The sequence below is a fragment of the Talpa occidentalis genome, unplaced genomic scaffold (genome assembly GCF_014898055.3).
Source record: "Talpa occidentalis isolate TD23 unplaced genomic scaffold, MPIMG_talOcc4v2.1 talOcc4.17, whole genome shotgun sequence".
NCBI classification, from domain to species: domain Eukaryota; kingdom Metazoa; phylum Chordata; class Mammalia; order Eulipotyphla; family Talpidae; genus Talpa; species Talpa occidentalis.
In genome coordinates this window covers 49018745-49157158 of record NW_023601754.1, presented here as the reverse complement: position 1 = coordinate 49157158, position 138414 = coordinate 49018745, and the positions used below count along the sequence as shown (strand labels likewise).

The 138414-nt window shown below is 50.6% G+C and overlaps 9 protein-coding genes and 1 long non-coding RNA gene across 21 annotated transcripts; 5 read left to right on the top strand and 5 right to left on the bottom strand.

The window, feature by feature from the left end:
- Positions 1 to 2166: 2166 nt before the first annotated feature.
- On the bottom strand, positions 2167 to 6225 carry DPRX (divergent-paired related homeobox). Its single transcript, XM_037515601.1, has 4 exons — positions 6115 to 6225; positions 5052 to 5121; positions 3601 to 3755; positions 2167 to 2544 (listed from the first exon to the last, which is right to left on the bottom strand). Exons 1-4 carry the CDS (start codon positions 6223 to 6225, stop codon positions 2167 to 2169), a joined length of 714 nt encoding a protein of 237 aa, XP_037371498.1.
- An 8810-nt stretch (positions 6226 to 15035) lies between these two features.
- On the top strand, positions 15036 to 20974 carry LOC119248724 (cationic amino acid transporter 3-like). The gene is made up of 11 exons (XM_037515600.1): positions 15036 to 15428; positions 16238 to 16396; positions 17710 to 17884; positions 18057 to 18169; positions 18309 to 18531; positions 18690 to 18829; positions 19155 to 19257; positions 19725 to 19933; positions 20126 to 20292; positions 20604 to 20712; positions 20859 to 20974. The coding sequence occupies exons 1-11, from the start codon at positions 15050 to 15052 to the stop codon at positions 20972 to 20974; spliced, it is 1893 nt and encodes a 630-aa protein (XP_037371497.1). The 5' UTR covers positions 15036 to 15049.
- Positions 20975 to 21037: 63 nt separating this feature from the next.
- LOC119250469 (cationic amino acid transporter 3-like) lies at positions 21038 to 34272 on the top strand. The gene is made up of 12 exons (XM_037518205.2): positions 21038 to 21062; positions 28112 to 28517; positions 30468 to 30626; positions 31375 to 31549; positions 31717 to 31829; positions 31969 to 32191; positions 32350 to 32489; positions 32590 to 32692; positions 32875 to 33065; positions 33254 to 33420; positions 33731 to 33839; positions 33967 to 34272. The coding sequence occupies exons 2-12, from the start codon at positions 28139 to 28141 to the stop codon at positions 34086 to 34088; spliced, it is 1881 nt and encodes a 626-aa protein (XP_037374102.1). The 5' UTR covers positions 21038 to 21062; positions 28112 to 28138; the 3' UTR covers positions 34089 to 34272.
- A 765-nt stretch (positions 34273 to 35037) lies between these two features.
- On the top strand, positions 35038 to 40211 carry LOC119249711 (zinc finger protein 1 homolog). Its single transcript, XM_054697375.1, has 4 exons — positions 35038 to 35170; positions 35605 to 35658; positions 37110 to 37236; positions 40048 to 40211. Exons 1-4 carry the CDS (start codon positions 35123 to 35125, stop codon positions 40173 to 40175), a joined length of 357 nt encoding a protein of 118 aa, XP_054553350.1. The 5' UTR covers positions 35038 to 35122; the 3' UTR covers positions 40176 to 40211.
- A 29404-nt stretch (positions 40212 to 69615) lies between these two features.
- On the top strand, positions 69616 to 85492 carry ZNF331 (zinc finger protein 331). Of its 8 annotated transcripts, none has more exons than XM_037517158.2 (5): positions 69616 to 69707; positions 70753 to 70923; positions 77037 to 77120; positions 78454 to 78580; positions 82473 to 85489. In XM_037517158.2, the coding sequence occupies exons 3-5, from the start codon at positions 77112 to 77114 to the stop codon at positions 83771 to 83773; spliced, it is 1437 nt and encodes a 478-aa protein (XP_037373055.1). In that variant the 5' UTR covers positions 69616 to 69707; positions 70753 to 70923; positions 77037 to 77111; the 3' UTR covers positions 83774 to 85489. The 8 variants fall into 8 exon arrangements, with proteins under 8 accessions (XP_037373055.1, XP_054553349.1, XP_054553348.1 ...); XM_054697374.1 differs by having other exon boundaries at positions 75795 to 77120; XM_054697373.1 differs by having other exon boundaries at positions 70753 to 75926.
- Positions 85493 to 88045: 2553 nt separating this feature from the next.
- On the bottom strand, positions 88046 to 89857 carry LOC129144644 (zinc finger protein 25-like). The gene is made up of 2 exons (XM_054697533.1): positions 89844 to 89857; positions 88046 to 89525 (listed from the first exon to the last, which is right to left on the bottom strand). The coding sequence occupies exons 1-2, from the start codon at positions 89855 to 89857 to the stop codon at positions 88913 to 88915; spliced, it is 627 nt and encodes a 208-aa protein (XP_054553508.1). The 3' UTR covers positions 88046 to 88912.
- Positions 89858 to 89886: 29 nt separating this feature from the next.
- LOC119249709 (uncharacterized) lies at positions 89887 to 97744 on the bottom strand. Of its 2 annotated transcripts, XR_008552580.1 has the most exons (5): positions 97693 to 97744; positions 96496 to 96555; positions 93016 to 93108; positions 90475 to 90575; positions 89887 to 90037 (listed from the first exon to the last, which is right to left on the bottom strand). It is a non-coding gene; the product is annotated as an uncharacterized LOC119249709 (long non-coding RNA). The 2 variants fall into 2 exon arrangements; XR_008552579.1 differs by lacking the exon at positions 89887 to 90037 and having other exon boundaries at positions 90044 to 90575.
- Positions 97745 to 99506: 1762 nt separating this feature from the next.
- LOC119249705 (zinc finger protein 717-like) lies at positions 99507 to 115087 on the bottom strand. Of its 4 annotated transcripts, none has more exons than XM_054697369.1 (5): positions 114949 to 115087; positions 112492 to 112538; positions 103184 to 103310; positions 102856 to 102948; positions 99508 to 101936 (listed from the first exon to the last, which is right to left on the bottom strand). In XM_054697369.1, the coding sequence occupies exons 2-5, from the start codon at positions 112504 to 112506 to the stop codon at positions 100228 to 100230; spliced, it is 1944 nt and encodes a 647-aa protein (XP_054553344.1). In that variant the 5' UTR covers positions 112507 to 112538; positions 114949 to 115087; the 3' UTR covers positions 99508 to 100227. The 4 variants fall into 4 exon arrangements, with proteins under 4 accessions (XP_054553342.1, XP_054553344.1, XP_054553343.1 ...); XM_054697368.1 differs by lacking the exon at positions 114949 to 115087 and adding an exon at positions 114574 to 114613; XM_054697367.1 differs by lacking the exons at positions 112492 to 112538; positions 114949 to 115087 and adding an exon at positions 105380 to 106361 and having other exon boundaries at positions 99507 to 101936.
- Positions 115088 to 115622: 535 nt separating this feature from the next.
- Positions 115623 to 116100, top strand: LOC119249712 (immediate early response 3-interacting protein 1-like). Its single transcript, XM_037517166.2, has one exon. The coding sequence runs from the start codon at positions 115772 to 115774 to the stop codon at positions 116018 to 116020; it is 249 nt and encodes an 82-aa protein (XP_037373063.1). The 5' UTR covers positions 115623 to 115771; the 3' UTR covers positions 116021 to 116100.
- A 3795-nt stretch (positions 116101 to 119895) lies between these two features.
- LOC119249704 (zinc finger protein 586-like) lies at positions 119896 to 137099 on the bottom strand. The gene is made up of 4 exons (XM_054697366.1): positions 137042 to 137099; positions 132092 to 132284; positions 131769 to 131861; positions 119896 to 126096 (listed from the first exon to the last, which is right to left on the bottom strand). Exons 2-4 carry the CDS (start codon positions 132249 to 132251, stop codon positions 124343 to 124345), a joined length of 2007 nt encoding a protein of 668 aa, XP_054553341.1. The 5' UTR covers positions 132252 to 132284; positions 137042 to 137099; the 3' UTR covers positions 119896 to 124342.
- Positions 137100 to 138414: the final 1315 nt, after the last annotated feature.

The following is a 138414-nucleotide window of genomic DNA, read 5'->3' as shown; positions in this document are numbered from 1 at the left end:
CAAGAACAGACTCAAACACTTTTGATACTAAACAATCACTTCTTTCTTTTTCAGACCTCTAGTTCAGAGTCACTGCTGGATTAAGTTAAAGATTTATTTTATTTTCTTATGCATACAAGAGCTGGGCTGGGAGCCCTCCCTGTACCAGCCTTCAGTCCACTGCAGGGCGCATCACACACACTCTCACTCAGCCCTGGACAAACTCTCCCCAGTTTCAAAATAGGACACTGAGGCAGAGAATTTACATCTCGAGAGCTATTCCCTGGCCCATTTATCCTTTCTTAGGGGCTCATTTTGATCAGGCCAGTCAAGGCCAGTGACTTAGGGCCACAGCTTGCTTGGGAAGGAAGCAGGATGCAAGCACAGCTTTGGGGTCTCCAAAATGGTAACAGGCACCGAACCCCCATCCTGGTGGGCCTCAGTCCTCAGCTTCCTCCTTGTCCCCTCCTTGTCCCACCCCTCCCTGCCCACCCTGGAATCATCTTCCGGGAATTTCTCCTTTTCACCTCCTCCCAGCAATGTTGATCTCTGGATGATTAGACTTTGGTTGTGTTTCTTGAGTTTTGACACTGTGGGTAAAATCAAACTCACCTCTGGGTCCCATGCCCTCCCTCCACTGCTGAAACCTGGGTTTTCGAAGCCTGCCAGGCATTTCTTATCTCCTCAGCAGGCTGGAGCAATACTGGGCTAGTCGGTGAGAGGGGAGGAGTCAGAGCTGACTTAAGTACCACTCTTATCTAAGGAAGTCTGCATCGAACAGCCAATCATCTTCTTTTTCTTTCAAAAACCTGTTTTGCTACTGGCAGAGTTCTGAGCCCTGGGTCAGGTGGGGATGCTTGAAGTCCCTGCTTGGATGAGCTTATACTCTGCAGGGAAGTTCCAGGCTAGTAGTGGAAACTGCACTCAAAAAGCCTATAAAAATGCACAGGTTCTACCCAGGCTGGAAAAGAAGGGGTGAAAGGAACATTATTTGTAGGTGATATGATAACTAAGTATGGAAAATTCTAAAGGTTCAACCAAAAAGCCGTTAAAACAATTAATGAATCTAGCAAAAGGGCAGGCTGCAAAATCAACGTTAAAAAAAAAAATCTGTTGCAGCATTCTGTGAGGGAGGTGGGGGCTTCCTGCACACAGGGGAAGGAACCTGAACTGCAAATCACTCTCCCAGATTGTGGCTGGCACCCCAACCACGGCCGAGACCCCACACTCCTGTTCATCCATACGGGCTGGCATGTCTTTCTCACGAGGCCCCCAAGAGCTGGAAAAACTGACTCAAGAGGCCAGTGGTTTTAAAGTTCTCTGAGCCTGTTGATGGATTTATACAGAAGAATTACAGGCGGGGAGGGAGACGTATAGGATTCCACTTTACCTGGCATATGGGCAACAGACACTTTTTTTTCTTTTTTAAGATTTATTTTATTTTTGCATACAAAAGCTGGGGTGTAGGCCAGAGGGGTAGGGGTGAGAGGATTCACCAAGGACATTGGGGAGCAGAAAGGCGGCTCTACTGAAATCCACTGCAGAGGGGAGCAGCAGGTAAGATAGGAGAGGTCTGCTGCACCATGTGCGTCAGCTCCCTGGCCGGGGATCAAACTCATGGCTGTGGATAGCTTCACAGTGCTGACTTAACCCCTTGTGCCTCCAGGGAGGCCCCCCAAGCAATCTCCCTCTTGAGTATCTACCCAAAGAACATGAAACCATCAACTGGGAAAGTCTTTGACAGTGTTTATTGCAGTGTTACAATACTTAGGACATGGCAGTGTTCATCCTCATTTGTACTTTAATATTGCTCTTTTCGTCCTGTTTGCCCTTCTTTCCCCTGGTGAAAAGTCCTTCCTTCCACGTGGGCGGACATTAATCTGCTTTTGCCAACAATAGATGAATGACTTTTCCCGGCTGAACGGTTTCGTGAAAATTCAATGATGTGGTATGTGGCCTTTGGGTCGTTTTCCTTTGACTCAGCATAATGTTCCTTGAAGTGGACATATGTTGTTTTTAAAACTCTGTATTGCACAGTGTTGATTTGCCAGATTAGCTTCCCGTGCCTGGTGTCGCCGCCCCACCGGTGAGCACGCCATCCGTGGACGTGGTTTGTTCCACTGTGAAAACTGTCCCCTTCACAACCTGCCCTGGCCGGGTCTGATGCAGCCCCCCTCAGCCCCACATTTAGGGTGGCGATGAAGTGCCCGGAGAATGAGAATAGCAGCTGGAGAGCTCTTGGGAATCCAAAATGGGAGAAAGGCAGTAAATGTTGGGGTCCTGACAGCAGCCAAAGTGGACCACTCTGTGGCCGCTGGCATGGCCCGTGTGGCCGTTCTGAGTGGGGCATATGTGGAGCTGGAATGAAGGGCCTGGGAGATGTGTATAGACTAAGGACATGGGCCCCGCATCCTGGGAGAACCTGGGGGGTGTTTGCATATTTTTCCCAGGAGAAGGGGTCATCCCCTTGGCTAATTGCTGTGTGTGAGCTGCTTCTGGCTGTGTTTGCTGAAAATGCTCGCCTCTGGCTTTCTTCACCCTGGCTCTGTAGTTCTTGAACCACACCTGAGAAGGGAAGAGAGAGGAACATGGGGGTTGACAGTGAGATCCCCGCAGTCTTCACTTGACCCAGGAACATGGGTGCTTCTGGGTAAAGGGTCCTGCTCCTCTGCCACTTACATGCTGTTTGTGTCCCCTCTTTCCCAGCATATACAGATGATGTGGACATAGCAGACCATGTGATAAAGTAAAACACTTACAAAAATTAGTGGGGCCTCCCTGGTAGCCTAGTGTTGAGTCTCAGCGCTATCACCACCACACCCTGAGTTCGATCCCCGGCCAGGGAGCTGACCCACATGGCACAGCAGACCTCTCCTGTCTCCCTGCTGCTTCCCTCAGCACTGGATTTCAGTGGCTCAACCTGTTCTGCTCCCCACTCTGTCTCCGGTGAGTCCTCTCACCCCCTGTACCTCTAGCCTAGACCCCAGTTCTACTACACACACACACAAAAAAAACAACCCACAAAAATTAGTGGACATTAATCAATATGGTGAATTAATTAATCAATTAATTAATCATTAATCTGAAGTTAAGAGGGTGGAGTGGGGGAGGGAAAGGGAGAAAAGTGTATAAAGGACTGTGGTGGGGGATAAAAGAAGAAAAAAGGAATTATTTTTTTAATCTTCCAATCTGATTTACTTAAAATCATCGCATAGCCTAAAATGTAATCCCCTGGGCAAAAGTGATACGAGAGGTTTAATGAAAAACACCGAGAATAGTATTTGTGCACATGATAATTATCTGACCTTCCAATGTGAAGGTCAAGCTTCATGGGGACACAGACACTCCCACTGCATTATGCATCCTCTGCTTCACGCTACCTCTCCTGAGACAGCATGGCCCATGGGGCCTAAAATATTGACTGTCTGTCTGGTCCAGGGCAGAAAAGGTTTGCCGGCCCTTGCCCGAGGGCTTCTGGGGTGGGCTTTAAGGGTCTAGATGAGGTTCTGGGTGTTTGGAGTCTTGGGGACTGGAGCAGCATCCAGCTTTAGGAATCCCTCTAGAGGGTGTCTGACTTTCGGACCCCAGGAAGGTGGCTTGGTGTGGGGGGGTGTTGCTGACCTGCAGTACCGTAGGGTGTATCTCCATTTTGGAGGCCATTTCTCTCTGGACGCTAAGGCTGGGGTATGGGTTCTTCTTGAACAGGATCTTCAAATCTGCCAGTTGTTTCTCGGTGAACACAGTTCGCTTCCGTTGTGAACACTTCAGGTGCTTTCCTGGGAAGGAGAGAAGGGAGAAGGGCACAGCTGAGGTGCTGAGACAACACCATCCCCTCCCACTTGAGGCCAAGTGACCGAGGACCCCAGATACTGGTGCTCCATCGGGGGGACTTTGCTACTCATCTTCCTAAGCCCAATTCTGCCCCACTATTGGGCTCTGCAGGAAATGGGTGTTTACATTGGACTCCCTTGTGGCTATTTTCCTTGTGTGGAAGATAGGCAGCTCCGCTCCACGTGAGCTGGCCGTGAGATTATCCTCATCATCATTCCACGTGAACTAAGTGCAGGTGTTCTTTAGGAAGACAGCCAGCTTTGCTGTCCCAAACCCACATTGTGGACAACATCAAGGTGACCTGGGCTGTCTGATCCTTTGATTTGACAGCCAGCCTGTCCCTGAGACGCCACGTGACGATCAAGTGAATGGAGGTGTCTGGCCAGGGTACCTGGTCTCGGGCTGCTTTTCACTCTGGCAAAGTGGACATTGTCGCCATCAGTGGCCCCTTCTTTTTTATTTATTTATTTATTTATTTATTTATTTATTTATTTTATTATTTACAAGCACTGGGTACAGTCAGAAGTGCTGGAGGGTGAGAGAACTCACCAGAGCCAGAGCGGGGAACAGAACAGGCAGACTGATGAAATACACTGCTGAAGGGAGCAGCGGGTGGCAGGAGAGGTCTGTCGCACCATGTGGGACCCTCACCGGCGGACGGGGATCAAACCGGCACTGCAGAGGCTGCGGGCAGCTTTGCAGCCCAGCGCTCAACTGCTGAGCCACCAGGGGAGGCCCAGTGGCCCCTTCTCTACCTCAACTCCATGCTTTAAGTGCACCCGTATGAGTCCACCCAGGGCAAGGCCAATGGCTGAGAACGGGAAGCTTGACATCAATGGAAAGTACGTCCCATCTCCTGGGAGAGAGATCCCGTCAACATTATATGGGGGGATGCTGGTGCTGAATGTGCTATGGACACATGCATTGCTGTAGCAACAGGGTGGGAGACCTCATGGCCCATGGTAACCCAAGACAGCTCTGGTGGTGGCGGGGGCCCAGATTAGCTGCCCCAGGTCCAGGCTCAGATCTACTTCCAGATAATTTGCCAAAGAGACCCCCACCGAAAGGGAAGGCAGAAGTTATTTAAGCATCTCCAAGAAAGAAAATAATCAGTGCCCCATAGAGGACACCCCAAGCCCCAGGGAGCTCTGGGGGAGGTGGGAAGAGATGAAAAAGACAAGGGGGAGAACTGGACTTACCAAGGATTGGAGTTACCCTCGGACAACATTCCTCCTGCTTACCTCTGGGAAGGTCCCCTGGGTCTGACATCCTGTGACATCCTGTGACATCCTGTGTCTCCATGCTTAGTTGCTGTAACAGGAAGTGGAAAAAAAGTGCATCAGGATTTAAATGCAGCCGCAACAACCACACCCAGGTCCCGCTCCACCAATGGGAACCCTAGTTCCTCCCCAGCCCCTGGATCATTCCCGTTCCCTGATCAATCCGATATTGATGATCAACATACTTGACCATTGGAAGCAGAGCCCACAAACTGACTGAATTGGCACATATTGGCCAAAAAACACAGACATTGGTCAGAAGAGTCACAGCGCGCATCACGGAGACTGTATTACGGATGTGAAAGTGCTGAGAGGGGATGTTCAGTGTTCTCCCCACACCAAAAGATGTCACTGATGGGATGGAGGTGTTAGCGGTGGTGGCAAACACATTGTAATGGAGAGATGTAGCAAATCCACACACTTATTTTTTTTTTTTTACAGATTTATTTTATTTACTTATGCATACAAGAGCTGGGGATTCACCAGAGACAGAGTGGGGAGCAGAACAGGCAGACTGACTGGTAGCTCCATATGGCAGTGTATTTCAGTCAGCCTGCCTGTTCCGTTCCCCACTCTGTCTCTAGTGAATCCTCTCACCCCCCACCCTGTACCTCCAGCTTGTACCCCAGTTCTTGTGTGCATAAATAAATAAATCTTTAAAATAATAATTTTTTGATCAACACATTGTGTATCCTAAATTTGCACAATATTATATGATAATCACACAATGAGAATAATTGCATGATCATCATCATCATCATCAGATAATCGGCATCATCTCCCAGTGACCTGCATAACAATAATGGATCTAAGAGGCAAAAGAATAGTTCCGTAGAGGTGTTTGGGCCCTCCAAGCAACAATTTGTGTTACATCATCGTAATTCTCATGGTTCATACACATCACAAACACGGGGCCATCAAAGATGGGGCAGATATGATGACCCCAGTGGCTCCACCTTTCAAGTCAGCCTTCCCCAAGCAGTAGGTTGCAGATGGACTCACAGCATACTCCACTCAGGCTCACCCCATTTGATCTTGGTGAGATCTCAGTGCTGGAAGATGGAGATGAGTTTTCCGTGGAGGACCAGCCATTGACGTTGCCCTGGACGGAATTGTACTGGAACAAGTAGACCATGTGGTCATGGTCAGTAAGGGCACAATGTTAGAAATAGTCCTGGTGACTAGCTGCCCAATAGGGCCAAATCTGTTTCCTCTGATCTTCAGCATTTATCTCAGGGATGTGGCTGATGCAAGAATTGATTCCCTGTTGAATAGAAGAAGACCTCAACTTTTTTTTTTTTTATGATTTATTTATTTGTTTGTTTGTTTATTTATTTATACAAGCACTGGGTATAGTCAGAAGCACGGGAGGGTGAGAATTCACCAGAGCCAGAGCGGGGAGCAGAGCAGGCAGAAGGACCGAAGTACACTGCTGAGGGGAGCAACGGGCGGCAGGAGAGGTCTGCGCACCATGTGGGACCCTCCTCCGGTGCCCGGGGAGCATCCGGGAATCGAACCAGGGCTGCAGAGGTTGCAGGAAGCTTCGTAACCCAGCGCTCAACCTCTGCGCCACCGGGGAGGCCCAGACCTCAACGTTTCTTATTAAATGGGTTCAGAGGGCCTCCCTGGTGGCCTACGGGTTGAGTCTCAGCACTACCACCACGATGGCCTGAGTTCAGTCCCTGGCCAGGGAGTTGACCCATATGGTGCAGCAGACCTCTCCTGTCTCCCCACTGCTCCCCCTCAGCAGTGTATTTCAGTAGATCCACCTGTACTGCTCCCCACTCTGTCTCTGGTGAATCCTCTCACCCGGCCCCCGCACCTAAGGCCTACACCCCAGCTCTTCTACACAAAATAAATAATAAAATCTTTAAAAAAATAAATAGACTCAGAAATGCCTGTCTACCTTAGAAAAAGCACACCTGAAGGATACGTCTGTCGTTTATGGAAAAGAAGATGTGATTGAGTTTTTGAGTCTCTGTGGTGGTTTTCAACCAAGGCTGTATGTTATCACCCTTAGGGGAGTTTTAAAACATGCCTGGGGCTCCACTCCAGAGTCAATCAATTAAAATCTCTGTGGGCAGGACCTAAATATAAGGATTTATAGATACTCCTCAGGGGATTTCAGTGCCCAGATAGGATTGGAAACTGCTAGCTCGTTGTCCACCTTCAGAAGGAATAAGCTGGTGTCCCCAGGAGTTCGCCTTGGAGTCTGGAGAAAGTGTGCATTAGGGATAGCTCCCAAGAGCATCACCCCCCAGCTATCACTCACTGCCCATCAGGAAGACTAATTCCAGGAAAGGAGACTCCATGCTAATACCTCAATCAGTGGTATTAATTTTATGAGTGCCAGAGTTACTGTAATCTTATCAGAACTTTCAAAATTTTATAATCTGAATTAATCTCTCACCTATCTAGCTGTAAACCATTCCCTCCCCATCCTGTCTTTACCTGTAAACCTTTCCCCCACTCCTGTCTACCTGTAAACCATTCTCCCCACCTGTCTTTATTAATTAATTAATTAATTAATTAATACATACAAGCACTGGGTATAGTCAGAAGCGCGGGAGGGTGAGAGAATTCACCAGAGCCAGAGCGGGGAGCAGAGCAGGCAGACTGACGAAATACACTGCTGAGGGGAGCAGCGGGCAGCAGGAGAGGTCTGCGCACCATGTGGGACCCTCGCCTGTGGCCAGGGATCAAACCGGTGCTGCAGAGGCTGCGGCAGTTTCGCAGCCCAGCGCTTAGGTATTGTTCAATGAGGTTACTCTGTGGTGTGGTCTGGCAGCACCAAAGTTAGGGGATTCTGCGTGTGGTCTGGATTGTGGGGTCCACGGGATTGTTCTCAGCAGGGAGGCTACCCAGGAGCCTCTGGGAATACACACCTGGAATCTTCCTGTGAGGGCAGCTGCTGAGTGCAAAACCCACACGTCCCCCAACTCAGCTGTAGGCGCCTGTGTGCGCCTCTAGTCTGCATTGTAGAGAGAACTCTGGTTGGAGAGTGGGGGAGGGTATGCTCAAAACGCCCTATCTGTGGGCAAGGCAGGAACCACAAATTTGACCAATAGCACCACCTTCTGGAAAACAAATCAGAGGTTCCCAACGTTGCCAGCCAACCTGGTGAGCTGTGAGAACTAGACAGGAAACCTTGAGAATCCTGCCACAAGGGAACCAGAAGAATGGAACAGGTATCCTAATACAAAGACAGAGGGAAATACCAGGAGACCCCTCCTGAAGGTGATCAGTAAATATTTAAAAAGTGTCCTTCGAATATGAAAGCACCAATGCAAAATTATAAGAACACGAAAAATCAAGGAAACATGACATCACAAAAGGAAAATAATAATTCTCCAATAACCGAGATCAAAGGTATGGAATTTTGTGTCACTAAGTTGTATGTAACTGTACTAGAATAACCTTTGTACCTGATGATACCATATGCAGGAAAGTTCCTTTTGCTGGCTGAAAACACCAACACTTTCCTCCTAAGTGACTCATCATTAAGAAATCTTGATTTTCCTCCTCCTTCCCACATTACGTTGTCATGACTCTCAACCCAGGGACTTTATTTTCCTCATCCAATGAATGGGAATCTCGTGATTATGTTTTTGTTGTTTGAGAACTATTCCAATCCAGATCAGATTTTTTAAAAATACTGTCCATACCAAATCTTGACTCAGTATCGCTTATTAATGAGTTACCATGATGGTGAACTTCTGGTCGTTGACAGGGTAGGGCAAGTTGTTAAAGATAAAATGATAAATATATTTACTGATGGCCAACATGTTTTGGCTAAACAAGGAGGTTTCTGAACCTTCTCTGTAATAATAATAGACAATCATTGTGTAAAATATTTGATGCCTGATACTATTAGAGAAATAGCTGATGTAAAGATAGAGGACCATTGTAAAAGAGATATTACAGAAACTAGAGGAAGATGCTTTAGCAGAGTATTAAGCTAAGCAAGCTGCTTTGTCTAAAGCCATCATATGAAGATTTGAGAACAAAGAGATCGATCCATGGAGACATTCAAGAATTCCATCATAAATAATTCTCAATGGAATTTTGAGTATAAACAATTGAAACAATCAAGCCGGAAGATGCATGAGGATAAGATCTTTGGCACAGGGCCTCCTTAAGTCTCAGCGTATCAAGCTATTGCCAGCCACTGCAGCATGAGTTCAATCTCCCACCAGGCAGCTGACCCACGTGGTGCAGCAGACCTCTCCTATCTCCCGGCTGCTCCCCTGTTCTGCTCCCTACTCTGTCTCTGGTGAATCCCCTCACCCCCCACACCTCTGGCCTACACCCCAGTTCTATGCATAAAAAAAAAAAAAGATGCTTGGCACAACACATCATTTCAAATGGACGCTTCCCACCCCCCCCCCACGAGATGACCTGTCACAGTTAGGACAAACTTACTACAATATTATAAAAACAATGGTGTGAAATTTTTTCTAGAATATCGGAAGCTGTAGCCATTTTCTGCCTTATCTAACACAGCCCTGCAAAGTGGAATAGATGGAACATGGCATGGAGCCATTTCACAAAGCTCCTTTGGGCATCTTCAAGTAGATTTTACGCACTTGACTCTCCCTGGATTGTGAATATGAGCTAGTAATAATACATTTCTTTTCTGCATGGGGTGAAGCATTTCTCTGTAGAAAAGTTAACATTCACAATGGCTAAAAAGTAGATTTTGTTTGCTGCCTATCCTGACTTATTCATGCTGTGATAGAGGAACACATTTTACTTGGATCGTTAATTTACTAATAAACATGTAAGGATGCTCTCTGACAATGAATTTCTTACTCCGAATTTTGTGGAATGGTGGAAAGAACAGTCAGGAGTATTAAAATTGAAATTTGCTAAATTGCTAGATATCCTTGAATTCTCTTGCAGTAAAGTACCATCACTAGTTCTATCACCCTTTGTTCCTTTTTTTTTTTTTTTTAAAGATTTATTTATTTATGCACACAAGAGATGGGGTAAAGGCCAGCGATGCGGGGGTGAGAGGATTCACCAGAGACAGAGTGGGGAGCAGAACAGGCAGATCTACGGAAATACACTGCTGAGGGGAGCAGCGGGGAGACAGGAGAGGTCTGCTGCACCATATGGGTCGGCTCCCTGGCCCGGGATCTAACTCGTGCTGCAGACAGAGGCTGCAGATGCCTTCACAGTGCTGTGCTTAACCCCCTGAGCCACCAGGGAGGCCCTGATCCTTCTTCCTTGATATTTCAGTAAGATTTCCATATATGTCGTTTCCAGTTGTGCTGCTGCTGTTAAGGATGACTTTATTTATTTATTTATTTATTTATTTATTTATTTAGTGTATGTTTGCAAGTGCTTTATTTTTTATTTTATTTTATTTATTTGAGGATGTCTTTAAAACCAAACCCAGGATGCCTATTTTAGTGCCCCACTTATGATGGTCATTTGGAAAGTTAAAGGGATGAACTTGCCACTCTGCTTCTTTGATTTGGCCTGATATTTTATTAGTAGAGGCATTCATCTCTGAAGAATTTTTTAAATTTAATGTAAGCTAAAAATTTTTTATTTTCTTACATCTTTGTTCATTTTTATACAATATTTGATTCCTCCCTTCAGGGGTAGTTCCGGTAATTCTCCCACCACTACAGCACCCGTGAACCTTCACCACAGTCCCTAGTGTCTTCCCTCCCCTGTTCTGACCCTTCTCCACCCCTGCTGTACGCCTCCGATCTGCGGTCAGACTGCAAGTTGTCTTTTCCCTTTGTTCCACCTATAAGTGAAATCATCCCATATTTTTTTTCTCCTTCTGATTTACTTCACTCAGCACAATCCCTGCCAGCTCCATCCATGTTGCTGCAAAGGGCAGGAGTTTATCTTTTTTGATCGCTGAGTCACATTCCATGTGTCTACAGGCCACATCTTCTATCTCTGAAGTATTTTAATCTTGCTGCTGTGGAACAGGAAAAAAATTCCTCTTTCATCTAGGTCACTGGGCCTGCCAGATAGCAAACAGATTACCAGGAGACCAAAGGAGTGCACGAGGGAGCTGAGGACAGTAGCTAGCTCGCTAAATAGTTAAAACAGGAAGCTCACATAACTTGGTAGGGAAAGCGGGGAGACAGGAGTTTCCAGGGGAATGGCAAATGTCTTCCTATAGGCAAAAAGTGGGTTTTTTTAAAAAAAGATTTATTTCATTTCTATATACATACAAAAGCTAGGGTGTAGATGAGAGGTGCTGGGCATAAGAGGATTCACCAGAGGAGTGGGGAGCAGAACAGGTGGATCCACTGAAACACACTGCTGAGGGGAGCAGCAGGGAGACAGGAGAGGTCTGCTGCGCCCAAGGAAAAAAGTAGATTTTTAAGAGAACACAGGGTTGCTGGTGAAAAGTTGGTGATGACATTTCTCTAGGTAAGTGCAAATGAACTTAGCACAAAAAAGACAGCCCGAAGAACCTTCCCTGGAGCAAAAGCACAGAAGAATCTGTTGGCCTCCCTGCATTTCACCGCACCCAACCCCACCCTGCCAGGCCCCGCCCTACCCACGCCCTGGTGTGAGCCTGTTGGTGCAACTGGCCCCAGCTTTGGTTCCAGAGCGTCATCAGCTCCTGACCAGCGTGGCTTCGGCTCAGGGACTCTGCCTCGGGGGCCCTAGACCTGCTTTGGTAAGTTCTGGGTGATCCTCCTCTGTGTGTTCAGGCCCTGCTGGAGGCCTGGGTGAGCTTCCCGGGCAGTTGCTGAGCTGCTTGCTTTTCCACAAGAGCAGGAGTGGGGAGCTGGGTGTGAGCAAGGGTGGCCGGGGTGCACATTGGGTAAAGGTTGCTTAGGGCTCATCCTCAAACAGTACTAACAGCTGAAATGTGTACAGGGCTTGTGGGGTGAGGCTGGCTGATTCAGTCTCCTAGATTGGGTGATTTATATATAAAACTGGGCCTTTGCTGCTCCCAGCAGCTTTGTGTAGCTGGCTCCATTATTAGTATTTTAAAAAATGGTGGACCTGAAGCCTATAATGGTGTGATCTAGTGTGAACACAATTTAAAAAAACAACAACTCCATCCAGGCAAGATGTTTTTTTAAAAGATTTATTTATCTATGCATACAAGAACTGGGGTACAGGCCAGAGGTGTGGGAGGTGAGAGGATTCACCAGAGACAGCGGGGAGCAGAACAGGAGGAATGACTGAAATACACTGAGGGGAGCAGCAGGGAGGCAGGAGAGGTCTGCCGCGCCATGTGGGTCAGCTCCCTGGCCGTGGATCGAACTCGTGCTGCAGTGGCAGCGGACAGCTTCATAGGTTGTGTCTTAACCCCTTGCGCCACCCGGGAGGCCCAAATCAAAGCAAGATTTAAGGAAGTCCCATAAACAGCCATGAAGATACAGCAGTGCAGATAATTCACTCCCAGCTTTCCACTTCAGACAGAACCTCGACTCTGTTACCTAGGGACTGGAGACAGTCTCTGCCTTCCACAGCAGGAAGTTGTGGCAGCAATCGCCATAAAAGGGAAGGCTCCAGGTTTCCTGCCCCAGGTAAGGAGAGGTGGAGCCGAGCGGCCAGGTGAAGATACAGAAGACTGGCAGGACACACAAGGGAGACAGAAGGAGCAGACAGGCTTGTGAAGGAGGGCACGCTTGCTTCTGGGCTTTGGACTTGGGGCACAAGGAAGGACATGTGGAGTCAAGATGTGTACAGACACTTGAAAGACACGTGGGTGAGACGGGGAGGCTGACAATGGCAGCTTTTATCTTGATTTGTTCTTTAATTCCACTCCTTTCGTCCCAGACTTGGCTGGCCCTTTCTGCCCCTTTGCTGTGGGTCCTGTCAGTAGGTGCCTCGGTCTCACAGCAAGCTTTTGGGCCTCAGTGACCCCGCTTTGTGCAGCCCTGTTTGGCTGGGCATTACCCAGGAGGGGATGGGTAACTGGGTGTTTCATTGGGAAACTCTTATCCTTTCTCCTCCCCTCTCTATGCACAGTCTTTCTATTACAGGTCCTTCACACTAAGAGTATGCTTTGTCTTTATGCGGTGGATGGCAGAACACCTCTAGAGCATGCCAATTTGGGGGTCCCATGGTGCCCCTCAGTCTGCTCAGTAACAAAATCAGTGGAAATTGATTTACTGAGTAATGATCAGAGTTTGCAAGTTCTCATTTAATAATAATTTTGCTTTCTTTTTCATAAAAATGAACATAAAATTTACCATCTTAATAATTTTTCAAATGTACAGGTCAGTCAGGTTATTTACGTTGACTGTTGTCAACAGAACTCATTTCATTGGCAAAACTCTCTCCATTGGCCTCCGTGGTGGCGCAGCGGTTGAGTGCTGGCTTGCGAAGCTGCCCACAGCCTCTGCAGCGCCGGTTCGATACCCGGCCACTGGGTGAGGGTCCCACATGGTGCGCAGAACCCTCCTGCCGCCCGCTGCTCCCCTCGGCAGTGTACCTTGGTCCTTCTGCCTGTTCTGCTCCTCCCTGCTCTGGCTCTGGTGAATTCTCTCATCCTCTCGCACTTCTGACTGTACCCAGTGCTTGTATAAATAAAATAAATAAATCTTTAAAAAAAAAAAAAAACTCTCTCCATTAAGTACTTTTTCATTGCCTTCTCCCCCAGCCCTGGCTACTTCCATTCTGCTTTCTGCCTTTGTGACCCTGACCACTGGAGTCTTTCTCCGAGTGCAGTCGCACAGTATTTTGGTCTTTGGCAAAGGGCTAAGCTCAGTAGCCTGATGTCTTCAGGGTTCAGCCGTGTCAGAGCCCACCTCAGAAACTCCTTCCAGAAGACTGACATTTGCTTCTCTGTACACATGAAGTCTGCTCACCCCTTCCTGTGGGGGAGTGGGGTTATTTCAGTCTTCAGCTGTGGGGAATAGTGCTTCTAGGCACATGGGTGGAGAGATGGCCCTTGGAGACCCTCTTTGGTTCTTTGGGATTGTATCCAGAGAGTTCGCTCATAGGATAATTCTATTTTTAATTCTTCGAGGAAGAATTACATTTTCCACAGCAGCCGCGCCATTTACACTCCTGCAGACTGTGCAGGGGCTCTTTGGCAGCATCTTAAAAAGAAGAGGCCCAGGGTAGGAAATGTGTGTTTGCAGAGTGGTGAAGTGGGGAGCATTGTGCCCCAACACAGGTAGTGGGGGTGGTGATCATAGTTTGCTGGCTCTTGAATCCCTGCTTTTTAAAAATTATTATTATTAATCGATTAATTTTTTTCTTATGTCGTTGTAGTCCCCACAGTTCTCCCACCTCCGTATCACCCGTGAACCATCACCTTAGTCCCTTGTGTTCTTCCCTCTGCTGTTTTTATCTCTCTTCCTCTCCCTCCCTTGGCGGATGCCTCAGGTCCATGGTCAGCCTGCTAATTTTGAAGTTTGGTTTGAACCAAATGCTAACTTGTTGCATTGGCAACACCACACTTGATAAATAGGAGGCGTGGAGCAGGCTGCACAGTGCAGGATGCTCCTGATGAGCAAGATCCTGGCCTTTTTATTTATTTATGCATACAAGAACTGGGGGACAGGCCAGAGATGCCTGGCCTGGGGGTGAGAGGATTCACCAGAGACAGAGTGGGGAACAGAACAGGCTGATTGACTGAAGCACACTGCTGAGGGGAGCAGTGGGCAAGTCAGGAGAGGTCTGCTCGCCATGTGGGTTGTTCCCTGGCTGGGGATCGAACTCCTGCGGCAGTGGCTGCAGACAGCTTCATAGGTTGCGTCTTAACCCCTTGCACCACCAGGGAGGCCCTAGATCGATTCTTTTCAAGCAACCCTTGCAGTAAGTTTGAGACATCAAACACCTGCATTTGAAGGAATGTGGCCTGGGCTCTGGAGAGTTTCCCCAGCGTGTCCCAACCGCCTGGTCCCCGGACTCCGTGGTGTCAGGGACTGTGTCTCCGCCAGGAGCATGGGTGCACGGGCATCTTAGTGACCTGCTCATTTTCTCCGCAGATCTTACTTCGATAGTTCCTCAAGCCCATGAAGATGCTGTGTCAGACTCTTCACCAGTTTGGCCAGAAGTTGGTCCGCAGGCGGCCCCTGGAGCCGAGAGAGGGGTCGGAGAGCCGCTTGGCCCGCTGCCTCAGCACCCTGGATCTGGTGGCCCTGGGCGTGGGCAGCACCCTGGGGGCAGGGGTGTACATCCTGGCCGGCGAGGTGGCCAGGGAGAAAGCGGGCCCCGCCATCGTCCTCTGCTTCCTGCTGGCCGCCCTGTCTTCGGCGCTGTCCGGGCTCTGCTACGCGGAGTTCGGCGCCCGGGTGCCGTGTTCCGGCTCTGCGTACCTCTACAGCTACGTGACGGTGGGCCAGCTGAGCGCCTTCATCACTGGCTGGAACCTCATCCTCTCCTACGTCATTGGTGAGATGGTGATACCCGGGGGGAAGGTGTGGGAGGCGTAATCAGGAAAAGAATCGGGGAGCTGGGCAGCCGTAGCGGTCCTCCCGGTTCCCGAGCATGTGACCCCCTTGCGAGAGCTGTGGGTGATCATGCGGGAAAACCCCAACTCATGCTGCGCACCCCTGTCCTGCCCTTCTTGCCTGACTGGAGCAAGAATGAGGAAGAAGAGGGAACTGCGGGCAGTGGGGGAAGAGGACGTGCTTGGCAAGACTCATCCCGGCAATGCACTGAGGCCTTTGCTCAGTTGTCGCCATTGTGAGATTTCCCCCACTATCTACGATTCAATGTTGGGGGACTCCCTGGTGGCCTAGGGGTTAAGTCTCAGGCTATTACCACAACGGCCTGAGTTCAATCCCCAGCTAGAGAGCTGACCCCCAGAGCACAGCAGACCTCTCCTGTCTCCCCGCTGCTCCCCTCAGCAGTGGATTTCAGTAGATCTGCCTGTTCTGCTCTCCACTTTGTCTCTGGGGAATCCTCTTGACCCCGCACCTCTGGTCTGCACCCTGCTTTTTGTATGTATAAGTCAATAAAATAAATCTTTAAAATAAAATTTTATTGTCTTTTCACTCCCACCCTATTACACGTCTCTGTTTGCATAGTTGCATAACAGGTATCACCTGAAATGTTTACCTGTTTTGTGAATCATGCACAGCTGTTCTCCGCACTCCAGGCAAGAAACTGCTGCGATTAGGTATCCTGTCTATGTTCTCTTTGGCATATAGCAGTGGCTCAATTCCTGACTGTCAAGGACGCCCCTCTCCCGTCCGCAGGTGCGGCCAGTGTGGCCAGGGCCTGGAGCACCACCTTTGACCACCTGATTGGAAGCCACATCTCCAGGGCCCTGGAGGGAAGCCTCTCTCTGCATTTACCCCCACCTCTGGCCAAGTACCCAGACTTTTTTGCCCTGGGCCTGGTGCTGCTGCTCACTGGTGAGGCAGGGGTCTGCGCTAGGCTGGGGACTTGGGGTGTGGAAGGTACTACGGTGGTACCATGGTGGCTTCAATGACGTTCTGGGCTGGATTCTACTGTGTGGACAGCTGCTGTGGGCATTGCAGAACGTGTGTGTGTGTGTGTGTGTGTGTGTATATATATATAAAATATATATTTTATCGTTGTTGGTTATTTTCATTTTCATCTTTTCTATCATTGTAGGATGTTGAGCTTCACCCTTGTCTCTACTCACTAGATGTCAGTGGCACCCACTCCCCAAATAGAGTCAATGAGAAAGTCTCCTGTCATAGCCCCGTGCATAGTCAGAAGCTTCACCAGAGCCAGAGCGGGGAGCAGAGCAGGCAGAATGACAGTACACTGCTGAGGGGAGCACGGCAGGAGAGGTCTGCGCGCCATGTGGGACCCTCCTCAGGTGGCCGGGGAGCAGCCGGGGATCGAACCGGCGCTGTGGAGGCTGCGGGCAGCTTCACAACCCAGCGCTCAACCGCTGGGCCACCGGGGAGGCCCAGCCCCGTGCTTCTTGCAGGACAAACCATTCAGCTGAGAACCACTGACTTAGAATGAGAAGTATCTTCCTCTGGACTGAGACCAAAAAATATTTTTTTAATTTTAACTAAAAATCACCTAATGTAAAAGGCTTAGTCATTCCATTATTTTTATTCTACCTTTATAAAGCATCATTGACATTCAAATTGAAAGTGTACCATGTGCTGGTTTTACACATGCATATATTTATTATCTTGCTACAGTAAAAATTACCAAAATAAAAAAGGTTATGCTTACATATGCATGTATATGTTAGCACAAAAAAATATAAGAAACTAACCAGGTAGGGCCTCCCTGGTGGCCTAGTGGTTAAGTCTCAGTGCTATCACGCTGTGGTGGCCTGAGTTCAATCCCTGGCCACAGAGCTGACACACAGGGCACAGCAGACGTCTTTTGTCTCCCTGCTGCTCCCCTTAACAGTGGATTTCAGTGGATCTGCCTGTTCTGCTCCCCACTCTGTCTCTGGTGAATCCTCTCACCCCCGCACCTTTGGCCTACACCCCAGCTCTTCAATAAATAAATAAATCTTTTTAAAAAGAGAGAGAAAAAGAAACTGACCAGGAGCACTTGGCGCATTTGTAGTGACTCCCATCCAGTGCCAGTACCTTTTTATTCCCCGCAAAGGAAACTCCGTGCTCCTACAACAGCCTCTGCCTGTTCACGCTGCTACCAGTCCTGGTGCCACCCTTCTCCTTGCTTCTCAATGGGTTTATTTCAGATGTTTCATATTCCACCTCCCGCACAGGAATACTGGCTCTGGGAGGCAGAGAATCCGCTCTGGTCACCAAAATCTTCACGGGTCTGAACCTCTTGGTTCTGGGCTTCATCATCACCTCCGGCTTCATAAAGGGAGATGTGCACCACTGGCGGCTCACGGAGCGGGACTACAAGTCGGCCGCTGAGCACAATCACACCTCCAGGTTAGGGGTCACTGGGCCACACTGGTGGCTGTGGGGGTGCAGGGTCGGGAATGTGGTGGGGAAGGAGATGTAGGCCGGGGACCAGGTGATGGGGGATGGAGCCGAGGCTGAGCGGCTCCGGGGTGACCCCAGGAGAGAGGGTTGAGCACCCCCATGTTTTCCCTCCCTGCAGCTTGGGCCCTCTGGGCTCTGGAGGGTTTGTACCTTTTGGCTTTGATGGGATTCTCCGAGGAGCAGCCACCTGTTTCTACGCCTTCGTTGGTTTCGACTGCATCGCCACCACGGGTAACAGTCGTTCTGTGTCACATGAGTGCGCTGGGCGCAGCCTGCCGTGTCTGGGGCCAAGGGGCTGGACGGCAGCCTGGTCCGGGATGGATGGACAGAGGCTTCTGTTCTAACATGTTTCCTTCTGCCCGTCCTGCAGGAGAAGAGGCTCGAAATCCTCAGCGGTCCATCCCCCTGAGCATCGGCATCTCACTCTTCATCTGCTTTTTGGCATATTTTGGGGTCTCAGCGGCTCTCACGCTGATGGTGCCCTACTACCAGATTCACCCTGACAGCCCCCTGCCCGAGGCGTTCCTCAAGATTGGGTGGGGCCCTGCCAGATACGCAGTGGCTGTTGGCACCCTCTGTGCGCTCTCCTCCAGGTCAGTGTCAGCTTCCTCCCGGGGGGCCTGAGATGCTGGGGTCCAGCCCTAGGCTTGGAGAGGAGAGGGAGACACCGTAGTCCACGCGGGCTGCCCGGCAGGCGCCCTGGTCTGTCCTGCTCCCACGTGTCCTGACACACGCTCCCTTTCCCCGCCAGCCTCCTGGGGTCTATGTTCCCTATGCCCCGGGTGATCTACGCGATGGCAGAGGACGGGCTCCTTTTCCGGGGACTCGCCCGCATCCATGACCGCACTCGTACCCCCGTTGTGGCTACCATAGTCTCAGGAATTCTTGCAGGTAAGTAACAGAAGCCCACTCCTGGGGTGCAGGCCAGAGGCACAGGAGGTGAGAAAATTCACCAGAGACAGAGTGGGGAGCAGAACAGGTGGATCCACTGAAAACACTGCTGAGGGGAGCAGCGGGGAGACAGGAGAGGGCTGCAGCTCCCTGGCTGGAGATCGAACTCGTGCTGCAGTGGCTGCAGATAGCTGCATGGTGCTGTGCCTAACCCCTTGTGCACCAGGGAGTCCCCCAAAACCCAATACTCCTTTGCTCAGTTCCTAGACATGGACATGTCCAGTAGTTCTCACCCCTCCCTGCCCTGTCTGTGCCCTTTTTCCAGCACTCATGGCGTTCTTCTTCGAGCTCACGGACCTCGTGGACCTCATGTCCATTGGGACTCTGCTTGCTTACTCCCTGGTAGCCTTTTCTGTTCTCGTGCTCAGGTGAGACTGCGCTACACCTTGATTCGAGGTGGGGACCGTTGGACCCTTGGGGACTGACTGGGGCTAATCCTCTTTACCTTCTACTAAGTGGTGCTGCTATGCTTAGTGTAGGAAAAGAGGTGGATTCACCTGTCTAATGTTGGGTGAGTAGAGCTATTTTTGTTTTTGTTTTTTTTTTTTTTTTTAAAGATTTGCCTATAGAAGAACTAAGGTGCAAGCCAGAGGTGCGGGGGACAAGAGGATTCACCAGAGACAGAATGGGGAGCTCAATAGGCAGATCCACTGAAATCCACTGCTGAGGGGAGCAGCAGGGAGACAGGAGAGGTCTGCTGCTCCCTATGGGTCAGCTCTCTGGTGGCAGATGGAACTCAGGCTGTGGTGGTGATAGTGCTAAGATGTAACCCGCTAGGCCTCCATGGAGGCCCACTAGGGCTGGCTTTAACCTTGCCTTAACACCTCACATTCAGATACCAACCAGAGCAGAATGAAACTTTCACCCAGAATGAGAAAATGGAGGTGGAAATGACTGACATGAAACCTAAAGTTGATGGACATTCTTTGGAATCTGTACCTGAAGCTGGAATCTCCAAGGGACTAAAGAGTCTGTGTAACCCTCTCAGCACTGTTCCCACACTGAAATCTGGCCAGATTGTCTATGGATGTGCCTTATTGCTTGGTGAGCAGTGGCATTTCTCTTTGGGGCGTTCTAAAATTGACAGCATGGGTGGGAGTGTGTGACTTTGGCAGCTAAGGAAGAGTCTTGGCGATTTGGTTGTCATTATCATGGGCGGTTTTGGTGTAGACCTGAGCCAAGACTGACATATGTGGCTTCTGGACTTGGACCTGCTCTCCTTCTTGACCCTTGCAGCGCTCCTGCTCATAATCTTGTGCCTGATACTGTCTCAATTGTCCAGTCATCTGTCCTCTGGAGAGCCAGTGTCTATAGTAGTGACTGGGCTGCTGCTGGTGGTCATTTTGGGGATCACTGTCATCATTTGGAGACAGCCCCAGAGCCCCATTCCACTTTACTTCAAGGTAGGTGGCCTTCTGTCCCTAACTTCCACTTGTGTGAGAGAGCTCTCTGCATGCCTTGAGGACTAAACATTCTTTGCTGGACCAGGTGAGAAAAAGATCCTTGATCAAGTCAGTGGGTCATTCCCTGATCCACATGCAGTTGCTGGTTCACCTGCCAATTTTTATCCCCGAGGAAACATGTCATGGGATACCCAGTATGAGTGGGCAGGGAGTGCACACCCTGAACAGAACTGGGGTCTTCTTCCCACCAGGGGGAGGATATCTTCTATGGAGAGATCTGCGTGTGTTCATTGCACTGACTTCCTCCACAGGTGCCTGCTGTGCCTGTCATCCCACTGTTAAGCATCTTTGTGAATATTTACCTGGTGATGCAGATGACTGCTGGGACCTGGGTTCAATATGGCGTCTGGATGGCAATGGGTAAGTGACTTTGTATAAGAGACCTCTTGGCTGATGGACTCCATCACTGCAGCCATTCCCCAGAATTGTCCCAACAGTGTAAGTGGGAGTCCCTGAATATATATTAGTTCATAGAGGACTCAATTCTTGGTCTTATTTCCCTGTAGGGTTTGTCATATATTTTGGATATGGGATCCGATACAGCTTGGAGAACAAGAATGATCAACAGCTACCGACTTCCAAGTCACAAACTCTTGACAAAAACAGTGCCAGAGTAGCCTAAGCAGAGGCCGATGCTGTGTGTGAGGCCTCTGTGTCCTGGAGGAATCTTCTGGTTCAAGGTGGAGTTTGAGCCTCTGCAGAGTGTGAAGGTGGGACACAGAGCTCTGTATGTATTTCCAGTGGATGAAATGGTTTAAATGTTGTATGGTTTTAAAGGAAGCTTTTAAAATCACAATATAGGGCCTCCCTGGTGGCACAGGGGTTAAAGTCTTAGCGCTATCAAGCGGTCGCCAGCCACTGTGGTCTGAGTTTGATCCTTGGCCAGGGAACTGACCCATGTGGCGCAGCAGACCTCTCCTCTGCTGCTCCCCTCAGCACTGTATCAGTGGATCCCCCTGCTCTGCTCCCCACTCTGTCTCTGGTGAGTCCTCTCACCCCCCACACCTGACCTGCACCCCAATCTTGTATGTGTAAATAAATAAAATAAATCTTAATTAAATAAATAAATAAATCATAATATAATACAGGAAAGTACATACTAAAATGTGCAGCAAGATGGATTTTCATAAGGAAACTACAAAAGTCTCACCCGCCAAATATGAAATAAAATATTACCTGCGCATTGGAAGTGTCTTCTCATGCTACTTCGTATGACAACACAGAGGTTGTCAGAGGGAAGGAAATGATTCAGTGGAGGCTTCACGTTGTTAGGCCTTGCAATGTTGCTACTGTCAGGAAGGAGGTGTTTTCTCTGCCTCTTAGGCTTTAAAATGTACATATAAGACTTATTAGGACAGATCACGAGGAATCAGGTGCTACCATCATTTCTCCTTTTTTAAATACAACCACCAGGACACTTAAAACCCAAGTAGGGTTTTTTCGCTTTCCGTGCCATGTGTATCTATAGGGGTTGGATTTGGTCTATGGGGATATTGGAGCTGGGCCAAGGACAAAAGTGGGAACGTCAGCTGCAGGTGTGACTGGGGGCTGAGGGGAGGCCGAGAAGGCATGGATAACCTAGACCTGTGCCCCTGTGAGCCCCACAGCATTGGACGAAATGGTCATCAGTGTCCGAGACCCAATGTGAATAACCTCGGCACACTCTGTCCCCTCCTGCGCTAAGGAATCTGTGTTCTAAATGACACATCACTCAGATGGCTGCCCAGAGGCAGGTTGAGTACAGTTTGTACACAGGGTAAGACCTGACCTGGGTTCAGAGGGAGAAGGGGCAGCATAGTGACTGGGTCCTCCCCACCCCCCATTCTATATCCTGGGCGTGGCTGTGGGGCTGTGATTGGAAGCGCTGGCTCTACTCTCTCCCTTCCCCCACACCACCTGAGGCTCTGATACAGATAAGAGAAACTTAAAACTAAAGCTTCAGTGCCGCCTGCTGGGAGAAGGACATTGGGTATCCCAATGTGCAGACACAGGAAATACCATTAAAAGATTAAAAATCAGGGCCGCCCTGGTGGTGCAGGGGGTTAAGCACAGCACTATGAGGCTACCTGCAGCCTCTGCAGCAGTTCGATCCCCGGCCGGCCAGGAAGCTACCCACATGGTGTATCAGACCTCTTCTGTCTGGCCCGCTGCTCCCCTCAGCAGTGAATTTCAGTCAGTCTGCCTGTTCTGTTCCCCACTCAGTCTCTGGTGAATCCTCTCACCACCGCCCCACACCTCTGGCTTGTACCCCAGTTTTTGTATGCATAAATAAATAAATCTTTAAAAAAAAAAACCCAGCAATGTGGAATTGAAGAAAAAGAGAGATGAACCTCCAGGTAGCAAACATAAAGACAGAAATTTGTGACAGAAGTTAAGATAGTTATGATGAAGATACTTCACAAATTGGAAGACAGCAAGGAAGGGCAACTCATTGGACTCTGGAAGGAGATTAAGGACCAGAAGAACTCCAACGAAGATGCTGAGTGTAAAAAAATTAAAAACCTTAGTAGAGATCCTAATAAGAGAAATTTGAGAAATGAAATGAAGATTTGTAGAAAACAGTAAATGTTTTAGTGAAAGAATTAGTGAAACTGAAGACAGAAATTTAGGAATGACTAGTAGAAGAGGAGAGAATAAGATTCAAAAAATAAAGTGCAAGAACTATCAGACCCCAGTAGGAAAGGAGATACAAAAAATAATAGGTATCCCAGAAAAGGGAGAAAGGAACTGAGAACATACTTAAAGGAATAATAGCTGAGTGAAAAAGTTATGTAAAAAAGTAACATCTGAAAACTTCCCAAACCTAGCGATAGAAGTAAACATGCAGTAGAACATCTAAGGCAGCAGAAAATGTAGAGCAAGAGAGAGTGGAATGACATCCAATATTATAAAAGGTAGAAATAGCCAGTCCCAACTCCTCCACCTCACACAATGATCCAATATGATGGAGAAATAAAGGCTTCCTCAGACCAAACAAAGGAAAAATAAGTGAAGGAGAGTCCACCACCCAAATTGCCTCATGGGAAAGTATGATACATGGAATATTCTACATGGAAAGAGAAAACATAAGTACACAAAACTTGAGTTAGTTGACAATTGGAAGGCAGACTCCGACTGTTGCAACTCTATTGAAGCATAAGGAATAAGAGTGCATTATAACAAAAGTTAAAGAAAAAGAATTAAAACAGTCCTAGTCACTTCAAGTTGACAGTGATCTCGTAGTAAAAAGGGTAAATAGGAGACCAAAAAAGCATTAAGTTGAGGACAAAAGAATGGCTGGCGTTTGGAAGAGAGGAGAGTAAAAACTTTTGCAAATGTGGTCTATTTTTGAAAAACCAGGGATCGATCTGAAAGCTGTTCTCAAGAAGACTTTTGAGATCCATCTAGTGAACTGGTAAGGTCACACCAGTGGCTTTTTATCCTGTCTCCTTTCCCTTAAATTTCACTTTAAAACTCATACATCTCCAGTAATTTCTGTTCTTGGGATCTCTCTGTCTCTTGGGTCTTTTAATTTTTTTATTTTTTAAAAAGATTTATTTTTTTATGCATACAAGAACTGGGGTACAGGCCGAGGAGTGGGGGGTGAACTTGTATGCAGTTCTTTATGCATACAAGAACTGGGGTACAGAGACAGAGTGGGAAGCAGAACAGACAGATCGACTGAAATCCACTGCTGAGGGGAGCAGCGGGGAGACAGGAGAGGTCTGCTGTGCCCTGTGGATTTCTCTCTGGCCAGCCAGGGATCTAACTCATGCTGCAGTGGCTTCGGACAGTTTCACAGGTTGCGTCTTAACCCCTTGCACCACCAGGGAGGCCCCTTTTAGTTTTTTAATAAATATTTTAGGATGGCATTCTGCTCCTAAGCCAGTGTCTTAGAAATACGACTATTGGGCCTCCCCGGTGGCGCAGCAGTTGAGCGCTGGGTTGTGAACCTGCCCGCGGCCTCTACGGCGTTGGTTCGATCCCTGGCTGCTCCCCGGCCACCAGAGGAGGGTCCCACATGGCGCGCAGACCTCTCCTGCCGCCCGCTGCTCCCCTCAGCAGTGTACTCCGGTCCTTCTGCCTGCTCTGCTCCCCGCTCTGGCTCTGGTGAATTCTCTCACCCTCCCGTGCTTCTGGCTGTACCCAGTGCATGTGTAAACAAAACAAACAAACAAACAAAATAAATAAATAAACATGCCTCTATTAAAAAAAAAAAGAAAAAAAAAGAAATACGACTATTATGGGAATTGAGAATGTTAGTCCTAATAAAACGGGGAAGTAGGTTCAGGTGTGCTGTTGTGAAATCGAACCAGTAAAAAGACTGTCGTAAACACATGAATGCTGCTCTCTGTGGTGAGAACCAGTTCTGTTGAGTCATGTATGTGTTGACTGACAATTCGTTTCTCTTCCCTTTAAGAACACGAGAAAGGTCGGCACTCTAAACCCATTAAGGCAAGGAAAAAACAATTGTTCAGAGACCAGATAGATTTTTGTTTTCTGTGTTCTTTGGGTATTGTGTGGCTGACTATGCAGAGGATGCTCTGTGTGTGTGTGCATGTGTGTCCCCGGCACTAGAAGAGATTATATGTTTGTTTCTATGGCAGGGGAACAACTCTTAAAGTTGAGGTGTCTGTACATGGCCCGGCAGGATGGGCGTGTGCTGGTCAATTCCACTTACTCAGATATCAGGAGGATCTGACAGATGTAGGCCTTTTTTAAAAAAAATTTCTTTATTTATGCACACAAGAGCTGGGGTACAGGCCAGAGGTGTGTATGTGTGTGGGGAGGGAGTGAGAGGATTCACCAGAGACAGAGTGGGAAGCAGAACAGACAGATTGACTGAAACACACTGCTGAGGGGAGCAGCGGGGAGACAGGAGAGGTCTGCTGCGCCATGTGGGTTGCTCCCTGGCCGCAAGGGATCGAACTTGGGCAGCAGTGGCTGCGGATAACCTGGCAGCGCTGTCTTTAACCCTGTGCTACCTGGGAGACCCCACAGACATGGGCCTTTTAAGAAATAGACAGGAGTTTAATTTTTGCCCTGTGGAGCTGGCACAAGCGCAGTCACAGGAGCTGAACAGAATGATGGGGCCCCAGGGGTGTGCGTGAGGCCGCAGACCGCAGCCCCATGGCAGCGCCTGAAAGCCTGACCTTCGGGGGAGCCCCACAGGGGTTTCTGGAGGCAGGCGCCACTGCCTGCCTCCAAGCTGTCTCCCCGAATCTGCAGAACAGGTGGTTTTCAGACGCCTCGTGGGTTTCTGCTGTCTTTAGCTCCCGCTGATACCGCTTTTCCTGAGCAAAATTAAGAACAACTCCCGGCTTGACCCTTCCGTGCCCTGAGCCAGGGGATGCCAGGTCCGCAGCTGCCGAAGGGCGGGCGGGTGAGCACCAGGCAGTCGGGCGACCCGGCGCGTTCTGGATCTTGAAGTCCAAGAACCGGCTGGAGCCCAAGCCCGGGCCCGTCCGGCGTCCCCGGCGGCGCTGCGTGGCGGGTATGGCCCCTGGCTCCCCGCGCAGCCCCTTTCCAGCCGGGCCCCGGGCCGCGCACCCGGGAGGGCGTTGCGCACAGAGGGCGCTGCGCGCTCTGCAGGGGCGCAGACCCCCGGCGGCCCTGCTCTCGGGGACTGGGGTGCGGGGCTCGCGGGGGCGCAGGGGGTCGTGGGGAGAGCGGGGTGGGGTGGGGCCTGCGAGTGGAGGAGCTGTGCCTCCGGCCAGGGGCTCCCAGTGTCCCCCGCCCGGCTGTGCCTCCTGGATGCGCTCCGAGGATGGTGCCCCACGCGGGTCCGGAGATGGGGCGTCGAGAGCGGCGGGGCTCTGGGGAGGCCAGGCCCCCGGAGTAAGGTGAGGACCGTCGCTCTGGCCCACGCCAGTCTGTTCCTGGCAAGGGAAGAGCTTTCCCAAGGGGCGCTTTCCCAAGGGCCCCCCAACGCTCTGCAGTAGCTCCAGGGCTTCCTCATGCTCCCCAGAGGAGATCCCAGCAGCCTCCCTGGAGAGGGTCATGGAGGCCCGCTAGCCGCTTAGCGGGCACCACCTAATCCTCTTGGCCCCACCCAGTGCGGCCTCGCCCAGCTCCACCCACCCGGGCACACCCTGCCGCCCACCCACCCTGTCGCATTTATAAGGGTGCGCTTGGAGGCCCGGCGCCCACTGAGGTTTCCGCTCCGGTCCCACTGGCTTCGGCTCAGCCTCTGAACCCGACGCAGTGGCCCTTGATGTGCCCCCACCGTCCGGTAAGTGCTGGGTGACCCCCCCTGCAGGAGGCGGGTGCGAGCCCAGGGGCTGCTGGAAACAGATGCTCAGGATGAGGGGGGAGAGCCGCCTCCCCACTAAAGCTTTTGCAGAGCTCATGATGGGTACTTCAGACTTGAGTCTCGTAGATGGGGTGATTGCTGTATGAAACTCCCTACACCCAGCAACTGTGTGTGTGGCTAGTTCTAGTCGTTGGCTCAGTTCAGAAAAAAAAAAGTGGTAAAATACATCTAATATAAAATTTACCAATTTAACCATTTTAAAATGTACGGTTGCCTTGTTAAATATATTTGTGCTGTTCTCAACCAATCTCCAGAGCCCTTTTCACTGCACAACTGAAGCTCTGTCTCTATTCACCGGAACCTCACATTCTCCTCGCCTGCCCTACCACCATTCTATTTCCATTCTGAGACCCTGACGGCCGGAGTCTTTCTCCGAGTGCAGCCGCACAGCATTTTGGTCTTTGGCGAGGGACTAAGCTCAGTAGCCTGATGTCTTCTGGGTTCAGCCGGGTCGGAGGCCGCCTCAGAAACTCCTTCCTGAAGACTGATGTGTTCCTTTCTCTGCACACACGGAGTCTGCTCACCCCTTCCTGGTGGGGAGTGGGGTTGTTTTTAGGCTTTACCTGTTGGGAATAGTGCTTTGAGGCACGTGGGTGGAGAGAAGCCCCTTTGAGGCCCAGAAAGTTGGCTCTTAGGGTAATTCTATGTAGGAACCGCCCTACATTTTCCACAGCAGCCGCGCCATTTACACTCCTGTGAACTGTGCAGGGGCTCGTTGGCAGCATCTTAAAAAGAAGAAAAGAGGCCCAGGGCAGGAAATGTGTGTCTGCAGAGCGGTGTAGTGGGGAACATTGCGCCCCAACACAGATAGTGGGGGTGGTGGTTTGATCTTAGTTTACTGGCTCTTGAAGCCTTGTTCTTCACCCAAAGTTAACCTTGTTGGAGCTGAAGCCCCAGAGGATAACTTGGCTCAGCCTTGCCCACAGAGGTGTGGTGAGGAGACACCCTGTGCCCCAAGGAGTAGGACACAATGGAATTAAGCCTGGGTGATCAAGCACCTACCAAGTGCCGCCATGTACTAGATGTTTTAGATTGATGCTATCAAGCAACCCTTGCTTTAACTTTGAAGCATGTTAAACATCTTATCTATGTTTGAAGATCCCTCCCTGGACGCTGGAGAGCTTCCCCAGTGTGTCCTTGCACCCCCAGGTAATCAATTAATACAAGCACTGGGTACAGTCAGAAGCGCAGGAGGGTGAGAGAATTCACCAGAGCCAGAGCGGGGAGCAGAACAGGCAGACTGATGAAGTACACTGCTGAGGGGAGCAGTGGGCTGCAGGAGAGGTCTGCACGCCATGTGGGACCCTTGCCGGCGGCCGGGGATCGAACCAGCGCTGCAGAGGCTGCGGGCAGCTTCGCAACCCAGCACTCAACCCCAGACTCCGTGGTGTCAGGGACTGTGTCCCCGCACCCAGGTGCATAGGCATCTTGGTGACTTTCGGTCCCCTTTTTTCTCTTTCTCCGCAGATCTTACTTCGATAGTTCCTCAAGCCCATGAAGATGCTGTGTCAGACTCTTCACCAGTTTGGCCAGAAGTTGGTCCGCAGGCGGCCCCTGGAGCCGAGAGAGGGGTCGGAGAGCCGCTTGGCCCGCTGCCTCAGCACCCTGGATCTGGTGGCCCTGGGCGTGGGCAGCACCCTGGGGGCAGGGGTGTACGTCCTGGCCGGCGAGGTGGCCAGGGAGAAAGCGGGCCCCGCCATCGTCCTCTGCTTCCTGCTGGCCGCCCTGTCTTCGGCGCTGTCCGGGCTCTGCTACGCGGAGTTCGGCGCCCGGGTGCCGTGTTCCGGCTCTGCGTACCTCTACAGCTACGTGACGGTGGGCCAGCTGAGCGCCTTCATCACTGGCTGGAACCTCATCCTCTCCTACGTCATCAGTGAGTCATGGGGCCGGGGGAAGGTGTGGGGGACACCAGGGAGTTAAGATCAGGAAAAGAATCGGGGAGCTGGGCAGCCGTAGCGGTCCTCCCGGTTCCCGAGCATGTTACCCCCTTGCGAGAGCTGTGGGTGATCATGCGGGAAACCCCAACTCATGCTGCGCACCCCTGTCCTGCCCTTCTTGCCTGACTGGAGCAAGAATGAGGAAGAAGAGGGAACTGCGGGCAGTGGGGAAGAGTATTTGTGGGCGAGGGGGTGACAAGCGTTAGGAGCCCCATTCCCATATGTCACTGACCTCTCCTCAGCTCCCCCGTGAGACTCCCTGCTTCACCTGCCTGAAATGTTCAGCCTCATCTGCCAGCCCTTTCTGTTCCGCTTTCCCGTTTTCCAGTCCTGCGTACTTCTTTATTTCTTGTTTTAGCACTGAAAGAATTTGGGTTTTTTGTTTTTTAAATTAATTAATCAATTAATACAAGCACTGGGTACAGTTCAGAAGCACAGGAGGGTGAGAGAATTCACCAGAGCCAGAGCGGGGAGCAGAACAGGCAGACTGACGAAATACGCTGCTGAGGGGAGCAGTGGGTGGCAGGAGAGGTCTGCGCGCCATGTGGGACCCTTGCCGGCGGCCGGGGATCGAACTGGTGCTGCAGAGGCTGCAGGCAGCTTCGCAACCCAGCACTCAACCGCTGCGCCACCCGGAAGGCCCTGAAAGATTTTGTTTTTTTAATTTTGCCATATATCAGTTTCTCGATTCTGTAAACCATTTGTATCTTCTCTCCTTACCCCATGAAAAGATTCTCTTCAAGGTTAGGTATTTTGTTTCCCCCCAAATATATACAAGTTGTGTGTTGTCAAGTGCTGGAGACCAGCTCCAGCTAGAAGTCATTTCAGGGATCTCAGAAAGGAGAGGACAGAGTCGGTGAAATCTTTTCTCTTTCTCTCGGAGGGCTGAGGGGAAGTGGAGCGAGGTAGGAGTGAGGAAGACACAGACACCTTAGTTCATGCAAGTGTCTCCTGCTGAGGGTCTCAGCGGGTCTTTATTTATACCTTAAGGCGAGCAGTGGGATTACATCAGTGTACGCACTGAGGCAGAACAGAAACAATACATATTTTCTCATGAACATGCAAAGACTCCCTAGGTCTCACACCTAAAGGGCAATTCTCTGGTAACCTTGAGAACAATTAGTTTCCTAGGTACAGCTCATTTACTAACATGATCAACCATACAGGACAGCACAGTATTTGTCAGCAATTAAACTTTCCCAGTTACAAAGTGGGTGCAAAATTCCTATTCTATATTTAATTACTAAAATCAGTCTATCTCCTAGCACTCAATTAACTTGGTTAATATATTGATTAATTCAAAGTGGTCTGAAACAACTCATCAAATTTAAGTAAGTTCTGAAGTCTAACTCCTGACTAGAAATTCCTAACCTCCACACGGCCTGTGAACTATTGACCTCTTGCAAACACCAGGAAAAGTACTGCTGGTGCAAACATGCACCCCGTGTCAGGCTATGGCTTCCAAGCACAGTTGGTTCAGGGCAGCTTGTTCTCCATAGTTCTCAGGGCTGGAACATTTCTTTCCTAACTATACCTTTTGCATTATTTACTTTCTATGATACTAATTCAGGTGCAAGAATAACAAATCAATTAATGTCTAGGTCTGAATTGAATTTTCATATGCCAATTAATGACTAACTAACTTCTGCATTAACCAAGAACAAAGAGGAGAGCTTTAGCAGGCGTTGCAATGGAGACTCCCTAGTTCAGATCTTCTTTGGGAAGTGCAAGAACTCCCCTCTTCTGGGAAGTACAACTTTCCCTCTTCAGGGGAGCACAGGAACTTCCCGCTTCTCGGGAGTCTCCCCCAATGCCCGGACCATGTCAAGAGACAGCATGGGAGGCGCAGCCTGCCACAGTCAAGGATGCCCCTCTCCTATCTGCAGATGCTGCCATTGTGGCCAGGGCCTGGAGCACCACCTTTGACCACCTGATTGGAAGCCACATCTCCAGTGCCCTGGAGGGAAGCCTCTCTCTGCATTTACCTCATCCTCTGGCCAAGTACCCAGACTTTTTTGCCCTGGGCCTGGTGCTGCTGCTCACTGGTGAGGCAGGGGTCTGCACTAGGCTGGGGACTTGGGGTGTGGAAGGGATTAGGGTGGGGGTGGTTTGGAGTTGGCCACCATGGATTGGAGACAGAGAAAGGGTCTGTGGTGGGAGAGATGGAAGACAAGTCAGGCCCCTTATTAGCACTGATCACTTTGATGACATTCTGGGCTGGATTCTATTGTGCGGGCAACTCTTGGGCAGCTCTTCTGGGCATTGCAGGTTTTTTTTAATCATTGTAGGATGCTGAGCATCGTCCCTGGTCTCCACTCACTGGATGCTGGCCACACCCACTACCCTAGTGACAGCCAGACTTTCTAGTCACAACCAAATGCCACGTGGGAGGCGAATTTGCCTCTAGTAAGAAACGATGAATTAGAATGACAACATTTTCCTCTGTACTGAGACCAAAGATGTTTGTAATTGTGTTAATAGTCACATAAAACCCAACCCTATTCTCCCCAGACTTACTGCAGTAGAACTGACTTTTAGTGGGGTGTAAATTGTAAAGGTACAGAGTGATTATTTGATATATGTAAGGTATACAATTTAGTGGCAGTAAGGACCTTCACATTGTCATGTGAACATCACTTCAATCTGGTTCCAGAACCTTCTCATCAACTCAAAGGTAACCCTGTACTCATCAGCATTCACTGCTCGTTCTGCTTCCCCTGGTAACCACCAGTCTGCTTACTTCTCTGTGGGTTTAACGGATGTTGGATGTTTCATATTCCACCTCCCGCACAGGAATACTGGCTCTGGGAGGCAGAGAATCCGCTCTGGTCACCAAAATCTTCACGGGTCTGAACCTCTTGGTTCTGGGCTTCGTCATCACCTCCGGCTTCATAAAGGGAGATGTGCACCACTGGCGGCTCACGGAGCGGGACTACAAGTCGGCCGCTGAGCACAATCACACCTCCAGGTTAGGGGTCACTGGGCCACACTGGTGGCTGTGGGGGTGCAGGGTCGGGAATGTGGTGGGGAAGGAGATGTAGGCCGGGGACCAGGTGATGGGGGGGATGGAGCCGAAGGCTCCGGGGTGACCCCAGGAGAGAGGGTTGAGCACCCCCATGTTTTCCCTCCCTGCAGCTTGGGCCCTCTGGGCTCTGGAGGGTTTGTACCTTTTGGCTTTGATGGGATTCTCCGAGGAGCAGCCACCTGTTTCTACGCCTTCATTGGTTTCGAGTGCATCGCCACCACGGGTAACAGTCGTTCTGTGTCACATGAGTGCGCTGGGCCCAGCCTGCCGTGTCTGGGGCCGAGGGGCTGGACGGCAGCCTGGTCCGGGATGGATGGACAGAGGCTTCTGTTCTAACGTGTTTCCTTCTGCCCGTCCTGCAGGAGAAGAGGCTCGAAATCCTCAGCGGTCCATCCCCCTGAGCATCGGCATCTCACTCTTCATCTGCTCTTTGCTATTTCTTGGGGTCTCAGCGGCTCTCACGCTGATGGTGCCCTACTACCAGATTCGCCCTGACAGCCCCCTGCCCGAGGCATTCCTCAAGATTGGGTGGGGCCCTGCCAGATACGCAGTGGCTGTTGGCACCCTCTGTGCGCTCTCCTCCAGGTCAGTGTCAGCTTCCTCCCGGGGGGCCTGAGATGCTGGGGTCCAGCCCTAGGCTTGGAGAGGAGAGGGAGACACCGTAGTCCACGCGGGCTGCCCGGCAGGCGCCCTGGTCTGTCCTGCTCCCACGTGTCCTGACACACGCTCCCTTTCCCCGCCAGCCTCCTGGGGTCTATGTTCCCTATGCCCCGGGTGATCCACGCGATGGCAGAGGACGGGCTCCTTTTCCGGGGACTCGCCCGCATCCATGACCGCACCCGTACCCCCGTTGTGGCTACCATAGTCTCAGGAATTCTTGCAGGTAAGTAACAGAAGCCCACTCCTCCTGTGGTCAGTTTCCTACATGCGCCGATGTCCAGTAGTTCTCACCCCTCCCTGCCCTGTCTGTGCCCTGTTTCCAGCACTCATGGCGTTTCTCTTCGAGCTCACTGGCCTCGTGGACCTCACAATCACTGGCAGCTTGTTTGCTAATGGACTCTTGGCCTTCTCTGTTCTTGTGCTCAGGTGAGTCTGATTGGAGGGATGTGTTGGACCCTTTGGGGCTGACTGGGGCTAATCCTCTCTACCTTCCTGCCTTCTCGTAAGTGGTGCTGTTATGCTTAGGGTGGGGAAAAGATATCAGTTCCCCTCTCTGATGTTGGGTGAGGAGGGCTGGCTTTAACCTTGCCTTAACACATCTCATTCAGATACCAACCAGAGCAGAATGAGAAAATGGAAGTGGAAATGATTGTCTTGAAACCTAAAGTTGACGGGCATTCTTTGGAATCTGTACCTGAAGCTGGAACCTCCAAGACCCTAAAGAGTCTGTGTAAACCTCTGAGTGCTGCTCCCACTCTGAAATCTGGCCAGATTGTCTATGGATGTGCCTTACTGCTTGGTGAGCAGTGGAATTTATTTTTGGAGTATTCTAAAATTGACAGCATGGGGTGGGGGTGTGTGACTTCGGCAGCAAAGGAAGAGTTTTAGAGAATACAGTCCTTATGGGTGGTTTTGGAGTGGGACTAAAGCCAGAACTTGACATATGGCTTCTGATTTTTGACCTGCTCTCCATCTTGACCTTTGCAGTCCTCCTGCTGACGTTTTTATGCCTGATACTGTCCCAACTGTCCAGTCATCTGTCCTCTGGAGAGCCAGCATTTATAGTAGGGACCGGGCTGCTGCTTGTGGTCATTTTCAGGATCACTGTCATCATTTGGAGACAGCCCCAGAACCCCACTCCTCTTTACTTCAAGGTAGGTGGCCTTCTGTCCCTAACTTCCACTTGCGTGGAGAGCTCTCTGCATGCCTTGAGGACTAAACATTCTTTGCTGGACCAGGTGAGAAAAGGATCCTTGATCAAGTCAATGGGTCATTCCCTGATCCACATGCAATTGCTGGTTCACCTGCCAATTTTTATCCCCGAGGAAACATGTCACGGGATACCCAGTATGAGTGGGCAGGGAGTGCACACCCTGAACAGAACTGGGGTCTTCTTCCCACCAGGGGGAGGACATCTTCCATGGAGAGATCTGCGTGTGTTCATTGCACTGACTTCTTCCACAGGTGCCTGCTGTGCCTGTCATCCCACTGTTAAGCATCTTTGTGAATATTTACCTGGTGATGCAGATGACTGCTGGGACCTGGGCCCAATATTGCATCTGGATGGTGATTGGTAAGTGACTTTGTGTGTCACAGGCCTCTTGAGTGATAGAACCCAACCCTCTTTCAACACTGCTACCTTTGCCCAAAGCTGTCTCACATGCCATAACCTGCCTCTCATTTCTTATTTCCCTAACTAGGATTTGCCATATACTTTGGATATGGGGTTCAACACAGCTTGGAGAAGGAAAGTGATCAACATGTACCAGTCTCCATTTCCAAAGCTTTTGACAAATACATGCCCAATGAGGAATTTGTTTAGCTGGAAGAATATATGCTATGCTGAGTCCCTCTTACCTGGCAGTACCTTCTGGTTCAAGAGTTTGAACTTGGGTGGGGTATCTGGTGGGATTTATAATGAACCCTGTATTTATTTTCAGTGGACAAAATGCATTGTCTGTTGTACAGTTTTATTTATTTATTTTTTGTTGGACAGTTTTAAAATAAATTTTAAAAGCATAAAATATATACAAAATAGTACTTACTTCCCATTGTAGGGCAAGTCCAATTTTAAAAGGTGAGTACAATGTAACCTGCACTCAAAGGAAGAAATAAAACATTATCTACTTATAATAAGTGTCTTTTTGCACCTGCTTCTTTCAAAAACACAGATTATCAAGTGAGAAGGAAATGCAGGTTTCAACTTAGCTATCTAAAGTTGCATTTTATTTTTTAATTTTTAAAAATTTTTAAAGAAGATTTATTTATTTATGCATGCAAGAGCTGGGGTACAGGCAGAGGTGTCGTGGGTAAGAGACAGTGGAGAACAGAACAGGCGGACTGACTGAAATCCACTGCTGAGGGCAGCATCGGGGAGACAGGAGGGGTCTGCTGCACCATGTGGGTAGCTCCCTGGGCGGGGATTGAACTCGTGCTGCAGTAACTGGTGATGGCTTCATAGTGCTGCATCTTAACCCCTTGCACCACCAGGGAGAACCCCTGATTATTCAATTTATTCCCAAGTGCAGCAAGTAGATGAGGGAGAAGCCTGAAACTCTCGCCTCCTCCACGAACAAAAGCCATGCTCCCCCTGCTTTTCCGCCGCTGCCCGGGGTGCAGGTTTAACCGTCCCCAAATTCCCAATGGGCCCGGCCATCTCCCCTCCTCGGCCCCAGAAGCACATCAGGTCTTCAGACAACACAGCTCATCACCCGGAAGAACAAACGCCCTTTGTGGCGCCCAACAGGCGGGGCAGAGGCTCGTGGAAAACGCAGTCAGCGTTGCCATGGCCGTTCCCGCAAGGGGTTCTGGGAAGGCGTCTTCCGGGTTCCCGATGCGCAGGCGCGGCCCGCTCCAATGGCTCCTACATTTTCGGAGCCGGCTTCACGCTTCCTGGTCGTGAGGGTTTGCTGGGGGCGATGGGGGGCGCTCAAAGCGGGGCGGAGAGGGCGGGAGGCTGAGGACAGGAGTGCAGGCGTGGGGGCGAAGGTGAAGCCCCATTTGGGGTCATAGTCGGTTTGGGAGCAGAAAGCCGGGTGGTTTTGGGGCGCAGGTCCCCACGCAGGTGTGAGTCATGGGCCTGGGTAGGTCCGGGGGAGGATTGGGGGCTCGGGGCTCCTCAATCCAAGGGCCAGCGCCTGGGTGCGTTCCGTTATAATTTCCCAGACGAGGATGGACGTTACTGCGCCCAGTTGTGCTTCCAGCAGCTTTAGGGCTGGGCGGTGGCGTCTAAGACTGAGAATCCCAGAAGGCTGAGAACCCAGCGAGGCGGGCTGGGGCTGCAGAGAGGGCGAGGTGGAGGCCGGTGTCTGCAGTCGAGTTCCTGCTCTGCCTGCCAGGAAGCGACCAGAGCGAGGTGCCCGGTGCATGGGCGACGGGCGGGCATCTGTAAGGTGCGAGCTCTAGGCCTGACAGTGAGGTGCCAGACCCAGAAGAAACTGCTGGGAAGTGGATGTGAACCTGGCCTTGCAGTGAGGAGGTGTCTGGACCCCACTTGCGCGTTGTGGTGCTTCCCGCTCCTGTGCGATTGTACAGAAAGGTGCACAATTCCTAGTGTTCAGGGTCTGAGCTTTGTAAGGGATATTTGGGCTCTGGGCCATGGTCCGTGCTGGGTGATGACCTCCTTGAGACAGAGTGGGGAGCAGAATCGGCGGATCTACTGAAATCCACTGCTGAGGGGAGCAGCAGGAGACAGGAGAGGTCTGCTGTGTCATGTGGGTCAGCTCCCTGGCTGGGAATCGAACTGGTGCTGCAGTGGCTGGGGATAGCTTCATAATGCTGCGTCTTAACCCCTTGCGCCACCAGGAAGGCCCCAGAAATCTTTTTTTAATGTCTTTGATTTTCTAGCCTATGCGGTTTATTTTGTTTAAGTGTTTTATCCTTAATCTCTCTTTTTTAAATGCAACTTTTTTATTTTTATTTTTCTTTATTTTTCTTTTTTTAATAATAAATTTTATTTTTATATTCCCCATACAATTGCAACCCCCCCATTCTGACCCCAATCCCTCCCCTCCCGCCCCCCACCCCCAAAAAAGTGTCTCTGGTTCATAGTTTTTTGTTGATTTTGATTTTCACTTTCTTATAGTTATTCATTTTCCTGGTCCCTTATTTAAGTTTTCTAGATTCCTGCTATGAGTGAGACCATTAAATGCAACTTTTTAAAATGCAACTAATTTCTCTTTAAATGTTTTCCTTTAGCTATTCGTGGGATTTAACTGGCTGTCAGGTCGTGCCTTGCATTTGCTGCTTTCTATATAGTTAATTGCTCTTGACTCTCAAAGCATTTGTCATTGAATTTTTCTGTAAGAATCAGAACAACCTTTCAGTCTTAATGAGATAAAAGGGACAAATGATTTATGAGTTTCCTAATCCTGGAAAACAACAGATTTCTAGAAATCTCATTATTCCCTTTCTTCCCTGTAGTCACTCTGGCTTCCTTTCCTGCTGTGCTCATCATTTTCTATAGTGCTTTGTCACAGGCCGTGACTAGTATGGAGAAACACTGCTCAGTTCCCCCTCCCTCTTTCTAAAACTAATTCCAGGAGGTGAACATTATTCGACTTAGTATCAGTTGTGTTACTTATGTGCCAGTAGGTACATCAGTACCAGGGATCAGAAGTCATGTTAGGATGATTTATTGAGCCACTGGATACCAAAAATCTCTGTTTCCTTGCTCAGCTTCTTTGTTGATTGTTTTTATTCAATTACTGTGCCAATTCATTTAACAGTTAGGTCAGCAATAAAGTTTCTCTATATGCGAAAACACAAAAGAATGAACGTCCAGACTTGCAGTTCTTCTCATTCAGGCTGATGCATACAACTGAGGAGAAATGTGCCATTGCAGGAGATGGTGACCTTTGAGGACGTGGCTGTGAACTTCACCCAGGAGGAGTGGCAGGACCTGGATGATGGCGACAGGACCCTTTACATGGAGGTAATGCTGAACATCTACCGAAGCCCGGTGTCATTGGGTGAGTGAAACCCCAAGTAACTTACTAGCTAGTGCAAGCACTGTTGTTTCCATTGGTAAATGTAAAAACTGTCTGAAATTAGATGTTATTTACATTTACAATTGCAGTCTAAGAAAAACATGGCTGCTTCCCTCTCTAATAAGAGATTCCAATTCGCCCTTCATTCTACAACACTAAAAATCTGCTGTTGTTCTTTTTTTTTTTTTAAAGATTTATTTATTTATTTATACAAGCACTGGGTACAGTCAGAATCGCTGGAGGGTGAGAGAATTCACCAGAGCCAGAGCGGGGAGCAGAGCAGGCAGAAGGACCAAAGTACACTGCTGAGGGGAGCAGCGGGCAGCAGGAGAGGACTGTGCGCCATGTGGACCATGTGGGACCCTCCTCCAGTGGCCAGGGAGCAGCCCGGGAATTGAACCAGCGCTGCAGAGGCTGCGGGCAGCTTCACAACCCAGCGCTCAACCGCTGCGCCACCGGGGAGGCCCTGTTGTCATAACTCATAGTCTGTGAAACTTAGGGAGGTTGGTTATCAAAAAGCCCACATTATTTCATAGCAGCAGGACTTTGTGGAAGCTCTCCTGCCTGCTAGTAACTATGCAGTTGCCTCTTTCTCTTTCTCCTTTTCCTAATGAGCGTGTCTTTTAAAATGTAAAAACAACAACAGGGCTTTGCATCACCAAACCTGAGGTGATCATCAGAATGGAGCAAGGAACAGTGCCAGGGTCTGAAAAAGGACCCCCAAATCAGAGCCACTAGGGTCAGTTGGTACGAACTAGCCTGGAAGTTGGGAAGAGGGGAACCCAGCAGATGTTAGCCATACTGAGCTGTATTTCCTATATTGGCTTTCCCAGTTGCAAATCACAGGACAGTTAGTCTCCACGTATCACACACATTCATTATTCTGTTTCTTAAGTGTGGCCTCACATATAAATCCCTCTACTCCCCATTTTTATTTAATGAACATAAATTTTCTTAGGTTACACAAAATCCAATCACTGATTGATTGCCTCCTCTTGTGGTATGTTGATCAGTCACTTTCTCTGCATTCTCTGTTTCTTCCATTTCTATATTTTCATGGTCTGTTTTTTTTTCTTTTTTAAAATTTGTTTATACAAAAACCAGGGTACAGGACAGATGTGAGGGAGGGTGCGAGAATCCACCAGAGACAAAGTGGGGAACAGAATAGGCAGACTGACAAAATACATTACCGAAGGGAGCAGCGGGCACTACAGGAGAGGTCTGCTGCGCCATGTGGGACCCTCATCGGCCAGCGGAATCAAACCGGTGCTGCAGAGGCTTCGGACAGCTCCACAGCACTGCGCTCAACTGCCTGCGCCACCAGGAGAAGCCCCTTCATTTTTTTTTAAAGATTAATTTATTGGGCCTCCAGTGGCACCAGGGGTTAAGATACAACCTCTGAAGATGTCCACAGCCTCTGCAGCACGAGTTCAATCGCTGGCCCACCAGGGAGCAACCCACATGGCACAGCCTCACCTGCCTCACCTGCCTCTCCTGCCTCACCTGCTGCTCCCCTCAGCAGTGTACTTTGGTTAATCTGCCTGTTCTGTTCCCAATTCTGTCTCAGGTGAATCCTCTCACCCCCCACACCTCTGACCTGTACCCCAGCTCTTGTATGCATAAATAAAGAAATCTTAAAAAAAGATTAACTTATTTATGCATACAAAAGGTGGGTGCAGGCCAGGGATGCAGGGGTGAGAGGATTCACCAGAGACAGAGCAGGGATTGGAACAGGCGGATCTACTGAAATAACACTGCTAAGGGGAGCAGCGGTCAAGACAGGAGAGGTCTGCTATGCCATGTGGGTCACTTCCCTGCTGGGGATTGAACTTGTGCTGCAGTGGCTGCAGATAGCTTCGTAGTGCTGTGTCTTAACCACTTGTGCCACCAGGGAGGTCCCAGTAATGTCCTTCATTTTATGGAGCCTTTATTCTGGTGAGAAAAGTGAAAAATCCACATGTTAAATAAGGAAATAACAGTCACAAAGAATATATAACTAGGATGTGGGAAACAATGATGGGATGTTATTTTAGAAAGTGGCACTTTCTAAAGTATTTCAGTCAATCTGCCTGTCCCCCACTCTGTCTCTGGCAAATTCTCTCAACCCTCCCCGCCCCCACCTCTGGCCTGTACCCCAGCTCTGGTATGCATAAATAAGTAAATCTTTTTTTTTTTTTTAAAGAATTGGGTAAAGAAATGATAGGTGCAAAGCTCTGAACTGATACCTACAACTAGAGAATGGGTGAATTTATAGATTGAAATTTCGTCATGAATTGGAAATGAGAAAAACAAATTTTTTTTGCTTCTGATTAAAATACCTTAATATAATTTGTTGTGTTAAGTTATTAGGACTAAGGGCCTCCCTGGTGGCGCAAGGGGTTAAGATGCAACCTATGAGGCTGTTCGCTGCCTCTGCAGCTTGAGTTTGATCCCCAGCACCCCCCCCCCCCCGCCAGCCAGGTAATTACCCACATGGTGCAGCAGACCTCTCCTGCCTCTCCCGCTGCTCCCCTCAGCAGTGTACTTGGGTGAATCTGCCTGTTTTGTTCCCCACTCTGTCTCTGTCTCCTCACCCCCACCTCTGGCCTGTACCCCAGCTCTTGTATGCATAAATAAATAAATCTTTAAAAAATTTATAGGGGTAATATATGTATATATTACCATAGCAAAACCCATTTATTAATTTTATAAAAATCTTGTGCTAGTCATATAAATGGTAACTTTATCTGTGTTTTGCATTCCACAAAAAAGTAAAGTGTTGTTAATACATATGGTATTTTTGTCTCCTTTCAGATGTTCAGAATGTGGATAACCTGATTGAAACCAATCTGGAAAATTGGGATAGGCATATTTTTAATGTACTCAACAGGAGTCAAACATCAATTAATGGGAGAAATGACTTAGTAAAAACATATAATTAAAGCTCTACCCATATTTTGAAACATATTATAAAAAATTGGAACTTACTCAGGAGTGGTGCCTTAAGACTTTACCATACACAAGAAGTTGTTTTACCATGGTGACCCTGTTGAGATTCATGATGGAAGGATATGTGAGAGTCGTGATATAACCTTGAGATCTCTTAAATATCCTGAGTATTCTAGTCTCCATCAGATGGTTCAGATGCTTCAGCAGCATTCTGGACTAGGGAATGCCTTTAACAAGGAGGCAGTGATCTTTACAGATAGGAGGGCTCTTATTGGAGAGAATATCTATAAATATAAGGAAGGGCCTGCCCGGTGGTGCAGCAGGTTGAGCGCTGCACTGCTCTATGAAGCTGTCCACAGCCTCTGCAGCGCGGGTTCATTTTCCAGCCAGCCAGGGAGAAACCCACATGGCGTGGCGTGGCAGACCTCTCCTGCCTTGCCCGCTGCTTCCCTCAGCAGTGTCTCCGGTCTGTCTGCCTGTTCTGCTCCCCAGTCTGTCTCTGGTGAATCCTCTCACCCTCCCGTGCATCTGACCTGTACCCCCATTCTTGTAAGTCTTGTGAGAATTCAGCCCTCAAGTGACATCAGCAAACTCGTAGAAGTCAGAAATCATATGAGTGTAAGGCGCATAGTCAATCTTTGTGCTGTATGTCAGTGCCCAAGAAAGCACACAGGACTGAAGCCATATGAATGTAAAGAATGTAGAAAAATTGTCAAGTTGAATTCAGAGCTTACTGACCATGGGAGAACTCACACAGGAGAGGAATTCTACCAGTGTATGGAATTTTGGAAAATGTACGAGTGGTGGTCAGACCTCACAGTGTACCTGAGAACTCGCCCAGAAGAGAAACTCAGTGTAAGGAATGTAGAAAGTGTTTCAAGAGAAAGTCACAACTCACTAGCCATCAGAGAACTCACACTGGAAAGAAACCTTTTGCATGCCAAAAATGTACCAAAACTTTCTACCAGAAGTCAGTCCTCAGTAGACACCAGATGATTCACACAGGACAGAAACCCTATGAATGTAAAGAATGTAGCAAAAATTTCTACTGGAAGGCACACCTCACTGTACATCAGAGAATACACAGAAAAGAGGCCCTATGAGTGTAAAGTATGTAGCAAAATGTTCTGGAGGTCATACCTCACTGTACATTAGGGAACACACACAGAAAGCCTTTCGAATGTGAAGATTGTTAGAAAACTCTTCTGAAATCATGCTAAGTATACAGCAGAGATATCACACAAGAGAAAAAACTCTGAATGTAAAGAATGTGGGAAAACTGAAGTTCATCCTCACTAGAAATCAGTTCACCAAGAGTGAACTTTGATGTCAATAATACAGGAAAATGTTATCCCAGGACTCGACCCTTCTTATCTCAGGCAATTCACAGGGCTGTGATTTTCTATGGTAGAGACTGATCATGTCTTGTCACAACTCATTCTTTTTTTTTTTTTTTAATCAACAGCCTGCAGTTTTCATTCTCGCCTATGGGTGAAAGTCCTTGCACTGAGCTGTGACCAGAAACTAAACACAGACTTCAACATTGCTTCCAAGTCAGTACACAAACCATCCCCTCCCTCAGTTTTCTTGTCTTGGAGACCTGATGTAAATGTCCCCCAGGTCTGCTGGAAGTAATAGGGTGAAGAAGGCACCATGTTTTCAAACTGAGTATTCATTGGAGAGAGCCTTACCTCAAAAGTCCCCATGTGTACTTAATCTGAGTGAGATTGAACATTTGCTGTGTTTAGCCCTTCTGTTTGTGAGCTGCTTAAAATGTAATGAGTACATTGCAGGCAGTTTACGAATGTACAACAGCCTTCTGTGAGAAGTTACCAATTCTTGTGTAGGAATTTCCCACAGGAAAGAAAATAGTGAGTATGAAGTAGAATCTTAAAATTTTATCTTTATTCTGCTGATGTTTTCTACAGTACTTCCAAACATATATCAGAATTCCTATTGAATTTTGGTAATTGCCTGAAAGTCTTCAGATACAAATGTTAAATATTGTGAAGAATAAATTTTTTAATACTTGAGTATAACCTACTGTTTTCGTTATGGGAGTGATTTTTTTTCCTCTCAGAGGAAAATTTTCAATGCTTTTTTGTGTTGGCAGTGTCACTTCTGCCTATTGTATTGTTGGGTGCAGCTGCAGAGTCCTTGAAAATTCTGAGCAGTGGAGAAATAGGAGCTACCTCTTGATGGAAATGTTATAGTGACACATAGCAAAGACTGGGAGGAGATGTGTCAGGGTGGCCCTTTTTGGAAATGTGTTACAAGGATTTCCTCCCACTGTCTATGTGACATTCCCAGCACAGTGGACCATAAACCATTTATGAGCACAGAGTAGATGCTCACAAAACATGTTTTTGGTGAATGTTCTCATGATTTTCCAAATCGAGACTTGCTCAAACATGATTGCCTTTCCAGCCCCGTGTACACTTTATTTTTTCTTAATATTTATTTTTAATTTTTTTATGCATACAAGAACTGGGGTGTAGGTCGGAGGTGTGTGTGTGTGGTGGTGGTAGGGGGGAGTGAGGATTCACCAGAGACAGAATGGGAATCAGAAAGGTGGATCAACTGAAATACACTGCTGGGGGGAGCAGTGGGTGAGACACGAGAGGTCTGCTGTGCCATGTGGTTCAGCTCCCTGGCCAGCAACTATACTCAGGCCACAACAGTGAGAGCATAGAGATTTAACCCCTAGTCTCAGGGAGGCCTGAGACATTCTTATGTCCTTGGTCCTCTGTCCATTCTCTCTGTCCAGGGTCCTACAGCAGAAAGAATTATCTCTGAATTTATGGCCTGCAAGTACTGAAAAGTCCCCCTTGTGAGAGATCCCCATGGGATGTGTTGATCTTCCAGATCTCCATGTGGACTGGGGTTAGGCCTGGGATGTCAATGGAGATGGAGAATAGGTAATAATTAGGTCTTCTGTGGATGCAGAGTCCATGTTATGTAGACTAGGCTAGAGAAATACACAAATTAACTAGGGTGAGTGGAAGGACATCATGGGATGACTAATTTTTTTTTTGTGGGACCCTTGCTGGTGGCCGGGGATCAACTGGTGCTGCAGAGGCTGCGGGCGGCCTTGCAACCCAGCGCTCAACCGCTGCGCTACCAGGGGAGGCCCTATAATTTCTTTTTTTTAAAAGATTTATTTATTTATTTATACAAGCACTGGGTACAGTCAGAGGCGCAGGAGGGTGAGAGAATTCACCAGAGCGATGAAGTACACTGCTGAGGGGAGCAACGGGTGTCAGGAGAGGTCTGCGCGCAATGTGGGACCCTCTGGTGGCCGGGGAGCAGCTGGGGATTGAACCGGTGCTGCAGAGGCTGCGGGCAGCTTTGCAACCCAGTGCTCAATCACTGTGCCACCAGGGAGGCCCAACCCCTATAATTTCTTAATGATAGTAATTGTCAACTTGATGTGATGCTGAGGCCCACAGGTTTTTATGTATCATATGTGTTTTATATCCAAGAATGTGTGTTCACCATACTAGAGTTAAATGAGTAGCAGCTACACCTAGAGGAAGTCTAGTTTGAGTGTGTAGCCTGCCTTGTCTGAGGGTGGAGCAGTTTACCACTATAAGATGACTACTGGTCATCAGAAACATATAATTCTCTCCTGTTTAATAGCTTTCCACAAAAGCAAGTGGCAGTACATTCTGGCAGCCCCTAAGGGGTTTCCACAGAGTCTGCGCTTGTGTATATGACAAGTGTCTCCTTGCGTTCGCCTGTAGCTTCCTCCTGTAGAAAAGGTCTCCATTTTATTACAGTCCCAGAATTTCTGACATCCAAAACATGGACATTTCAACTTTCAATATTATTTTAATATCCTCTGATCATAGAGGCAGTCTCAATGCTAGTCAATACCTCTCAGATGGCGGTATCCTGCCACAGCATCCAAACATTTTCTGATCTGAAATCCTAGTAGTTACACAAGGCAGCGTGGAAAGGCTGTTGCTGTGAATTCCAATGGACATAGCTGTGCGTCACAGAAATTTTCTGAACTGAAATCCCAGTACTCGCTGCAAGACAGTGTTCAAAAGCTGTTCCCATGAATTTTAGTCCACCTTGCTGTGGAAAAATTATCTGATCTGAAGTCCCAGTAGTGGCCACAAGGCGGCGCTCAAAAGCTGTTGCCATGAATTACATTCTGCATTGCTGTGCAAAAAGTCTCTGGTCTGAAATCCCAGTAGTGGCCACAAGGTGGCGTTCAAAAGCCATTCCCATGAATTCTAGTCCACCTTGCTGAGCAAAAATTTTCTGGTCTGAAGTCCCAGTGGTGGCCACAAGGCGGCGCTCAAAAGCTGTTCCCATGAATTTTAGTCCACCTTGCTGTGGAAAAATTATCTGATCTGAAGTCCCAGTAGTGGCCACAAGGTGGCGCTCAAAAGCCATTCCTATGAATTCTAGTCCACTTTGCTGTGGAAAAATTTTCTGGTCTGAAGTCCCAGTAGTGGCCCCAAGGCGGCGCCAAAAAGCCGTTCCCTTGAATTCTTTTCTGCTTTGCTGTGCAAAAAAATTTTTGGACTGAAGTCCCAGTAGTGGCCACAAGGCGGCGCTGAAAAGCCGTTGCCATGAATTATATTCTGCATTGCTGTGCAAAAATTCTCTGGTCTGAAGTCCCAGTGGTGGCCACAAGGTGGCGCTCAAAAGCCGTTGCCTGAATACCAATCTGCAGAGCTGTTCATTTTCTGAACGGAAGTCCCAGTATTCGCCACAAGGTGGCGCACAAAGACAGTAAAAGAAATAATTTGGTTTGTATCTCAAAGTAATATGGGGCAAATGAGAAAGAATAAGAGATTATGGAATTTATTCAGAGGTATTTTATGATACTTTTGAAAGCCAGAAAGAGGCTTTCCACTGGCGGGATCTGGGGGAAGGGGCAGCCACGGAGAGGCCAGCAGCCTCTGAAGCTGCCCCTGAAGCAGGCCAAGGACAGGGCAGGTAAGCGGGAGCAGGGGGAAGAGCAGAGCAGAATCCGCCGCGGTTGAGCAGGAAGGCCTGACACAGGCCAGCGCGGGGGCGCCCGCACGCCCGGGAGCCGGCGCCTTTGGATGGTCTCTTGACCGGCCCCACAGCAGTACCCGCCACGGGACTTTTCCGACTTCAGGGGTCCAGGGGCTGCCTCCCCAGGAGCCCGTGACGGCGGAGGGGTGACTCAGCTTTGGGGGGCCCGGCTGCATCTCTGAGGAGCCCCCGGGGCCGGTCGGCAGGGCGGGAAGCTGCCTGACCGGAGGATGTGCCCGATCGCCCGAGCAGCTGTTGTCCGAGCAGGCGGACGAGGTGCTGGAAACGAGATGGGACGGACATGGGCTGATCCCAGAGGGCCGCGCCCTGCAGGACCCCACTTAGGAGAAAGACGTTCAAGAGGTTCCGAACTCCGGAAATGAGTCCCTGGGAGCCCGCGGAGGGGCAGCCCCGCCCACGACAGGCCCCGCCCACGACAGGCCCCGCCCAGCCCGGGCTCAGCCCGAACAGGCTCCACCCCGGCCCTCCTGGGCCCGCCCCGCTGACGTCTGCGCCAAGCGCGCGACGCCGTCACGCCACGCCCACTTCCGGAAAGCGCCCGGCCGAGGCCCCCCCCAGCCCGTCCATTAGCGTGAGCGCCGCGGGTTTGGGGGATTCGGCGGCGGCGGGCGCTTCGGTCTCCGGCTTCACCCCGATGCCGGCGCTGCGGTAACACTCAGGGCTTGCTTGGAGGCGAGGCCGGGGACACGCGGGGGCGAGGGGGGGCGGCGCGGGGCCCGGCGGCCGCGGCAGACCCCAAAGTGGAGCCGCGCGGGCTGCGCCCTCGGGCCGGGCTGCTCTGCGCGTTGAGCGGGCCCGGCTGCTCCCGCGCCGAGCCGCGCGCCGAGGCTGGGCCTGGGCCCCGACGGAGGCGGCGCCCGGGACGCGGCGTCTCCCCGCCCTGCTCGGCGCCCCCGGAGCCGGCGCCCGCGGCTCTCCCGGGCCGCCGCTGTCCGCTCCCGCCCGCTGGGCTCGCTGGAAGCTCCCCCGGAAAACGAGGGTCTCCCCTTCGCTCGCGGAGACGGAGGCGACGAGTCGTTGGCCCCGGAGTTTCCGTTCTCCGCCGGGGCTCGGCCGTGGTTCGGCTTTTACTTTCCGGGTTCACACCAGACGCGGGATGGCGGGGGCGCCCCGCAGCTCACCCTCCCGCGCCTCAGCACGAGGGGGAGGCCGCGCCCCGGGGAGGCGGGGCCTCGCTGGCGGGTCGTGGAGGTCGTCTCGGGGTGTCCCCCCTGCGCGTCCTCGCTTCCCGAGATGATGGCGCTTTCCACGCGCGGCTGGAGGGAATCCGGACACTCAGGGACAACAAGTGCCGCCCTGGTCTCAGGATCACGGGGGCGTCGGCGGCGGGAGCGGAGTGAAGGGTCTTACAAAGAACCAAGGAACGCGGGTGGCCCAGAAGCCCGTGTTGGGGAGACAGCCTGTCGCCTTCTCCAGTGTCCTCTCCGCCCCTGGGTGGCGAATGTGGAAACCCCTTCTCTGCTCAGCGGGGCTCCCCGTCTCAGCCTGCAGGCGGCACCCCTGGGAGCAGAGGGGTGTGCGGGGGAGACGGCAGCCGCACCCCAGGCGGGGGCCGAGGGCGCTGGGCCGGGTCCAGGAGGGCGCGCCAGAGCCCCGCTAGCGGGTTGCGGGTTCTGTGTGAGGAACGAAGGGGCTGGGCTGGCCGTTGTGGCTGTCGGGTGCGCTCCCGGCCCGCCTGGGCGGATCCTCAGCGGGTGGAGGCCCCGCCCGCCCGCGTCTCCCTCCGGACACAGAACGAGCCTCCGCGGACTGCGGGCCCTTTGGCCCGAGCGCCGGGAGACGAGAAACGCGGTTCCGGGCGAGCAGGGGCGCTTTGCGGGCGCCCTGGCCTCGGGCTGCGGGGGGTTGGGGAGGCCGGAGCCGTGTGGGTCAGTCTCCTGGTGTCGGGGGTCGTGGAGGCAGAACCGCGCGTGGACGTGAGATCTGAGGCCGGTGAGCTCTGGGCCCTACCCCCCCCCCCCGCGTTGGGCCTGAGCTCTGGGACCAATGTCGTGGCCTCTGAGGGCCCCCCGGGGGGTGGGACCCGCGGGCGCCCGTGCGTGCGGGTGACGCGGCGACTCTCAGGCTCGACGGAGCGTCACCCTCAGCTCTGGCCCGAGTCGAGAACGTGCGCGGGCCCCCTGCCGTCCCGCAGCGCGGAAGCCCTGCTGCAGCCATTAGGCCCCAGGTGGATGCCGTTTAATCGGCCCAATTAAAAATAAATTAATTGAATAAAACCAAAATAAGTTAAATTGAAAAATAAAGACTACAAAATAAATGGGGGGAGAGAAGGAACTAAATTGGGAGAAGAGGCGCAGGCACCATTACCTGTGGGGGATGGGGGGGCGCCCCTCCCCCGTGTCCTGTCACGGGGCTCCCCAACTCGGGTCCGGAGGTGCCCGCGGCTCCTGTGCGCATGCGTGTGAGCGTCGGGGTTGGGGGGGGAAGGCCGACGGGGAGGACAGGACACCCCCAGGGCGCTGTGGTCGTGGCGGGGCGGGTCTGGGCCGCAGGGTCCGCGTCCCCCTTGTCTGACCTCGCACGAGGGCCGGTTGGAGGTGCGGGTCCGGGGTGGTGCCCCATGAGAAGGGGGCGCCGGGAGGGGCGTGGGAGGCGCACGCCCGCGGCACGAGGGGGCGCCTGGCCGCGGGGCTGAACCCTAGAAAGAGGCCGGGCAGGGTTCGGGGCCGGGGTTGAGAATCGGGCGGTGAACGCAGTGCAGGGAGACCTCGCCCCGGCGCCTGAATAAACCCGGGTCTGTGGGGCCGGCCGGGACCCCTGCGGTGCCCAGACCCGGAGCTCGCCTCCCGGGCGGGGCTTCTGGGGACCCTGAGCCGGGACCCCACGGACTGCCCGGCCGGAGTCCAGGGCCTCCCCCTGCACGGCCTCAGAGCTGTTCCCTGCAGCTGCGCCCGCCGCATGGCCGGGGACCCTTGAGCCGTCTTCGGTCATCAGCGGCGGCTTTCGGGCTCCCGGGTCCCCACTTGCGGTGACGCGCCCCCAGCCCCCACCTCATCCGCGGCCCCTGCGCCCCGCGCCTCCCCGTGTTCAGGGCGGGTCCTGCTCGGGGATCCCGCGCTTGTCCTCGTCCCGCGCCCCCCCCCCCCCCCCCCCCCGCGCCCCGGGGTTTTATTCAGGCGCCAGGGCGGGGTCTCCCTGCGCTCTGTTCACCGCCGGGGTTCTCAACCCCGCCCGAAGCCCGCAGGAGTGTCTGCGATCCCCGAGGCGTCCGTGGTGCCTGCACCCCCACTCCTGGCCTGACGGCCCACGGGCTTCCCTGTGAGCTGGCGTTTGTGTCCCCGGGAGCGCCGGGGAGCCGGCCTGCGGGGTCCAGGCGGGTCGGGTCTGCCTCTGGGGAGCGCGGCTGCGTCCCCCCGCCACCCCTAGCGGGGCGGGCGGGGCGCGGGGGCCTCCTCGGGGTCCGGGTGTCTTCAGTGCTGCCTTCACCTGCAGCCGGCCAGAGCCCCCCGATCCCTGGTCCCATGTGGGGTTTAGTTTACTGGCAGTTGAACAGGGTGGGTTTTACTTGAGGTGACGTTGGTTTATGGCCTCGCGTGCGTCCCTGGGGTGCGGCGTCTCCCCTGCGGGTGCTGCCGCCATGCGCGCCCGCCTCCGCCCGCTGTGCCCCCACCTCTGCCCTCAGCGCTCCCCTCAGTGCGCCTCCGGGGGTGGCCGAGGCTCGGTGGTGACGGTGGTGGGGCTCCGGGCGGGCTTCCGCAGCGCGCCCGCGGGTGTGGGGTGGCCGTCCCGCGCCCCGCCCTGGAGCCTCCCGGGGCGCTGGGGAGACCACGGGACCCGTGTCCGGCAGCTCCTGTTGCTCTCGGGGAGTTGAGGTCCCGCGTCCCCAGTCTCCCCAGTCGGGGTGACCTGGACGCATCTGTGGCTGGTGTCTGTGGTGGGGGGGGGGTGTCCTGCGCACGTCCCGTCGGGTGTTGGGGGAGGCGGGAGCGGGCAGCGGGGGTCCTGGGGTGACAGCCTGAAACGCGGTCTTGCTGCTTTCTACGCGCTGTGCGGACGGGAGCTGGCCGCGGGGGTGCTCGGGGAGCCCCGTGTCTGTGACGCGCGCTGGCCCGGCCTCCACGTCAGGGAACGGGACCAGAGGTTCGCAGTGGTTTCCCCGCCGGAGGCCCCGCCCGCGGCGCCCGTCCGGGGGCTGAGGCTCTCGGGCCGCGCGCGTTCCCGTGCGGGGGACGTGAAGAGCCTGTGCGCGGGTCTGTAGGGTCAGGGGAGCGGCCCGGGCCCTCGGGGCGTCAGCGCGGGGACCCCTTCTCGGGCGTCCACCCTCCGGCGCGCCCGGGAGGGAGGGGCGGGGTGGGCCGGGGAAGCTCGCGGGGGCCGCTCCCTCCAGCCTCAGCCGTGCCTCGTCCTGCCTGGCCCGCCCGCTGCGCCATGAGCCCGGGCGCCGCTGGCGCGGAGGGGCCGGGGGGGGGGGGGGGGGGAACGCGCCTCCCGGACGAGGCCCGTTTCCCGCGGAGCTGCCGCGCGTGGCACGGCGAGGGCGGGCAGAGCGCGGCTTTGCTGGTGGGGGGCGGGCTGGGGAGCCCCTCTGGGCAGCAGAGCTCTGGGAGAGGGGGGGCGGGTGGTGGCGGAGTTGGGGACCCCGCTGTGCAGCTTTCCGGGCGGGGGTGGGGGTGGGGGGGCGGCTTTCCTCCGCCACGGGCTCCAGGCCCTGGAGTCTCGGGGCCTCCCGTCGCGGCTCCGCTTCCCCCGCCGCCCGCGGGCTGTGGAGACAGAGACAGTCAGAGCCGCCCCGGGGCCCCTGGGCCCGACGCCCTGAGCCGCCCCGCGGCTGCGCTGGAGGCCCGAGGACGCGCCCGCGGGAAGGTGAGAGCAGCGGCGGCTGGGGGGGGGGGGGGGGCAGCGGAGGGGGATGAGGCCGAGCCAGAGTGTGCAGACGGGGGGCGGGGAGAAAGGCCACACGGTGAAGAAAGGGAGAGAGATGAGGAGAAGGGGAGACAGAGATGGGGCGAGAGAGACGGGGAGAGACAGACGGAGAGACGGGGAGAGACCGAGGAGAGGCAGATGGGGGGGGAGGAAGGAAGAGACGGACGCATGGAGAGAAAGAGCTGGATGGGGAGGGGGAGAGAGACACAGATGGAGAGAGAGAGAGAGACAGATGGAGAGAGACAGAGGGAGACAGGGCGAGAGACAGAGGGAGAGACAGAGATAGGAGGCGGAGAGACAGGTGGAGAGACAGAGGGAGATGGAGAGATTTGAAGAGATGCGGGGAGCCGGAGAAGACAGAAGCAGAGAGACACGGAGAGAGACAGGTTAGAGACAGACGCAGATGCAGAGAGCTGCGGAGACACCGGGAGAGGAGGCAGCTGGAGGGAGACGGGGAGAGACACAGGGACAACTGGGGTGAGATACACGGAGAGAGACGGGGAGACAGACAGGTGGAGAGACTAGAGAGACACAGGGAGACAGACACAGGGAGACGGTTGTCTCCGTCTCTTCCCTCTGTCTCTCTCCGTCTGTCTTTCCTCCCGCTGGAGAGAGACAGCTGGAAGGGAGGGAGGGGAAGAGACAGAGACACAGATGAAGAGAGACAGAGACTGCTGGAGAGCACCAGAGACAGATGGAGACAGACAGGGAGAGAGAGAGAGACAGGGAGACATGGAGACAGAGGAAGAGAGACAGATGGAGAGAGTGAGCGAGACAGAGACAGTGGGTGAGAGAGACAGAAGGGAAGAGAGCGACCGATGGAGGGAGAGACAGATGGAGAGAGAGAGGGGGAGAGAGAAGACAGATGGAGAGATGGGGAGAGACGGAGCCGGACAGATGGGGAGAGGGGAGGAGAGGGGAGGAGACGGTGAGACAGGACGGAGAGAGGGAGAGCGAGTGAGAGAGAGATAGAGAGAGAGACACATGGAGAGCAAAGAAATAGATGGGGAGAGAGCAAGAAGGAGAGAGCGTCAGGATCAGAGAGACAGACAGGCAGAGAGAAGAAGAGAGACAGAGCGAAGGAGACAGACCAGAGGGAGAGACACAGGGAGAGAGAGGAAGAGAAACAGACAGAGGGAGGAAGACAGAGACAGATGGAGAGAGAGCCGGAGAGAGATGAAGATAGACGGAGAGAGACAAGGAGAGAGACAAACTGATGGGGAGAGAGGGAGAGAAACACAGATGGAGGTGAGAGAGACACAGACAGATGGAGAGAGACAAAAGACAGATACAAGGGAGAGAGAGAGAGAGAGACTGATGGAGAGATACAGAGAGAGAGATGGAGGGAGAGAGAGAGAGACAGCGATGGAGGAGGCAGAGCGAGTTACAGAGAGAGAGCAAGAGAAATAGCCGGGGAGAGAGACAGATGGAGAGATAGAGGTGGAGAGGGACAGGTGCAAGGAGACAGAGACAGTTGGAGACAGATGGAGAGACAGAGGGAGAGAGACAGATGGAGACAGATGGAGAAACAGGGAGAGAGGCAGAGAGATGCAGTGAGACAGAGACAGATGGAGAGACACAGATAGAAATGCAGAGACAGAGATATTGAGATACAGATGGAGAGAGATAGAGACAGAGGGAGAGAGAGGGAGACAATGAGGGACAAATAGATGGAGACAGGTGGAGAGAAACAGGGAGGAGAGAGATGGAGAGACAGGTGGAGAGAGACAGACAGAGGGACAAGACAGATGGAGAGATCGAGGTGGAGAGAGACGGATGGAGAGTGAGAGGAGAGACGGAGAGAGTTGTGTGTGTGTGAGGGGGGAGAGACATATGGAGACACAGAGAGACAGAGAGTGGGGAAAAAAGGGAGGCAGAAGAGCTGAAAAGAAATGCACGTGGCCCGCAGGCACATGAAAACAGGTTCAACATCGCTGTCATCAGGGAACTGCAAATCCGAACCACAAACCACCGGGAGGCACCATCTGACCCGTGAGAAGGGCAAACACTCGCGGCAACCAACGCTGGCGAGGGTGTGGAGAGACAGGAACGCCCCTGCGCTGCTGGTGGGGGAGCACACGGGCCCAAGCATGTGGAGGTTCCTCGACGGCTAAAAATGGAGCTTCCCTAGGATCCAGCAACTCCTCTCCTAGGGATGTACCCAGAGGACGCCCGCACCCCTATGTTTACTGCAGCTCTATTGCCACTAGTACGCTATGGAAACACCCAGATGCCCCAAAAGAGGACTGGATCGAGAAGAGAAGTACACCATGCACTGGGTGTGAGCAGAGGGGTGTGTGTATTTTTCATCAGCTGAAACCATGGGTTTCATGGAACCCAAACACTCCTCCGGGTCCACTTGCTTCCTCGTTGCCAGGCTCATGCTGAGCTCCCCTCGGTTATCAGGTCTTTCAGAAGATTCAGCTGATGTTTCCAGCAGGTTTCTCAGACGTGGGGGGGGGCGGGGGGGGGGGGGACGGAGAGGGGGGGAGGGGAGACAAACGGGGGGGGGAGGGGAGACAGACGGGGAGGTGGGGAGACACAGGAAGGAAGAGCGAACATGACTGAAGGACACCACTAAGGGGAGCAGCAGGCGAGAGGGGAGGCCCCCTGCCCCTTGCGTGGCTCGGCTCCCTGGGCCGGGTATCGAACTCAGGCAGCAGCAGCAGCAGCAGCACCGCAGCACGGAGCCTTAACCCGCTCGGCCACCGGGGAGGCCCTTCTCACCCCCTGGCTTTAAGGCTACTCGTGCTTCTCCGGAGGGAGCGCGTCTGCTCGGGCGAGGGTGCGCGCATGGACACGCCTCCTAAACTCGGCGTCTGCAGGTGCAGCCCATGTCCTGAGCGGGCAGGGAGGGGTCCACCCCGCGGTCTGGCACCCGCGTATCGGGAGCCTGCGCTCAGGCGGGCCTCGAGTGGACAGTCCGCGTGGCCCGTCGCCGGCGGGTGCTGACATGCACGGTGGCTTCCGTCTGGGGGCCAGCCAGGAACGCGTCCAGCCAGGAACGGCCGTCCAGTCTCCCTTCCGTGGCGGGGCCCCGAGACGAGCGCGGACGCCTTGCCGCGGCCGCACAGAAAGTCTCCAGCGCCACGATGCCGAGATTGTGCAGGGAAGCGCCTGGGAGGTGCCCAGAGAGCTCTCCGGGGCGTCCAGAGGCGGGAGGAAAGCTGGAGGCTCCTCCTAGAGTTGGAGGCGCCGCCTGGCCCATCTCCCCTTGGCCGAGATTCCAAAGACTCACTCAGGTCCATGCCCTCCTGACGCAGCCGAAGGGCCCTGCAGGGAGTCCTCAGGCAAGGCCTTCCAGTCTGTGGAGGAAAGATTCACAGATACGGTGTGAGATTTCGCTTTTTTCCCAAAAACACTGTTTGGTTGGTTGGGTCTAGCGCCCGCCCCGGCGGTGTAGATGGCTGGTGGGGCTCCGAGGTGCGGGCTGGGCCGGATGCCCAACGGCCGCAGGGGGCCGCGCCCACCCCCACCCCTCCACAAAGGCCCCCGGGGACCACTGCGAGGCGAACCAGAGGGGCGCCCTGGCACAGGCCCCGGGTCCCAAGGCCAGACGCGTGCAACAGCCACAATGGACTGTTATCAGCCATCCGGAAGAATGAACCCGTGCCAGTCACAGCCCCGTGGGTGAGCTGGAGGGCCCGTGCTCAGAGGAATAAGCCAGAAAGAAAAGGAAAATACCAGATGGTCTCACTCACAGGAGGAATGTAGAGGATCCAAACAAGGGGCGGGGGAGGAAAAGTCAGGAGGATAAAGTGAAAATCAAAATCGAGCGGCAACTCCCCACCAGCGAGGCTGCGCCGCGGGGGCGAAGGGAAAAGGATCAGGACGGGGGACGAGCACGGGGAAGGGGGGACGGGGGGGCGGGAATTCCACGGCACAGAAATGAAGGGTGATGTCATAAATTGATAAAAAATACAGATCGTTGACTTCATGGATGAAAAAAAAAAGCAAAGCTCCTGCCCTGCGCGGCGACGTGGGGGGAGCCGGAGGGGGGAGCTTGGCAGGACCTGGAGAAGGACAGAGACGAAGCCCCGAGGCGGGACGCGAGGAAACCGGGGCCGGGCCAGGACGGAGCCCCCGCAGCTGACCACAGACCGGGAGGGCGCGGGCGGCAGGGGAGGGGTCCCACCGAGGGGGTCAGAGCCCAGGGCCGGGGCAGGGTCCCGGGGGCTGGGGCGGGGAGACATCGAAGACTGTCCAGGTGGCGCAGACGCGAGAGAACAAGGGGGTGTTTAGAAAGGCGCGGGGCCAGAGACGCTTTCCCCAGACGAGACAAGGAAGGGCCACGGGGCAGGAAGGCGAGCAGGTGGGGGGGTCGGGGGGCAGGCGTCTTCCAATAGGTCAGGCGGGAGGAGGCCCCTGGGGCAGAGGCCCTGAAGGACTTGCAGGGACTCGGGGGACGTGGATGGGGTTGTTCGTGGGCAGGGTGAGGGGCGCCCCGACCCCCAAACCCGCCTGCTCTACGTGGGTCCCGCCATCTGCAGCACAAAGACTCGCTGTCACGCGTGGACGTCTGCGGGAAGGGGCTGCGGGGCAGCCAGCGTGCAGGGGGGAGGTGTGGGGGAGGGAGGGGAGGAGAGGCGTCTCCCCAGGACACACCGCGGTCACCCCTCCCTGTGTGGGCAGCTGCCTGACCGGATGGGGCTGGCCCCAAGCAGGGCCCCTGGGCCCCAAAGCCTGCCCACGTCTAAGGCCCCTGGGGGGCCCACAGGGGAGGGGCAGGGGGCGCGGACAGGAGCAAAATCAAACCCCAAGTCGAGACACAGGCCAAACGGCCGCCCCGCCCCCGCCAGTCCCTTCGCGCCCCCCCCCCCAGCCCCTGGTCCCAGCCCCAGGCCGTCTCTGCCCCAGGGGCCTCCCGTCTGCTCCCCCTCCTCCCTCCTTCTCCCCCCACGGCTCAGCTCCCCCCTCCCCTGGTGGGCAGGGGCCCTGGAGCCCCCCCTTTCTCAGGACACCGCAGAGTCACCAAGACACTCGAGCCTGAGGTGGACGAGAGGCCCGCGGGGAGGTGACCGGGCGGCCTGCCCCTCCCAGCCCTGCCGGGCCCCTTGCTCCACCCCTGTGGGCCCCCAGGAGGAGCCTTAGACGTGGGCAGGCACTGGGTGCCCGCTTTGCAGAGGGGTGCCGCTGTGTTTCCTGGGGAGACGACTTTCCTCCCCCCACCCCCCCACTTCCCGGCACGCTCGCTGCCCCGAAGCCCCTTCCCGCCAGCGGCCACGCGCCACAGCGAGTCTGGCTCGGTGCCGCGGAGGGCAGGACCCGCTCAGAGCAGGCGGGTTTGGGGGTCTGGGAGACCCTCATTCCGCCCGCTAACAGCGACAGCACTGAGGTGACCTAGGAAGAGGACCGTGGGGTTGGAGGGGGTGTGCGGACCTGGGAGGGACCCGCGCAGCTCGGGGGAGCACCTCGGCAACGACCCACTCCAGTACACCGGGCCCCCCACGCCCCTGAACCCCAGGCCAGACGCCTCCCTCGGCATCACCAAGGAGCCGGCGGGCCCGGCAGAGGCGCCCCCTGTGCACGGGCGCAGAGCAGGCTCCGCTCGGGGTTCCATCCTGTAGCCCCGACACCGAGATATGGAACCAGAAATCAGTAACGGGGGACACTGAAAATGCAAGACCGAGCGGGAGTAAACCCTCCCGAACAGCCGTCCCGCTGGACAGAACGTCGCTCGAGAAAATGCCCCGGCGCGGGCACGGATGGGTCAGATCCGCCCTGAGGGAGCTTAGGCGCCGGCGCCGGCCAAGGGGAAAGTCTCATAAAGCCTCACGGTACGTCACGGGTTTAGGAGAAGAGCCGAGTCTCAGGAGCAGCAGGACAGGAGGGCAGATCCGAGGAGAAACACCCAGGCCACGTGGAGGAGGAGGCTGGGAGCCGCTGGGGAGCGGGACCCGGGATGCCCCGGGAGGAGGAGACGCCCCGCGTCAGGAACTGTGTTCGCCGTCCCGAGATGCTGGAAGCAGGACCCCAGTGCCCAGCCGAAGAGCAAACGTCTAAAGCTTAGAGAGAACACGCAGCGGGACCTGCGGCCCCGGGGGGCCGGTGGTGTCCCGCGTCCACAGAGCCCCGGCCCTGGGGTGTGGACGCGAGGGGGGGCGCAGCGAACGGAGCCCAGAGGGCTGTCTCAGAACAGTTACTATGGGTTCCCCTCTAACGACGGCCCAGCAGCCATTCCAGACTCCACCAGGAAGCCACACACCCAGAGCCCCCGAGCGTGCTCAGGACCCACCTGCCCCTCACTTCTGGAGGCAGAAAGGTCCTGACGGGAGGGGGCAGGCGGCGGGGGCCTGGCAGCCAGGAAGGGGGGCCAGACCCGTGTGTCCCGGGTCTGTGTCCCCAAGACGCGTCGGCCTGAAATGGAGCTCTTCCCAACCTGCAGGCCGCTGAGCTCCCCCCGAACTGGCGAGCAGACGTGGCATCAGATACGTGAGTCAGACAGTTAACCAAGAGGCTTTTCCGGGACCTCGCCGTGAACATGATGGCGTGATAACACAATACAGCTGGCACAGCCCAATTCAAATCAGCTTGACATTCAATATAAACGCTTGATGGGAAACGATCATCTGAAAATACTCAGCCCAGGATTCACAGGCAATCTGAGCAGAGTAACACCTGACTATATTGACATATCCCTAATACACACCAAAAGTATCACTAAAAGAACCTGGATTAGGGCCTCCCCAGTGGTGCAGCGGTTGAGCGCTGGGTTGCGAAGCTGCCTGCAGCCTCTGCAGCGCCAGTTCGATCCCCGGCCACCAGCGAGGGTCCCAGGTGGCATGCAGACCTCTCCTGCCGCACCCGCTGCTCCCCCTAGCAGTGTGCTTCATCAGTCTGCCTGTTCTGCTCTCTGCTCTGGTTCTGGTGAATTCTCTCACCCTCCCACACTTCTGACAGTACCCAGTGCTTGTATAAATAAATAAATAAATCTTAAAAAATAAATATATAAATAAAAAAATCTGGATTAGTAGGGCTTTTTTTAAGATTTATTTATTTACGCATAGAAGAACTGGGGTGCAGGCCAGAGATGTGAGGGGGTGGGTGATTCACGTGCCGTGCACGTGTGTCCCTTTCTGCAGGCGGCCCGGGGTGTGTGTCGTGGGTTCCCGTGAGTGACGAGAGCTTTTCGCGGCCGGATCCCCTTTTTACCTTGGCCTGTTCCCCTCGCGGCTGGGGCGGGGTCCCGGTCCGTCTCCGGGCGGGTGTCCTGCCCCTGCGTTTTCTTCGGGGACTTCATGGTTTCGGGTCTTCGGGGGCGCCTGGACCCCTGGAGAGTGGACACCCCGTGTGTGGGGAACAGGCTCTTCCCTGCGCCCCCCGCCCCGCTCCCGAGCCCGCTGTCCCCGGGCGGCCGCGCCCGCGGCTGGAGCGGAGCTGCCTCTGCGGACGCTCCAGAACCGCGCGGGCGGGGCGGGGGGCGAAGTCCCGTCCAGAGGCAGATCCTGGAGCGGGAGGACACGGGACCGCGCCCGGCCGGGACAGACGCCGAGACCCGGGGCGGAGGCGCGGCCGGACCCACGAGGGGCAGACGAGGCGCGGGCGGCGAGCCCCGGCGGGAGCGGCCCGAAGCCCCGGAGGTCACGCCCCGCGCGGCGGCCCCGGGAGAGGACGGCCGGCCGCGCTCGGCGCCACCACTCGGGCTCGAGAGATGAACAGCGAAGGCGGCGCCCCGACCCCGCCGGCTCTCGGGGCAGCAGGGACCCGCGGCGCCACCACGGAGACCCGGCCGGGCCGCGAGGACCGCCCGGAGCCCCGGCCCCGCGGGGACCGGCAGCTCCGCTCCAGCCGCGGGGCGCGGCCCGGGCTTCCTCGGAAACGTGTCCCGAGTCCTCACACAGAGAAACACAACGCCCCGTTAAAGACCGGGCCAAGGCCCTCCGCGACCTCCACAGACGCTTCTCTAAAAAGGACACTCAGGGTAATGCAAACTGGCCCAACCACTATGAAGAGCTGAGTGGAGATTCCTCAACCTAGTAAAGAGGGAGCTTCCCTTGGATCCAGCAACTCCACTCCTAGGTATTTACCCAAAGGACACAGAAACATGAACTCAAAGGGGCACCTGCACCCCTGTGTTTATAGCAGCACTGTTTACAATAGCTAAGCTTTGGAAACAACCCAAATGCCCAAAAATAGATGCCTGGATCAAGAGGAGGTGGTCCATATACACCATGGAATATTACTCAGCCATCAATAAAGATAAACTCATGCCATTTGCAGCAACATGGATGGCGCTGGAAGGGATCATGCTCAGCGAAATAAGCCAAAAAGAAAAAGAAAAATACCAGAGGGTCTCACTCATAGCAGGAATTTAGAAAACCCAAATAAGGGACCACGAAAAAGACTAATTCTAATAAAGTAAAAATCAAAATCAACAGGCAACTATACCCCAGAGACACACTACTGGGGGGAGGGGGCGGGAGGAGGGATTAGGGTCAAAATAAAGGGGGTGGGAATTGTATGGCAAATATAACCAAAATGAAAATGCATGCATTGTGCAAAAATGAAAAATGATGTAAGAATTATATAAAATAAAATATATTAAAAAAAACAGAAGGCACTCAAGAGACTGGAGACTTTGAGGAAAGGTTCAGCAGCACACGAAAGAGGACTCTACACTGGTCAGCCCAGTGTCCACACTGGCAAGAAGGTCTTCTGTCCACCGTGACGGAGCAGGTGCCTCTTGTATTCCTTTTCCTGACAAACCTGTCCTTTCCAAAACAAACAACAAAAACCTATAGTCACATACCACCTCACCCCTGTGAGAACAGACCATCTAAAAAAGAACGGAAATAGGGCCTCCCTGGTGGCACAAGGGTGGCGCCACAACCTATGAAGCTATCCATAGCCACTGCAGCACAAGTTCGATCCGCGGACATGGAGCTACCCACATGGTGCGGCAGACCTCTCCTGTCTCCCCGCTGTTCCCCTTAGCAGTGTATTTCAGTAGATCCACCTGTTCCATTCCCCACTCTGTCTCTGGTGAATCCTCTCACCCCCCACACCTCTGGCTTGTACCCCAGTTCTTATATGCATAAATAAATAAATCTTAAAATAATCAGAAATAGCACATGTCCACGAGGCTGTGGTGAACAAGGGACTCCCCTCTCTGCTGGTGGGGACACGAGCAGGCTCAGCCCCAGGGCAAGATGGTATGGAGAAGTCTCAAGAAACAAAAATGGAAATCCCACTGGCCCAGCAATGCTACTATTAGGTGTCTATCCAAATAGTGTGAAAAATGAACACACAACACTCGTCTCCAGCCAGGTACACAATAGCCCTGCTCACCATCACCCATCATGGAGCCAGCCCAGTGCCCTTCAACATGTGAATGGACAGAGAAACTGGAGCATCCGTCCCGTGGAATATTACATGGCCATGAAGAAAGATGAAGTATGGGCATTTGGCACAGAATGGATGGGTCTTGAGGTGACTATGTTGAGTAAAATCAGCCAAAAAGTGAAAGATTTTGGATGGTTTCACTTGTGAATGTAAACACCCGAGAAGCACATATTTACACCTACACTATATACAAACCATAGAAGAAAAATTTGAACTTGGCAAAAAAAGATAATGGTTACCAGAGGGAATAGGGGAAAGGGTGGAGGGTGTGGGGGAGAGAGGCAGATGGGGTACAGGGATGGGTGGTTGATGGAGGGTATTAAAAAATAAAAATTAAAAATAAGCCGCAGGAGTAACTGTCAGATATCATTACTCAGGTTAAAACACTAAGCCCACTTCTTGCCCAGCAAAGGTTGGACAGGACAAAGGACCAGGCTCAGAGAGATCACCTAGATCCTGGATGCAGAAGCAGGGCCTGGCCCCATTGTGTGCCCAAGGTCACCGCCCAAGACCAGACCCCAGCAGGCAGGAGGTCAAAACAAGGCCTTCAGCCCTGTTCCGTGCAGACCTCTCCCGGCTCAGCCCCTGCTCCCCTGCAGGCCATTTCAATAAATCCACCTTTCCCGTTCTCCACTTGTCTCTGGTGAATTCTCTCACCCCTGCGCCTCCAACCCGCCCCAATATTTCTCCTCGCTACAGCAACGCGCTATTTTGGTAACAGTTAAATGCAGTCTAAAGTTATTGAGGAGGTAGGCAGACGCGACTCTGAAGTAGGAGTCCGAGGCTGCAGATGGTATCACTTGGGTCGTGGTACGGAGGGCACTGAGAAGCCCCAGGTGTGGAGGTGAGCGCTGACAGAGGTGAGAACAAGCCATGGACTGAGCATGAGCCCCCCACATTATGAACCCCATCACCCAGCCAAGGTCAAGAATGAGCTGCATTAGGACAAAAACAAAATGGTAAGAGCAGTTTTTTGGGGAAAGTTGTAAAATAAAAGGCAGAGAGCGGGCGGGAGAGCACTGCAGACCACACAGGGGCCCGGGGAGAGGGAGGAGTTCACGGCATCCACAGGTCACAGAGGCCAGAGATGGAGGCCACAGTTGGGGAGACATGGGGTGTGGGCTACTCAGCGTGCAGAGTATGGACTCGGGGTCATGACTCCATTCTCATCACTAACCCCCTGATTTGTGCCCACTTCACACCTATTTACAACAAGTGTCTAGTTTGAAATGAAGGGGACCCCAACTGTACCAACAACATGACCCGACCTCGAGGCGGCTTCTCCTCTGGAGGCTGCAGACAACAGCCCTGCCTGCTGACAGCCTGCCGTGACCTTGGGGCCCCTGAGCAGAAAGCCAAGCCCACTGGGATTCTGACTCAGGAGCCCAAAGTCTTTTTAAGCCACTAAATGGGTGGAAAGTTATGGCAGCGAGTGAACCACTACACACAGGACATGCTGGATGTTAAGTATAAAAACGAAACATTGAGAGGGCCTCCCCTGGTGGCACAGCCGTTGAGCACTGGGCTGGGATGCTGCCCACAGCCTCTGTAGCAATGGTTCGATCCCTGGCCGCCGGCGAGGGGCCCACATGGCGCGCAAACCTCTCCTGCTGCACCCACTGCTCCCCTCAGCAGTGTATTTCGTTGGTTTGCCTGTTCTGTTCCTCGCTCTGGTGACTTCTCTCACCCTCCCGTGTTTCTGACTGTACCCAGTGCGTATATAAATAAATTAATTAAAAAAAAAAAAAGAAAAACTAAAACATTGACGTAAACAAAGTAAAAATCTGCCTGTGCCCCGATCAGCAGTGGGATCTCTAGACAAAATGTTCTGAGGTCATTCCACACTGTCTTTGAAACCGCGTAACACAAACAGTGAAATACTTTGTACTTGTTCAACATTAAGCATCACATCAAATTATCCTCTATTTGACAATATGCACAAAACTGACATGCTCTGTACTTGGTTCAACATTTAACAAACCTCAGAGCAAATCTACTATCAATTGTTTAAGCCACGAAAGGTGACAGCCACATTCCCACCAGTGCAACAGTGCAACAGGCAGCCTCCACTCATTAAACACCGTTGACTCCCGCGACAGGTGAGTGCGTGGTCTGCTCTCACCAGGGACACGCTGGCGCTGGGGCCTGGGGGCTGGGATCTGGGCGGTGCCTAGACCTGCGGTTCTGAGAGCTCGGGGTTTTGGGAGAAGCATCTACACAGCCATCCCTGGGGGGCGGCCCCTGAAGGGCTTAGCCTGCTCGAGGGCCCCAGTCTTGGCAGCTGCAGCCCGACCCCCCCGGCAGTGACTCCAACTGACAAAACGGGTCTTTAAAGTCCTCACTTCAAAGGCCTCCGAGTTTCCCCCAAAACGCCGACAACTGCCTGACTGCACCCAAAGGCTGCTTCTCTTAGCGCCTCCGTGTCTTCCGTGTGGACGCCTCTCCCCGCTTCTGCAGGGGAGCCCCCCACGTGGGGCTCAGCGCCACCCCGTGTGAACAGACGGCTCGTGGACGATAGAGAAGCGGAACGTGCCTCAGTTTACCTTGTAAACCCACACGGCGCCGCCTTTCATTTACAGAAACGTCCCACAAGCAACAAACGCCCAACCTGGGCTGGGGGAGAGCCAGGTCACTGTGGATGACCCGCTCCACTTGCCCCATACACGCCCCAGGTCCCACACACCTGGCTGTGGCCGGGGTCTCCTTGGTAACCACTCACCTTGCGCCTGCGCAGTGAGAGTCACCCAGGACTGCGCCTGTGCACAGAGTACATCAGGTCCTGCCTCCTCCCGGGGGGTCGCCTGCAGCCACATGCTCCTGGGGCAGCACTGGCACACAGGGGACTCAGACGCTCACACAAGCTCACAGAGAACGCAGGTGCCTCATGGGCCTCATCACCGGCCCCCAGTGCGGGTGACCCGACAGCGCCCGTGGGGGTGGACAGTCCACCAGCCGCCCCAGATGCATGGGGCGCCCGTCAGGCCCACCCCCACGAGGGACCTGGAGGCCACCAGGTCTGTTCCAGAGCTCACGTCTAACACCGGGGAGCACAGAGCTCAATGGCCCCAGAATTCACATGCAGGCACATGCATGACCTCTGACACCAAGACGCAACGCGGCACCCTCTCCCACCCAACCCACCGCCAAGACAGACTAGAGGCCAGGGCTCCCCAGACTCCCCAGTGCCCAGAGCTGCATTTCTGACTGCATGGAGCTCTGACTCAGGACAGGGAGCCCATAATCTGGTGAGACACCTTCTCTGTTGCTAAAATGACCTTGGCAAGCACCCCACGCACCCTGTCTGGGGTGTGCCCCCACAATCCACATTGGAAATGAACAAAATGCACAAATGCACAGGAACAACCCGTCCGAGCTCCCTCAGAACCACTGACCTGCCCTCCACCCCATCCCAGGCCACACAACCTCTCCTCCCCCAACCCAACAGACCCACCCTCCCCCCATCCCAGGCCACCTGTCCCCCTAATCCCAGGTCACCCGCCTACCCCCTCTAGTTTTGGACCATCACACCCACATTCTATGAGCAGCCATCACTTAGCACGTGGGGGCCTGGGTTGTTCTCCATGAACTGAGGGGATTGCTGTGAGGCACCCAGTCTGTGCTGAGAACTGAGCTTGGGGTCTGGACATGGGAGGCCTCCATGGACAAGTGTGTTCTTAACAAGCTTTACCCGGGAGGGTCCATCTATCGCACATCCCATTTATGGGGCAGAATTTGTGGGTGACTCCAGGAGGCAAAGGTACCCAAAGGAGAGCAAACTCATACTGTGGGTTCCACCCACCCAGGAGCTCCGTGTGTGTGTGTGTGCGCGTGTGTTTCCATCCACCCAAGCAAATGGAAGAGCAGGCAGATCCTGGGGACCCTCATAGGCACTCCGGGCCTGGGGCTCTCACTGTGGTGACAGAGGATGCTGGATCAGGGTGGAGTCTCCACTGGGGCTGAGGAACTTGCCAAGAGTGGGACGGGAGAGCACCCCGACAGCCAGAAAGGCCAACCCAGGCCCCCCTTCATTTCCTGAAGCAGAACCCCAACCCACTAGTTCGGTCTGGCTCCGCCCACACCTGGACCCTCCCCAGCCCCAGTTCCCTCATCCCACCTACCTGGGGTGCGGCTGCTGTCTCTCCCTGCACACTCCTAGCTCTGTCCTCTGCTCCCAAGGGTGCTGGGTTCAGCTGAGATGGGGTGCCCCGCTGAGCAGAGAAGGGAGCTTGACTTTGGGGGTTTCTACCTTTGCAACCCAGGAGAGGAGAGAACATCAGAGAAGGGACAGATGTTATCATCCCAACCCTTTTGCTGGGCGCCCCTGCAGGACATTTAGGACGTTTGTGCCTTTTTTTTTTTTTTTTTTTTAAAAAAACCCACTGTTTATTCTTGGCAACGTCTAAGTTAAGACCCTCCTGCTTATCATTAATCTAAAGTTACAACACGTATGTGGTACATATACACAATGGAATATTACTCAGCAATCAAAAAAGATAAACACATTCAGTTTGCAGCAACATGGATGAAGCTAGAAGGGATCATGCTCAGCGAAATAAGTCAGAAAGAAAAAGAAAAATACTGGATGGTCTCACTCATAGCAGGAATTTAGGAAACCTAAATAAGAGACCAGGAAAGAGACTAATCAATACAAAGTAAAAATCAAAATCAACAAGCAACTATAAACCAGAGACACACTGGGGGGGGGGGGAAAGGAAGGACTAGAGTCAAAATAAGGGGGGGGTGCAATTGTATGAGGAATATAACCAAAATGATAATACACACATTGTGCAAAGATGAAAAAAGATGTAAGAATTATGTAAAATATTTAAATTTTAAAAAAAGTTACACCACGTGCGACCCCTTCCTCCAGACTTTAAAAAAAAAATCAAAATCAAAATGACTGGGTAGCTCTTCCTCCTCCGGGCCAGAAAAAGTGGGTCTGCCCTTGTGACTGCGAGCAACATGCTGAGGAGGCGCCGCCCCGGAGAACAAGACAGGCCGCAGGTACCAACCAAAGCAAACCCCCTGAGGAGGCCGAGGGAGGCCTGACGAGAAAGTGAACATAAAGCAGCAGGAGATGTTACCAGGGCAAGGAAAACAAATTCACGAAACATCGTTTGCGCCTTCTAAGACCCTTCACTGCGCTCCCGGTGAGTCCTGACGGGAAACCCGGGAGGGGCGGGAAGACCCGCCGCGGGAGGGGATTTCGTGTCACTGAATTTCCAGGGACGGCTCCCGCGGCGCCGCGGGGGAGCAGAAGCCCGGGTCGGACGCGTCAGGGCCTACCTGGGCGGGCGCGGCCCCCGGCGGCCGGGAGAGCCGCGGGCGCCGGCTCTGGGGGCGCCAAGCAGGGCGGGGAGACGCCGCGTCCCGGGCGCCGCCGGCGTCGGGGCCAGGCCCGGGCTCGGCGCGCGGCTCGGCGCGGGGAGCAGCCGGGCCCGCGCGACGCGAGAGCAGCCCGGCCCGAGGGCGCGGCCCGCGCGGCTCCACCCCGGGCTCCGCCGCGGCCGCCGGGCCCCCCCCTCCACCCCGCGTGTCCCCGGCCCGGACCCCGCCTCTGGCCCGACCGAGGCTCCCCGTCCTCCCGCTCCCCCGACTTCCCGGCCCACCCCCAGACAAGCAACTTGGGGCGACACGGCCCACGGGGGCTCCCGCGGGGGCGCATTCGGTCCCTGCCGTCGGGGCTCAGAGCGGACGCCCCGCCCGCGGGGGCCTGGACGGGGAGGACGGCAGAGGGGCGCGGGCGCGGCCCTCAGCGGGGGTCGCGTGGACAGACGCGCACGGGGGGGGCGGGGGCGGCGAGCGTCTGAGGTAAGGAAAGGGCGGCGCCCCGACCGCGTGCGACCCCACCTGCGGCTGCGCCTCCTCCTCCCGCGGCGGCGCGCCGGGCCGGGCTCCCGGCCTCCATAGGGCCGCCCCTCGCGCGCGTCCTCAGCGTCAGCGGCGCCCGCACCCGAGCCCGCCCGGGGCGTGGAAGGATCTGGAAACGCAGAAGGACACCCTGACTGACCCTGTAACCTGAGCGCCCCTTTGGAGACAGAAGGTGGTTTTCTCGGGTCCACAAACTCTGCTGCCATTGCGGGTGTGGTCGCCCCATCTGACCCTACAGAGTCGGGGTCCGCAGGCCTGCTCCCCAGGGCCCACAGCCTGCGCTCGGCTCTCATTCATCCCGGCCTCCAGCCTCGGCTTAGACGCCTCTGAGCCCGAATCCGGCCCGTTGGGGCTTGGTTCGAACTAGTGCGGGACCCAGGGCTCGGGACTCCCCAGCTCATGCAGAACCCCTGCAGGTTGAAGGGCCAGCCAGGACCAGACCTCTCCTGGGAGCTTCCTGTAAAGCCAACATGGCCCCCAGACCCAAGCGCAGCAGGGGGGGGGCACCCCGGAGAGAGTGTAAGGTACCCCTCTCCCTCCCCTTCTGTCTCAGCACAACCAATGTGGGTCCCCAGGGAAGACCACTTTTGGTGCCCCAGGGTCGGGGGCTTTGCCGGCACTTTCCAGGGTGCACAGGCTAGGGGGTCAAGGCCAAGTCTCGGTGCAGAACCAGGGAACCCGCACAAGGGGAGTCCATGGGTACCTGCTCTGTGTTAGCAAGGGCCTGGACTGGGGCTGGGGCCCACATAGATGGGGTGGCCCTCAGCTGGGAGGGGACCCGGGCTGGCCCTCCTAACCCAGAGCATGTGGAGGGGCCTCCCCAAGCTTCTTATTTCCCCTGCATTGATTTAGAAAAATATGTTTGCAAACAACAGGCAGGAATCCTAGCAGACGGAGGAGTCAGGAAGGAAGGCCCACGAGAACTTTCCAGAGTTTCCATTGCTGTGTGTTCATTTACTTTTGGACAGGATAGTCATTGGCAAGTTCAAAAGTAAAAGCCCACAGTTTTCTTCACTGGAGGTACTTTTTACATTTCCATTAGCAACATGATTACTTTCATTTCTCCACATTCTCACTGAAGTTTTGTTACCAGTCTTCCATTTCCAAATGACAGTACTATGGTATGGGGTTTTTATGTGATATAATCATATGTACCACATTGCTGTCTAGATGAAAAATGAATATCCAGGGCCTCCCCGGCGGCGCAGCGGTTGAGCGCTGGGTTGCGAAGCTGTCCGCAGCCTCTGCAGTGCCGGTTCGATCCCCGGCTGCTCACCGGGCGAGGGTCCCACATGGCGCGCAGACCTCTCCTGCCGCCTGCTGCTCCCCTCAGCAGTGTACTTCGGTCCTTCTGCCTGCTCTGCTCCCCGCTCTGGCTCTGGTGAATTCTCTCACCCTCCCGTGCTTCTGACTGTACCCAGTGCTTGTATAAATAAATAAATAAATCTTTCAAAAAAAAAAAAAAGAATATCCGTAGTCCACACAAATCGCCAAAAATTACCTTGGAAGTAGTTCAGGTGAAATAAAGTCTAGAACCATCCTCAGTCTCCACAGGCTCAGCTGGCCCCTCAAGAGCCAGCTTCCTTCTAGTGGGCTTTGGTGCTGGCATTTTTCTGCCTGGAGGGAAGGTTTTTGAGACATTAGCACCCAGTCTCCCCATGATTCTTCCCTAAATAGACTGCCCCTTAGAATGAAGTGTAAAGTATTCCCCCAGTTCCTTCCTACCACCAGCACTCTGGGCTGAGTGAAATGTTCTAACCGCTGACTTTCGCGTGGGAGGGAGGGTCTGTGATGCTGTTGCCTTGCTATCTTTTCACCCATAGCAGCTATGACAGCGATGACCTTCTTGGGGAGCTGAGAATAGTTTTTGAAAAGCGCCGCCCCAGGTGCCAGAAATCACAAATAGCCAGCGAACATCTAGAAAGAGCTCTTAGGAGACGCTGTGACTCTACCTGGTTACTGGGGAAGAACCGGTTCCAAGGGAGAGACCTGGAAACCCTGGGGCAGACCCGTGAGGGCAGGGAAGGAGCCAGACCACAGTCATCAGAAGCACGATCCCAAGTGGACTGTCCCACCTTCTGTACAGCCCTGTAAGGCTCAGCAGGTCCACTAGGAGCTCTTGAGCCTCAGTCAGCTACCAAAACCTTAAAGCAAAGGAAAGGGAAAGGATTATTAGACAAACAGGGTGCACATACACAACAGATACATTAGGAAGCTGGGTATTACCAAATACCGATTTTTTCTAGTCTCAGCTCAAGAAGCCAAAGTTCAGTAACAGAGGGAACATGCCTCCAATAATCAATAGTGGAAATCACTGGGCTAATTTGCAAAACCCAATTACCAATCCTAAAATATGTCTGACTTGGCATGTTGTGCACATCATACAACTTAGAAGTCACAAAATAAAGATGAAGTGGCTTTCCCTGTGTTCCAGTGAGGCTTCAGGAGTTAGACATGACCCAGGGAGTGAAGACGTCGCATTCTGCCTGCTCTTACTTCTCCACTGCAAACTCTGGCTCCCCGCTTTGCTTTTCCTCCCCTGCTGCTCCATTGAAACCCCAGATCTTGCCCTCTCCTACCTGTGACATATGTATTAATACTGTAGAGACCCTGAGTGATCGAAATATTATATATATCAATATTGCAATGTCCTTGACTGAAGGAAAATTTGGAGCAACTGCAACAGATCATTTATCAAGCATTTGTTTACCAAGCTATTCACAAACAGCTGTGAGAAATGCAAGGCTAAAAACCTGGCTGTTGGGGCCACACCTACATCAAAATTAACAGGCGCCCTGATAAGATGCCTTTACAAGGTAGTAAAAATGTAGGCACCAAATTTGAGGTGCTTAAGGACTACAGGCCTGTGGCCCCAAAGCCTTCCCCAGGGACTCTTACCCTGAGAAGTGGCTCCACACTTCTTCTCTTCTCCCTTCTCCCCCTGCCCCGTCTCCCTTGTCTTCCTACTCCTCCCGGAGATTCTTGGAGCTCTCAGGACCAGTTCTCACCCAATGCATGACCAGTCTCCCAAACTGCCAGGAGGTTCATTACTTTCCCCACTTTTGCTTCCAACTGAATTGTATGTCTATACTGTCATAATGAGAGAACCCTCCCCATAGATTCATTTTCTGATTGTATGCATTTGGCTCAAATTCTGAATGAAACTTTCCCATTTTTCTGAAGTTAGAACTCTAGAGATCCCAAATCTGATCAAACGACATGTCCCCACCTCTGCTCATCACAGTGACCCTCCCCAAGACTTACCATTTTTCCAGAACAAGGATTTCCTTTCTGATCTCTTCTTGCCCTCTGGACGGAGTATAGGTGGCACATGATGACTTCACGGGCCCTCCTGGGTTCTTGCACTGCAGGGGCCCATGCTGCATTCCTAAGTTCTCAGAGACCTCCGACTTTGAGGGGTTACTTCCTCCATGCTGCCTTTATCTGGAAACCATAAAGTATAAACATCAGATCTGAAGACACTGGCTGAAATGCGAGTCCAACATAGTCCTCTGTTGAAGGGAGCAAGTCCTTGGTAATGAGTGATTACATAAGAGAATTTGTTTTGCCTCTATTAGTTTCAGATTAATTCAACCATTATGTTTGGGAGTGTGTGTGTGTGACTGAGAGAGAGAGAGAAAGAGAGAATATCTCTGTTTTCAGATTTGCTAACTACACATTTCTGCCCAAATTTTAATTTTTTTAGGTACACATATAATTTTGTTTTAATTTTAATTTCCCAAACATCCTATAATTGAGACTTTTGTGGACAGGAACTAGACTTTTGCTAGAGATGTGGCATATGTAGACGTTGAAATATAATGCTGTACGCCTGAAATCTAGATAACATTATAAGCCAATATTTCAATATTTTTTTAAAGAGAAAAAGCATTGCGTTTCTTTTTATTTTTAAAAATTGTGTTATTTTTAATGAGGTAACGGTTTACATTCCATGATTCTGAACTACATTTCCCAGGAGTCTGTGGCGCAGTCCTTGGCAGCGGCCCGAATTTAATGCTAAGAGAAATCTGAACAGCCGGCAGGGTTCCCAGCATTTGCAGACTAGTCTCTACGACCCCGAAACGTGCTTTCTCCCAATCCGGGCGCATCTTCTTTGGGGCCCGGAGAAGACGCCTTGCGAAGGCCACGCTCCTTGTTCTGAGGCGTCCCGCCGTGTAAACTACATCTCCCAGCGGCCTCTGCGGCGCCGCTCGCCGAGGGCCAAGGAGCGCTGCCTCTGGGGAAGCAACGGCGCGCGTCAGGCTCCGGCGCGGCCCCAGGTCTCTGAACTACATTTCCCAGAGGCCTCCGCAGCCCCGCCCCCCACGAGCGCCCCGAAGTGCCTGCGGGCAGACGCGCTGCCAACGCTCGCGTTTTCTAGGTTCTGCTTCCCCGCGACGTCCCGGCGCCCGGTAGGTGGCTGGGTGCCCGCGGTGAGCTGGTCGCGTCCCCGGGGGGACCCGGGGCGGGGTGCGGCGGGGGGAGGCGAGCGGGGCGGGTGCCTGGGGCGCGGAGGCCCGGGAAGGAGCCGAGGCCTGTGGCCGCGGAGCGGCTGGAAGCGAGGGGGAGGAAGGGCGCTCGGACCTCGCGGGGCGCCGGGGGCCGTGGCGCCCCTGTGGGCGCCCGCGTGAATGGCGCGGCCGGGCCGCGGCCCGGGGCTGAGGCGCGCGTGAGCGCGTCATCGGGGGGGTGACGCCCTCGCTCGTGCGCGCGCCGCTCGGCCAGACCGCGTCCCGCTGGCACGCGAGCGCGCGCACGGCTGCGGGGGCGCGCGAGGCGTCTCGGCGCGGCGCCCTGTGAGTTACCCGCGCGGCGCGGCGAGCGGGCGGGGGGCGGCCCGGGTTGGGACTCGCCGCCGCTGCGCTCTGCCTGCCCAGGGCTGCGGAGCTGGCGCTGTCTCTGGCCAGGGTGCCGCTGGGTGGGGCCGGGGCCGCGCGTGTCTGAGCGGGCGCTGGCGGCGCTGACTGGTGCGGGGCCGCGACGGGCCGCCGGGCCGCCTGCGGGCCGGGGTGTGCGCGGGTGTCTCCTGCGGCGCCGGTGCCCGCTGCGTCTCTGCCTTCCCCTCCAACTCGCCGGCGCCTGGCTTCACGCAGGGGCTGCAGAGCCCGGACCCTGTCATGAAAATTACCAGCAAGACAGCACAGATATAATCTTAAAAATGGCAATTTTAGAGCTAAAATTGCTTTCCGTACAGGTTACCTGACTGACAGGACGGGAGAGCCTTAAGATTACTTTTTTGAAGAAGACAGGTTCCTGATTTAGAAGGTGGGGTAGAGAAAAGCTACCTATTTCAGAACCCCATTACTAAAGTCACTAATAATTAGATCCCAGTGCTGTCTGTTTTCCGTATGGTTTTTAGATGTGACTTGGGGACAGGTGTGGCCTTGGAGGGTGTTTTCTGATGTAAACTGTGCTTCAGAACAGCCCTAGAGTCTCACTCTGTCTTCTCCCCCCCAGGCCAGCTGTCCTCCAGAAAAAGCATCCGTAGAAGGAAGAATTATTATGCTTCTTAAAATCAATGCAAAGGAAAAAAAAAAAAAAAGAAAATCAATCCCCTAAGTAGCTCATAAAGAAACTGGAAATTACCTGTAAATGCACCATCCAAAGACAAATTACTATTGAAATTTGGTATGTATGTGTCCACTCTCCCCCTTTCCTCAGCCTGTGTGTATGGTTTTGGTTTCAAAGCATTAAATCCGAATAGTGCAAATGAGCCAAAGACTCTTCAGATCTTAGTTTACAGAGGGAACTAATTTCGCCACTATAACCATGTGCTTGTGCAAGGGGAGAGGCTCTCCAGGATTCATCTTGCTTTGAGAAAATCTCACTGCTAGGGTTAAGCTACATCATTTGAAACTAATCCCATGACAACAAATAATTAAGGAGTACAGCCTTTCAGAGTTATATTGTTGAGGATTCTGGTATTTCTCTCACAGGACATGACAGTGATCACTGGCATATTACAAGCGTGGACTGTAAAATAATATTTCCAAGGACAGATCTATAAAACAAGCATGAGGTGGCAACACTTACAAATGTTCTATTAAGTCTCCCCCATCACACTGAAGAGATTCAGTCTCTTGCTAATGTTCTTTTTTCTAAAAAAAAAAAAGATTTATTTATTTATACAAGAACCGGGGTACAGACCAGATGCACGGAGGGTGAGAGGATTCACCAGAGACAGAGGGGAGCAGAACAGGCAGACTGACAAAATACACTGCTGAGGGGAGCAGCGGGCGAGACTGGAGAGGTCTACCACGCCATATGGGGCCCTCGCTGGCCAGCGGGGATAGAATCTGCGCTGCAGAGGCTGTGGATAGCTTCATAGCATTGTTCTCAACCACCTGCACCACCAGGGGAGCCCCCCCTTTTTTTAAGATTTATTTATACTAGAACTGGGGTACAGGCCAGAAGTGCGGAAGGGTGAGGTAGATGGACTGAAAACACTGCTGAGGGGAGCAGCAGGCAAGACAGGAGAGGTCTCTTGCTAATGTTCTTTTTTTTTTTTTTTTTTTAAAAGATTTATTTATTTAAGCACTGGGTACAGTCAGAAGCGCGGGAGGGTGAGAGAATTCACCAGAGCCAGAGCAGGGAGCAGAGCAGGCAGAAGGACAAAAGTACACTGCTGAGGGGAGCAGCAGGCAGCAGGAGAGGTCTGCATGCCATGTGGGACCCCCCCACCCTCCAGTGGCTGGGGAGCAGCCGGGGATCGAACCGGTGCTGCAGAGGCTGCGGGCAGCTTCGCAACCCAGCGCTCAACCGCTGTGCCACCGGGGAGGCCCTCTTGCTAATGTTCTTAATTTGACTCTTCTTAGTTTGTTCTTAGATCTGGAATTTTATTATAGAATCTTGTCTGTCCCTTTTGTTGCTGGTGGGGAACGAGCATTTCCTCCTTAGAATCTTTTTTTGCTAGTATTTTTTTTTAAGATTTATTTTATTTATTTATGCATACAATAACTGGGATATAGGCCAGAGGTGCAGGGGTGAGAGGATTAACCAGAGACAGCGTGGGGAGCAGAACAGTCAGATCTATTGAAATACACTGCTGAGGGGAGCAGTGGGGAGACAGGAGAGGTCTGCTCCACCATATGGGTCAGCTCCCTGGCCAGGGATTGAATTCATGCCGCAGTGGCTGGCAATAGCTTGATAGTGCTGATACTTAACTCCTTGCGCCACCAGGGAGGCCCATTTTTTTTTTTTTGCTAGTATTGTTATTGGAAATGAACTTTATTTTTATGAGGCTCTGGAAGTTTTCAGTGTTACCTAGACAGCAGGTTTCAGACACACCTATTTAACATAAGAAAAAGGAAAGAGTGCAGTTTCTTCTATTAAAATGGATTAAAAGATGTGTGACACTGTTGATCTTGAATAACTACTTAAATTACTGTTGCATATTACTGTGTTTTATGTAGGTCAGCTACTCCACAGTTAAGACAGTCAAACCTGGTAGGTGTTTTTATCCTGTCTTACCAGTGGGGAGCCAGCCTCTGTCACGTAAGCAGCTGTCAGCGCACGTTCACATTTGAAACTCATCCCACAGAGCCTGTGCCCCTCTCTTGCCTTTTAAACCTCCCTTCTTCACGTGGGGATTCATCTTAAAGTCCTTTCTCAATATAAATCAGTACCTTTGTTTTTAAAGATTTATTTATTTATACAAGATCAGAGGCACGCGAGGGTGAAAGAATTCACCAGAGAGAGCAGGCAGAAGAACAGGTAGATGGACGGACACTGCTGAGGGGAGCAGCGGACGAGACAGAGAGGTCTGCCATGCCATTTGGGTTTCTCCCTGTCCGGACAGCAATCGAACTCGTGTTACAGAGGCTGCAGACAGCGTTACAGCGCAGCGCTCAATCCACTGCGCCACCGGGGAGGCCCCTATAAATCAGTATCGTTAATACATATATTGTAGGGCCTCCCTGGTGGTGCATGGGGTTAAGACCAGCACTGTGAAACTATCCACAGCCACTGCAGCACGAGTTCCATCCCCGGCCAGGGAGCTGACCCACATGGTGCAGCAGACCTCTCCTGACTCGCCTGCTGCTCCTGTCAGCAGTGTATTTCAGATCTGCCTGCTCTGTTCTCTACTCTGTCTCTGCTGAATCCTCTCACTCCCCACACCTCTGGCCTGCACCCCAGTTCTTGTATGCATAAATAAATCTTTAAAAAAAAAATGGCCTCACACAAGCCACTCACTACTTAATCTGTCTTCTACCACAAGACATTGATGTTTTTCATGGTTCACTCTTTAAAATGAGTTTCTGGAATGTCTGAATAAAATTGATGCATTGGTTCAGTCTCCCTCTTGATTGTAAAGTTATACTCTAGTGTGGTAAGCTGGGTTAAGAATACACAGGATTCGTCTATATTTCTTATAACTGCATGTGAATCAACAATTATCTCAATTTTTAAAAAAGATACCCCATAAAAAATCCCTGAACATTCTTATGCATATATTTATGTACTACTATAGCTGTTTCTCTGGGGGGCATTTCACAAGCACAATTTTTGTTAAGTGGCTACCATATGCTTGACCCTGGAATTACAGAATGACTGAAGGGACACTGCATTGCTTATAGCCCAGCAGGGAAGGGAAGCTGAACAGAAGTGTAAGGCAGCCTGTGGTCAACACCCAAAAGGTTCCAGTCAGTGTGTCCTGAGAGGGGCTGGGGAGGGTCCTCATTCTCACGTTAGTAAGTCTAAACACAGGCTCTCTGTGGAAATAAATGGAATTTGTTTTCTAAATTTTATACTTTCCTTTTTTTTTAAATGTTTGCTGCAAAGTGAAAACTGCTAGTGTTGCAGAGCAACCCCGATATAAAACAGGTTGCCTGACTGTGGGTCCTCACCCACACACTTAAAGGGGACTTTAAGCGCTAAACTTTGAATGCTAAACTGCAGACACACAAAAAAGGTTGATAAAAGATGTATTTACAAGGTAACGGGAAATGGGAAAATGAGTAACTCAGGGAGAAAAAGAGGGAGACAAGTTCGTAAATGCGTCCTACCCGTTCCGCTGACCTGGAATCCCAATGACCCCCCAAGCAAAAACAAAAAAATGAGCACTCCGTGTGGCTAAGAGGGCGACCCCTGGCCACATGGCCAGTTAAATACGCAAACCAAGAGCCTAGTTGCTTAACTCTGCCCAGGTCCTCACAGCCTTCCCTTGGTGATCATGGCATTTGTAGTTCCAGTGTCTTGATGGAGTGGGGGTGGAGTCCACAAAGCCCGTATGGAGTTTGCTCAGGACATCCTTTCCCCCTATCACTCGCATAAGATGAGTCAGGTAGGACATCATGACTCAAAGCAAAAGTTCAGAAGTAAAATCACCCTCCCATCAGGACATAAAACTGAGCAACAGTTTTAAGCTCGGTATCTATTGAACTTCTATGCAATCTTAGAATTTTTTATAGAATCTTAGCCATTTTTTTTTTCCAGCCAGTTCTCCAACTCTATCAAAGAGTTGGCTTCGGTGTTAGAAGTGAAAAGAGAGAAACATTATTCAAAAAAAAAAAAATTCCAAAGATAATATATTCTGAGCTTTTTCTGCAAGTTCAAGAGTAGACTTTTTAAAAAGAAAATTTAAGTCTGCCTCTTAATAAGTTTGAAAGGAATAGATACACCCACATATTTTTTTCTTGTTACATTTTAAAAGGACAGGTTTCTTAGGAAAAGGCAGGGAGAAGATGATGCTTGCACAGACAAGGGCAGAAGGAGCTGCCAGACATTTTCTTATCTGTATCTGTCAACCTGATGCTGCCTGTTACACATATGTAATTAAGCAAAGAAAACCAAGGCCAGGTCTGGAGTCTGCTTCAGTCACTCTCTACACACACTCAGGTCATCACCCTCTAGGCCTGCTGTGGCTAAGGCAGCCTCCCACTGACAGATCACACAGCAAAGTCAATGACAGGCAGGCTCATGGGCCAGCATCTGGGGAGCCCAGGCACAGGCTTCCCAGAGCTCTCTCCTGGGTGGACCCACAATCCCCACAGCAGCCATGGTGGCTGCGTGGAGGACATGTGTCTAACAGGGATGCTCCCCAAGCCAAGGGCCCAGGGTTTCTGTAAGCCCAGTCTTGCACACACCAAAACCATGGATTCCCAGAGGAAGCAAGTGCTCAGCACAAACCACACCATTAAAAGTTCCAGAACTGTGAGCTGTGCTTCTCAGCTGAGGGACAGTTGGGACACTCAGGAGTCCAGCCGAGGCCTGTCTGGCAAGCCGTCCTCAGGACAGCAGTTTCAAACCTGCCCTGCTAACGCCTGCACGAGGGGTCTTTATGTCTATTTCTATTATTTCTTTCAATCATTGTCTTGTGGTTGGTTTCTCTCTCTCTGTGTGAGTACCCTGTATGTATGCACATAAAAGCATGTGTGCATTTTCTATACTACAAATTGCATAAGAATTTTATAAATGTGTTATTGTGTCCTGGTTCGGTAGCCTGATTTTTTTCAACAGGTCTGAACTATTTTTTTCCTAACTTGAAGTATCTCTTCCAGCTTAGTATTCAGTGACCACTTAATGCTTTATCACCGATATGCCACGTGCTGTGGGCTTGGTGCTGACTGCTGCCCCCACAGATCCTCCTCCGCCCTGTCTCAACCTACATGGCCTGACCTCGAGGCCACCAGGTCTGTTTGGCAGGGGCAGACGCTCCCCTGGATGGGGTGGCTGGAGGGAGCATGAGGTGCTCCGGGCACACTAAACGCCCTGAGCGCCCAGTTCAGGTCCAAGTCGCAGTTCTGACACCAACTGCAAAACTCAGATGTGTCTCAAAACCACCCTCAGGTTTAAGAGGAAGGACCCACAGGCCCTGCAGAGCACTGTCCTGCCAGGTCATGATTTATGACAGGAGGACCTGACAGGAAAACAGTACGGAAGGGGAAGGCCACAGCCCGCTCCAGGGAGGGCAGACCCAGCACTGCGCCAGCTGCGATGCTGGGGTCGGCCCCCAGGCAGGCACAACTGAGCTTCCCTATGCAGCATTCCCTGGGGCTTTATGTGAGCTTGGCTGGCTCACTGCAGCGGATTACCCAGTCTCCAGGTCAGCTGTACCCCTGGAATCACCTGGGGGTGGCCAGCCCCTGCACCAAAGAAGACATTCGGATTAGGTGATGCAGATTGCTCTCGGAGGCCACAGGCAAAGGTTAGACCTCTGGTCAACGCCAAATTCTTCACTATGTATACCCCAACAGGGAGCTGGCTGGAAATCTAAAATGTCAAGGCAAAAAAAAAAAAAGAAAGCTCCTCCAATTAGCTCTGTACAATTAGGTTTCCTGGGGCTTCAGGGTGATCTTGTTTACTTTCCCCCCATAAACCTCTTAATTTTCCTCAGATGGGTCTCATTTATATGTGGGTGTTGTAGGGAGGGGAGCCTGAGGTTCTATGGCGGTAAAGGTGGAGGAGGGAAAACGCTGTATTTTGGGAGCCCAGGGTCGCTTACTTTTTTTTTTTTTAAAGATTTATTTATATAAGAACTGGGGTACAGGCCAGAGGCACAGGAGGGTGAGAGGATTCACCAGAGACAGAGCAAGAATAGGCAGACTGACTGAAATACACTGCTGAGGGGAGCAGCGGGGAGACAGGAGAGGTCTACCACGCCATGTAGGTATCTCCGCGGCCGGCCGGGCTCAAACCCATGCTGCAGAGGCTGTGGACAGCTTCACAGCGCGGCGCTCAACCTGCTGCACCACTGGGGAGGCCCTAGGGTAGCTTACTTTAATGCAGGCTTTTCTTCCCAGCTCTGGGTCCTCTGGATTTTGTCTCTTCGGTGAAGGGGACCCCAAGAACCCTGATCAGTTCTTGATTGGGAAACTATGGCCCACGTAAGTATAAATTTCTCTTTTCATGAAATGTACTATTATATGTAGATCCTGTTGGCTTTTTTTTTTTTTTTTCTTGTACATTTTCAAAGGACAGGCTTATTAGGAAAAAAAAAAAAAGAGGACCCACAAGAGGGCAGAAAGAGCCGCCACCGCTTTGTAAAGGGAGAGGTCTGTGAGGAGAACGCCTGCACAGTGACAGGCAGGCAGTGGCTCTGCCTGTGGCCTGTTTTAAAAGTGAATTTTCCTGAAGTCTGCTGTCCAGTGAGGCTAGCCCCCTCCTTCCAGGGTGTCCTGTTCCACCCTGTGCCCACTTTGCGGCTGACAGGGTTACTGAACCACTGAGCTAACTATTCAGTGTCTCCCGTGTGCTTGCTTTATCATCAACAGTAATGCTGGGGCAGTGCCGGAAGACGGTCCCTTGAGAGGCGAGCATGTCACATCTCTGGCCTGAGGAGTTAGCCATGGCAGTCCCATTTGCCCATAGGAGGAAACCAGAAGTCTCTACTTATCTTTTTTCTAGGCAGATACAAGGGAATCTCCATACTTGCGAGGCTCTGTGTTAGTGTGTGGCGAGAACACACGCTTCTTGAGGACTAGAGAAAATGGTCATCAAGGCCGGTGCACTCAGATCACGTCCTTAGCAGGGAGCATGAGAGAAATTTTGTGGTTGACCAGACCTCTGTGTGCTTCTAAATCATTTGATTAACAAGTGATTTTGATTTTGTAAGTCAGGGAAGAGTATCCCATATAGAAGTAACAGATGCTCATATACTCCTGGAGCCAGGAAAGACCTTCCATGCTCTGTTCTTCCCACAAGTTTAACTATTATAATTCAGTCAAATCTAGAGATACGAGGAGACAAAAAATGCTTTTGTCATTACAGAGGAAGACAAAAGATAAATTGGCCAATGATGACCTTGATGAACCTGAGACCTGCAGATGCTTAAACATGCACACCCTATTTTCAAAGATGAAAGATCCTACATTACATTTAGGAAACAAAACCCTAGGAGTTTTCTGTTCCCTTAAAGGGAAAACGGGCACAGGAATCCACACTGGCACGCGGCAGACTGTCAGGGGAAGACAAATTGGCTTGTTTTATCCATTCTGACAGCACAGTAGTGGGTGCCACAGGGTGGGGCTCCTCGCAGCAGCCAGGCTTGGCAGTAACGGGAGCCTCGTGCTCCAGCCTCCACGCAGCCCCATTGCCCCCCGTCACAAGGTCAGTCCATGAGCCGCATCCACCCCAACCGAGTGTAACCCCCTCAGTTGTCCTTCACCTTGAATCTGTGTCTCTACGTTTCATCAGCGACATGTGGGTTTGTGTTCTCAGGGTCTGGTGACCTTCTCTGATGTGGCAATCGACTTCTCTCAGGAGGAGTGGGCATGTCTGGACTCTGCGCAGAGGGACCTGTACTGGGACGTGATGCTGGAGAACTACAGTAACTTGGTCTCACTGGGTGAGTTGCCTGCTTCAAACAACTCCCTGGAACGCAAGCTCCCTCCCCTTTCAAGACACCAGGTGAGGGCCTTCCTGGTGGCGCAGTGGGTTGAGCACAGCACTGTGAAGCTGTCCGCAGCCTCTGCAGTGTCTGATCCCTGCCAGCCATGGAGAAACCCACACGGCGTGGCAGACCTCTCCTGTCTCACCCACTGCTCCCCTCAGCAGTGTATTTCAGTCATTCTGTCTGTTCTGTTCTGCACTCTTGTCTCTGGTGAATCCTCTCACCCTCCCGCATCTCTGGCCTACACCCCGGTTCTTGTATAAAAAAAAAAAATCTTAAAAAAGAGCAAAAAAGGGCCTCCCCGGTGGCGCAGCGGTTGAGCGCTGGGTTGCAAAGCTGCCCGCAGCCTCTGCAGTGCTGGTTCGATCCCCAGCTGCTCCCGGCCACCGGAGGAGGGACCCACATGGCGCGCGGACCTCTCCTGCCGCCCGCTGCTCCCCTCAGCAGTGTGCTTCGGTCCTTCTGCCTGCTCTGCTCCCCGCTCTGGCTCTGGTGAATCCTCTCACCCTCCTGGGCTTCTGACTGTACCCAGTGCTTGTATACATAAATAAATAAATAAATCTTTAAAAAAAATAAGCTAGTATCATTTAAAAAAAAAAAGAGCAAAAAAGACACTGGTGAGTTTCTTCTTCTGTCTCCAAGGAGTGCTTTGTTGAGTTGGCAGTGGACTGGCCCTGCCTCCCTACTCTCATCCTTTGGCCTCGCCGGTAGCTTCAGCTTCCTTAATGACCAAAGGATGGGGCCTCCCCGGTGGTGCAGCGGTAGAGCGCTGGGTTGCGAAGCTGCCCGCGGCCTCTGCGGCGCTGGTCCAATCCCCGGCTGCTCCCCGGCCACCGGAGGAGGGTCCCACATGGCGCGCAGACCTCTCCTGCCGCCCGTTGCTCCCCTCAGCAGTGTACTTCGGTTCTTCTGCCTGCTCTGCTCCCTGCTCTGGTGAATTCTCTCACCCTCCTGCGCTTGACTGTACCCAGTGCATGTATAAACAAAACAAACAAACAAATAAATAAATAAATAAACATGCCTCTATTAAAAAAAAAAAAAATGACCAAAGGATGAATTCCAGTTCTGGAATACTTATTTCACGATCATCTTCAAAGAAACCAAGCTTCATTCTATGATTACATTTACACCCAAACTGCTGTTGACCTGTGTGACCTTAGAGATCCATTTTTAGGGAAAATGGCCCAAGAGTGACTTGATTTTTCTCTATTAAGTCAGCTCGTTATGCCAGGGTTCACTGAAGACAGAATCCATGCCAGCTCATCCCATTTCATGCTCATTCACCTAAAATGAAAGTGATGCTCATCAACTTTTAGCTTAGAATGTCACAATCATGAAAACATCTCAGGAAACTCATTAGTTTTCTTTAGCAAAATAGCAACAATATTATTAATCACTGAAACAGTGCTTCCTTTGTAGCAGGAATTGTTCTAAGCTCTCTGTGGATGTGGAAATACATTTCATTTCATTCTTCCAAGTTTGTGGGGTGGCCAGGTTAGGATGTCTAGTTTATAGATGAGTGTAGCAGGACATAGCAGGCGACAGCAATGAGAAGTGAACCTAGGAACTGTGGTCACAGAATCCATCCTCTCTCAACTACCACCTCCTGCTTGCCTCCAGGGAGCTTGCCTCCAAAAGTTTGTTTTTGTTTTATTTTTTTTATTTTTTTTTTTTTTATAGAGGCATGCTTTATTTATTTGTTTGCTGGTTTGTTTGTTTGTTTTGTTTATACATGCACTAGGCAAAGTCAGAAGCACGGGAGGGTGAGAGAATTCACCAGAGCCAGAGCAGAGAGCAGAGCAGGCAGAAGGACCGAAGCACACTGCTGAGGGGAGCAGCGGGCGGCAGGAGAGGTCTGCACGCCATGTGGGACCCTCCTCCGGTGGCCGGGGAGCAGCCGGGGATCGAACCGGCGCCGCAGAGGTCGCGCGCAGTTTCGCAACCCAGCGCTCAACCGCTGCGCCACCGGGGAGGCCCTGTTTTTGTTTTAAAGATTTGTTTTACTTATTTATGCATACAAGAGCTGGGGTGCAGGCCAGAGGTGCGGGAGGTAAGAGGATTCACCAGAGAGAGAGCAGGAAGGAGAACAGGCGGATCCACTGAAATCCACTGCTGAGGGGAGCAGCAGGAAGACAGGTCTGCTGCGCGCTGTGGGACAGCTCCCTGGTCGGACCGAACTCATGCTGCAGTGGCTGGTGATAGTGGTGAGACTTAACCCTTTGTACCACCAGGGAGGCCACGCCTTCAGAAGTTGAAAATAAGGCCTATTCCCTGCCTATTCTGACTCACCTTTTCATACTTTAATCCTTTCTCTTTTTGAAGTCTTGGCAATTTTGTCTTTTAGGTTGTTAGATATCTGAAACAAGCTCCATCAAAAAAATTTTCCTTCGCTGTCATGTGCCACTTCTTTTTTGAAAGCAGTTCCCTTCATTTCTAAGCCAGATGTGATTGTCTTGTGAGAGCAAAGGAAAGAACCTTGATAGTTGTGAGAGAAAAGACACAGTGCAGCGGAGAGCGAGAGCCAGCCACGCTCAGCACATCATCATCCCAGCAAGCAGCCGGCTGGCAAGGAGCAGGCATGTCCCTGAACCCCCGGGGAACACTCCCTACAAAGATCCAAGGCCTCTGGAGAAAAAATGACCACCTGGACTTCCTCTTTATCTCCTTTCCCTCTTGTTTTTCTTGTCATAGTTACTTACTCCCACTTCATGCGTTGCTGGTAATAAAGTCTAAGTTACAGTTTATTTCGTAGATGGCCATGGTGCAGGCTCAAGTATCAAGGGTGTAGATAACCTGAACTTTGCCCGCTGTGATTCCCAAATGTTGGAGGTGATCCTGGCTGCACATGCCTTTTTTTCTTTTATTTCTGGCTGCACTGCTTCTTGGGTGCTGCCATGTTCTCCCATCACGAGGCAGTGTCTGGTGATGTCTCTCTGCTGCTGGCAGTCATTGTCACTTAGTGCCTGGACTCACTGTTTTATTGGAGGCTCCAAATAGCCATTTTCCATCTTGCTTCTTGCTGTAGTATTTTTGAAAGAGAAAATGTGCCATCTGCTAATTGGTTCTGTAGTAGCATTGCTTATACTGGATAAAAAGCATTAAAATGTTGTATTCTTTGAAGAAAAAACTACTAGTCATATATTAGAGAAAAATTATAATACAGGGCTGCTTTCCTAACATGCTCCAAAATTGGTCATTTTCCATGTTTTAGTATCATTATGAATTCACACATTTAAACAGGTTTGATGTGCCGTCTCTTCAGCTGGCATTCTAACTAGTGTTCGGATTTTTTCTAAACATTTCCTCCTCATAGTTGTCTCACATGTCTTATAGAATTTAATCCTCCATGTTGTCTTTCTTACTGCTTGAGTGCTGGGTCTTTTATCCTGAGTTATTTTTAATTATGTTACTTTTATACATGTATAGACATATATTTCAGAACATTAATTTCAATGTAACTATCCAACTATGTATCTTTATTTTTATAGCAATTCTGTATTTGATTTCCCAGGTGTGTCATCACATTATCTTTTCTGTCTTCATTTCTGTTCTTTTCCATCTTCGTTTCTGTTCTTTTGCTGAATTGTGCCAGCTGATAGGACATAGCAGGGCCAGTACTGAGCCTCCTCTCTGGTGTGACATTAGCAGGAGCATCTCCATAATTTCCTCATCAGGCATCGCAGTGCTGGCGGTGGGATCTGCATTTGAATACGAGCCTGGGTGACACATATATATTCTACTAGAGTTTTGTTTCTACCAGAGAAGTTTTCAGTTCGTGGTTAGGTTTGGGTTTTCTTGTTTATTTTGTTTTCCTTAAGAGGAAACAAAAATGTTCATTTTCTTCCAGATTTGGAGTCCCCATATGAGACCAAGAATTTACCTACAGAAAAGGGCATCTGTGAAAGAAAATTTCCCAAATGGAACGCAAATGGAAAAAGGAAAGCCCCTGGCTTTGACTGGATGTGTGAAGGTGAGTTTGACGGCCCACAGGGCCCTCGAGAGGGCTATTTCAATCAAGTGATAATCAACTGTGGGAAAACGCCCACTTGCAGGGAAAGTCCATCTACAAGACCACATCAGAGACACAACAGGGAGAATTCCTATGAATGCAAGGAGTGTGGGAAGGCCTTCAGTCGCAGCTATCAGCTTACCCAACACCAGAAAATTCACACTGGTGAGAAACCCTATGAATGTAAAGAATGTAAAAAGGCCTTTCGTTGGGGTAATCAGCTTACTCAGCACCAGAAAATCCATACAGGTGAGAAACCTTATGAATGTAAGGACTGTGGGAAAGCCTTCCGGTGGGGCTCGAGCCTCGTTATTCATCGGAGAATCCACACGGGTGAGAAGCCCTATGAATGTAAAGACTGTGGAAAAGCCTTTAGACGTGGCGATGAACTCACTCAGCATCAGAGATTTCACACCGGCGAGAAAGACTATGAATGTAAAGACTGTGGGAAGACCTTTAGCCGTGTGTATAAATTAATTCAACACAAGCGAATCCATAGTGGTGAGAAGCCCTATGAATGTAAAGACTGTGGAAAGGCCTTCATTTGTGGCTCAAGCCTCGTTCAACATAAGAGAGTTCACACCGGTGAGAAGCCCTATGAATGTCAAGAATGTGGGAAGGCCTTCACTCGCGTCAATTATCTTACTCAACATCAGAAAATCCACACTGGTGAGAAGCCTCACGAATGTAAGGAATGCGGGAAGGCCTTTCGTTGGGGTTCGAGCCTCGTTAAACACGAGAGGATTCATACAGGCGAAAAGCCATATAAGTGTACAGAATGCGGGAAGGCTTTTAATTGTGGCTATCACCTTACTCAACATGAGAGAATTCACACTGGTGAGACGCCTTATAAATGTAAGGTATGTGGAAAGGCCTTTATTTATGGGTCGAGCCTTGTTAAGCATGAGAGAATTCACACGGGGGTGAAGCCCTATGAATGTAAAGAATGTGGAAAGGCCTTCAGCCATGGCCATCAGCTTACACAGCATCAGAAAATTCATATGGGTGAGAAACCTCTTGAATGTAAGGAAGGCGGAAAGGCCTGTGATCCTGTAAAGCCTCACAGAGACCATCAGAAAATGCATATGGCTGAAGCAACTTTTGAATGTGACAAAAAATCTGTGGAAGTCTCCATATAACAGAAAGAACAGTATGATATTATTTAACAGACAGAAGCCTTCACGGTCACTCTGGCTGATGGATATCAGAACAGTCAGGCTGCGGACAAACTTGGGAGACTGGAGAAATCACTTTTTTGTAGTGATCACATCGTACTTGGTGGAGACAAGTTTGTCACTGGACAGGTTAGTTTAATGAGTACACAGAAACCTTCCAGTGCCATTCAATCCCTGTCACATTTCAGATTCATTCTAGAGAATACTGTGCTAGTGTAATGCAACGTGGGAAAGCCTTTCATCATGGTACCTCCCCTACCTGTTACCATCAGCATCCCACCTCCTTACTCCTCATGAGACACTGGGACTGTCACCTACTCTCCTGTGCATTTGTGAAGTAGGATTACCACACCTACCTAAAACTGCTGTGGTGGTGATTGAGTCTGATACATGTAAACTCCTTGAAAGTGTATGTGGAATACTGTGTAAGTTCAATAAAGATCATTAGCTGTTGTTTTTATTATTACCATGAGTGCTGCTTTTAATGCATTATTACAAGACTCCCATAGGTGTAACGAGCTTAGAAAAGACTATCAGACTTCTAGAAGAAAGTGTAGATTACTGTCAGAATTTCTTAGTACACAGAAGACACAAACAAAATTAACAATTAAATAAAAATAATCAAAAGTACAAAGTTCTCTTCATCAAATGATACCATGGAAGTGGTAAAAAAGCAAGAAACAGACGGGGGAAAGATATTTACATAACCTGACACAGGATCCACATAGAAAATAAAGACAAGTCAGTTTTAAAACCAATTAAGGGGGGAAAAACAAGGGGGGCTTGAGCAAGCACTTCACAGGAGACTACCAGAAGGCCAGTAAGTAACTGAATTACATTCAACATCATTTCTCATCAAGGAAATGCAATGAGAAACCACTACAGGTCACTAGACACTAGCAAGGCTAATACTAAAACTGCATACAAACTGATTGTTGTTAGATGTTCAATATGTCCTGATCAGGGAGGAACTGGACTAGCACAATTGAACCTCTGCCCTGTCCTGGAAAGAAATGGACTGTCTTAAGGGAAAGTACTACAGCCAGTAACGGGTATCTGAGATTATGGGTGGGAGAGGACTAGGGCCCATGGCAGTGAACTTGAAAAGCTGGAGGAGGGACTAATAAGTGTGGTACATGTCAGGGGAAAGGGGAAAATAGACAGAGCTTAGGTCCTGGGAAGAAAAGGAGTCTGCAGGGTGCTTTTGAAACCAGAGGCTTTGAGTGCTCGCAGGAACAACCTGGGAGAGATCCAGGTAGGTGCTAAAGCCAACGGGAGACCCTGGACACAGGGTAAGGCTGTTTGGGGAAAGCCCAAAGGAGTGTCCAATAAAGGCTGTCAGAGGGTACCAAATTGGTTTTAAGTAGGACTTAACTTATTTACCTTGGTGGGGCTTACATTTCAATTAAAACGTCTTAGTTCTTATATTTGTACCTCAGAATTAGGATGAGGTTAGGGATTTGACCCCTCTGGGCAGAGGATGGAGAGAGTAAGAAGACATGCAGTGGAGGGTGCCAACCTACGTTTCAGAGCTGAGTCTTCAGAACCGGTTTCCTACAGCATTAGTAATCCTCCTAATAGGAGTTACTTCTTAGGGCCTCCCTGGTGGCACAGCAGGTTGAGCACAGCGCTGTGAAGCTGTCTGCAGCCTCTGCAGTGTGGGGTCGATCCCAGCCAACCAAGGAGCCACCCACATGTTGCAGCAGACCTCTCCTGTCCTACCTGCTGCTCCCCTTAGCAGTGCTTTCAGTCCGTCTGCCTGTTCTCCCCACTCTGTCTCTGGTGAATCCTCTCACCCTCCCACACCTCTGGCCTGTACCCCAGCTCTTGTATAAATAAATCTTTTTAAAAAAGTTACTTCTTAGCACCATCTTCTCCTGTGGCTCCTACGCCAATATTAGCAGAACAGTCCCAGGACCCCCTGCTACTTCAGACTGCAGGTGTGGGTGGGCACTGCCCCTCCAGGCTTTTCTGCATAACTGGAGATGAAGGGGCAGGGCAAGAACTAAGCAGGTGGTTACCAGGAAAAGTGGGAATGAGCAGTGAATGTTGATGAGTACAGGGTTACCTGTGAGTTGATGAGAATGGTCTGGAACCAGACAAAGGTGATGTTCACACAATGTGAATCTCCTAAGTACCACTAAGTTGTACTACACCTTACATATATCAAATAATCACTGTATCCCCTACAATTCACACCACACAAAATGTCAAGAACATGGTTTTATGTGACTGTTCACACAATTAAAAACATCTTTGTTCCCAATACAGAGGAAGATCTTGTCATTCTAACTCGTCATTTCTCACTAGAGGCAAAATCGCCTCCCACATGGCATTTGGTTATGACTAGAAACAGTCTGTCACTAGGGTGGTGGGTGCAGCCGGCGTCTACTGGGTAGAGACCAGGGATGATGCTCAGCGTCCTACAATGATTTAAAAAAAAACAACTGCAATGCCCACAGCAGCTGCCCACACAGTCGAATCCAACCAAGAATGTCACCAGAGCTACCAGTGCAAACAAGGGGCCCTGCCTCGTCTTCCATCTCTCCCACCACAGACCCTTTCTCTGTCTCCAATCCACGGTGGCCACCTCCAAACCACCCCCACCCTACTCCCTTCCACACCCCAAGTCCCCAGCCTGGCGCAGACCCCTGCCTCACTAGTGAGCAGTAGCACCAGGCCCAGGGCAAAAAACTCTGGGTACTTGGCCAGGGGGTGGGTTAACTGCAGAGAAAGGCTTCCCTCCAGGGCCCTGGAGATGTGGCTTCCAATCAGGTGGCCAAAGATGGCCGCACCTGCGGGCAAACAGGTATGTAACACGACTGCGCCTCCGGATATATTTTGGGGGAAAAGGACCCAAACCAGTTACCTAATCTCAAGAGTATTTTTTCTTGGGGTAAGGGGAGGACATAAATGATTTACAAAATAGGTAAAATAGCATGTTGGAAGGAGGTAGAAAAAAAAAAACCGTTTGAATGAAAAAAAAAAAAAAAGCACCCCCCCCCCCCCCAGGAAAAGCTGTCACAGGAAAGACGGCACGGAGGTGATTGGGAGGAGGGGACTGGGGGGTGGTATGAGGCCGGGGCTGCAGTGTGGCCAGCGTCCTGCGGGGCGGGCGCCCCCAGGCCCCAGGCGCTGCGGTCGAGTCGCCATTTTGGGCAACGCAGCCGGTGACAGAACGTGCTGCCCAGGTTGCGGGGGGCAGCAAACTCGGGCTCGTGTATCACCCCGTCGAGAGCCCGGGCGGCCCCCACAGCAGGGCTGACTGACGCGCGGAAGCCCGGAGGCCAAAGACCGCGCTCGGAGGAGGTGCCTGGCGCGGTCCTACCTCCGCGGCGGAAGCGGCTCCGAGAGGCGAGAGGCGGCGCTGTCGCTCCCGGGGGCGCTCCCAAGGGCGCAGCTCGGCCTCGGCGGCAGCTGGAGGGGACCGGCCCGCGTCTCCGCGCGCCCAGGCGCCGCCCCGCCCTCGGGCCCGGCCCACGAGGGGCGCGGAGGCTCCCGGGTCTGCCGCAGCGGGGCTTCGGGCCGCCGGCTCCTCGGACCACGCGCTCAAGGCCGCCCCATGTCCGCCCTCCGCCCGCCCCTCGCTGCTCCCGCGCCCGCTTCGTGGGGGGACAGCCGCCCCCTCACACCGAGCATCAGCCGGCAGCAGCCCCTGGGCCCGCAGGGCCACCGCGTCGGGCTCGGAGGCTGAGCCGAAGCCAGTGGGGCGGGAGCGGAAACCTCAGTGGGCGCCGGGCCCCCAAGCGCACCCTTCACACCGCGACAGGCTGGGTGGGCGGGTGGGGCCCGGAGGACAAGGGGTGCCCGCCGAGTGGCCAGCGGGCTTGTGCTCACAGCGCATCCAGGCGCCAGAGGCCGGGACACACATCAGGGCCCCCGGGCCGGAGCTCACAGCCCCTCCACTCAGAAGCCACCCTGTCCCTTGCCGCCCACCCCTCCCCGCGCTCTCCCCACAGCCCCGTGTGCCCCAGAGCACGGCATCGCGCGCGGCTGCCGCACGTCGTGCCCAGCGTGGGTCTGGGCCGGCCGCGACCGCCGCACAGAGCGCGGCGCCCTCCACCGCAGCCGCATCCACCCAGCTCGGCGCCGCCCTCCCGGGTGCGCGGCCCGGGGCCCGGCTGGAAAGGGGCTGCGCGGGGAGCCAGGGGCCATACCCGCCACGCAGCGCCGCCGGGGACGCCGGACGGGCCCGGGCTTGGGCTCCAGCCGGTTCTTGGACTTCAAGATCCAGAACGCGCCGGGTCGCCCGACTGCCTGGTGCTCACCCGCCCGCCCTTCGGCAGCTGCGGACCTGGCATCCCCTGGCTCAGGGCACGGAAGGGTCAAGCCGGGAGTTGTTCTTAATTTTGCTCAGGAAAAGCGGTATCAGCGGGAGCTAAAGACAGCAGAAACCCACGAGGCGTCTGAAAACCACCCGTTCTGCAGATTCGGGGAGACAGCTTGGAGGCAGTCAAGGGTGCCGGCACCTGCAGCACCACTGAGGACAGACCTGGCTCCCCAGTGACTCATGTCCAGACCCCAAACAATTCCGTTGACTTGTTGGTTCGCCTCTACAACTGATTGTGGTTTTTATTTGGTTCCTTTTTTTTTTTTTAATTCATGAATGAGACACATCCAGACCGCCTGACTAACATGCCCAGGACTCACACCAAAGGGGAAGTATTGGGCCTCCCTGGTGGTGCAAGGGGTTAAGATACAACCTATGAAGCTATCCACAGCCACTGAAGCACGAGTTCGATCCCCTGCCAGGGAGCTACTCACAGGGCTCTGCAGACCTCACCTGTCTCGCCCGCTGCCCACCTCAGCAGTATATTTCAGTCACTCCACCTGTTCTGTTCCCCACTCTGTCTCTGGTGAATCCTCTCACCTCCCATACCGCTGGCCTGTACCCCAGTTCTTGTATGCACAAAAAGATAAATATTAAAAAAAAAAAAAGAGTATGTTTGTGAACACATGGCCAAGCCCAATCACACAAAATTACAACACTGTGGAGTTTAAATGTGAGGAGGGATGACTCCTGGGTGAAAGTTTTTGTACATTTAAAGCCTGAATTCCAAGTTTTTCTGTCCAGTGTGACTTCTAAATTCAATGAGGGGTAACTTAAAGGAGAAAGTATTCCACATCCTTTATATGCACAGGGTTTCTCTCCTGTGTGAAGTCACCAATGTCAAGTAAGGGATGACTTACAGGACAGCTTCTTACGTTCTCTATATTCATAGGGCTTCCTCCAGTGTGCCTTCTCTGATGAATACTGAAGTCTGACTTTGTGTAGAAAGTTTTCCCACATTTTTCACATTCATAGGGCCTCTCTCCAGTGCGCCTTCTCTCATGGATGATGAGGCTTGACTTTTGGGAGAAAGTTTTCCTACACACTTTACATTCATTGAGCCTCTCTCCAGCGTGCCTCCTCTCATGGTTAGTGAGGTGTGACTTTCGGGAGAAACTTTTGTTACACTCTTTACATTCATAGGGTTTCTCTCCTGTGTGAATTCGCAGATGAACAGTGAGTTCTGACTTCGGAGAGAACATTTTCCTACATTTTTTACACTCATAGGGCTTCGCTCCAGTGTGCCTTCTCTGATGAATATTGAAGTCTGACTTTGTGCAGAAAGTTTTCCAACATTTTTCACATTCATAGGGCCTCTCTCCAGTGTGCTTTCTCTGATGGACACTGAAGACTGATTTCTGGGAGAAAGTTTTCCTACATTCTTTACTTCATTCAAAGGGCTTCTTTCCTTTGTGACTTCTCTGACGAACAGCGAAACCTGCCCTCCGCTTGTAAGGTTTTCTACATTCACAGCATTTGTCCTCTTTGTGAGTCTTCCCATACTTAATAAGGACTGACTTCAATGTGAGAATTTTCCCATATTCTTGATACTCATAAGGGTTCTGTCCTGTCTGCTGTCTCTGATGTACACCGGGTGCTGACACCCAGGGGAATGTTTTCTTGTGCTCTTTACATTCACACCATCTCTGACTTGTAAGACATTCCTGATGGCCACTGAGGGCTGAATTCTTGCAAGTTTCACACCATTCATCAGGCATCTAACCTTTTCTATGTATGGATGCTTAGTGAGAAGAAACATTTTATACAAAGTTTTACCACATCTGTTATTGTCAATGTTTTTCTCTATCTTTTCTGTTCTCTCATGCTGAGAAAGGGATAATTTCTTGCTGGCATTTTCTCCACACTGGACACGCTAATGGGGATCAACCTCAAAACTTCTACAAAAAATGAACTGTGTTGGTTTCTCAAAAAAGTTGCCCCCTTTTGTTAGAGCTGTCACCAATCTCCCCTCTGTGAGCCGTCTCTTAGACAAGGAGGATGGCCTTTCCTACGCTTCCCATATTTCTTATACTTACAGGGAGTCTCTTCTGGAAAAGCCCTCCTATGTCTAGAGACCATTATTACCTCCTTGTTGAAGGCTTTCTCACCTCTACTAAATCCAAAAGCCTGCTGCGAAGTATGAACTACCTCATGAAATGTAGAATACTGAGGACACTGCAGGGATCCCCAGGTTAGAGCCAAGGCCTCAGGCCTGCTAGGGCAAAGCACCTCACACATTTTAAAGTCCCTGGGCATCACTGCTGAATAATCACCATTATTTAGGATGTTTCAAAACATTAGAGGTCAAGCTGCGTGTTTTTCCTAAGTCTCTTACCTCATCAGTTGATGTTCTGCTCCTGGCCAATACAACTTTACAGAAACACCTGCCCTGATTTTCCAGGTTGGTTTCAATCAGGTCATGCAGAGTCTGAGCCTCTAAAATGAGATAAAAATAACCCTATCTATTAACATCTTAACATTCCTTGTGGAATACAAACATAACGTAATATTTATGCCAATAAAACAAGACTTTAAAGGTCATTAAGTGGCTGTTGACATAATACATAGAAATGTTTTCCTCGCTATTCGTATAACAAATTTCATTAATAGATTTTCTGAATTCAAATCAAGTTCACAAAAAACAGAAGCAAAAAAAATCTTAAGTTTGTTTTACTGTTTTAATTCATGAAGAAATTTTGGTCAATAAACTTACCTACTTTCTAGCCATAGCTTTCAGCTCAGAGATTTACACCTAATACTTGTTTACTCTGCCCTTTCTCTGTATTTCTGTCTGTATTAAAGGAGTGTCTAACCATGGCTCTTTGATGTTAACTCAACCTTTGAAAAATGGCAGGATGTTCTGCATCAGCTACTTACTGGATGTGGAGGAGGTCATTCGTCTGTCATTTTACAATGAACAACACTTAGGGGAATGTCCACAGACAGCTCTGGGTTTTCTCTTCAAGGCACAACATCTTGGGGCCTCTGGTGGTGCAAGAGGTTAAGACGCAGCACTATGAAGCTACGTGCAGCCACTGCAGCACAGGTTCAATCCCCAGCCGGGGAGGTAACCCACATGGCACAGTAGACTTCTCTCTGGCCCGTTGCTCCCCTCAACAGCGTATTTCAGTCAGTCTGCCTCTTCTGGTGTTCCCCACTCTATCTCTGGTGGATCCTTTCACCCCCACACCTCTGGCCTGTACCCCAGTTCTTGTATGCATAAATAAATCTTTTTTTTTTTTTTAAAAAGAGCATAACATCTTCTTTCCCATACTTGACAAAGAAAGCTTTCTGCAATTTTCCTAATAAAACTATTACTGGCTTCTCAGAACCTAAGAAGCACAGGAAACCATGGATCATCATTTTGTACAACTGTCCTGTTAAGCTAAAATATTTAGGGTACACAGCCCACACTGTGCAACTGCCTTTAAGAAGCCCTTTTCCAGAGAATAATTCACTGCCTCTAAAGACATCAGAGTTCACTGTTTGAGACTTCTGCCGTCTCCAAGTTATACTGTACCTACAGTCCATGTATCGCCTACTTTTTCTGTTTTAGAACATGATTTCCACAAGAGAAAGTGAAACCAGCTATTTTGAAGGCCCACTCCCAAAGCCCCAGCCCCATAACCTAACACTTTTGGCACTACTGGATTTGGGATTCACTATCTTATACTATTTTCCTCCCATGTTACCACTAACTCCTCTCCCAAATGAACAATTTGCTGGGAAGGAGTCAGCATCACAACTGCTGATGCTGTTGGTCACAAAGCTTGTCCCTAGACATCACGTTCTGAATTGACTCCCTAGACCCCGTTCTCTAATGCCACCAGCTCTGAGCTTCTGATTTCCTAATTCCCATCCGTAACAGTGATAAATGCCCAGTCCTAGATTGTTTATATATTGCACATTCAAATGGCAAAGTGGAAATCTATTATGTCAAACTCGGTATCTACAATGCAAATACTTAACTCTCCTAAAAGGGCCATCTGAGCACATTTTCTAAAGTAACAGCCCATTTTTCTCTCCCTCATATAAGTTAAACACTCTGTGGCTCTTACTTCACTAGTTAATATGTATATAGCCTTGGGGCCTCCCCGGTGGTGCAGCGGTTGAGCGCTGGGTTGCGAAGCTGCCCGCGGCCTCTGCGGCGCCGGTTTGATCCCTGGCTGCTCCCCGGCCACCGGAGGAGGGTCCCACATGGCGCGCAGACCTCTCCTGCCGCCCGCTGCTCCCCTCAGCAGTGTACTTGGGTCCTTCTGCCTGCTCTGCTCCCCGCTCTGGCTCTGGTGAATTCTCTCACCCTCCCGTGCTTCTGACTGTACCCAGTGCATGTATAAACAAAACAAACAAATAAATAAATAAATAAAACATGCTTCTATTAAAAAAAAAAAAAAATATGTATATAGCCTTCATTTTTCTATTTTAACAAAAAATGAGCTCCATAAAATGATGAGAAGTTCCTGGATCCCTTCTTATCCTGATGTGGCAGAATACACTGGTGTTGAACAGTCCCCAGTTAACATGATCAAAGAATAAGCAGACATATAAATAAATGCCTTAAAAAAAAAACAACAACAACAGGGAAATGGAGAATCCAGAGAAAGTGACTGACCACAACATTCTAAGAGGATTCAATCTGCATTGGATTTTGGCTAAGTCTAAGAAAGTTTATCTTCATTTAAAAAGGGGGGCAGAGGGTAAAAGGAATTTCTATGTCAGAGGCACATTTGGAGACATATTAATGAACATGTCAGATACGTGCAGATCAGGTGCCTGAGTTTGGACCTGGGGAAAGCCTTTGGAGAAAACAGTTCAGTATGCCCAACACCTGCCGGGCTCTCCTCTTCCAGGCTTCCCGCCCAGGATGCAGACTGACCTGAGAAGTTCTGGGTTGGAGGCTCTTCCACAGTCTACAGTTGTGTTCCTTGCTCCATCCTCACAATCACCTCAGGCTTGGTGACACAACACCCTGTTGGTGAGAAATAAAGCAGAACTTTGGACAACCTGCATGAGGCTTGCTGTCTCTGAAAGACAATAGCAGAACTTCAAGTGGTGCACAATGAGGGGAGAATATGAATCTTAAATGAAGAGGTAGACAGTCATTCCCGATGGCCCAGAATCTAAATATAAGTTGCACTTAATTTTGTGCACAGTTGTACATTCATCAATGAAAAGCACAGAGCTTACACTTGGCAGTGACTGGGCACCTTCACTCACCCAGGGAGGCCAGTCTCCCACGGTCCCTGTAGAGGGTCCTCTGAGTGTTGTTCAGGTCCTGCCACTCCTCCCAGGTGAAGCTCACAGCTACGCCCCCAAAAGTCACCATCTCCTGGGCCTTTTTGATGATGCAAGGGGTTAAGACACAATCTATGAAGCTATCCACAGCCACTGAAGCACGAGTTTGGTCCCCAGCCAGGGAGCTACCCATATGGCGCAGCAGACCTCTCCTGACTCACCCACTGCAGTATATTTCAGTCACTCCACCTGTTCTGTTCCTCACTCTGTCTCTGCTGAATCCTCTCACTCCCCATACCTCTGGCCTGTACCCCAGTTCTTATATGCATATTAAATAAATAAATCTTAGAAAAGAAAAATCACCATCTCCTGTAATGACACCTTTCCCCCTCAATTCAACACATCAGCGTGAGTCAGAACTGGCAGCTAGGAGTTTACTTTTGTACTTTTTCCTCTTACCTCAGTGGCATCATGTCATATTCTCTATGTTGTGAGATAAACATACAAGTATCCTACCTCTGTATTAAATCATTAGTTGTGAAAAAATACTACTACTTTCCCTCACAGATCTGCAATTATTCTTTTTGCTAAGAATAGAAGGATGAATAAAACACTGACCCTCACATGTTTTTATAATCTGGTTTGGAAGGATAAGCATAGAAAATACCTGGAATAACATATTTTAGGATTTCTCAAAAACATGTTCGATGTAGAATGGGTAAAATAAGGGGAACGAAGTAGCAAACTTGTGCCATTAAGCTGCACACTTCACTGAAGACCAGAGATGTCCCGCAATTCCACACGAACCACATTTTTCATGAATAAGAGGCAAGCACAGAAATGAACTGGAGGAAGTTAAGAGCATTTGCCATGTGACTGGAAGTGCAAAAAGCCACTCTGTGTAGGTGGGTGTTCCTGGCCTTGAGACAGATAGCAACAGTAAGCGTATTCAAGAAACTGGCTATGAAGTTATTTTTTATATATGACCTAATACAGCAAAAAAATTTTATATGGGGGACTCCCTGATGGCCTAGGGGTTAAGCATCAGTGCTAATACCGCTGCGGTCTGACTGAGTTTGATCTGGGCCAGGGAGCTGACCCACATGGCGCAGCAGACTTCTATCTCCCGCTGCTCCTCTCAGCAGTGTATTTTCAGTTGATCTGCCTATTTGGCTCCCAACTCTGTCTCTGGTGAATCCTCTCACTCCCCATACCTTTGGCCTGCACCCCAGTTCTTCTAAGCAAAAAAAAAAAAAAATAAGAGAACAAGAACAAAAGTAGAAGAAATACGAATTTTAACTGATAGAAAAAGAGTAACATGTCATAATAATGAAGAAGAGATTTGTCAAAAGATTGTGCTAGCAATAGGAAAGCCCAGCACTGAGAGACCAATTAATAAGTCCATCATATTCTTTTCCTGTGCAGAAAACCCTACGATCATCCACACATGTACTTTCACCTTTGTAGTAACTAAAATACGTGGATTCAAGGAATTTTTGGATAACACAACTCTATGCCTGTGTCTTAGTCATGTGACCGGCAGCATCACACTTGAGGGAAAAGCCTTCAGGACAAGGACGCTCCCTCCCCACAGCCAGCAGCTGGGCCTGGTAGCGTCAGCCAACACAACTGGAGAGAAAAGCAGCAGTGAGGAAGTGCATACACTATGTGACTCACACCTGCGGAAAATAGAGAGAAACACTCAAAAACGACCTGCATCTTGTTCTCCCACGATATTACAAAAGGAAAAACTACCCTGTCCAGAAGCTGTTTTTTTTTTAAAGATTTTATGTATTTATTTTTGTGTAGAAGAACATGGAATCAAAAAAACAAACAAGCAAACAAAAAAACAAAGGCAACTACATTATTTAGGGCTGTACTTTCAAAAGCAAGTAACACTAGCCTAGAAAGTTCTGACAGTTTTGGGTTTAGACTGGGTGGTAATCTATGCACACAAGCCTTATCAAAAGAGCAGTCAAGCCCAGTCAAGGAAGGCACGGTTAACATTTTTTATCCTAAGAAATCATTTTTCTTATTTTTTAATTTTCTTATTTTTTAAAGATTTATTTCTTTATGCATACAAGAACTGGGGTGCAGGTCAGAGGTGTAGGGGGTGAGAGGATTTACCAGAGACAGAATGGGGAGCAGAACAGGCAGATCTACTGAAATCCACCGCCGAGGGGAGCAGCGAAGAGAGAGGAGAGGTCTGCTGTGCCATGTGGGTCAGCTCCCTGGCCAGCGATCGAACTCGTGTTGCAGTGGCTGTGGACTTCATAGTGCTGAGACTTAACCCCTTGCGCCACCAGGGAGGGGCCTTCTGAATTTTATATTTTATCTCATTTCATTCTTGTGTTGAGTAAGAATGAGATATAAAATTATAGAAAGTGTATCACCTGAGGATGTCATACAGGTTAGCATTCTTAAACAATCACTACAAATTTCTAAACACATCTATCATGTCCTAGTAAGTCGAAATCCCCACGCTCAATGCTTTTTTGTAACAAATTCTATGGGGTGAAGCATAAAATGCCACTGTTGGAAGATCAAAAGACAAGCTCCTCTGCGGTGCAGTCTACCTTATCTTTTTTTAATAAATAAGATCAATGATCATTCCCAAGAAGATTGTGGAAATATATACACAGGAAACACTTATTATGAATTTTTGAATTTACATACTCCACTGAAAGCAATTATGGGGCATGATTAAGGTAAGATTTTAAAACATGTGTTCTAAGTTGATGCAATTTCTGGGAAAAAAAATGCTGTCAAGAAGAAACTTGTGGTTGGGCTAAACTGTGGCACGTCAAGTGACCCTGGCAAATCACTAGAGTCGGCAAGTCAATTTTTCCTATTGTTCTTAGAAGCCAGATTTACACTGACAAAATCACACCCAATAACCAAGAACATTTGAGACGGAGGTTCAGCACATCTTTACATACCAAATTTGGCTGGTGTCAGACCAGTTTTGAGGAAGGTGAGATAATGGAAAACCGTGAGGGAGAATGCGTGTGTGCTCACACAGGAAAGCACCAGTTCTCCCAGTTGTGACAGAGCACCCTCCACCCCAGACCACACCTTCCAGAAACCTCTAAGGAGGGACATTTTGTTGTCCTCTACCTACCTCTGTATATCAGTCTCCGACAGCTTCGGGAGGAGGTACTGTCACCCGGACTCCTTCACCCTGGGCAGAAGCACCAACAGTTACTTGACCAAGCAAAGCTAGGAGGTCCTTCCTGTGGCTTCTCTCTCTGCTCTGACAGGCTCCCCACTGGGGTTCAGGTCACAGTGCTGTCCGAGGGGGCGGCGAATTCCTACTCACAGGAACAACCCTTCATTCTCCCCAACAGCTGCCTGTTCCAAACAGCACAGGACCACCATCCTGAACCGAAATACTGCTACTCACACTCAGTCCCTAGGAACTAGGTCTTGTAGACGTTTCTGCAGAGTTGTGCCAGGAGGGAGGCACCACCGGGAACAGCGCGGCCCCGACGCTTCCAGAGGAGAGGATCTCGGAAAGCCCACAAATGCACCCTCACATATAACGTCCACACCCGCTTCCAGGTATTTCTGCTGGAATCCACAGCTCCGCCGAGTCATGAGACGGTCCCCGCCAGATCCCGGGCACAGGAGAGAAGCCACAGGAAGCTAAGCTGACGCAGTAAAGACTCCCGCAGACCCCTCCAGCAGGACAGCAGCTGCCCGGGCAGGAAATCCCAGCACCCCCTCCGGGCAGGAGAGACCCCTGCCCGGCAGCAGGTAACTCCAGCAGACCCTCCGGCAGGAGAGACCCCACTGCCCGCGCCCAAACCCGCCGCAGCGGCCTGACCCCAGGCAGACCCGCTGTCCCCGCTTCAAGGGGACGCGCCCTCGCAGGCCGTCGTCAAAGGCTGCTCCGCCCCGACGAGCGCGGCCTCCTCTCGTCTCCACCACCCACCCGGCAGCTCGAGGCGCGCGGGGAGCAGGAGCAGGTGCCGCCTCCGGGCAGTGTCGCGGGGCGCAGGCCTTCCTCCGCCCCCGCCCGTGGCCCACATCCCCCCCGGCCCCCTGACGAGGAGGGGCGCCCCAGCCGCCAGCCGGCTCTCCGCTCCCGTCGCGCTCCGGGGCCCCGAGCCCGCGCCCTCCCTCCGCCGCCCTCCCCTGCTGCGGCCCAGTCCCGCGCGCGGGGCCGCTCACCTTCACCCCCGCGCTCGGGTCCCCGCCGGCACCTCCCCCCCGCACAGCCCCGGCCCCCCTTCACCCCCGAGCCTGCACCCGGGGCCCTCGCCGGTGTCCCTGTTCCCTCCCGCCGGCGATACTAGCGCTCAGGCCCGCCTCTCACCGCGCACGCACGCGGGCCCCGGCGAAGGCGGAAGGACCGCGGCGCCATGACTTCCGGCCCGCGGGGGCGTGGGGCGGGCGGGAGCGCCCGCGCGGAGCGGAAGGGGCCGGGGAGGCCTTCCCAGAAGCCTTTGCGGAGCCGCCATTCCAGCGCCGCCTACATGTCCCACAAGCCTGTGCGCCCAGCCAGTGGGCCCGGGGTGGGGGGTGGGGGGAGAGGGTGTTTTCATGGCAGGACAGCCTGGGCCTGAGACCTGACCTGGTGGGGGGGCCAGGCTGGTTCATTAATAGCTGGGTTCCCCCATCGGAAAAGAATGTGCGTGAACGGGAGAATTCGAATTGGGGTACATGTTCCTTGATGTTGTTTACTGTTACTGATTTTGGCGTGCCCATGACGACAGGCTTGTTAATGCCCGCATGCTGCTTTACTGCATTTCGGAGTTTCAACGACCAGTAGTGTTTGAATGCCTCCCAATTTCCTACTCCCTTAAATGGACTATCGGTTGGTATGCTTTCTTTGGGGTACTGTTAACCCCAAAATCCAGGACATTTAAAGGCAGGCATGCTTATTTCAAATTAAGGAATTGCAATTTAGCATACAGATTCAGGTAGAAATCTAAAATGTGCCGCCTCCCCGCAAGGAAGGATGAAGTTGAGGGTTTATATAGCAGGAAGAGAAAGATAAGGCAAATAAAGAGTTGAACACTGTTAACAAGTTGAACTGATTTTTTGCTACACAAAATTGGTTGCTTGTCCTCTAGAAAGGATCAAAATGCAACCGACTGGTTCTAACTTCTGACTCATTCACTGCTCATGACTCCAAACACTTCTCAAAAAAATTGTTTTCTTGATGTTTTCTTATTTATTTATGCATACAAGAACTGGGATGTAAGCAGGAGGCACCGGAGGGTGAGGCTTCACCAGAGACAAACAGACCACACAGATTTACTGAAATACACTGCTTAGGGGAGCTGCGGGGGAGAGAGGAGAGGTCCACTGTGCTATGTGGGTCAGCTCCCTGGCCAGGATTGAATTCAGGCCGCAGCGGCTGGCGATATTTTGATAGCGCTGAGACTTTAACCCTGCACCACCAGGGAGGCCCTTGATTGGTTTCTTAATACAATTGCGCTTGGTCCGTCATTCAAAAGGTCTTTAGCCTGGTTCATAAGAAAGTTAATGTAGTATCTTTATGAAAGCTCTCTAGCTGCATTTGACAGTGTCACAGATGTCAACTTTGCATACTACCATTGCAGGTTGAGTGTGGGCAAGTTAGGTAACTGGTCACTTTGGGGAACACATCTTCAAAGTAACCACACACAAGTAACTAAGCTCAAAGATCCTTATGTGTACACAGACATAAATCACAAGATACTAGATTTTGAGACAACAGCCTTATAAATTGAGATCTTTGGGAGTATTTGTAGAGTGTGGGTCTGCTAACTCAACCATTTTTGTTACCGATACAACAGAAGAGGGCATAGCTGCATGTGGAATTATGTGAACTCCATGGTCATAAAGTAGTGTGTCATTCAGTAACTTCCAAAAATGGTCACATAATATTTTCCATTCCATATGCTTTTTCGTAATGTACTCTTGCAATACTCCCATTGCGATAGAGTCTATTTCTCTACCCCTTAGAATCTTCATGGGTCCTTGAACTGTTGTGAACAACAGAAACATAAAAATGACACTACTAGCAGGACAACACGTTCCCTTGGAGGCAAAATCAAGATTTTGAGAAATGTACTCAAGACTTTAAGAAAAATTTCAACAGAATGGAAAATATTTCTTTCTGAAAATTTTCATCCAAATTAAGATTCATTATAGACTCTGAAATGCATGAAGGTAGCATTATGTTGGAAACTGGCAAATCAAAGATCTTTATAAGGCTTCACTTTATACTCATTCAATTCTTGCTTAGACTTGACTTTTCCATCAATTAATTTGAGGGTGAAAAACGTGAATACAGCTCTTTCCTGGGTGAATTTTCTACACGTTTGTCCCAAATTGATCAAGAAAATTGCCCACAATGAACTGGTTATGTTGTAAACAAATCACACATGGAAGGGCTTAACATACCAAGTATTTATTTCTCAGTCCGAAGAAAAGTATAAATGGAGATTGTTGAGGTAGAATCTGGAAGACTGCTCTCCCTAATCCTTGATCCTGGCTTACATTAGGGGGCAGTCCTCATCTGATGGCTCCCAAGACAAACCAAAGGGAATAAAAAAGCTGGGAGAATGCACATATTTTTTGCCATCCCTTGTTTTCATATTCTCCTGGTCAGAGCTAAGTTCCAGGGCCTAACCATGGTAAAGGGAGGCTGAGAAAGGCAGTTTACCAACAAGAATACATTTTGTGAACAAGTTAAGTCTCCATCATATAATTCCCATGCATGATTTCCTAATTTACACTAGACTGACATGTGAAGAACATTTTTATTCTGTATCATCATAGATGATACAGGTGAAACTCCTGTGTGAATTTCCTGGAAACTCTCAAGGACTGGTTCCGGGAGAAAGTTTTCCTACATTCTTTACATGCATAGGACTTTCTCTCCTGTATGACTTTCCTGATGTAGAGTGAGATTTGTCTTACAGGAGAAGGTTTTTCTACATTCTTTACATTCATAGGGTTTCACTCCTATATGACTTCTCTGATGTTTACTAAGGTCTGACTTCTGGTAGAAACTTTTCCTACATTCTTCACATTCATAGGGTTTCTCTCCTGTGTGAATTCTCTGGTGTACAGTGAGGGCAGATTTCTGGTAAAAAGATTTCATACATTCTTTACATTCAAATGGTTTCTCTCCTGTGTGAATTCTCTGGTGTACAGTGAGAGCTGACTTATGATAGAAAGATCTCCTACAATCTTTACATTCATAGGGTTTCTCTCCTGTGTGAGTTCTGTTGTGTCTATTAAAGACTGACTTCCAGTAGAAAGTTTTCCCACATTCTTTACACTCATAAGGTTTCTCTCCTGTGTGAGTTCTTTGATGATAACTGAGGGCAGACTTGTAGTAGAAAGTTTTCCTACATTCTTTACACTCATAAGGTTTCTCTCCTGTGTGAATTCGCTGATGTATAGTGAGGGATGACTTCTGGGTGAAAGGTTTCTTACATTCTTTACATTCATAGGGTTTCTCGCCTGTATGAGTTCTTTCATGTACCGTAAGGCCTGATTTATTGTAGAATGTTTTCCTGCATTCTTTACATTCATAGGGTTTATGACCTGTGTGAGTTCGCTCATGTACAGTGAGTGCAGACTTCTGCGAGAAACTTTTCCTACACTCTTTACATTCATAGGGTTTCTCTCCTGTGTGAATTCTCTGATGTAGTGTTAGAGCTGACTTCTGTGAGAAACTTTTCCTACATTCTTTGCACTCATAAGGTTTCTCTCCTGTGTGCGTCCTCTGATGCACAGTGAGGTCTGATTTGCAGTAGAAAGTTTTCCTACAATCTACACATTTGTAGGATTTCTCTCTAGCACTTATTTTATGTTTATTAAGATTAGATATTTTATAGAAAGTTTTGCCCAGTACGTTACAGTCAAAAGGTTTCTTTCCTAACTGAGATCTCTGGAACTGAGTGAGGTATAACTTCTTACTGAGATTATTCCCACTTTGATTAGATTTATGGTGTTCCTCCAGGAAAAAAGCTCTATGAAGGTTCAGCTGTGTTGGTTTCTCAGAAAAGGTTTTATCCCATTTGTTCCATCTGTACTGAGTGTCCCCAATATTAGTTGTCTCTTGGCCAATGAGGACTGATTTATCAAAGACTTTCCCAAATTCATTATATTTACAGGTAGTGTTTCCCACAAGAGTGTGTGGGAGTGTGTGTAAAGTGTGTGTAAAGATTGCATCCTTGTTGAAGGTTTTCTTTGGTCCAATAAATTCAAAAGGCTGTTGTAGAGTTTGAATCACCCGATGAAAACCAGGATTCTCAGGATATTGGAGGGACTTTGCAGCTGTATTCCGGCCCTCAGGTTTCTCTCCAGCATGAATCACATCAGGGTCACCAGGAAGAAATATGTTCTCATTTGCAGTCAACTCCTGAGGTGTTATTCCCGAATAGGTTTCATAATTTGTCATCAGTCTTGAAATATGGATTGAGCTCAAATTAAATGTTTTTCCTAAGTCAGTTCTCTCCTTAGTTGATGTTTTGTTGGTGGTGGCTTCAATTTGCCACGAATGTCTGCTCTGGTTTTTCTGGTTGATCTCAATCACATCATCCACAGCCTGGATATCTAAAGTGAGATAAAAAATAACCATATGTATCAAAAAATATCTAAGCGGGCCTCCCTCATGGAGGTGGCACAGGTGATTCAGCGCAGCGCTATGACACTGTCCACGGCCTCTGCAGTGCAGGTTCGATTCCTGCTAGCCTCAGAGCAACCCACATGGTGAGCAGACCTCTCCCGTCTCACCCGCTGCACTCCTCAGCAGTGTATTTTGTCAGTCTGCCTGTTCTGTTCCCCACTCTGTCTCTGGCGAATCCTCTCACCCTTCCGCGCATCTGGCCTGTACCCCGGCTCTTGTATAAATAAAATAAATCTTAAAAAAAAAACAAAAACAAAAACCTAAGCATTTCCATGGAATGCTGATATAAAGGCAAAGAATTTTCTTTCTGGCTCAGCAGCACATAAGCTAAAACAAAATGGCATTGATTTTATGATATTTTTCCTGTCTAATCGTGTAAAAAAATGTAATAGACATGGAAATGCCAAATCATGGCATATTCCCAATTAAACACATCACTAGCTTCTGTCCTAACCTTTGGACTTAAGGAAATACATTGCTGAAAAATAGCTCCATCCTGGGCCTCCCTGGTGGTGCAAGGGGTTTAGACGCAACCTATGAAGCTATCCACAGTCTCTGCAGCACAAGTTCGATCCCTGGCGAGGGAGCTACCCACATGGTGCAGCAGACCTCTCGTGACTCGCCCGCTGCTCCCCTCAGCCAGTGTACTTCAGTAGATCTGTCTGTTCTGCTCCCCACTCTGTCTCTGGTGAATCCTCTCATCCCCCCCACATCTGGCCTGTACCCCAACTCTTGTATGCATAAATAAATAAATCTTTTTAAAAAAAAAAAAAAGAAAAGAAAAATTGTTCAATGTAGTGAGCCTCTGCTGGGCTTTCCACTTATGTCTCGTAGGCACTGACTGACCTGACAGCCTCTCATGTCGGGGCCCTTCTAAAGTCCATGGCTCTGCTCCTTGCTCCAACCTGATGATCACCTCAGGTTTGGTCACGCAGTGCCCTGTTAATGAGAACAATGGCTTATGTAGCATGCCATTTGAAGAGCAACAACAGCAGCAGAGTTTAAGAGTTGTACATAGAAGGGCTAATTAGAACCTTTTATTAGAGGGTTAAAAACTCACATTATTCCTGGCCTGAAATCATAAACCCAAAGTCTTAAGTTTATAAACAGTAGCATAGTTGCCAATAAAGAAAACAGTGCTTGCACTCGGCAGGGACAGGGCCGTTTGGCTCACCTAGGGATGCCAGGCTACTGTAGGTCTCCAGCATCACGTCCCTGTAGAGGGTCCTCTGAACGTCGTCCAGGTCCTGCCACTCCTCCCAGGTGAAGGCCACGGCCACGTCCTCAAAGGTCACCATCCCCTGTAATGGCACCATCTCCTCAACTCTACATACCAACCTGAGTCAGAAGAACAAGACTCTTCTCTGTGTGTTTTACAAAATACAACATGCTTTTTATTCTATATTTCAGGGAAAAGAGACATCATGGAAGAAATATACTAACACTATTAATTTACTAGTTCCTAAAAGAACTATTACACTTTCCCTTACATATCTGAAATTGCCTAGCTAGTAACAATAAAAAAATGAACAAAGTCCTGCACCGTAAGTAGCTAATAATTTGGTTTTAGAGATATAAGTATGAACACATAACTGGAAAAGTATAGTAGATCTATGTTAAAATGGGGAAAATGGCACTCTGTACTCTGATTGCAATTCCCTAAAGATGCAAAGATGTTAAGATCCTCCATGTGAACCACGTGTTTTCATGAATTTGAGGCAACAGAAGAATTCAAGACGTGAGGGCATGAAGAACAGCTATATTTGGAACCCCAAATATCATTCTCAGTGCCAGTAAGTGGTCCTGGGATGTGATGAGAAATACAGACATGAAAGTTATGCAGATAACTGATTATGAAGTTATTCTGCATTTAATGTTACCTAATTCCATGAAAAATATATGGACATATTTTATAATAACCTACAAAATAAATGTACACACGCATTCTAATATTTCCTGGACATTGTGTATTTCCACCCCAGAGCTAACACAGCATACTTCCTAAACCACAGGGTGTAAATAATGAGGGTCAGTTAAATTGAGATGTTACATGAATGAATCTGCATTCAACAGTCAACTCCACGTAGGCTGAGAAGGGCTTTGGGAGAATCCAGGAGAATGAACACTTACACTGAGATAACAGAAGAAAAGGAAAACAGAACAGGGGGCCATTTCTAAAACAGAGAAAAAGAAAAAGGAGAAACAGAATTTGGTACTAATTTGTGCCAGAAGGGGGAAGGGCATGATTTACTATCAAGCTGTCTGCGTGACCAGCTGCGTGGATACTGCAATCTGAAACTGGGAAAACAGACCAAGTGTGATGGGCACAAGTTGCTGCAGTTCGGTTTGAAGTTTCTGCTCTCCCTTATCTGGGGATGTCCAACTAGCAACTGATACATAGTGTTAATAAAGTTCTCAGTGAATCTTATTGGGGTTGACTATGAATGGAACTTAAAAGGTTATTGCACCTGGAAATCCTCATCTCTCCTCTGATTCAGAAAGTTCTCATCCCTTTCTTTTTTCTCTGAGGGATTAATATGATGCAAATATTGTCAAACTTGACAGTGGCCCTTAATTCACATGTTCACTCTTTCGTTTTCCCTTTTTCTTTTTTTTTAAATTACTTTTAATTTTTATTTAATTTTATAATTTGTTTTTATTTATTTTTATTTTTGGGTAGAAGATCTGGGATACAAGCCAGTAGTGCAGGGGATGAGAGGATTCAGCCGAGACAGAGTGGGGAACAGAACAGGTGGATCCACTGCAATCCACCTCTGAGGGGAGCAGCGGGGAGACAGGAGAGGTCTGCTGCGCCATGTGGGTCAGCTCCCTGGCAGGGGATCAAACTGAGGCCCTAGAGACGAGAGCACTGAGACAACCTTTAGGCCACCAGGGAGGCCCAGTTATCCCTTATTCTTCTCTGTATTATTTTTAAATGATGTAATTGTATGGGGAATATAAAAATAAAATTTAAATTAAAAAAAATAAAAATAAATAAAATGAAAAGATGGAGCTTTGAGTTTACAGATCCTTTCCTCTGAATCAGGTATGCTGTTGATAATTTCTACTGTAGTTTCCATATCTACTTGATAGTTTGTTATAATTTCTATCTCCACTGACTCTGGGTTTAGTTAATGCACTTTCCTTGCTTTTGCTGAATTGTCTGTTTTTTCTTGCAGCTTGCTGAACTTCCTTGAAACAGAATTGTCAGGCACTGCAGGACCCATGGCCCAGTGAAGCGCTGGGTGTGGGATGGATGCTGGGAGAACTGATGGCAGCCAGGTCACAGGCAGGACACAAACAGCTCCTCTTGCAGAGGGGCATGACAGCATTGCTCCAGGGGCCCTGCAGCAGTGGCACCACTGCTTACATCAGCGATGAAAACTCCTGTGTTCGCTTCATAGCAGGCTGCTTGAGTGGCCCTGATGAACACCACGAGATCCACCATGAGAGAAGTTGCCAGCTGCCACGGACTCCTCAACAGAAAAGCCAACTGTGGGCCTCTGCTGAGCCGGCCGCTGGGGATTTTGGGATCTCCCAGGTTGTCCTTTCCATGCGGTTCTTCTCCATTCTTCTGATCCAACTTTCTTTAGGTTCTTAACTGGACTCTTGAGGCCTTCAGGACCATTTTGCCCCTAGAAGCTGACAAACTGGGGGGAATAAAGGCTGGTATAACCTACTCTGCCCTGGAGTGGACATCCTTCTGAAAAGTGTACATTATAAAAGGTTTTCACCTAATGAGGCCAGTGTAGACAAGAAGGAAGGAAGGATGGTCCGGGGAAAAAGGTGGGCTCTAGCAGGGTACAGAATGCAGGGCTTTTCAAAGGTTTCCCACTCCCAGATAGAAGCCTCTGAGAAACCTCATTGGGTAATTACAGGACTGCCAGATTGCCATGCAAGGATACTCCCAGTGATCCTTTTCCTTATTATTTCCTTTTTCAAATGAGAAAATTGTGTGCTTATCCTGCCCATGCTCTACCCTTATATACTGAGTATGGAGACGGCAGAAAACTGGTCTTCCAAGGTCACAGGTCTCTGGAGCCACAGTGGTATCCAGGCCTTTGAGAGGAAAGTACCACCTAGAGGGAACCGCATCCCCCCAGGGATGGGGAGCTGAGGCACACGTGGGAAAGACAGAAACACGGAGGCACCACTGGCCACTTATTTTTTTTTTTTAAAGATTTATTTATTTATTAATACAAGGACTGGGTACCGTCAGAAGCACGGGAGGGTGAGAGAATTCACCAGAGCCAGAGGGGAGAGCAGAGCAGGCAGACTGACGAAGTACACTGCTGAGGGGAGCAGCGGGTGGCAGGAGAGGTCTGTGCACCATGTGGGACCCTTGCCTGGCGGCCGAGGATCAAACCGGCGCTGCAGAGGCTGCGGGCAGCTTCGCAACCCAGCGCTCAACCGCTGCGCCACGGGGGGGGGGGGTTGCCCATAGCCACTCATTTTCAGCGCTGCAGTGAGATGACAGAATCTGCCCAGATGTCAGTGGCTGGGATGACCACCCCTTCTGAAAAATCTTTACGAGCTGGCACTTGGTTCATTGCAGTTTCACCTCTTGTCACAGAACCAGGACTATTTCTGGTCTTCCATCACCCTGAGGCCAGAGAAAAGGATAACGCACGCCTCTGCTGTGCAAGCCTCTTGGACGCTGGGTTAGGGTTTAGGGGTTAGGGTTAGTAAACTATTCTACCCATATCCCAAACTAACGCAGTCCAGAGAAAAAGAGATCCTGAATGCAGCCGGAGGGAAGAGAGAACATATGAGTAAACCACATGTGAATGATGGATGACTTCATACCAGAAACAATGGAGAAACATCTGTAAAGGGAGTATCTTTCAATCCATGATCCCATACTGAGAAACCACATTAAAAATGGAAGGTAAAATCAAGACAGTTTCAGATAAGCAAAAACTAAGATAACTGTCATCAGAAGTCTGTCCTACAACAGGCGAAAGGACATTTTCTAAGCAGAAGGACAGTCATTAGGATGTATACAAAGAATCAATAGTGGTTAAAAATAAGGGATTATATATTTATCTTTATTTTTTTTTTACAACAAGTATGATTGCTTAAAAAAAAAACTATGGGCCTCCCCTGGTGGCCCAGCAGTTGAGCGCTGGGTTGTAAGGCTGCCCACAGCCTCTACAGCACCAGTTCGATCCCCGGCCACCGGCAAGGGTCCCACAAAAAAACCAAAAAAACAAAAAAAAAACTATAACACATATAGTGGACCCAATGTATGTAGACTTGATGCGCAAATATAGGCATCAGAAAGGACCAGTGATCAGGGCCATAAAATGAATTTCTCCACTGGAAGGTCCCGATATTTTGAGTGAACTAGACCAGTACTACTTGAATGCATCGCAGTACACACTAGTAAACACTTGAGGAACCAATAAAAATGCTAAGACACCAAAGCAAAGTATCACTGTGTAGAGCCCCTTTAGAAGACAATTTGGTACCATCTTCAAAAGTTAATACTCTTTTCCTTCACGACCCAATTATAATACCATGTTTCTGGTACTTACCCAAAGGATTTGAAAACTTACAGCTACATGAAAACCAGCACATGGATGTTAAAAGCAGTTCTATTCTTGACTGCCAAAACTGGAAGCAAGCACAATGTCCTCTAATATATCAATGAAAGGGTGAAGTGTAATTCATCCAGACAATGAAACATTACTGACTGCTAATAATAAATGAACTGTCAAATCAGAGAAACAGGGAGGACACTTAAAGTTATGTTAATAAGTCAAAGACACCAATTTGAAATGGCTACATAATGTATGATTCTAACTAAGACATGCCAGGAAAGGCAAAACTAGAGAGACAGGAAAACATCACTGTTGCCAGGGGCGATCAGGCAGGGAAGGATAAGTATCACTGCACATTTTTCCAAACCAATAAACAATACCAATAGTAAATCATAATGTAAACCATGGACATGAGGTTATAATAACGTAAATGTCAGTTCATGAATTGCAACAGACATACCACCCTGGTTGGGATGAAGTCGATATGAGGGAGGAAATGTGTATGTGGCAGGGAGGATACTGAAGTCCCTGTACCTGCCACTCAATCATGCTGAGAATAGTAAACTAGTATAATGTGTCCTTTAAAAAAGGGTAGGCAACACTCCCACTGCCCACCTGTGACTATGCAGGTGCCTCTTCTTACCAACTCTCTCCCTCTGCAGGAAAGCAGCTTTCTGGTTGCCAGTGACCTGTACCTGCAGGGGCTTCTCTTCACTGACATCCCTCAGCAGAGGTCACTCTCCTCAAAGCCGCCCGCCTGCAACCATGCAGGCCTCTCTTAGCAAAACCTGTCCCTTTCTGTTTCCCTAATAAACCTGCTCTTTAAATGTAAAAAATAAATAAATAAATAAATAAATAAATAAATAAATAAGGGTAAAGGACTGGAATAGACATTACTAAATGGAAGATATACTAATTGGCACATATGTAAAAAACTGCTTTTGTTCAACACTGCTAGTCATTTCAGAAAAGCAAATCAAAAGCACAGTGAGATAAGATTTTATACTCATGAGGATAGCTGTAATAATAAAAAGAAAGAACAAACCCTTGTGCACTGTTAGTGGGACCATAAAACAGCACAGCCAGCAGGGAAGATAACATGGTAGTTTCTGAAAAAAATCTCAGCATAGAATTACAACATGAGCCAATAACTCCACTTCTTGGTATACGCCCAAGTGAAAGAGGGAACTCAAAATGTTACCTGCACAAACATGCCCACACTAGCACTATCCATTTCAGCCAAAAGTTAGATGCAAGCCAGGCAGCTGCTGATGAAATGTGGTGTGAAAATGGAATGGAATATGGAGACATAAAAAGGAAATAAAATTTTGGCACACGTGCAACATGGTGAACACTAAAGACATCATGCTAAGTGAAACAGGTCAGTCAGAAAAGAAAAAGATACTACATGGTTCCACCTATGAGAGCAGTCAAATTCACCGAGGCAGAAAGAACAATGGTGGTTGTCAGGGGCCATGAGAGCAGAGAAAATAGAGTCAGTGTTCAGTGAGCACAGAGCCTCATTTGGGAAGATGAAAAAACATTAAGATAGATGGTAGTGATGTTTAAACACCACTGTGAACATACTAAACATCAATGAATTATGTATGAAAATGATTAAGATGAACAATTACAGACTGTCTAAACTTTCTCATGATGAAAAATAACTGACTATTAACCAGAATCCCAGTCGTAAATCACAGTTGTGATTGATGCATCCATGCATTTTTCCTGATTAAATTTTAACTGATTAGTTCAAAGAGCAGAAAAATTAAACACAGTACATGAAAGAGTCTGAAAACACTACTAGGCATTTTAGAGCTAGAAATAAATGTATTTTAAAAAATACAGACAGACTTGCTGACCTAATTATATAGTTTACACATGCAATGTACAAGTGTATGATAAATGCCAAATAACATGTTTTTTTTAAAAAAAAAACATTTATTTTTATTTATGCATACAAGAACTGGAGTCTTGTCCAGAGGTGCAGGATCTACTGAAACACACTGCTGAGGGGAGCAGTGGGGAGACACGTCGGTCAGCTCCCTGGATGGGAATCGAACTCACGCTGCAATGGCTGGTGATAGCCTGATAGCACTGAGACTTTAACCCCTAGGCCACCAGGGAGGTCCCCAAATAACATGCTATGTTAAAATAATAAAAGCGAGACATGATACAAATCTGAGCTCCTTATTTTTATCCTCAATGTATCTTTGTCTTCGCCCTGTGCAAACATGTTTAACTCCTGAGTGCCTCTTCCCCCTGGGCTCCTTCAACTGTCCCCACTCCCGCTGGCAGCTGTCCCTAATCCCACTGACGAGCAGGACAGGTTAGGAGGCACAGAGCCTGATCACTGAGCAAACCCCACATCCTTAAGATTTGCCCAGAATGAGAATTCAAATGGAAAAGGGAAAGTTACTGGGCCTCCCCGGTGGCGCAGCGGTTGAGCGCTGGGTTGCGAAGCTGCCCGTGGCCTCTGCGGCGTCGGTTCGATCCCCGGCTGCTCCCCGGCCACCAGAGGAGGGTCCCACATGGCGCGCAGACCTCTCCTGCTGCCCGCTGCTCCCCTCAGCAGTGTACTTCGGTCCTTCTGCCTGCTCTGCTCCCCACTCTGGCTCTGGTGGGTTCTCTCACCCTCCCGCGCTTCTGACTGTACCCAGTGCATGTATAAACAAACAAACAAACAAACAAACAAATAAATAAATAAATAAATGCCTCTATTAAAAAAAAAAAAAAAAAAAAAAGAAAAGGGAAAGTTACTGTATTTGCTGTGAGCACCAATGCAGACATTATGTAATACTCAAGAACAAAGAAAGCAGCAGAACATTCATTAGACCACATTAAGGGAAAGAGAGCGAGGAGTTCAGGAGAAAGCCCCTCTTGTGGTTTGAACCACTAGCTAGTAGGAAGCAGTACTGTATGTAAGGAGGGAAAGGCGTTTTCATTTTCCATCTGTTGAGCTGAGGTTCCTTCTGGACAGGTACAGAGAAGCACTCAATAGGGAGGTACAGCTGTGAAGGTAAAGCTGGGGAGCGGGGCCCCTCCCTGATGGCCTAGAGGTTAAGTGTCAGCGTTATTGTAACAGGGTGGTCCCCAGGAAAGGGGGAGGTTCCCTGCCCCACCCCAGGAAGGGTGGAGCTGAGCAGGAAGAGAAGAAGCTGCAGAAGAGACTGAGGAAGGAAGCAGGATGGAGCCAGAAGGAGCCCTGGAGGAGGCACATGGAACCTAGAGACACGTGAAGAAACTGGGCTTGTCTTTTGGTCGTGGACTGGGTGACACAGATGTGGGTGAGACCCGTGGGGAGGTGACCATGGCAGCTTTAATCTTGATGTTGATTTTGCTCTTTTCCTTCCGGGATTGTCTGGTTGTTTCTGACCCTTTTCTGTGGGTCCCCACTGGAAGATGCTTTAGACTTATGGCAGGCTTTGGGGCCTTGTTCTGGGCCAATCCCATATGGATGGACTTTTACCCACGAGGGGACGGGTAACTTTGGGTGCTTCATTTAGAAACTAGACTCTTTGCCTTACCTGTATTGTTTCCTAATTGTATTAAAGTTCCTTCCCATTTAAGTCTCATATGTTTTGTGTTGATGCGGCGGATGGCAGAACCCATGTAGAATAGGCAGGTGTGCGAGGTTTGGGCTGCCCCTCTCCCTGCCCTATAACATTATCACCACTATGGCCTGAATTCGATCCCTGGCTAGGGAGCTGACCCACATGGTATAGCAGACCTCTCCTTTCTCCCCACTGCTCTCCTCAGCAGTGTACTTGGGTCAATCCGCCTGTTCTGCTACCCTGTCTCTGGTGAATCCTCTCACTCCTACCCCCACACCTCTGGCCTGCACCCCAGTTCTTCTACATGAAAAAAAAAAAGAAAAGAAAAGTTGGGGAGGGAGCCCAACCTAAAGGGAAACACTTGGGACTGCAAAGCATAGAGGGTGATCAGTCAGGGAGAAGCGCAGTGTGAGCAAGGAGCCCAGACCTGGACTCTAGGATGAGCTCTGGGCGCAGGAGCAGAAGACCACAAGAATTGAGGGAAACAAGACATCATCAGACAGGCAGAGACAGAAGCTAAAGGAGAAGTACTTGCAGATGATGAAGCACACAAAGTGGAGCAAAGTGGAGACAACAGTCACTGATGTAGCTTGGGCTGATGCTGTGCTTTAAGAAACACGGAGTAGGTGAAGGTACAAACCTGCACTGGAAACAATCGCTCTAAAACATAGCGGAGCAATCTCCTGCACAACACGCATATACAGACTGGCTGAGAACGGCACAGGTAGATTTCAGAACCAGGGGTTGAGCCAAGCCTCAGATATTCCAAGTTTGCTCCCATCTGCTCCCTGTATCAACCATGGCCTTCCAAAAGTTGCCTGAAGCAGTATGTTCCGTCAGTCTGCCTGTTCTGTTCCCCACTCTGGCTCTGGTGAATTTTCTCACCCTTCCGCGCTTCTGACTTGTATAAATAAATAAAAATAAATCTTTAAAAAAAAATCAAAAGTTGCCTGAGATCACAGTATTTTAGCAATACTAAAAAACCCTTACCAAGTTGTGCTTTAGCTTCAGAAAATCATTATTACCACAAAGTGATGGGAGGGTTTATTTTCAGACTATAATGAGACACTGCATGTGAAGACGGAGACACTGTTTTTTCACACTTCTGTGTCTGCAAGTGTCCCTGTCCCCTGAAAATGCAGCATGCTGTCTTCTAAGGATCTGTTCTGATCAGGAAACAAACATGTCTGACCTGCCCTGGCATCAGAAAGACCAGCCTCCAATGTGTGTGTACCCTGGACTAGGGATGAGCTGACTATCTCTGTAAGCCACATTCATCTTCTTTATGTGTATTTACTGAAGCAGAATTTTACATTTTTCCAATTTAATATATGAATCTTCATAAAAAACAAACTAAGAAAAAAACCAAATTAATAACTCACCAAAGATTTTTTCATTGCCTGCTGCTCTCAGAAATACATACAGGACTCTGGAAATGGAGCAGGGAGAGAAGGCAAATGAGTTTAACTTCTTGTACATCATCAGCTTGTGTAGATACCTGAGGCTGGTCTATTAGAAGCACAGGCTTAGCCAACAGCCCACACAAACCACCAAAACAGCCCATGAAGTCATCTTATACCAGTCAGCTCAGAAAAGGCATCTGAGGACCACAGCCTTATTTGTGATCCAAGCAACTGGAGCAGAGGAAGTAACCAACTAAACCCAACCCAAAATGGTAACCATAGATCTTTCAGAAAAACAAATAGATGTGCTGGTTTTTTTGTTTGTTTGTTTTTTTTAAAGCTTGGAAATGTTAGTGATCTAAATCCCCATACTAATTTGGGGATTTGTGTGTAACAAATTATGTGAGGGAATTACATTCCAAACACAATTAACAAAACTTCACACCCACATGCAGAAATTTTGAGAAACAACAAGTTTTTCAGTGAAGTTGCTGGAACTAAGAGACCATGTACTAATCATACTAAGCAACTGCCCACAGATCAGAATACATAGTCAATCTAACCTTCCAGTTTTAAATAGAGAAGAGACTTAGGTGATCATTTTCAAGATTATTACATTAGGTGGGAAACAGTTATATCATGAACCCCTTGAGTTTACATAATTTACATAACTCACTGAAAAATTTGGGGCTAAAGGATAGGCATGTTTAAAGAAAGACCTTCTAAAACATGTTTGCAAAAAATGATGTCAAGAACAAACATGTGTCAGGTATACAAACCCTGTGACCCTGGCATGTCTCCTAAGGCCTCAAATCATGTTCGTTGTTTTTTAAATCTTTATAAAGCAGAAATACCTGGACAAAGCCACCCAAAACCACCAGGAAGATAATTCACAGCAGAACAAGAGTTAATACCAAACTGGAGATAGTTTGGAGCGGTCAGGTCCTGGAAACACTGAGGGAGAATAAAGAAATAAGCGCCTACTTAATAAAGAATGGCCACAGGTTCTTAGCTGTGACAGGTTCCTTGTCAAGCCAGACCACGCCCTCTTAAGACCCTGCCCACAAAACTTTTCCTTGCACTTTGCCTACTCCTCTAAGCCCAGCTCAAGTCTCCTGAGGGCTGGACCAAACTTCCACTATCACAAAGTCGTTCACAGCTTGTGGAGGAGATAATATTACCTAAATCATGTTCACACTGGGCAGATTATCAATAACTGCTTGACAATGCAAAGCGAGGACCTCTCCAGAATTTCTACGATTCTTCTGCGCCTGCTCTCTTAAGCACTATCTAGAGGCTTCAGGCCACAGAGATGTTCTCCAAGCAGCTTATCCCAACGTCTGAACTGCCCTTTCTCACGTCCTAACAGCCACCTGTCCAAAGAAAGCAGAACACCATCCAGACACCAAATATCCCGCCTAGAACTGAAGGTGCCTGGAAACAGGTCTTGCACAAACTCTGAAAAAGGAAATCAGGGGGTGTGAGGCAGCCACACCGTGCATGAGGGGTCCTCACACTTCACCTCCTGAGGCGATACCCCCAAATCACATGAACACAAGTGCCAGTAGCAAGCGCAGGTCCGCACACACACAGCGATCTCCGCAGGAATCCTGCCATCTCCCCAGTTACGAGCGCGCTGATTTACAGCGGCCGGACCTGCAGGCCCGGCGGGTCCCCCCCGGGCCAAGGACGCTCCCCGGCGGAGCAGACCCCCAACTGCAGGCGCCCACCGGCACCTCGCTCGCTGCAGACCCACGCCGCCTCGCAGGCGTCCCTGCCTTCTTGGACTGCAATCTTCGGCACCACCGGCCGGCTGCAGACGCTGCAGCGGGCACGTCCAGCACTCGAGCCGCGCCGAGCGCCTTCGGAGCAAGTCCATCAGCAAAAGCGCAGCAAGGGCCGGCCTGCCCCGCCCGCCCGCGGGCCCAAGGTCCCACCGCCTCCCTGGCGCGCCGGCTCCCGCCACACAGCCGCGCGCAGGCCCCTCCCGCCCCGGCCCGCTCCCTCCCGCCCCGTTTCCGAGCGCCGGGGGCGGCTCCCTCCACCGCCCCCTACACACACCTTCGGGACGCGGACCCCGCGGAAGCCCGGCCGCGGCCAGCGCAGCGGCGCCGAAAGATGGCGGAGCAGGGCGGGGGCGGGCCGCGCCTGCGCAGAGGGAAGCGGGAAGGCGCCCGCCCAGGCTTTCTTACGGGCCCCACCCGGCAGCACGGACTACATCTCCCACAAGCCTCTGCGCCGCCGGCCCGCGGTGGGGACGCTTTGTGCGTCGCGGGTGGCCGCCCCCGGCCCCGCCGCCTGAAGGGATGGAGGGAGACGGGGGCCGACGGGCGCGTCCGCGGCGGCTTGGAAGACGAAGGGTTACACCTCGCCCAGGGCAGCGTGGCAGACGAGGGGATTTTTTTTCCCCCCAAGAAGGCGAGTTTCCGGACTCACTTCTTCGCTGCTCCTAGGACCATTAGCTAAGAGCGGGAGAGCAGCGAAGCTCCGAAATCAGTGGAGCCGCCCTCGGGGACTAGATGGAAGGCCCGTGGTGCGGCTGATGAGGCCCGTTGGAGTGGAAGGACTTGCCCCAACCCCCGGCCCCGCGAGAGTCCCGCCCACGGGGTCTCTGCCCTCTCACCTCTGTCCACGTGACACCTGCCGGGCTTCTCTCCCCATAGACACCCCGGGTCCTCCAGCTCCACTGCCAGGAGCAGGAAGGGGTGCCTCAGAGATGAGAGACTCCCCGTGTTTCTCAGCGCCCCCATTCTGGTAGGGGTGACAGTAAGGGGCATCAGCTCCCCCCCTAAAGACCTCCAGGTGAAGGGCTCCCGCATCACAGGGCCCGACGCGGGGTGATGCCGTGCTCTCCCTTGGTGGGGTCCCATTGGATTGATAGGCTATCAATTAAATGTCAGATACGGGTATGTGTGTGCGTGTGCTTTTGACTGAGCCCAACTGCCCTCTGAAGCCTCTTGGTATGCTGGGAGCGCGATATTGTTCACCACCTGACCCCAATACTGTTACAGATAAGGACCTAAATCTGCAAGGTTGGAACTTACCCAAGAGAAGCAGATAGGAGCCCCACCCGGACCCCCTTGGGGAGACCTCAGAGAAAAGGACCTGGCCCCTTTGCAGGAAGCATTCTGCAGGGGTGCAAGCAAGAATCTGCCTGGGCTCACGGGTCAAAGAGCTAACAAGGCCAGTGGTGGCGGCGCCACGTCCCCTGTGGTGGCAGGAGCGCGATCTGTTGGGCTTTGGAGCGGCTCCAGTAACTATGGCCTTTACCCTGTACTCGTTGCTGCAGGCGGCCCTGCTCTGTGTCAATGCCACTGCCGTGCTCCACGAAGAAGGCTTCCTTAAAAACAGTGGCTGGGGAAGAGACCAGGGAATTGGCAGATTCAGAGAGGAGACAGGAATTAAGCCTCAGCTAATGAACCTTATTCAATCTGTAAGAACTGTGATGAGAGTGCCATTGATCATAGTAAACTCAGTTGTAATTTTATTACTTTTATTATTTGGGTGAAGATCAGTAGGAGAAAGGGAGACTCAGGAGAAGAGATGCCAACAGAAGTTACTACTTCCATCATGATTGGAATGTACACATTTTTTTTTTTTTTTAAGATTTCTTTATCGTTATACAAGTGCTAGGGTACAGGCCGGAGGTGCAGGAGGGTGAGAGGATTCACCAGAGACAGAGCAGGGAGCAGACTGACCAAAGTACACTGCTGAGGAGAGCAGCGGGCACGACAGGAAAGGTCTGCCACGCCATGTGGGAATGTTCCTGGCCAGCCTGGAATCCAACTGGTGCTGCAAAGGCTATGGACAGCTTCACAGCGTTGCGCTCAATCCCCTGTGCCACCGGGGAGACCCAGAACATACACATCTTAACTGGTCATCCTTGTATTTGAAAAAAATGTAAAACTGACAATAAAACAAGAGTCCCTAAAAAAACAAAAAAAACAAAACAACACGTAAGAAGCAGCTGAGGTGAGGTGAAGCCCTTCACCAGGGAAAGGGATGAGGTGAAATTAGGTGGAGAAATAGCAGGGACCAGGCTGGAGAAGCTGGCTCAGTTGAGGCAGCAAAGAGCTTTAGGAAGCCCTTCCTCTCCCCAGTCTATGCACAAAGGCCCCTGCTGGGTTAAGTTGGGAGATGTCTCACCATCAGCCCCCAGGATGATTCTGAGGAATCAGGAGGATTCCACAGGCCAGCACAAGGACCCAGAGCTCTGCCCAAAATGCACAGTCCTCCTCCTGCTCACCTGCCACACCTGCTTCCTGGGCGAGCCATTGAAATCACTCAGTTCCCTGGTGGCGCAGGGGTGAAGTTTCAGTGCTATCAAGCTATAACCAGCCATTGCGGCCTGTGTTCGATTCTGGCCAGGGAGCTGATCCACATGGCGCAGCAGACCTCTCCTGTCTCCTCGCTGCTCCCCTCAGCAGTGTATCTCAGTAGATCTGCCTGTTCTGCTCCCCACTCTGTCTCTGGTGAGTCCTCTCACCCCTGCACCTATGGCCTACACCCCACTTCTTCTATGATAAATAAATAAATCTTAAATGAAACTGATGTCTGTGAAAATCAACACACAGATGCTGAGAGCGGTTTTGCTCATCACTTGCCCAAGCTTGCAAGAATCAAATGTCCTTCAGTACTTGATGGATGTCCTGGGGTACAACCAGTCAATGCGATGGTACTCAGTGGTCAAAAGAAAGGACTTTTTAACCCATTAAGTGATATGAAGCTATCTTGAATAAGTGAAACACGTCAATCTAAAAAGACTACATGATCCATGATCCTAAATATAAAACACTCCATAAAAGGCACAACTATGGACACAGTAAAATACCAGCGGTTGCCAGCGGCCATGCCCTAATGAAGACGAAGAGAACACAGATCTTTTAGGGCAGTGAACCTACTCCGTGGGGCCATCGGGTTATGTATCATAAATTATTCCAATTCCAAGGAAAGCACAATACCAGCAGCGATTCACAATGTAAAGTGTGGAATCTGGGAGGAAAAGAAGAGTCATTGTTGATTGCCAAACTGTAACACATATACTGCTAGAAATGGGCCATGTGGTAATTCAATGACTCTCACCCACAGCCAAAGAAACAACCCAGGAGTCAAAGTCTCTAGAATCTCGGTCCATTGTAAACGTTGCAAATCTAGGAGTCTCATCTGTGAAGAGACTCCAAACATCCCCACAAAAACAACTGCCACATGTGACTAATCCACACACAGTTGCCAACTATTTCGGCTGGAATCGGGCTTCTTGCTGGTGATTAAAGCGCTCATCAAAGATGCCCGAGTGAAGTTCCGGTACAACACCTCACCAGGATGTTTCCTGGGGAGCAGGAACTCACAGGCAGACCGGCCACGTCCGCCTGGCTTCCTGGGCTCCTTGGCCCATCAATCTTGGACTCCAGCAAGCTGCTCTGGAAGCTCCCTACATGTAGGGAGCACGTAAACTGTAAACGTCACTTGCATCCCTATCAGATACCAGCTTTTCGCAGACGCAGAGGGCGCACAGCAGACGCTGGTAGAAACATATATTCTTATCGGACACCAGCTGTCCGAGGATGAGAGAAAGTAAGTATTTTTTTTTTTTTTTTTTTTGTTTAGAGAAAGAAAAGTTTATTGAGGAGAAAAAGAACAGAAATAAAGTGGGACTCCCAGGCCAGGAAACCAGGCCTGGGAGGGGCAAGGAAGCCCAGTATTTTTTGTTTTGATAATTTGCAGTGAAGAAAATATTTTGGTGAAAGTAAGATGCAAATATTTATGTACATATATTGGGTGTAAATATGTTATGGAAAATATGTTGAGAAAAATAAATGATGTTACCTAGTTTATAAAGTATATAAACTGAGCGATCGCAAAGTACTTCAGCTTCGAGGTGAGCTCAAGGTCAGCCCGTTATACTGAGAGCCGCCTTGCCCCTTCGAGATCCACCGGAGAAGACCTGGAACATTGTTCATGGGCTGCGGCCGCAGGGCGTCCCTGCAAAGCCGAGACCGAATTCGAGCAGCCGAGTTCAAGAGACTGAACGCAAACTGCCGAATCACGGACGACTCTTCCCTGGCAACTAAAAGTCACCTTGCGGTAAGCGATCGCTCGAGGGACACAGCGACAGGGTAGTGCTAGGCATGGTGTCTGTGTGCGACACGCGTGAATAAAGCAGATTGAAAGGCACCGTTTATGGTTGGAGCTTTCTTAGCGGCACCGACCCGGAGGAAGCCCGCCCAGGTGGTCCGCTTCCCAGCTCGCGACAGGTACACACTCTCGGCTCTGGCACTGCCATCTTTGGAGGAAGCAATGGGGCTGTCCGGACCTGTGGCCCAACATTCCAATCACGGCTCTGGGCCCTCGAGGCGCCGGGCTCACACCTGCGCTCAGGCTCAGCACCCCAACAGCCAAGCACGTCTCTACTCCCATCAGGCCTGGGGACCCCAAGGACCAGGATCCTTCCTCTGCTTCGTCCTCCCACCTATAATCACGGGTCCCCTCCCACTCTCCCCCCTCCGCCGATTTCACAGCTCTTTACGTCACGTGACCCAGGCTCTCCCTTCACCTCCACACCTGCACTCAGGTGCCTCACCTGGTGTCCTGGACGTCCTGGGGTACAACCAGTCAATGCGATGGTACTCCATTAAGGGATGTGAAGCCACGCGAAGACACGAACCCCCTTCCCCTCCCGCTCCTCCAGTTTCCGGGCGCCCCGGGGTCGCGCCCTCCCACCGCTCCCCACTCACCTCAGAGTCACCGACCACGACCACGTGCGGAGACCGAGGCGAGGCAGCCCCGGGCGAGGGCGGAAGTGGGCGGGGGAGCAGGGCCGCACCTGCGCAGTAGGAACACAGACCCTCTACCCGGAACTCCCCGCGGGAACGGCCGCTCACCCGGGGGACTACGTTTCCCAGGAGCCTTTGCGGCAGCCGCCCCCAGCCAGTGGAGAGCGCGGCGCTCTTTCCGACGGGCCGCCTCGTCAGGAGCATCAACGTGGTGGCGGGACACGGGGGGCCGGAGGGCGGGCCCGCTGGGAATTAGATGAGGGATTAAACGAAGCTGGCGGAGAAGGAGGGGAGGTTGTTTTTGTGCCGAGAAGCGAGCGTGTCAGGCCCCTTCCCTCCCGCTCCCGCTGCCCTGGGCGGGGAGAGCAGCTCACAGCGTGACTCCGCGACGCCCCTGGAGAGTTCGTGCGGGGCGCCGCCCTCGCCCGGGCTTCTGCCTCTGAAGGAAGGTGGAATCGGGCCAGTTGGAGTCCACCCTCGCTCGCCCTCTCCCCTGCTGCTTGGGGAGGGCGTAGGAAGGCTTGATTCTCACTGGTGCTTGCGCACCGGCACGCCCCCGCCCCCCGCGCAGTGATGCTGAGCACGCCCTCGCATGGACGGACGTCCAGGCTACTAGAGGCCAGAGCAGCGGTGGACAAGGGTGGGGGATGGGGGCTGGGCCCAGTGGACTAACATGGATACTGCCTGCATGAAGCACTGGGCTGAGGGGTGCCATGGCACCAGGGTCCTGGGACTCTTCTAGGACCTTCTCTTAGTTACTGAGGTGTTAGTTGCTATGACAGTTAAACTTCCGTTTCTAATTCTTAAAAGGCCAGAGTGTGGAATGCTCTTAGGTTCACCCGATTCCCAGGGAAATGATCAGCACCCTCCCATCATGCCAAACCCCTTGCACAAATGCCTGCGCTTCGAGGTCTTTTCTCATCTATTTACTTATTTCGTGACTTCATTTTATTTGTGAACTCACCCTTTGTTCAGGCTGTAAAAGGGGAAAAGTGAATCATCACTCATCACGAACACGACGCAAAATACAAGTACTATAAACCATTTAATTTTCTTACAGTTCTAATTTCAGTATATCATACCTGAACATACTTCTTCATCCATGAATAACTAACATTCTTTAAATTTCAGCGCAGTCATTTTATCATGGCCAAGTCACTAGTTGCTAAAAGGTGGGTCATATTAACACATTATTTAAAAAACAAAACTCAGAATAAAGAGAAATCCTAAGGACAAATGTTATTGCGAACTTTCATATTTATTTATATTTAAAGATTTATTTATTTATGCATAGAAGAACTGGGATGCAGGCCAGAGGTGCGAGGGATGAGAGGATTCACCAGAGACAGAGTGGGGAGCAGAACAAGCGTTATCTACTGAAATACACTGCTAAGGGGAGCAGCAGACAAGAAAGGAGAGGTCTGCTGCACCATTATGTGGGTTAGCTCCCTGGCTGGGGATCGAACTCAGGCCACAGTGGGGATAGCACTGAGACTCAACCCCTAGGCCACCAGGGAGGCCCGCGAACTTTCATATTTAATAAGAAATTTAAGGGGAAAGAGTGACAAATAAGGTTAAAAAAATAAACAACCCAACGGTACATGAATTTACTGCTTGAATAAATGCATCTCAAGTGAGTCTTGCAGAGGGTGTTCGGAAGGGAGGTCAGTGAGGTGCTGCCTGGAAACCAGACCTGTAGGCTGAGCACCACGTGACGCTGACAGGTGTGGAAATGCATGCTTGTCACCAGAAACACCACAAGGGGCTCGGTGTGCTGGGAACAGCTTGTGTGTGTGTGTTTACGTCAAGAGTATGGTGAGAGGAGATGGGGAGCCCTACAAGCTGTGAGGTGGCGGGGGAGATGAGGCTAGACATGGGACAGGAAGAGGAGAAGCAACACACAGGGGTACCGAGCGCGGCAGAGGCACAGCCTGGAGCCCAGCCCTGGTCCCCTGAACGCAGCCCCACAGTCCCACGTCTACTTACTAGGCTGCTGCAGGGGTGTCCCCAAGAGGGCTGGGCTCTGACACCCCTCCCTGCTTTGTCATGCCAGGGACCTTCTAGGTTTGAAGACACGTGTGAAATGTCTGAGGGCGATGGGGAGTCCTGCAGAGGGAACTGGGCTCGTGTGATGGTGCAGGGCTCCCCCGACCATGCCCTGACTCCGTGACCAGTATTCATGACACTGGACATCGTTCTGAGGCCAAGGAACTGCCCCTTTTCTGACCTCAGGTCCTATCTGCCTCCCTCCCCCAATCTGAGGGTGAGTGTTCCCCAAACACCCTCAGGACACCCATGACAGGCTATTCCCCCAGATAACAGACTGCTGTCACCTCACACCCTCACTCAGCTCAAATATTCCCTTCTGAGACCTTCCCGAGTCATCCGACTGACAGAGGCGTCACTCCCACCTGTTACCTGCAGTTTAACACCCTTCCTGAGGTTTAACAGCCCTGATATCCCTCCCTGTCCACTGGTGTCCTCCGCATCCTCACGGCCACGCTTTATCAACTCAAAGTCTGTGGTGCTCATGGGGAGTGTGGGAGCATGAGGGGAGCCCAACCCTTGGGGCTGTGACCAAGGACAAACCCAGCCCCTGAGGGTGCAAGGGGGTGCCTGATATGTGATCCTGAAACCATAGCTGAAAGATACTTGAGAAGAAAACAAAGTACTTGTAGTGACGCTGTCTCAGCTGTCCCCTCCCTGCACAAGCCTGCTCTCGCCAGAGCCGAGAAGCCTTTTCAGACCTGGTGAGATTAGCTTGCCTCCCCCTGGGGCTTTCCCAAGTTGCCAGAAATCACAAAGCTCCATCAATAACAGGAGACCCCACGGGAGCTGCCCTCTCACCTCTGCCCACACCCAACTCTTGCCAGGCTCATGCTGGGGCATCTTTTCCGGCAGACCTTGGGGTCCTCTAGCTCTTCAGCCGGGAGCAGGAAGGGGAGGCTCAAGTAAGAGCTGCCCAGGGGCTTACTCAGCCATGCAGGTAATATAACCAACACACACCCCAAGGATGAGACACCTCCTCAGTAGCACACACCACAGGGAAGCCAAGGCCGAACCAAAGGCAGGGGGTGCAGGTGGTACCTCTCCATCTACCCTGGGCTGCCGCTCCTGGCCTGGGTGCTCGCATGGGTTCCCAAGCCAGAGCCCCACCCTCCAAGTAGCCAACGGTTGGAACCAACAGGCGGATGCCGAGGTCCACATGATTTCTACGAATATAAACCCTAAAGTGGATGCAGGCTTACCTGTCACCATCCAAAGTGACAACGGAGGAAAGCGGCCCTACAAGTTAAAAAAAAATAGGAGGCCCTGGGCCCGGGGTCCTGTTGGAGCCCCCACTTTGGCCAGATACTTTCCATGGAACCTATCAATGGACACCTGAACCAGGCAACGGCATTTCTATCTATTTACAACACCACCTCACTTACCACCCACGTGGGCACAATCAGAGACCGAAACGTCGACCTCGCAGCACCGAGCCTCTCAGTCACTGAAAGGGGCACCTTGGTCTGAGGACAGAACCACAGCCTTGTGAGCTGCGCACCCGCACAACCCTCCCCCACGCACACATCACCCGCCAATCCAGCTCCCAGGCCCAGCACAGCCTCCAAGGCACAGAGGCTCTGCCTCCTCGGGAGGCCATGGAGCCTCCACAGCAGGGCTCACACACGTGAGCGGGTGTCCACACAGCAATGACACCCTGGTCTCACAACTGGATGACGATCCCTGTACCCAAGCCACCTTGTACTGGACCCTCTATCCCTCCCGGGGACGCCGTGGGTGATGCTAAGCTGCTGGCAGCCCCAGGCAAGGGCCGCTTCCCTCCGTGACTCTGAGGAATGCTGGCAGTTTCCTGGGCCCCATTCACCTGGTGCGTGACCCTCACCTCCAGCTTGCTCTAAGCCGGACACGGTCGCACTCCCAGGCCTAGAGATCGGGTAGGACTCACAGCTGTCGGTGCCGATCCAAGGATCAATGGAGACTGAATTCTGAGGAAGACTGCGACCTCTTATGAGACAAGTCCTCAAATCCCTGGGGAAAGATAACACAGTGTGTCGTCTCCCCTACTTCCCCTCCAAGCGTTTCCTGAGGAGCTCCTACCAGGAGTTACCTCTGTGACACAACTGCCATTTACCAGCTACACATAAAGACTGGAACTTTCCATGGACTTTACTATACTATTAGTTCGCACTCACGTGAACAGTGAAACCTACCACCTCAGCCTAGAAATATATTATTCTCAAAACATACACTATTTCCTTGAAAACTCCACCAAGATGTTACAAACCTGGAATTTTCAGACCTGCTCCCTTGGCTAATGCCACATAAACTGGAAACTTACAGGCCAGTCCGTAGGGAATTACAGTTGTACTTGAGTTGCTCATTTGGCCTCTCATAAGAAAACACATAGGGCATCTTCAGCGCTTCTCTAGAACAGTCCGCTCAGGCCACTCAATAACCCAAACACTCCAGCTGAAACTTGATACACTATGTCAACTATCTTTTCGCCTCTTTTTGAGTTTCCATCAATACACGCGATAAAACATGACAGAAGTTCTTTGCTCCAGGAATTTTACACACAAGTGTAGGTAACTGTTCGCAGAATGTCCCATTCAAAAACTGCCTGAAACGTGATGGTTAAGGACATCACACATGGAAGGGCCCAAGGAGAAAATATAGTTTCACCCAGGAAAGCACCCATGGAGACTGCTGGGTCAAGTGCGGAAGAGGCTGCTCTTCCCAATCAATCCCTCCTTTCTGAAAACACTGCATGTTCATCCCATGGATTCCTAGGAAAACCAGGAGTGTCATTCAGGAAAACGAGGTATGAAAAATATGAGAATGGAGTTTTCTTTGTGACCTGGCTTGGAAAGTACTGTTTGTTTTTATAGCCACAGTTAAGTTATAGAAACCCAACATAGAATTCCATGTCGTATCAACAAATAATATGTTGTGAATATGCTGTCTCTCACACAGGATCAAACCCTGAGTGAGGTCTCAATGTTTAGTGAGGTGAGATTTCTGGTCGACAGATTTTCTACATCTTTACATTCCTAGGGTTTAAGTCGTTTGTGAATTCTATTATGTCTAGTAAGGTGTGACTTCTGGCAAAAGGTGTTTCCACACTCTTTACATTCAAAGGGTCTCTCTCCTGTATGAATTCTGTGATGTACAGTAAGGTCTGACCTATGGTAGAAAGTTTTCCTACATTCTTCACATTCATAGGGCTTCTCTCCTGTGTGAATTCTCTTATGGTAATTCAATTCAAACATCCAGTAAAAAGTTTTCCCACATTCTTCACATTCATAGCGTTTCTCTCCTGTGTGAATTGCCTGATGTCTACTGAGCTGGGACATCTGATAGAAAGTTTTGCTACATTCTCTACACTCATAGGGTCTCTCTCCTGTGTGAGCCCTCTGATGAACAGTGAGATTTGATTTGTAGCAGAAAGTTCTACTACATTCTTGGCATTCATAGGGCCTGAGTCCTGTGTGAATTCTCTGATGTAGAGTGTATGATGACTTCAGGCAGAATGATTTGTTACATTCTTTACATTCATAGGGTTTTTGTACTGTGTGCAAGCTCTGATGCATATCGAGTTGTGATTTCCAGTAGAACATTTTTTTACAATCTTTACATTCATAGCGTTTCTCTCCTGTGTGAATTCTTTGATGATTAATGAGTCCTGACTTCCGGTAGAAAATTTTCCCACATTCTTCACATTCATAGGGTTTCTCTTCTGTGTGAGATTTCTGATGTATCTTCAGATATGATTTATATGTGAATTTTTTCCCACATTCATTACATTGATAGGGTTTTTCTTTATTGTGACTTCTCTGGTGTACATTGAGGTCTGCCCTAAGGTAGTAAGATTTGTGACACTCTTTACATTCGTAGGGCCTCTCTCCTGTGTGAGTTCTCTGATGTCTAGTGAGGGTTGACTTCCACTTGTAAACTTTTTCACAATCTTTACACTCATAGCGCTTTGCTTGCTTGAGAATTCTCTGGTTGCTGAGGGTTGAATTCCCACAGGCTTGCCAACATTCATAAGATTTCTCACCTGGTTCTATGTTCTGATGCTCAGCCATAACAGAGAAGTTAAAGCAAGTCTTACCACATATATTCTCTTCAATTTTCTCCCTCAACTGACTTCTCTGATGTTCCGTGAGATGTAATAACTTGCTAAAATCATCACCACTTTGATTCCATTTATGGTGCTCATACTCAGAATCTGTCTGAAGAATCAATTGTGTTGGATCCTCAAAACAGATTTGCCCCCAATTGTTACATTCATAGTGAGTCTGATCTATGTGAGTCATCTCTTGAGTAAAGAGAGCTGACGTATCGCAGGCCTCCCCATACTCATTATATTCGCATGCAGCCTCTCCAATAAGGGCCCTCCCATGGGTAAATACCATCTCGTCCTTATAGAAGGTTTTGTCTTCTCTACTAAATACCACGGGCTGCTGCAAATCTAGCATCTTCTGATGAAAACTAGGATGCTCAGGCTCCCTATGGGATTCCACAGTTGTCTCCTCCCTCTCTGGACTCTCTCCGTCATTATTTTCTTCAGGGTCTACCGGGAGAAATATGTTCTTATATATAGCAAAGTGCTCAGTCACCACTCCTGAATCCTGTCCATCTTGTATAACCACTTTCATAATATGGTTTGGACTTAAATTCAGTGCTTCTTCCATATCAGGTTTCTCTTCAGTAGAGTCTTCGCTGGTAGTGTTGAAAGCATTCCACAAATGTCGGTCATCGTTTTCTTGATCAATGTCAGTAAGGTCACTCCCACACTCGATACCTGTAATGGGATAAAAAAAACAAAATGTACCAACACCACCTAAGCGTTTCTTGTGTAATGCTGATATACACAAGTTTCATTCTACTATACTGACAGTACCATAACATTAAGGATAAATGAGTAAATGGATAGACATGTAAGCGCTTTTCCCACAAAACTGCTGAAATTTCACTAACAGATATCTCTCTCCTTGCTTCCTTCCCTCCCTCACTCCCTCCTTTCTTTCTTTCTGCCTTTCTTTTTTTAAAGATTTACTTCTTTATGCACGTAAGAGGGGATACAGGCCAGAAGTGTGGGGCGGTGGGCGGGAGGTGAGAGGAAGACTGACTGAAATACACTACTGAGGGGAGCAGTAGGCGAGTCAGGAGAGTTCTGCTGCACCATGAGGGTAGCTCCCGAGCCAGGGATCGAACTCGTACTACAGTGGCTGTGGACAGCTTCATGGATTGAGCCACCAGGGAGACCCACTAACAGATTTCTAATGTCAAATCAAATGTAATGAAAGCCACCACACGCCCACCCCCCCCTCAAAAAAATCTAATTTCTATTTGTTTTCATTTCATCAGAAATAATTGCTTAAGACATACACCAATCCTCATAGATACCAGCTAAAACTTTCACCTGTCATCTCTAAAGCCAGTTCCTTTCCTCTACATTTAACAATAACTACATCTGGGCCTCCCTGGTGTAAAGAAAATGGTTAAGTCTCAGCACTATGGAGCAATCCAAAGTCACTGCAGCACGAGTTCAATCCCTGGCCAAGGAGGTGACCCACATGGTGCAGTAGACCTCTCCTGTTTCCCCGCTGCTCCCCTCAGCAGTGTATTTCAGTCAACCCACCTGTTCTGCTTCCCGCTCTGTCTCTGGTGAACCCTCTCACCCCCGCCATACCTCTAGTCTAAATCCCAGCTCTTACATGCATAAAAAAGTAAATCTTTAAAAAAAAAAGCAACTGGGCCTCCGTGGTGGCACAGGAGGTTGAGCACCGCACTGTGAAGCTGTCCACAGCCTCTGCAGCGCGGATTCGATCCTGGCCGGCCGGTAAGAATCCCACATGGCGAAGCAGACCTCTCCTGTCTCGCCCGCTGCTCCCCTCAGCAGCGTATTTCGTCATTCTCCCTGTTCTGTTCCCTGCTCTGTCTCCGGTGAATCCTCTCACCCTCCCGTGCATCTGGCCTGTACCCCGGTTCTTGTGTAAAAATAAATAAATTAAAAAAAAAAAAAAAAGCAACTACCTTTCTAACAATTACTGTCTCTTCTCTTTTATGTCCACTGAAGCTTTGAGAACGGCAAGATTTTTCTCAACCAGCCACTAACTTGATGTGGGGGAGGGCCATCGTCAATAGGAATGCTTGGGAAGGACTTTTCCTTGTACATTTATTTAGTTTTTCCTTTTTCTTGGGGAATGTGCAATGGCTAGTGTGGGTTTTTTCAAAGGCACAGGACATTCTTCCCACCCTAGACTAAAAGGGTTTTCTGCAATTCCTGATAAAACCCTTCACACTGGCTTCTGAACCCGCAGCAGGTAAAGGAAGCAGTGGGCGGTCACTCTGCAAAGCCGTCGCTTCCTGGCCTGAAGGGTCTACTTGCAATGCAAGCTGTGCCTACCATTGCTGCACCGCTTTCCCCACACCTTCTAAGGTCAGATTCCTGATTTTTTTTTTAAGATTTATTTATTGGGCCTCGCCGGTGGTGTAGGTGGTTGAGCACAGAATTGTGGGGTTGTCCGCAGCCTCTGCCACATGGGTTCGATCCTGGCCAGCGGTGGAGAGGCTCACATGGTGCAGCAGACCTCTCCTGTCTCGCCCGTTGCTCCCCTGAGCAGTGTATTTCAGTCAGTCTTCCTGTTCTGTCCCCCACTCTGTCTCTGGTGGGTCCTCTCACCCTCCCGCGTCTCTGGCCTGTACCCCGGTTCTTGTATGCATGAATAATTAAATCTTAAAAAAATTGATTAATTGATGCAAGTGTAAAAAAATAACAATAATACAAAACACAACAAAACAAAAACAGACAATTATCAATCGGAGACATCCTGCAGGGGAAGAGACGAGAGAGGAATTAAAGGGAAAGAGGGAAGAGCACAGGGGACTGAGGTGATGGTGCATGGGCGCACTGGTGAAGGAAATTCTATGGGGACTACAGCTGAGGGGGTGGTGGGAAGCAACTATTGTTTAAAAATGAACAATGATGGGCCTCCACGGTAGCACAGCGGGTTAAGCACAGCGCTGTGAAGCTGTCCGCAGCCTCTGCAGTGCAAGTTCGATTCCCGGCTGGCCAGGGAGATTCCCACATGGCGCAGCAGACCTCCCCTGTCTTGCCCGCTGCTCCCCTCAGCAGCGTATTTCAGCCATCTGCCTATTCCCTCCCCGCTCTATCTCTGGTGAATCCTTTCACCCTCCTGCGCCTCTGGCCTGTACCCAGCTCTTGTATAAAAATAAATAAATCTTTTTTTAAAAATAATCTACAAACCTAAGAAAAATTAAAACGAAGATGTAAAACATTAAAAAAAAGACTTATTTATTGATGCATACAAGAATTGGGGTACAGGTGAGAGGTGTTGGGGGTGAAAGGACTCACCAGCGACAGAGTGGGGAGCAGAAAAGTGGATCTACTGAAACCCACTAGTGAGGGGAGCAGCGGGGGGACAGGAGAGGTCTGCTGCGCCATGTGGGTCAGCTCCCTGGCTGGGGATTGAATTCGTGCTACAGTGGCTGCTGACAGTTCCCAGTGCTGAGACTCAACCCCTTGCACTATGAGAGAAGCCCAGATTCCTGGTATTTTTTACTTGACTTATTGTATAAGTGGCCCACTTGATAAATGACTGCACTTGAAGATTGCATTTTGTAGTTTAGACTTTCAGCTGTCTTCCACAGTTACACTGAAACTAGAGGCCCATTTACGTTTCTCATATGTTTTTTAAAAATGATTAACAACAAAAACAGTGTCTGAGGGCCTCCCCGGTGGCGCAGCGGTTGAGCGCTGGGTTGCGAAGCTGCCCGCGGCCTCTGTGGTGCCGGTTCGATCCCCAGCTGCTCCCCGGCCACCGGAGGAGGGTCCCACATGGCGCACAGACCTCTCCTGCCGCCCGCTGCTCCCCTCAGCAGTGTGCTTCAGTCCTTCTGCCTGCTCTGCTCCCTGCTCTGGCTCTGGTGAATTCTCTCACCCTCCCGCGCTTCTGACTGTACCCAGTGCATGTATAAACAAACAAATAAAATAAATAAATAAATAAAACATGCCTCTATTAAAAAAAAAAAAAAAAAAAACAGTGTCTGAGACCATGACCTAAAACCCTTGGCTCCTTCCCCCCTGTGCCTACGCAGGTGCCTTCATTTTCTTTACTACTTTTGCTAATAAACCTGCCCTTTTATTTATTTATTTTTTAAAGATTTACTTTTATTTATTTATGCATACAAGAACTGGGTGTAGGCCAGAGGTGTGGAGGGTGAGAGGACACACCAGAGACAGAGTGGGGAGCAGCAGGGAGACAGGAGAGGTCTGCTGCACTATATGGGTCAGCATCCTGGGCGGGGATTGAACTTGTGCTGCAGTGGCTGTTGATAGCCTCACAGCACTAAGACTTAACCCCTGTGCCACCAGGGAGGCCCTGAACCTGCCCTTTTAAACATAACCTTCAATAAATAAATAATAAAATAACAAACCCCTTGGCTCATGAGCGGATCAAGAAGGTGCGGTATATATAAGATATACAATAAAATACTACACAAGGAGCAATAAAAGATAAACTCTTGCCATCTGCAGCAACATGGATGGAGGTGGGATTATGCTAAGCAAAACAAGTCAGGAGAAAGACAAATACCAGATAGTGTAGCTTATAAGTGGATTAAAGAGAAACCAAACAAAGACACACTTTGAAACCAGCCCTTGAAAGCGGACTACAGATCTGAGGCATCCAAGAGGGGAGGGGAAGGGATAGAGAGAGGAGGAAGGTCCCACATGGCGCGCAGACCTCTCCTGCCGCCCGCTGCTCCCCTCAGCAGTGTACTTCGGTCCTTCTGCCTGCTCTGCTCCCCGCTCTAGCTCTGGTGAATTCTCTCACCCTCCCGCGCTTCTGACTGTACCCAGTGCATGTACAAACAAACAAATAAATACATAAATAAATAAAAATACATGCCTCTCTTTAAAAAAAAAAAAAAATGCATTAAAAAAAAGAGAGAGGAGGAAGCACGAGGGGGAGGGAGAGCACAATGGACTATGGTGGAGAACTATGGGTGCCTTGGTGGTGGGAGAGCTATGGTGAAAGCTGACACCTGACGGGCGAAATTCTGTACTGTCAAAATATTATCAAGGAGGGCCTCCCTGGTGGCCTAAGGGGTTAAGTCTCAGCGTTATCACTGCGATGGCCTGAATTCGATCCCTGGCCAAGGAGCTGACCCACATGACACAGCAGACCTCTCCTGTCTCCCCACTGTTCCCCTCAGCAGTGGATTTCAGTAGATCCGCCTGTTCTCCCCACTCTGTCTCTGGTGAACCCTCTCACTCCCTGCACCTCTGGCCTGCACCCAGAGATCTTCTACGCAAAAATAAACTAAAGTGTATATATACATATTTACAAGGATGTAAAACAATGGCACTCACTAATAAATTTAAAAAAAAAAAATTCTTGGCTCCACTGGGGCTGGAAGCACAACCTCAGTTTCTCCTCTCCTGCACAGACGCCCCCTTTCCTTGCGGAACTCTGTGTGGGCGCATCCTCAGCGCCCAGTTCTAAATGTTGTGGGCAACAATGCTCCTTGCTCCTACTCATTTTTTTCCTAAAATTTATTTATTTATGCATACAAGAACTGGGGTGTAAGCCAGACGTGCGGGGGGTGAGAGGACTCACCAGAGACAGAGTGGGGCTTGCTCCTACTCTTAACAGCTTTCAAGGCCACTTCCCTAATCCGACCGGTTCTCACTCCCTGGCTTCCTAATTCCCATCTGCGAAGGTGACGTGCTCCCCACACTCCAGACTCTGCCTGCAGCTGAACTTTACATGCCCAAGTGGAAACCTGATCTGAAACTTCAGATCTACAATGTAAACACTCAGTCTCCCTACAGTGCCCTCCACAGTGCCCTCCGAGTCAACAGTCTCAAAGAACTCACCTCCTTTTTCTCTCCCCCCCCCCAAGGTCAGCATTCTCTGTGCTTCTTATTTTACTATTTAGCAGTTATATTTCTGTCATTTGCCTCCCTCAATAGATAATAAACTACGAAAAACAGGGAGGACTTTTTAAAGGACGTTTCTTTGATTACTGCTTTATTTCTCCCCTCCCCAAAATATACCACCAGTTTCTAAAAGTTCCAATTAACATTCTGAAAGAACAAGCAACTCTGTGAATGATTGCCTGACTGTACAGTCCATGAACATGGAAGGGTTGAGCCCCTCAGAATCCAGTGACAGACCAAGACAGTGTTCTGAAGGTATGAAATAAGGATCAGATCTTGATTAAGTCTACGAAAACTTAAAGCCATTAAAAAATAAGGGGAGAGGGGACTCACATGTGACAGCTCTGTGTGGTCATTAAATGAGGAGTTTGTCTATTTGTGCAGACCCAGACCTAGGATGTGGATCTGGGGAAAGTCACTGAAGAAACAGCTCAGCAAGGCCAACAGCTGTTTCATGTTCCTCTTCCCCACCTCCCGGGCTCCCTGCCCAGGATGCAGTGACTGACCTGAGAGGCTCTCGTTTGCAGGTGCTTCCACAGTCCACGGCTCTGCTCCTTCCTCTAACTTGACCATCACCTCAGGTCTGGTCACGCAACACCCTGTTGTTGAGAAATATCTGCTTAAGAGTCACAGTCTTTGACAAATGACAACAGCCAAGCTTAAATTTTGTGTATGAAGGGCCAACCTGAACCATTTCTCAGAGAAGTGACCACTGACATTCTCCTTGGCCTGGAGTCATAAGCCTAAACGGCATTTATACACACACAGCTGTACATTCGCCAGTTAAGAAAACAGTGCTCGCCCTGGCATGGAAGGGAGTTTGGCTCACCCAGGGACGCCAGGCTCCCGTAGGTCTCCAGCATCACGTCCCTGTAGAGGGTCCTCTGAGTGTCGTCCAGGAACTGCCACTCCTCCCAGGTGAAGCTCACGGCCACGTCCTCAAAGGTCACCATCTCCTCAAATGGCACCATCTCAGGTAGCGAGCTCATTCTGAAAACCTGGATATCTGGTAGTTGAATCCTCTAGGCGTGTTTTAATAACATAGGATGCATCAATTCTATGCTGTGAGTTAGATTATCACAGTGGAAATACCCTACACTCTGTATTAGCTCATTATACTGCAAAATAGCACTAGAGTTTTCTTCATAAGGACAAATGATGTCCTTGTTTGTAAGAATAAAAGGATTAATAAATTGTGCTAATGCGAGGACCTTACAATCCTGTGTAGAAACATAAACAAATATATGCCATAATGTGCAAAAGGATTTGCCAAAAACATATAGTCATTGCAGACTCAGGTAAAAAAAGGAAAAAAAAAAAACCAGCACGTTTACTATGAGGGGGATATCACTGAAGACCCAAGACGTTCAGCTCCACACGTTCTTACAAATATGTGGCAACAGCAGAACTGAAGAGGTGACAAAAAGAGCAGCTGGCAGGAGAATGCAGCTGACAAGGTAACTCTCCAGGTGAGGGGCTGCTGGGCTGTGAGGAGAGACAAGTCAGGTCAAGACATTCCAAGAACGGTTAGGTCATTTTGCAGGTACATATGTAGCGTAAGCCAGGCAATAAAAAAGCCTTTAAATGACTTCCAGGTTTTAAATGAACTGAAAATTAATGCACACATGTAACCCAGTATTCCTTCCTATTACCTAAAAGGCTGCTTGTTTTCCCTGCAGAGTGAACACAAGCCATTTACTGAAACATGATATGGAAATAACTCTGGGCCAATAAAAAAGGGAAACCACTTGACTGGATCTGCACAGTCAATCCCCACAGGAGACAGACAAGGGGTTCGGGGGAGTCAGAGAAGAAACAAATGATGAACACCTGTTTTTGAGGAAATAGTGTTACAACAGGAGGTAATGGTGAAATAAGTTTCAAAAAGAGGAACAGACCTAGGTAATAATTTGTGGGCAGGGTAAAGGGAGGTTTTACTCCCACGCAGTGTGTTTGACCACAGAGGCAGATATGGGCGCTGCAAAGGAAAGCTGGGAAAAGGGACCGGAGCGTGAGGGCCAGAGGCCGGCTCATCTTGCACACACTAAGTCTGCGGGCTCGTAGTTTACTGTGTGAGGATGCCCCACCTGCAACAGGACTTGAGATCTAGAGATCAGGGACGAGTCTAAGCAGAAAAGGAAAAAGTAGGAAGAGCAGAGAATCGGTGACCATGAAAGCCGTGACAGTGAACAAAGTGACTGAAAGAGAAAACGAGACTGAAGGGAGAAAAGGAGCAAGGACGCTCCTATGTACTGATAGAGAAACAGCCGCAACAATAAAAAGTCATCCTGTACAAGACTATGCTGTAAATCAGGACCCCGCACTCTCATCAACTCCATTACCAGAGCTCACCACATTCATATTTCTGTGGAGAAAATCCTATGACCACGTACACAGTTACTGAGAAGACAAAATACCTTCCCGCTTGTCGCTCAACACTGAGAAGCCAGGCAAGTCTCCATGGATACAGATCAGTGGATGTGTGTCAATCATGTGTGGAAGGCAGTGGCACATGGATGGAGACATTGTCACCCCCAAGGACGCACCATCCCAGGTAAGGCTGCACTAATTGTGTCAGGGAACACAACCAAGGAGCCAAAAAGCATGGGAGCTATCACACCTGCAGAGCCAGACTCACGTGAAAACTGTATGTCTATTTTGTGCTGTTCTCTCTCAACAAGATTACAGAAAGGTAAATTCTATGCAACATGCAGTTCCAAGACAAAGGAAACACCCTGAAAAGCCTTGTAACTGCAAATGAATTGACAAAGTCACCAAAACAGCAAATGTCAACCGCAACAGCAGCTGGGCTGGGAGACTGATGGGAAGGTGTGCAGAGGCTACATTGGCCATCATTAGGCCAGTGTAACTCATGATCACTGTGACATACATACTTAATGCCAATTAAGTAACATGACACTCATTAAGTCAAATCATGTTTAGCTCATGGACTTACAATTTCTTTTTTTTTAAAGATTTATTTTATTTATTTATGCATACAAGAGCTGGGGTGCAGGCCAGAGGTGTACGTGGAGGGGGGACAAGAGGATTCACCAGAGACAGAGTGGGGACAGAACAGGCGTACTGACTGAAACACACTGCTGAGGGGAGCAGTGGGGAGACAGGAGAGGTCTGCTGCGCCATGTGGGTCAGCTCCCTAGCTGGGGATCAATGTCCTGCCGTAGTGGCTGCTGATAGTTTCATAGTGCTGAGACTTAACCCCTTGTGCCACCAGGGAGGCCCCAAGACTTATAATTTTAGATAAAACACGATAACTGAATGGCATATCTCAGTACTAGTCACTGCCTTTGATAAAGCACTACAGAAAATGATGAGCATGGGGGAAAGGGAACTAGGATTCCATAACCCCCTAAAAAACACCAAATCAAAAAAAAAAAAAAAACAAAAAACAAAAAACACCAAATCACTGGGCTTCCCTGATGCAGCTCAGGGGTTAAGTCTCAGTGCTATCAAGCTATCTGCAGCCACTGCAGCTTGAGTTTGATCCCAGCAAGGGAGCTGACCCACATATGGTGCACCAGACCTCTCCTGTCTCCCCCGCAGCTCCCCTCAGCAGTGGATTTCAATAGATCAGTCTGTTCTGTTCCCCACTCTCTCTGGTGAATCCTCTCATCCCCCGCACTTCTGGCCTAGACCCCAGTTCTTGTATGCATAAATAAGTAAAAAATAAATCTTTAAAAAAAAAAAAACACCAAATCACTGCCAACACTTGCTGGCACTATTATACCGGAAATCACTGTACTTCTGCTCCATTGTGTCGTGACCTAACAGTGCTATAAAAATAAGTTAGATTTACTTTTTTAAAGATTTATTTTTATTTATTTATGCATACAAGAACTGGGGTGTAGGCCAGAGGTGCGGGGGGTGAGAGGATTTACAGAGACAGAGTGGGGAGCAGAAAAGACAGATCTACTGAGGGGAGCAGCAGGCGAGACAGGAGAGGTCTGCTGTGCCAGCGCCATGTGGGTTAGCTCCCTAGCTCCCTGGCAGCAGATCTAACTCATGCCGCAGTGGCTGGCAATAGCTTGATAGGGCTGAGACTTTAACCCCTGCACCACCAAGGAGGCCCAAAATAAGTTCTATTTTAAAAAACTGGAAGGGTTTTTAATAGAACTCCCTACAGACGGTATACAAGTAGCCCACGAGCACATTTCAAAAACTGGCAAATCAAAAGCACAGCGAGGATGACTATTAGGGGAAAAAAAAAAATCAGAGTAGGACAGATGTCAGCGAGGATACAGAGATATTGAACATCTGTGCACTGTTAATGGGAACACAAAATGGTGCAGCCAGAAAAGGTAGCAATGTGGTGATTCTGGAGAAAACTAAACAAAGAGTTACAATGTGATCCAAGAAGTATACTTCTTTGTATACAACCCAAACTTAAACTGTTAGCTTATCTATCCTCTGTGTATATTACGATATATCTCACTATGCACAAATATTTACAGCACCATTTTTCATTAGAGTCAAAGGTAGAATCCACCCAGGCACCAGCCACATGTTCATGAATGCATGTGCTATGACTATGTAATGGGGCATTATTGAGTCTTAAGAAGGAAATAAATTCTGCCACTTGCTAAAAGATGGAAGAATCCTGAAGATACTAAACTAAGTGAAATAAATTAGCCATAAGAAAACAAAAAAAAATGGCCTCCCTGGTGGCACAGGGGTTAAGTCTTAGTGCTATCAAGCTATCAGCAGCCACTGCAGCATGAGTTAGATCCCTGGCCAGGGAGCTGACCCACATAGCCCAGCAGACCTCTCCTGTTGCCCTGCTGCTCCTCTCAGCAGTGGATTTCAGTCAGTCTGCCTGTTCTGCTCCCCACTCTGTCTCTGGTGAATCCTCTCACCTCCACACCTTTTTTTGGCCTATAATCCAGTTCTTGCATACATAAATAAATACATCTTTTTTTTTTTTTTTAAAAAAAAAGGACATACACGATTTACTTATTGGAAGACACTAACCATTATCCAGAGCCCAAGAAGCTTTCTAGAGCTCAAGGTCAAGGGCACTAGGTTCTGAATAAACCTGGATAAGTGCATTTGGAGTAGAGGCATTTACACGGCAGAAAGGGTCTGCGAAGAGACTCCCAAGAAAACCCACAAATACTAGTGACACAATAAGACCAGCTTCACACCCACTTCCCGACAATTTCTGGTATATCACCAGTCATTAACACGCTCTCACAGACGCCCAACTGTTCCTGGCAGAACAGGACTCATGCAGACACAGACCTCCAGCTCCCCCATCTGCACAGCCCCCGCCCGCCTGGCTTCCCTTGCCTTCTGGGATTCTCAGCATTGGACTCACAATCTCCATCACCTGGCTCTAGAAGCTTCTGAAAGCAGACTCCGGCCTAGTAACGCCCATCTTCTGAGGACGCATCAGCGACCACAGAGTGGTCCTTCCCCTGCCCTGCCCTGGGGCCTCAATATTCCAACCACCTCCCCACCCGCCCCGGTGCAGGGCTCAGAGCCGCACTCGGGGCCAGCATCCCAACACCCACCCGGCTTCCCGCTCACAGCCCGCCCGACGCCCCCAATTGTTCGGGACCCCCTTTGGCCCCCCGGACTGCTCTGGGGACCCCGCATCCAAGACTCCGAAGCACTTCCGCCCCCTCCCCCACCGTGCCCGAGCATCCGGGCTCCCCCTTCACCCCCTCACAGGCAGTCGGGTCCCTCACCCACCTTCCCGCTCCCTCGCGCCCGTTTCTGAGCGCCCCGGGGCCACTCCCTCTCACCCGCCCCCCCGCACCTTCGGGACACGGACCACACGGCGGCGGAGCAGCGGCCGCGGCGACTGAGCAGCGCGGAGGGTGCGCGAACAGTGCGGAGGAGCAGGGCTGCGCCTGCGCAGAGGGAACCCAGAGGAGGCTTCCCAGAACCCCTTGCGGGAGCCGCCCGCGGCGCGGACTACATTCCCCAGAAGCCTCCGCGCCGCCTGCCCGGAGCCTGAGAGGACGTTCAGTTTACTCGGGGTGAAGAGCTTTGTTGTCCAGAAAGCTGACGTGATGGGGGGAGGGAGGCAGGTGGGCGGACCCGTCGGGGAGGGAAGGTGAGGGGCGGCGCGGACCGCCCGGGAACGCTCTCTTTGTTGCCGGAGGAGGCTAGTGAGGCGGCCTCCCTCCCCCTCCCGAGCGCCGCGGGGCCTCCGTCTGCCGAGCAGCGCGAGCGGCGCCCACGGCCCCTGCGCGGCGGCCTGGAGAGCTCGGCCGAGCGCCGCCCTCACCCGCGCGGCCCGGTCTGAATGAGGAGTGAATGGGGGCCCGCTGGCGTCCACCCTCGGGCCCCTCGGCCCGGCGAGGGACCAGCCCCTGTGGGGAGGGAGGGAAGACGAGGGCGCGATCCTAACTGGCGAATTAGCATCAGCCCCACCCCAGCGTCGCCTCGGGGAAGTAGTGCGCTGGGGAAAAGTGAGTTCTTATCACAGGCCAAGTGCCAAAGTTGCAAGACGCCGGGGGGCGCAGGGGTTAAAGTCTCAGCTCTATCAAGCTATGGGCAGCCACTGCGGCCTGTGGTCCATCCTTGGCCAGGGAGCTGACCCACATGGCGCAGCAGACCTCCCCTGTCTCCCCGCTGCTCACCTCAGCAGATTTCAGTGGATTGGCCTGTTTTGCTCCCCACTTTGGTGAATACTGCCCCTCCTTCTAGCCGACACCCCAGTTCTTGTATTAAATAAAAATACATCTTTTTTAAAAAAAATGTGGCCTCCCTGGTAGTGCAGGGGTTAAAGTCTCAGCACTATGAAGCTATCTGCAGCCACTGCAGCCTAAGTTTCATGCCAGGGAGCTGACCCACATGGCTCAGCAGACCTCTTCTGTCTCCCTGCTGCTCCCCTCAGCAGTGTATTTCAGTTTGCCTGTTCTGCGCCAGGCTCTGTCTCTAGTGAATCCTCACACTCCCTCCACCCCCACCCCCACCTCTGCACCTCTGGCCTACACCCCTGATCTGGTATGCATAATCTTTAAAAAAAAATTCTTGATGAGGGAGATTTGTTTTATCACAGGCCAAGTGCCAAAGTTGACGAGGGAGAAGACAGAGGAGCCCTGGAGAGGAGGGAAGGTGAAGGTTGGGGAAGATGAGTCTAGTGGACTAGAATAGTTGCAACTGAGGCTATAGGACTTAGGG

What these genes read in the sequence shown, in the direction of transcription:
- LOC119248724 (XM_037515600.1), top strand. Translation starts at nt 15,050, where the DNA reads ATGAAGATGCTGTGTCAGACTCTTCACCAGTTTGGCCAGAAGTTGGTC. An exon ending in CGACTGCATCGCCACCACGG is followed by an intron (nt 18,170 to 18,308) that starts GTAACAGTCGTT and finishes CCCGTCCTGCAG; the next exon opens with GAGAAGAGGCTCGAAATCCT. An exon ending in TGGATGTGCCTTATTGCTTG is followed by an intron (nt 19,934 to 20,125) that starts GTGAGCAGTGGC and finishes TGACCCTTGCAG; the next exon opens with CGCTCCTGCTCATAATCTTG.
- LOC119249711 (XM_054697375.1), top strand. Translation starts at nt 35,123, where the DNA reads ATGGCTCCTACATTTTCGGAGCCGGCTTCACGCTTCCTGGTCGTGAGG. An exon ending in GACGGGCGGGCATCTGTAAG is followed by an intron (nt 35,659 to 37,109) that starts GTGCGAGCTCTA and finishes GTGCCATTGCAG; the next exon opens with GAGATGGTGACCTTTGAGGA. An exon ending in CCGAAGCCCGGTGTCATTGG is followed by an intron (nt 37,237 to 40,047) that starts GTGAGTGAAACC and finishes GTCTCCTTTCAG; the next exon opens with ATGTTCAGAATGTGGATAAC.
- LOC119249705 (XM_054697367.1), bottom strand. Translation starts at nt 105,457, where the DNA reads ATGGTGGATCTCGTGGTGTTCATCAGGGCCACTCAAGCAGCCTGCTAT. An exon ending in CAGGAGTTTTCATCGCTGAT is followed by an intron (nt 103,311 to 105,379) that starts GTAAGCAGTGGT and finishes GTGCCATTACAG; the next exon opens with GGGATGGTGACCTTTGAGGA. An exon ending in CAGTAGCCTGGCATCCCTAG is followed by an intron (nt 102,949 to 103,183) that starts GTGAGCCAAACG and finishes TCTCATTAACAG; the next exon opens with GGCACTGCGTGACCAAACCT.
- LOC119250469 (XM_037518205.2), top strand. Translation starts at nt 28,139, where the DNA reads ATGAAGATGCTGTGTCAGACTCTTCACCAGTTTGGCCAGAAGTTGGTC. An exon ending in GAGCACAATCACACCTCCAG is followed by an intron (nt 31,550 to 31,716) that starts GTTAGGGGTCAC and finishes CCCTCCCTGCAG; the next exon opens with CTTGGGCCCTCTGGGCTCTG. An exon ending in CGAGTGCATCGCCACCACGG is followed by an intron (nt 31,830 to 31,968) that starts GTAACAGTCGTT and finishes CCCGTCCTGCAG; the next exon opens with GAGAAGAGGCTCGAAATCCT.
- LOC119249704 (XM_054697366.1), bottom strand. Translation starts at nt 132,251, where the DNA reads ATGAGCTCGCTACCTGAGATGGTGCCATTTGAGGAGATGGTGACCTTT. An exon ending in CGGGAGCCTGGCGTCCCTGG is followed by an intron (nt 131,862 to 132,091) that starts GTGAGCCAAACT and finishes TCTCAACAACAG; the next exon opens with GGTGTTGCGTGACCAGACCT. An exon ending in TGCAAACGAGAGCCTCTCAG is followed by an intron (nt 126,097 to 131,768) that starts GTCAGTCACTGC and finishes ATCCCATTACAG; the next exon opens with GTATCGAGTGTGGGAGTGAC.
- DPRX (XM_037515601.1), bottom strand. Translation starts at nt 6,225, where the DNA reads ATGGTCTACTTGTTCCAGTACAATTCCGTCCAGGGCAACGTCAATGGC. An exon ending in TCTCACCAAGATCAAATGGG is followed by an intron (nt 5,122 to 6,114) that starts GTGAGCCTGAGT and finishes TTCCTGTTACAG; the next exon opens with CAACTAAGCATGGAGACACA. An exon ending in TACACCCTACGGTACTGCAG is followed by an intron (nt 2,545 to 3,600) that starts GTCAGCAACACC and finishes TTCCCTTCTCAG; the next exon opens with GTGTGGTTCAAGAACTACAG.
- LOC119249712 (XM_037517166.2), top strand. Translation starts at nt 115,772, where the DNA reads ATGGCCTTTACCCTGTACTCGTTGCTGCAGGCGGCCCTGCTCTGTGTC.
- ZNF331 (XM_037517162.2), top strand. An exon ending in CAGTAACTTGGTCTCACTGG is followed by an intron (nt 78,581 to 82,472) that starts GTGAGTTGCCTG and finishes ATTTTCTTCCAG; the next exon opens with ATTTGGAGTCCCCATATGAG.